The 144,179-nt window shown below is 43.2% G+C and overlaps 2 protein-coding genes across 2 annotated transcripts; one reads left to right on the top strand and one right to left on the bottom strand.

Annotated features, from left to right (window-relative positions):
- Positions 1 to 43,775: 43,775 nt before the first annotated feature.
- MC3R (melanocortin 3 receptor) lies at positions 43,776 to 45,088 on the bottom strand. The gene has a single exon (XM_050918218.1). The coding sequence runs from the start codon at positions 44,926 to 44,928 to the stop codon at positions 43,948 to 43,950; it is 981 nt and encodes a 326-aa protein (XP_050774175.1). The 5' UTR covers positions 44,929 to 45,088; the 3' UTR covers positions 43,776 to 43,947.
- A 21,970-nt stretch (positions 45,089 to 67,058) lies between these two features.
- On the top strand, positions 67,059 to 138,219 carry LOC127031432 (formin-I-like). Its single transcript, XM_050918197.1, has 18 exons — positions 67,059 to 67,215; positions 79,153 to 79,375; positions 96,878 to 97,009; positions 99,808 to 99,894; positions 103,497 to 103,670; positions 105,635 to 105,783; positions 108,375 to 108,551; positions 109,150 to 109,546; positions 112,134 to 112,296; positions 117,931 to 118,042; positions 121,704 to 121,794; positions 122,276 to 122,362; positions 125,133 to 125,285; positions 127,740 to 127,869; positions 127,979 to 128,011; positions 129,616 to 129,719; positions 131,344 to 131,427; positions 137,457 to 138,219. Exons 2-18 carry the CDS (start codon positions 79,304 to 79,306, stop codon positions 137,559 to 137,561), a joined length of 2,250 nt encoding a protein of 749 aa, XP_050774154.1. The 5' UTR covers positions 67,059 to 67,215; positions 79,153 to 79,303; the 3' UTR covers positions 137,562 to 138,219.
- The last annotated feature ends 5,960 nt before the right edge of the window (positions 138,220 to 144,179 follow it).

Genomic DNA, 144,179 nt, shown 5'->3' with positions numbered 1-144,179 from the left:
GCAGCCATTGTTTACATGCTACCCTGAACGTCCTCAGGTAGACTTCTTATGTGGATTGGAGTTTTCCAAGATTCATTGTCCTTTAACTGTTTCTTGATTGGGCACTTAATTTGCACATTCCTTTCTCAAGAAGCTAACCAAATGCTTTACTAAGGTTACTTAGAAATCAATCAAGTACACAGCCAATATTCATAACTTCGAATACAACAATGACACATGCATACAAATAGGATGAATAGATTCAGTAGATTATAACCTTTACAGAGATATGTTACATGGAATATATAACATAAAACATATTCCAGTTATGTCATATATATACATTTATAAGCAAAATTTCCATGAAGCCTTATGGGGTGCACCATCACATTAATTAATCCACCGCTCCAAGAGGTGATAGCTAGGTTGACAGAAGAATTCTTCTGTCTACCTAGTGGCATGTACAAGGAGGTTAGGTTGACCTAACAGGATGCAAAATTTTTCACAGCCCTCAGCAATGTAGCTAGGTCGATCTAAATTTTAGTTGTAGACCATCCGAGGGTCTTGAGAAAAAACTGGAATTTTGAGGATGTTTTTATGCAGAGTATGAATAATATAACTGGAGCAAAGTACAGTACTTGCTTTCCCACAGTCCTATAGTAGAGAGCTAGAAAACTCAAACCCATTATTCTATGCCACTTGTACTTGCTACTTTCTGAGCTAATTGTTAAGCTTGTAGTCAGTAGCACTTACTTTATAACTAGGTTTATTATCTTTTGGGGGGGGAGAATTATTTATTCTAAATGTATGCAATGGAACAAACAAGCTTTCCTGCAGTAAGTAATTATTGGAAATGACTTTGATTGCAGACTGACGTTGTGCCATGTTGCACATGGTGATCACAGGAAATGAAAAGCATTACCGCCTGGAATTTGGACTTCATGGGGAAGAGACGCCTGGGAGATCTGACATATGTTTTCCATTTCACAGATATTTTATCTGTGGATGCCTCATGCTCCCTACTTTTCCTCCCGCCTCCAAATGGTGGATTTTTAGAATTTACCAGAGTGGTATGTACCAAGGAGAGCACATCAAGCTGCTACTGAAGAGAGGCTGATGTGTAGGTGAGTAAAGATCAGTGCTTAGATCAGATCCGAATAGATGGCACTCATCAGTTTTAGGAGCTCTCATCCGGGGTCTGCATGTCATGTGGTGGAGTGGTATTGCATCATCTTGTGGGGGTGGGGATGTCAATGGGAAGAGAATGGGGAAAAGAAAATAAATTGGTGTTAAAGGAGTCTGTGTTTCCAAAAACAGCTGTAGCCTGTCAAGCAAAATTGTATGCACAGTGTGTGGAGATGAGTAGGGGAACATTCCAGGTTCTCCCTATTCCTTTTCCCACCACCTCCATCACACAGACAGTTGTGGAATGCCAGGAGGGGACAGCGAACTGACAAGGACATTTGTTGCCCTGGGAGTCTGGCTGAGAGTGGAGGGGAGAGAGAGCAAGAGTCAGTGCTCCTTCTCTCCACCTCCCCCGAGGGAGAGGGGAACCAGTAGGGGGACTGATAAGTTTTGTGGTCGAGGAGTGTATCCAGATACGCAAAGGCTCTGAAATCTTTTCATAGTGTGGATCACATCTTAATAAGAAGACTGTCTTGTGGACACCTACATCTCCCTTTCTGCAAACTTCACCTTCCTTCCCATTCACAATCTCTTGTCAGCCAGAGGAATTGCTTAACCTAATATTACGCATGTTTATGATGTATGTCATGGTTGTCAGCGTAGTGGCTGGGCACAAGGAGAACCAGCCCCATGTTGTCAGTTGAATCTCCATGGGCCACTGTTAGGGAACAACTCGATAGGGTATTCCCAGCTCAGACAGGTCTTCTCTCATCAGGTATTACTGCTGCTGCTGCTCCACCTATTGGTGGGAAGGTTTGGATTCCTATTAGATACCCAGCCAGGTACCAGCTACTTCTGTCCATATACTTCAGATTCACCTGCCTGATGAATCTTCACTTTCACCAGCCAGTAAAGAGGCAGGAGGAGCTGGAAACCTTCATTAGCAAGGTTCTTCCTAGCCAGGAAATAGATAGGAAAGGGAGGGGCTTTCTCTGCTTTTAGTTTAACCCTGGTAAAGAGTGATGCACTCATTCACAGGATGCAGTCTACAAAATAAGTCCCAGCACACACCAGGTAGACACCAAAATCAGGCTCCAACTCAGCTTGAACAGTCAGTCAATGCTGGTAAGGCTGGATAGACTAAGCAAGTTTGCTTGAGTTCGTGGTTATGCACATCCATCTGGCTTATTTATTATGGAGGTTAATTTCCCTGTGTTTTGTAACAAAACAAAATTGCTAAGACTTTAATGTACCTTTTAATTCTTCATGTTTAGTGAGATGGAGCCACACTGAGGAAGTGTGTTGTCAGGAGAGGGGGAAAACTACTTGCATGGGCAATTTTCTTTGCTTCTATTTATGCAGAGCAGAGCTCTTGTGGAATTAGGGAATTAACGACAAGTCATCTAATTTAACACTGGCTAGACACTCTGGGACTGCTACAACTGAAAAATGGTTGCTGGTGAATTATTCCCAGGGACTATGGGATTCCTGGCAAATCCTGACAATTAATCAGAGTTTACACTGTCACCAGGCAAAAAATCCAGGCTGGAGTTTCTTGCCTATTCTAAATACATTCTAAACATTCACCTCACCCTAGAGCCATTCCAGAATGGCTTTTTGCTTGTCTTATCAAACCCTCACAGCAAGAGTCCCTCTCCTTTTCCAGGTAATGTCTACCTGGTAAGTTAGCCAGGGTGAAAGGGACATCCCAAGGCTTTCACTCACATCTTCATGTAGGGCCACTTCATGCCAGTCACCTGATTCCCTCAAACTCCGCCCCTCCCAGGGCCGGCTCCAGGCCACAGCGCGCCAAGCTCATGCTTGCGGCGGCACGCCGCGAGGGGCACTCTGCTGGTTGCTTGCAGGGCGGCAGGTGGCTGTGGTGGAGCTGCCGCAGGCGTGGCTGCGGCAGTTCCACCAGAGCCGCGGGACCATCGGACCCTCTGCAGAAACACCTGCGGCAGCTCCACCGGAGCCGCGGGACCATCGGACCCTCTTCAGAAACACCTGCGGCAGCTCCACTGGAGCCGCGGGACCAGCTGACGGTCCGCAGAAACGCCTGCGGGAGGTACACCAGAGCCACGGGACTGGCGAGCATCAGAGCGCCCCCTGCGGTGTGCTGCCATGCTAGGGGCTGTGAAATTGCTAGAGCCGGCCCTGGCCCCACCCCCATTCAGTATTCTTTGTACTGCTAGGAATTTCTGAAATCTTTTAGTGTAATTTAAGAAAATTTCATTACCCTTCTCCCAAGTAGTAATTTGGGAAACAGTTGTAGGAGTCTATCTTTGTCTCTAGAAACTGGGCTGTCAGCTCCCATCATGCCAGCAGTGTTTTGTCTTTTAATCTTCCGGGGGAAAAAAAAGAAACAAGACTGAGATGAGCAGTGGTGCAGCCTGGCACAGTTTAAGTACATTGGAGTAAATATAGATGAAGGCTCCTAACGTTCAGAAATAAAACAACATGTTTCACTGAATCTGCTTTTGCAGATGCATCCTAGAGAGAAGGAGAATAATCTTATGACAATGGATGATTTTCTTTCTAATTGTTCAGTAATGTTAAGAACAAATTCTGGAATCCCTGGGTTGTGTTGGAAATGATAGCAAAGCAGAGACAATATGCAGTCAGAGCAAGCTCTGCTGGGAGGCCTAACAAGGCAATATTTGATGTGACTTATGAACATTACAATGCATTTTAAAGAAGGTTACACTTGATAAAAGTGTTTTGCTTCCTTTGGTTTTCGGAAATGGGCCAGATGCTCATCTGGTGTCATCTGGCTTAACTCCACTGATTTCAATGCATTGATTTCAATCGCGCTGTGTTGGTTTACACCCGCTGATCTGGCTCAACATCTCTCTCATTCCTTTTTGCGGAAAATCAGCTGCTGGGAAGCAAGTAGTTAAAATTTGCACATACACTGCCCTATCTTTTGTCCTGTGCACTCAGTACCCCCTGGCTTCCGGGAAGCAGGCAATCTGCTGACAAACATGCAGAGGGTAGAGGTTTGAGGCATCAGCTCAGAGGAGAAGAAAAAAACCTGATGTAAAGAAACAAATTGCCACTTGCCATAAGAGACATTGCCCTAAGGAGATATATCATGTACTGTGATGTCCTTGACATCATCCATTCCTCACACACTTCAACAAGTGCTAAAATCAGCCAACCATATGCCTGTATTGCTGCCTTCTTGATCCTGAAAGGGTTGGGGAAATGAGGTGCCTATTGCAGCTTCTTTTGGGACCTGAACCTACTTCTACTGGCCAGAATTTTCAGATGGGTTTGACACCCACATTTGGGCCAAATTTTCAGAAGAGTCCAGCATGTTGGGCTTAGAGCTCTTTTGAAAATCTGGCCATTAGTGTCAGAGTGGATGCTTCTAGGTGCTGTACTCTTTTGAAAATCCGGCCTGTACTTGGGTACCTAAGAGGGAGTTGCTGAGCTCTGTTGAAAATCTGGCCCACTGAAGTCAGTGATAAGCCTCCCAATGACTGCAGTGGTAGCAGTTCAGGTCCTTGGTTCACAGTTTCATGTGTTTCTAAAGGTTGTTGAGTAAACCCTTTATTTGACAGGCTCAAGGTTAGAAACAGCTGTTTTTCTTTTCTGGCACAAAGGAGGCCTTCAGGAATGGAAGACTGGTAGTAAATAAGCATTAATCTACAATGTACTTGTTAATTTTAAACTACAGCTCTATTTGTCTGCGCTGTAGTCCTGCCTTTCTTTGGACACAAGCAACTTATTTCTGATCTCACTACCTTTAGCTCCTCAGTATTAACAAATAAAAATTCAGTTCTCATTGAACAAATCAGGCAAGTAGACCCTCAAGATCAATAAGACTCAGTACAGGCTTAAAGGTCTGCCCATGATGATAGTTTATCAGGAAGGTGGCCTAGATCACAAGTATTTTTTTCCCTATCCATAGCCCTTCCTAATCATAGAATCATAGGACTGGAAGGGACCTTGAGAGGTAATCTACTCCAGTCCTCTGCACTCATGGCAGGACTATGTATTATCTAAAGCAGTGGTTCCAAAACTTGTTCCGCTGCTTGTGCAGGGAAAGACCCTGGTGGGCCAGGCCAGTTTGTTTACCTCCCGCATCTGCAGGTTCAGCCGATCGCGGCTCCCAGTGGCCAGGGTTCCGCTGCTCCAGGCCAATGGGAGCTGCTGGAAGCGGCGCGGGCCAAGGGATATACTGGGCGCCACTTTCAGCAGCTCCCATTGGCCTGGAGCAGTGAACTGTGGCCACTGGGAGCCGCGATCGGACAAACTTGTGGATGTGGCAGGTAAACAAACTGGCCCAGCCCTTCAGGGGCTTTCCCTGAACAAGCGATGGAACAAGTTTGGGAACCACTGATCTAGAGCAGGGATGGGCAAACTTTTTGGCCTGAGGGCCACATCGGGTTTCTGAAATTGTATGGAGGGCCAGTTAGGGAAGGCTGTGCCTCCTCAAACAGCCAGGTGTGGCCCGGCCCCTGCTCTCTATCTGATGCTCCCTCTGCTTCTTGCCCCTTGACAGCCCCCCCCGGGACTCCTGCCCCATCCAACGCCCCCATTCCCTGTCCCCTGATGGCCCTCCTGGGACTCCTGCCCCCCACTACCGAATCCAACCTCTCCTCTCATTCCTGACTACCCCTCCCCCTGGGACCCATGTCCCATCCAACCACCCCTTCTCCCTGTCTCCTGACTGCCTCCCTGGGACCCCTGCCCCATCCAACCACCCCTTCTCCCTGTCCCCTGACCACCCCCAGAACCCCTGCCCCGACTGCTCCCCACCGCCCCATCCAACCCCTCCTCTCATTCCTGACTGCCCCTCCCCCCGGGACCCATGCCCCATCCAACCACCTCTTCTCCCTGTCTCCTGACTGCCTCCCTGGGACCCCAGCCCCATCCAACCACCCCTTCTCCCTGTCCCCTGATCACCGCCAGAACCCCTGCCCCTGACTGCCCCCCGCCGCCCTATCCAACCCCCCCTCCTTCCTGACTGCCCACCCCGGACTCCTTTCCCCACTCAACCTCCCTGTTCCCCGCCCTCTGACTGTCCCAACTCCTGTCCACATCCCCACCCCCAACCACCACCCCGAACTCCCCTGCCCTCTATCTAACCCACTCTGCTCCCTGCCCCCTTAGTGCACCGCCTGGAGCACCAATGGTTGATGGTGCTACAGCCGCACTGCCCAGAGCACCAGGACAGGCAGCCGTGCCGCCTGACTGGAACCAGCCACGCCACCGCACAGCACAGAGCACTGGATCAGGCCGGGCTCTGCAGCTGTACTGCCCAGCAAGAGCTCGCCGCCCCGCCGCCCAGAGCATTATGCCAGCGGCGCAGTGAGCTGAGGCTGTGGGAGAGGGGAAGAACAGCAGGGGAGGGGCTGGGGGCTAGCCTCCTGGGTCAGGAGCTCGGGGGCTGGGCAGCAGGGCCAGCTCCAGGCCCCAGTGCGCCAAGCATGTGCTTGGGGTGGCATGCCGTGGGGGGCACTCTGCCGGTTGCCAAGAGGACGACAAGCGGCTCCAGTGGACCTCCTGCAGGCGTCCCTGCGGAGGGTCTGCCGGTCCCGCAGCTTCGGTGGAACATCCGCAGGCACGCCTGCGGAAGGTCCACCGGAGCCGCGGGACCAGCGGACCCTCCGCAGAGACGCCTGTGGGAGATCCACCGGAGCCACGGGACCGGCGAGCGACAGAGCGCCCCCCGCGGAGTGCCGCCGTGCTTGGGATGGCAAAATGGCTAGAGCTGGCCCTGCTGGGCAGAAGGGTCCCGTGAGTCATAGTTTGCCCACCACTGATCTAGACCATTCCTGACAGGTGTTTGTCTAACCTGTTCTTAAAAATCTCCAATGATGGAGATTCCACATCCTCCCTAGGCAATTTATTCCAGTGCTTAACCACCCTGTCAATTAGGAAATTTTTCCTAATGTCCAACCTAAACCTCCCTTGCTGCAATTTAAGCCCGTTGCTTCTTGTCCTATCCTCAGAGATTAAGAAGAACAATTCTTCTCCCTCCTCCTTGTAACAACCTTTTATGTACTTGAAAAGTGTTATCATGCCCCCTCTCAGATTTCTCTTTTCCAGACTAAACAAACCCAATTTTTTCAATCTTCCCTCGTAGGTCATGTTTTCTAGCCCTTTAATCATTTTTGTTGCTCTTCTCTGGACTTTCTCCAATTTGTCCACATTTCCTGAAATGTGGTGCCCAGAACTGGACACAATACTCCAGCTGAGGCCTAATCAGTGCGGAGTAGAGCAGAAGAATTACTTCTCGTGTCTTGCTTACAACGCTCCTGCTAATACATCCCAGAATGATGTTTGCTTTTTTTGCAACAGTGTTACACTGTTGACTCATATTTAGCTTGTGGTCCACTATGACCCCCAGATTCCTTTCCGCAGTACTCCTTCCTAGGCAGTCATTTCCCATTTTGTATGTGTGCAACTGATTGTTCCTTCCCAAATGGAGTACTTTGCTTTTGTCCTTATTGAATTTCATCCTGTTTACTTCAGAGCATTTCTCCAGATTGTGCAGATCATTTTGAATTTTTATCCTATTCTCCAAAGACTTGCAACCCCTCCCAGCTTGTTATTGTCCTAAAACTTTATGTCTACTCTTTATGCCATTATCTAAATCATCGATGAAGATATTGAACAGAACTGGATCCAGAACTGATCCCTGCAGAACCCCACTCATTATGCCCTTCCAGCATCACTGTGAACCACTGATAACTACTCTCTGGGAACGGTTTTCTAACTAGTTTTGCACCCACTTTATAGTAGCTCTATCTAGGTTGCATTTCCCTAGTTTGTTTATGAGAATTATGGGAGAGAGGAGAGGCTGCAGTCCATTTCTAATGCGTTGTTGAAGTGTTGGGCTTTTGCATAGTTCTGACGCAGAACACTGTTATGAGTCATGGCCTGAGGCAGTTTTTATACTTCACAGAAAAATAAATCTGTGAATGTCTCAGTCTGGTGTTGTCAGATGCCTAGTGGTGTGGTGCTCTGCTCTCTTCAATGTTGATATCACTCGGCTGCATGCGTGTGTTCTCTCTGTGTGCTGTCCCAGCTCTTCGAAGATAGCTGACACAGCGGACCCAAAGAGAACCCCCAATGACCACAGAGTCTAGTAAGGTACAAAGGCACGTCGGCCAGGTTTATTGCCGTATTGAGCACGATAATAGTTCCCTGTAGATTTTTACTCTAGCACAGGGCATACTATGAATATGTGCCCCTGGTCAATGGACTCAGCTCAGTCAGTGGCGGGACTTTCCACTGCTCCCTGGGCTGGACAAAGACACCGTCCCAGGGATGCATTCTTATACACAGGTACAAACAGTTACACGTCACTCCTGACGTACGAGGTGCAACCCCTCTCCGCAGCAAGGTACAAACCCTCTACGTAGTAAGGTTCCGCCTCTCACCTTGTACATGTTGGTTCGAACAAAACAACTCTATCCATCATATTACCCTTTTGCCCCTGTCATTGGGGTGGGTTAGCCTGTTCCTTGTTATCTGTGTGGAGTGTACAAGTATGCGAATGTTCTGATATCTGGTGTCCAGTACCTTTTAGCTATGTTTCTTTCTGCAGCATCAGCCCTTTCCTTGCCAGCTTCTGTGAGCAGGGCCTGCTTTATGTTAGCAAAGTCTTGATCATTACTTTAGTTCAGGCCTTAGGCCTCATACCAGGCCTCTGCTACCAAGGTTTATATCTCAGAGCCTCCTCTTACTACATCTGGTAGTGGGGAATTGGGAGTAAAGACATTCTTTACTTTCATGATTTCTATTGCTGAAATCGCTGCTATTTGCTCTTTTAGAAGAAATCATTGACTACTCAGCGTCATCCAAAGTGTTTTTTTTTTAAACAAACAGATCCTTTTCTGTTGCAGTTAGTTTACTCCATGGATGTCTAACTCATTGGATTAACACTAGTGTAGCTCCACTGGTGATAGGCAGGTGCAGGTCTTGTTACTGCCATGTCATCCAGCTCTGCTCAGAGAAGGTCTTGAAGTGTATTTAGTAGCAAAGGCCCAGATCCATCAGTAGACTTAAGTGCCCAAACCCCAAGTTTAGGTGCTACTGCATTCCGAAAAACCTTTTGCCTAACCCTGTAGGGATCTAAACTCACTTGGTGTCAAAATTTTCATTGTAAGTGTTCCCATGGCATGTAAGTTTCCACCTCTGGGCATGTGCTCTGCTGGCTCAGGCAGGCTTTTGGGTGCTGTCTCACATAGACTCATAAGTCTTTAAGGTCAGAAGGGACCACCATGATCATCTAGTCTGATCTCCTGCAGAACGCAGGCCACAGAATCTCACCCACCCACTCCTGCAACAAACCCCTAACCTATGTCGGAGTCACTGAAGTCCTCAAATTGTGGTTCAAAGACCTCAAGGTGCAGAGCATCCTCCAGCAAGTGACCTGTGTCCCAAGCTGCAGAGGAAGGCGAAAAATCTCACATCTAAGCCCCAGCTTGATACACAAGCCAGGTGAAGATAGGTGTTCCCTTGCTAGCTTGTCTGTAGGGCCCAATCCAGTATGTGTGGTCAGAGCATGTTTACCTTCACACAAAGTGGCTGGTGAGTGGGAGAAGGGTGAAGGAAGAGGCATCAGCTGCAGCAGTGACCTTCCTTGTAACTTTTAGGTCGGTGCTTAAGGTACTTACATGGATGTGGGAGACCCAAGTTCAGTTCCTCCCTCTGTCTAATGATGAGAGCGGATTTGAATTAGGGGTCTTGAAAGAATTAATTGTGAAGCCTTGTCCAACTTTCAGTTTATGATGACTGTGGAAGTTGGATACTGGCCACTTAAATGCTGGGAAAATGACTCCCACGTGCAGTTGAAAGGGGCAATAGTAATCAAACATCCGCAGACTTCATTAGCAATTATGTCAACATGCACACTGCTGTGCACTAACCATTTTATCCCCAATCTGTGGAGTAGGAATATGAATTAGAATAGCCCCTGAGAGAGAGGATGGTAAATGAAGGCAGAATAAATGTAATTTTTCATTTGAGGCACAAACAAATTGCTGCAGATCAGTATTGCAAAATAGCCAGAAGTTATAAGTTGTTTTGCTTCCTAATGGACCTTTCCCTCCAAAGTTGGTTAATAAAAGTCTTACAGCACTACCAGCACATTGGTTTTTTGTTTTGTTTTTTGTTTTGTTTTGCCTGTGAATGTTTCTGATCAGGCAGAGTGGGCAGCTTTGTATGAGGTCTGTACCGTTGATGAACTCTGTCAGTCTTCAGTCTCTTCTGTAGAATGGTTAGTGCTGCATTTCATGAATCTCTAAAGCCTCTTTTGCTGATTAATCCTATGCAGCAGGCTGGCTTGTACTTCCTCTCAGGTTGACTTTTGTTGTAGGAATAACAACCCAGCTCACTGAGAAATGTCAGACTTGTGGTACCTGATGGTATCAGAATGAACTATATTTAAATTCCTTGCAGGAAAACAACCTTCCCTACATACAATGAACAGGACAAAACAGATGAGTGGATGGGGTAGACAGACAGTCAATTAATTTCCAGCATTTCTCTGAGTCCTCCTGAAGCCACCTAGAATACAGATGTTTGTCCACAGAACGTATGAGAACAAAGTTGTTAATTAATAAACTGATCTTAATTATAAGCTGGAAGTAATATGCAGAATTACCTGATACACTCATGCAAATGTAGGAATTACAAGAACAGTAGTTGCATGCCAATGACACAGGTACCTTTTAAAATGTGTAGCCACAAATGGTGAATGACTGTTTTGCCATAAAGGAAAGACTATTAATATTGAAAGAAAATATCTGTGTGACAATGAATGCATAGATTTAAAGGAGAGAAACCACACTGAAAGTAGCACCACTTTCTTCATATTTACTTTAGCCTTGGGTATGGATGATCTTCATTTAATCAAAACAAATGAAAAGACACAGTTAGGACACTGTCAGCTTGAATGTTTTGAAATTGACTGATTAGCAGTAATATCCAATTACTGAATGGAACCAGCTGCCTTCATATACAGCCACCTTTGGTACATCTTTAATTTTTAGAATGATTCTGTGAAAATATTTGATTAGTCTTTCAGCTCTTCAACTGGTGTATGCAGAATCTTTTAGCAAGGGAGAAACTGACTAAGAGCCTGATTCAAAGCCCATTGTAGTTAATGGGAATCTTCAATGGATTTTGGATTAAGCACTATCTGATTACACAGGTATTGAAACTATCAGCAAAGAGCTGCCATAATGTAAGATCCATAATATAAGCAAATGCAAGAAAAGAAGGATTATTTTCTAACTTCATTCTGTTACAGCAGCATTGCAGTGTTAAGTAAGGGTGGAAATAGTAAAATGGCTCTAAAGTTTATATACTATGTCATATTTTCTGTTCAGACATTAATTTTTCAGGAGACATGGTTATTAAAAGATTTTTGAAACAGTTATTTTGATCATGAAGACTATTCATTCAGTGTCTATAGTGCACTTGTATTTTTTTTTGATGATTTTTCTAAACATTGTATTGTATGTTTTGTTTTCAAATCTTCTATTAAAACGTGTGGTGGTATTATATCAGCCAGATTTTATTTTCTAAATGATAATATTTGTGCATATACTTAGGAAAGTTATTTTCTATTTTTTATTAAATTAGCAATTATGTAATGAATTAGGAATAATTGTCACATTGGAAGGAAAGTATTACTTCAGTTAATCAGAACTATTTTTAAATAAGGGTAGCTACAGAGGGAAATAGATAAAAAGGAGCTATCACATGGCTGTAATAATCTGGAGAGTTCTTTCCCTGAGCCAAATTCTCTTCCCCTTAACTCTATTTACATTAGTAGAGTAACACCAGCAAAGAACTAGGAGTACTTGTGGCACCTTTGAGACTAACACATTTATTTGGGCATGAGTTTTGTGGGCTAAAACCCACTTCATCAGGTGCATGCAGTGGAAAATACAGTAGGAAGAGATCTATATACAGAGAACATGGAAAAATGGGGATTGCCATACCAACTCTAACAGGACTAATCAATTAAGGTGGGCTATTGTCAGCAGGAGAAAAAAACTTCTGTAGTGATAATCTGGATGGCCCATTTCAAACAATTCACAAGAAGGTGTGAGTAACAGTAGGGGGAAAATTAGCATTGGGAAATAGTTTTCAGTTTGTGTAATCGCCCATCCACTCCCAGTCTTTATTCAAGCCTAATTTAATGGTTTCCAGATTGCAAATTAATTCCAGTTCTGCAGTTTCTTGTTGGAGTCTGTTTTTGAACTTTTTTTGTTGAAGAATTGCAACTTTAGGTCTGTAATTGAGTGTACAGGGAGGTTGAAGTGTTCTCCAGCTGGTTTTTGAATGTTGTAATTCTTGATGTCTGATTTGTGTCCATTTATTCTTTTGCGTAGAGATTGTCTGGTTTGGCCAATGTACATGGCAGAGGGGCATTGCTGGCACATGATGGCATATATCACATTGGTAGATGTGCAGCAAAGAACTGGCCCTCCGTATTTCTAATCAGAATGTTGGAGGACATAAACTAGAGCAGAGGTTCCCAAACTTTTCTTATTGCATAGCACCTTCCAGATTTACAAGCTGCCCATGTACTCCATTCCAGTTTTCCCATTGCCGGTGTCTCCCTACGGGTCTCATCACTAATACTTTGTGTGTTCTTCACCTCTGATACTTTGTGTGTCTTTAGCCATCTGTCCATATTTCACTGTTACATATAGATGTAGTCAGAGCTAGACATATGCAACCGAAACCCTCCTCCCACAACTAGGTTCTGAGCTCAGTTAGACTGGACAGTTGCTGGGCAACTGAACCTGCGATGTTGATTGGAGGTGAGGGCTTTGCAGGTCAGTATCTCTGTGTATCTATGTTCTCATTGGTACATCTTGATGTAAATGAACTACTGTGTTTTATATAATAAATTCCCACAGAGTTTTAAAGCTTAGTTTGAGTAGCCTATTATGAAAATGCAGTAAATAAAATAATTAATAAATAAAATTCACCATTACACAATTTCTCCTGCATATTCCCCCACTGAGATGTCTCACATACATGTACCATAGGTTGAGAACCCCTGAACTAGAGGGTCACACACTTCATTGCTTATACAGGCCAAGCTATACATGCAATGAGAGAGAGGAGTATATTAAGCTGCTGCCTTTGATATGTGTAGGCATCAACAGAGGGTGGCAGAGATTTCATTATCTGCAACACCAAATAGGCATGCTAGGGGCCTGATTTTCTTCTCACTTACACCTGTGGAAATCAGGCTTTTGGGTTTTCCAATATTCACCAAAATCTGTAGGGTTCTGCCCATGGAGACCTAGAACATTGCCTGAAATCTTGGAATTGATGGGCTATCGTGTTCAAAAGTTATTGCACAACAGACAGATGGACAAACAAACAGAGAATGCCATTGAATTGAGCATATGGCCTTGCTTTGCTTGGCCAAACAGACAGAGAGACACTAAAGAATTATCCACCCCACTAGGTATAACACAGGACCCAGTGCATGCTGGTAGGAGTAATTTATGGGGTTCTTATACAGCTGTCCCAACCAACAGAATATGTTTAATGTAGTCCTATCCAGACCAATAGAATATGTTGAATGTAATTTCAGGCCAAATTTTCAGTGGTACAGGTTTATGTGTACTTGACTTTTGTCAATTTAGAATTTAAATATTTAAGTTTTTGTTGCTACTTTAAATGACTTAAAGTTCCCATTTTCTGACATAAGTTTGAGGACATTTTCAGCTGAGTTGTTCTGTGAACCCCACCAAGATTTGAGCCTATTTCTTGCACAAAGTGATAGTGAAGGTCTCACTGCTTGAGGATACTTCGATATCCTAGAATAAAACACTAGGATGGGATTTTCAAAAATGCCTGAGGGAGCTGGGCACCAAAACCCTATTTAAAGTCAATGGGAGTTTGGACCTGTCAGGATTCCTTCCCCACTCTGAACTCTAGGGTACAGATGTGGGGACCTGCATAAAAGACCCCCTAAGCTTATTTTTATCAGCCTAGGTTAAAAACTTTCCCAAGGCACAAATTCCACCTTGTTCTTGAACAGTATGCTGCCACCACCAAGTTAGTTAGACAGAGATTCAGGAAAAGGACCACCTGGAGTTTCTATTTCCCCAAAATATCCCCCAAGCCCTTCACCCCCTTTCCTGGGGAGGCTTGAGAATACTCTACTTTAAAGTTACAAAAACAGGGCTAAACCTCCCTCTTAGCACAGGGAAAATTTACATGCTAAAACAAAAGATAATCTAATACATTTCTTTGCTATTACTTACTATTTCTGCAATACTAGATGCTTAGTCCAGGTATGCTTAAGGAGATGTATTTTTCCTGCCCTGGTTCCTTGCTCTCTCAAACAGAACAAAATGAAGACACAAACAAAAACCTTCCCCCACAGATTTGAATGTATCTTCTCCCCTTATTGATTCTTTTGGTCAGGTGCCAACCAGGTTACCTGAGCTTCTTAACCCTTTACAGGTAAAAGAGGAATTAACCCTATCCAGGGTAAAGAGGGATTTTATGCTACCCTTAGCTGTATGTTTATGACAGGGCCTTAACTCAAATACACATTTCTGAAATGTCCATTCCTGGACAGTATATTACAATCAATTGTCTGAGGAGGTATGTGTGAGAAGGGATGGACTAAATAACTTGACAGGTCTCTTAAATCACTCATTTATATGGATGCCCCTGGACATACACACACAACTTCAGATCCTGTTAAGTGCATCTGACATATTTATTTTCAACCGGTAGCAAAGAACATTTCTTTGTTCTTTTGAAGTCAAGAAGTCACTCTGACACTTCACTTAATAGAGACATCATACAGAACTTAAGCGGAGGCAGAGAAAGTTGAGGCCATTACAGTTTTAGTGAGTATTGTATGAAATGCCAAAATTGTTCTGATTGAAGGATGGATGAGTCTATATTTTAGTTTGAAGAGTTCTGACCTTTCCTTTGGTCAAGGATATATCATTGTTTAAATGTATGCATCATGTTTTATGCTATAATTATCATTTTTTTACTTCCACATTTGGTTGATTTTCTTTCAACAGATATCATAATTAATTACTACCTAGCCGCAGAAATTCAAAACCAGCCTAGTGCTTATGTAAAAAAAATCATGTTGATTGTGAGCTGTGAAATATTACTATGTCCAGTGTAGTTTCCATTTCTTTTACCATTTGACTCAGGATTTACCTTTTTTTTTTTGGAGAGATTTGAGCTTTACAGTCTGATGTTTTATTTTGTCTTTCTACTCACCTATTTTATAGTTTTAACTTAAAAGCTGTTTTTGAAAAACAAAAGGGTTATATGCACTTTAGGAAATAATAGCAAACAGTGCAGTAGCTTTATCATATGCATGCAATGTAACTCCTAATAAGACCAAATTACGTGACTTGGTGCTTCAAAGATTGTTTGCATTAATATTATACTCACGGGTTTATTATATGCATATGGTGTTGTCATGGCATAAATCCCCACTCTGAACCTTAGCGTCCAAAAGATGGGGTACCAGCATGAATTCCTCTAAGCTTAATTACCAGCTTAGAACCTGTAGTGCTGCCACCAACCCGGAATTACAGTGCCTGGTACACTCTGATCCCCTCAAAACCTTGCCCGGGGATCCCCAAGACCCAGACCCTCTGGATCTTAACACAAGGAAAGTAAACCTTTTCCCCCACCGTTGCCTCTCCCAGGCTTCCCCTCCCTGGGTTACCCTGGAAGATCACTGTGATTCAAACTCCTTGAATTTTTAAACAGAGAGGAAATTTCACCTTCCCCCCTCCTTCTCTCTCCCCCTCCCAGACTCTCCCTGAGAGAGAAAGTAATCATAACGCAGAGAGAAATTAACCTTTCTCTCCCCCTTCCCTCCTTTCTCCCCACCAATTCCCTGGTGAATCCAGACCCCGTCGCCTGGGGTCTCACAGCAGAATAAAAAAAAACAATCAGGTTCTTAAACAAGAAAAACTTTTAATTAAAGAAAGAACAAAGGTAAAAATTATCTTTGTAAATTTAAGATGGAATAGGTACAGGGTCTTTCAGCTATAGACACTGGGAATACCCTCCCAGCCTAAGTATACAAGTACAAATTAAAATCCTTCCAGCCAAATACACATTTGAACTCCTCCCAGCCAAATACACATTTGCAAATAAAGAAAACAAACATAAGCCTAACTCACCTTATCTACCTAATACTTACTATTCTGAACTTATAAGAGCCTGTATCGAAGAGATTGGAGAGAAACCTGGTTGCACATCTGGTCACTCTCAGAACCCAGAGAGAACAACAACCAAAAACTAACAGCACACACAAAAACTTCCCTCCCTCAAGATTTGAAAGTATCCTGTCCCCTGATTGGTCCTCTGGTCAGGTGACAGCCAGGCTTACTGAACTTGTTAACCTTTTACAGGCAAAAGAGACTTGAAGTACTCCTGTTCTATTAACCCTTAACTATTTGTTTATGACAGGTGTTACTTATAGCATGGGATTTCTTAAAGGGTAAAAGAAACGTCTGTTTTATAATATCTGCACTATCAACCATACAGATGAATTGTTCATTAATAAAAGAGCAGAACATTTTAATAGTTGAAATTTAAAACACTCATACACATATACCCTTATGTGCACTCACTCACTAACCCCCCGTCAATTTTAAAATGTTCAACACTGCTTCTTCCCCTATTATAAATTTCTGCTTTCTATAAGACAAGTTCTACTTAATTTAAGTCCATGGATATTTTAGCTTCGACTTAATTAATGGCAGGATTTGGTCCTTTGATTTGGCATTTTACTGATTTTTTTTCATGGGCTATAATCTATTTTGTTTACAATCAATTTAGATAAAAATTATTGGAAATCATTCACCTGTGTACATTTCTAAAATAGTCTAATGAGCTTGGTTTAGTTTTTCAAAACTACACGGGTGTGCAAAAGTGCATACTTAATTTGCATATGCAGTCATACCAAATGAGCATCTGAATGGCCATTAATTGATAAGTCTAGCTGGACCTTTGTGTGGTCATTTACAGAAATCGCAGGTGCAATCGTGGTAACAGTTTGAGCTATTGCACTTACAATTTTGCGCATGGATTTTTGAATATGTGCATCTTAATTTTTAACTTTGAAATTACAGGGAGAAATCTTCCCATTTGGCCTACAAAAGCACAGAAAGGGGAAGAGCTGTCAAATGATATTCAGAAAATTGGATGAGCTGTTTATGCTTGACCATCCTAATGAGCAGTGTGAAAGTTTCCCTGGGCACAAGGAAGTATGGCTCTTAGCTGAAAGACCACACCTTGTGCATTTAAAAGGATGCATCTGATCCATACATATAAAATGCTTTAACTCAAGTGTGGTGGTGTTTTTAACTTGAGTTGGCTGGCCTGAGAAGGGGCATAGGCTAAAACTCAAGCAAACTCAAAACAACTCGGCAGGTGCTAACATAACCACTCTGACATGTGGACTCAGGCTGGTGTCACCTGAGTGTGTCACAATAAAAAAACTCCCTTTTCCCCCTTAGGGTCCCCGGGGTAACCACCAGTGTTGTATATTGCTAACGCCTTTATATGCATTGGAAAGTATCTGGGGAACAGTTGAAGGTGTGAGTGTGAAGCGAAAGATTCCTTTGCAGGTTACAAGAGGCCGAAGAGGGAGGAAAGGAGAAAGGAATGGGTTAACTCAACAATCCAGCTAGGCTCAAAGATGAGGGACAAAACTGCAGCCCAAGGCCAGTGCACACAAACAAGCTCTCTGCTGCCAAACAGCCAAAAATCTGTGTCTCAATCCCAGCCAGCCATGAAAAGAAAAACTAAGGCCATGTCTACATCTAAAATTTTGCAGCGCTGGTTGTTACAGCTGTATTAGTACAGCTGTATAGGGCCAGCGCTGCAGAGTGGCCACACTTACAGCAACCAGCGCTGCAAGTGGTGTTAGACGTGGCCACACTGCAGCGCTGTTGGGCGGCTTCAAGGGAGGTTCGGGGAACGCGAGAGCAAACCGCGGCGAAGCTGGTCTCCTTTCCCGGTTTGCTCTCTTGTTCCCCGAACCCCCGAACAAGCAGGTCTCCTTCCCTGCGGTTTGCTGGGTGGTTCGGGGAACGCGAGAGCAAACCCGGGAAAGGAGACCAGCTTCGCCGCGGTTTGCTCTCGCGTTCCCCGAACAAGCAGGTCTCCTTCCCTGCGGTTTGCAGGGTGGTTCCGGGAAACGCGAGAGCAAACCGCGGCGAAGCTGGTCTCCGTTCCCGGTTTGCTCTCGCGTTCCCGGAACCACCCAGCAAACCTCAGGGAAGGAGACCTGCTTGCTCGGGGTTCGGGGAACGCGAGAGCAAACCGCGGCGAAGCTGGTCTCCTTTCCCGGTTTGCTCTCGCGTTCCCGGAACCACCCAGCAAACCTCAGGGAAGGAGACCTGCTTGCTCGGGGTTCGGGGAACGCGAGAGCAAACCGCGGCGAAGCTGGTCTCCTTTCCCGGTTTGCTCTCGCGTTCCCGGAACCACCCAGTAAACCTCAGGGAAGGAGACCTGCTTGCTCGGGGTTCGGGGAACGCGAGAGCAAACCGGGGAAGGAGACCAGCTTGATTACCAGAGGCTTCCTCAGGTATGCTGGGATACCTGCTTATTCCACGGAGGTCAAGAAAAGCGCTGGTAAGTGTCTATATTTGATTACCAGCGCTGGATCACCAGCGCTGGATCCTCTACACCCGAGACAAAACGGGAGTACGGCCAGCGCTGCAAACAGGGAGTTGCAGCGCTGGTGGTGCCCTGCAGATGTGTACACCTCCTAAGTTGCAGCGCTGTAACTCCCTCACCAGCGCTGCAACTTTCTGATGTAGACAAGCCCTAAGCCAGACAGAACAGAAGGGGTGCAAATCTTGTAAGACTGCAAAGGTCAGTGAAGGACATAAATCCACACTGTGTAGAGGTCAAGCATAAGAGTTTATTACACACAGTGCTGGCGGAGTGTCACTTGGCTTATCAGGCTCAGAGACACTGTCAATCAATTGATTACAATAGAATATATAAATTTTCCATGTGCAGGGGAAAGTGATGGGGTAGGTAGTTCCACACCTCGGGATAGGTTGTGCAGCAAGACAAGATAGCACATTAGCCAATGGTTAAAAGGTCACATAATGTCTCCGTCCATGGTCTCAAGTTAGCAAGTTAACATTTAATTAATACTTTGATAAAATATTATTAGTATAAAATATATATGTTGAATTCTGATTTGGGGTCCATAGGAATAGAGCAACTTCTTTGATTGTCCAATAGGTACATTCCTAGGGGTTAAAGCAAAGAAATAGTGAAAGTATATGACAATAACAATTGTCTTCTTTATGTCTTAAGGCAGGCACTGGTCCCTGGGAAGGGAGGTGGAAGGATGCCATATCTTATACTGACATGTGCCAACTTTTCATAAACTCAAGGTTGGATCTGTGGGAAGAACGTTCCCTACAGAAGAGACTGACACAATAGGAACAGGGATCCTTTGTTCAATTTGTAACTCTGAATAAGACACAATTATTTAGTTCTTAGCTCCAACACCTGGCAATTTGCTGATCAGGCCTTTTTTAGCAAAACAAGATTATCTGTTTACCGCAGCTTTCTCTTAGCTAATCACTATTTGCTAGGCCTCTGGTCTCTTGACCAAACTCTGGACTTTGAGTCTGAGAAAGAGCTGGCACAATCCATATACCAATGGAATGGTTGTTATATAAAGTGCACATGGATTTTAACCCTTCAGTCAGTAAGTTAAAAAACAACAGTCTTGCGACTCTGAGACCAGTGTGCTTTGGGAAAACTAAGGGATCTGAAAGGCTGGTTCAAACTGGTACTGAGAGCATGGGGGACAAGGGTCCCTGGACAAAAATGCTCCCAGAAAAACTCAGGGCTTAAAACCCTCCCAAAAGCTAAAGCAAGTCAAAAATTTATAGCAAACCCTAAACAACCTGTGCTCAAGGCAAAAATCTCGTCTACCCTTCCCCCTCTTCTTCTAACATTACACCCAAGCTTGGCCAGTCTTGGGTTGTGCGTGTGTAATTATAAAAGTGGGTTAGGGCTCGGGCTCTAACGCTTTCCTCCTTCCTTTAAGTAACATGGGGCGCACCCAGCACTCACTGCTGTTATTTGGTTAATAAAGGTTTAAACTTAGTCAGTTGGTGTGCTCCTTCATCTCCTCACCTAAAAATCCTGCGGCCTCAGTCTAATCACCTGAAGCCCCAGGCAAATTGGTAACATAAATCTGTCACAGGTGTTTCTCGTCCTCCTACACCTTCCCACATTTCTCCCTGTGTGCCCAGGAAGGACAGACAAATTCTCGCACAATACAGTGCAAAAGAATTCATAGAGCAGCTCAGCCCTTACTGCAGCGCCAAGAGTCATGGTACTTGCCGCCAGAAGTCTTAGTGCCTCACATGAGTGAATATAGCCTCAGTGTGGAAAAAGCAACTTGAGCTAGGCTGACTCGAGAGGAAAAACTCAAGTTAACTCTGCAGTGAAGACATACTCAGAGAGACTAGTTTGGTATCTGCTTATGAAAGCTCTGCTCCCATTGAGGTCTCCTCTTCTTCCTCTGGTAGGTTACACCCTTACCTCCTTTTGCACCTAGTACCACCATGATATCCAGCTTCTTCCAGTAACTCTAAGGACATTAGCCCTTCAGCACAGGGCAAAATGCATACGTTTGAGCTCTTGAGCACAGCAAAACAGTGCCATATGAGAGGGAGGGAAGGATATGTCATAGGTTCCTTTTCTTTTGTCCATTACCTGTTGTCATGTAGCAAACCCTTTTGTTAGTTATGGGCTTTACTTGTGAGCATCACTTTTGTTTTCTTTATCTGTATGCTTCTGTGCACCTCAGATTGTTCTCCTTTATCATTCACATTGCAACTTTGGCAGCTGGAACTGGAGCGAAACCACTAAGCTTATTGTACATGACCTGCTGAAGAGTTGTCACATGATAGCAGCTTTCAGTCATTAACCGAACTAGCAAACTAGATGAAAGGATCCCTACCCTGTTACAACTCTCCTGAATCATCTAGTCTCCCCTATAAGAAACCAAATTGGATCTTCAAACCAGTCTTTCTTCCCTCAGCAGAACAGATGTAACCCACACACCTCCTGGGTTTGGTGCTCTGTTCCCTCTAGTGGCACCGAGACCTATAGGCACTGACTCCGTGGATGCTCTGGGGCTAGAGCACCCACAGGGAAAAAATGGTTGGTGCTCAGCACCCACTGGTAGCCCCTCCATAAGCTCCCCCCACCCCCCGCCACTGCCTCCTGCAGGGCCCTGCAGATCAGCACCTCCCTCTCCCTTCCCACACCTCCTGACCACCACGATCAGCTGTTTCATAGCATGCAGGCTCGGGGTGGGGCAGGGTGGGGGTGGGGTGGAGGGAGGAGAAGCAAGGATGTGGTGTGCTCGGGGCAGGGGGAAGAACTGGATGGGAAGAGGTGGGGTGGGGTTGCAGTGGGGGCAGGAAGGGAAAGGGTAGAGTGGAGGTGGGGCCTGGAGCAGTGCCGGAGGTTGAGTACTCCCCCAGCACTTTGGAAAAGTCGGTGCCTGTTTCAAGACCACTTCGAGATTGCTGAGTCTGCTACAGCCTTAGCTAGGAGCCATGTGGTTTTAGCTTATGCAGTAGAGGCTCATAAACTAAGCTCTAGAGGTCCCAGGTTCAATCCCGCTCACCAATGACTCGGGTCTGTTGGTGTTACACAGACACAATTTTTGTCTACAAATCAAAGAGATAATGCAGATTATTCTCCAATTGTTGAAAAATGCCTATTTGAGCATTTCTAAAAGTTTATTCCAGACAAATCCACACACATTTCCTTTTTCTCAGTTTCCTGCCACTCAGAGGACTAATTAACATAAATTAAACCATGTGTTGTCTCAGTTTCTCTCGTGGTCCCATAGGAAAGCTAGAAGAAAAAACTGAATTGTAAAAACACTTTGCAGGAAGTTTAAAGACTGGAGTTTCACAGTGTACTATAATTTTTGTGTTCGTTTGCCACGATTGTATTAAAAGTGGTAGTAGTTGGCCATTCAAATGACCAATTAAATGTCAAACTGGTTACTTGTACATGTGATTATCATAATTTCATGCATTATCACTGTAATTGCATCCACAGCATGTGTACACAAATGTGTAGTTGTGCAATCACAATTGAGCAACTCTGGCTCATAGAATTTTTGTGATTTAGCTATGTCAAATTGCCAACCTGAAAATATAAGAACAGGGAGTAAATGTGGAAATACATTGCCTAAATTTAAGAGCATCATTTGCATCCTCTTGCTATGCTGAATGACACACTTTATCTGTTTAAATATTTGGCCACATCACATTATAAAAATGTATTGTAATGGTCTAATGCAATACACCTTACAGTAGTGATAATCCTTTGGTTGATTACTGTAGAATACAGAAGGATTTAAAAATGTTTTTAATGATTTTCAAAAGTTCAAGTTCAATAAATTCTGACACTTGAGTGAAAACCCTGACTTGTGCATGCATTTAAGTAAATTTGCTGTAAGTGCTGGCTTTTCTTACTTTTCCTTACTTCTAACATAGGTACACAATAGGTTTTGAGCTCCTAAGGTTTGCCTTTAAGTAGATATTATGGCTAAAGAATTGTAGAAAAGTTGATCAGAAATATCCTTGTTTAGTACCAGTATGCTGATGAATAGCCTTAAATTATAAACTCTTTGTTTGAAGTGTTTTGCTAGGCACATGCTGCACAATGTGAAAACCAAGGCTTTACCAGCTAATAATCAGCAACTAATGACTGAATAACAGTTTACAGGGATTGTTCTGGTCCTCTGCCAGTACAATAATCATTACCAGTTTCTGTCTGAAAGAAGAGCTATTTACACATCATTGCTCTTGTTCTCAGAAATGTGCAAGAAAATTACACAAGCAGTTGACAGGGATTGTGAAGAAAGATGGATGCACCTATTTTAAATGGCTTCGGACTTACCCCATGTCAATTAGTTTCTGACTTTTTGTTGTCAGCATTCAAGAGTTTCATTTATTGTGGCTGGGTACCACATAGCATGCTGTCTGCACCTCATCCACCTTCCTGGCCAATTAAACATTCTTGAGTAGCTTTTATGAAAGGTTGTTTGAACTCTCTCTCCCTCTTCCATTCAATAACATATCATGCCATTATCATAACCTTAGTCCCAGATTTGGACTCAGACACTAAATTCCCTCCACCCAAAGTTGAAAAAATCCGGTTTTCTGATTGGTCCTCTGGTCAGGTGCTTCAGGTGAAAGAGACATTAACCCTTAGCTATCTGTTTATGACACGCCCCCCAAATTGCAGACAGTGGGGAAGCTCACTGGTGGCGATTTCCTTCTAGAACTTGAAAATAAACAGATTAATACAACACATACACCTTTACATATACTCCTAAGTATATAACTAACAGATTTCTACATTTTAAGAACACTTTTTAACTACTGAATTCTGGGAAACTCTCACGGGAGAGTGCATCAGCTACTTTGTTAGAAGCTCCTGTGATGTGTTGAATTTCAAAATCAAAATCTTGGAGAGCTAAACTCCAACGAAGAAGTTTCTTGTTGTTCCCCTTGGCAGTATGAAGCCACTTTAGTGCAGCATGGTCAGTTTGTAGTTGGAACCGCCATCCCCAAACATATGGGCGTAGCTTTTCCAGGGCGTACACAATGGCATAGCATTCCTTTTCACTGACTGACCAGTGACTTTCCCTCTCAGACAGTTTCTTGCTGAGAAACACGACAGGATGGAAGTTGTGATCTGTTGCTTCCTGCATGAGCACTGCTCCTATACCACGCTCAGATGCATCTGTGGTTACTAGGAATGGCTTGTCAAAGTCCGGGGCCCTGAGCACAGGGTCAGACATGAGCGTTGCCTTAAGTTGGGTAAAGGCCTTTTGACACTCATCAGTCCACTTAACTGCATTTGGCTGGGTCTTTTTGGTCAGGTCGGTCAGTGGGGCAGCGATTTGGCTGTAATGTGGTACAAATCGCCTGTAGTATCCGGCCAAGCCTAAGAAGGATTGGACCTGTTTCTTTGACCTTGGGACAGGCCACTTTTGGATAGCATCCACTTTGGCCTGTAGGGGGTTTATGGTTCCTCGACCCACCTGGTGCCCCAGGTAAGTCACTCTGTTTTGGCCTATTTGACACTTTTTGGCCTTAACAGTTAGTCCGGCCTGCCTGATGCGCTCAAAGACCTTTTCCAGGTGTAGTAGGTGTTCGGGCCAGGAGTCTGAAAAAATGGCCACATCATCGAGGTAGGCAACTGCAAATTCTCCCAGTCCAGCTAGTAGACCATCTACCAGCCTCTGGAAGGTGGCGGGTGCATTTCGAAGGCCGAAAGGAAGGACATTGAATTCATACACCCCCGCATGGGTGACGAATGCTGACCTCTCCTTGGCAGGTTCATCTAGCGGTACTTGCCAGTACCCCTTGGTTAAGTCTATTGTAGAGATGAACTGGGCACGTCCCAACTTCTCCAATAGCTCATCAGTGCGTGGCATTGGATAGTTGTCTGGACGAGTTACCGCATTTAGCTTACGGTAGTCCACGCAAAAGCGTATTTCCCCATCTGGTTTGGGTACCAGAACCACTGGAGATGCCCATGCACTGGTAGATGGGCGGATTATACCCATCTGTAGCATGTTCTGGATCTCCCGTTCTATAGCAGCTTGGGCATGAGGAGACACTCGGTAGGGTGGGGTTCTGATTGGGTGAGCATTACCTGTATCAATGGAGTGGTATGCCCGTTCAGTCCGTCCTGGGGTGGCTGAGAACAATGGGGCGAAGCTAGTGCACAGCTCCTTGATTTGTTGCCGCTTCAGACGTTCCAGGGTGGTTGAGAGGTTCACCTCTTCCACGCCACCGTCTTTTTTCCCGTCGTAGTAGACACCGTCAGGCCACTCAGCATCCTCTCTCTGGACTGTAAACTGACAAACCTGTAAGTCTCTGGAATAAAAAGGCTTGAGAGAATTAACATGGTACACTTTAGGCTTTAGTGAGGAATTGGGAAAGGCTATGAGGTAGTTTACAGCTCCCAGGCGCTCTTGGACCATGAAGGGCCCTTCCCATGATGCTTCCATCTTATGGGCCTGTTGCGCCTTCAAGACCATAACCTGGTCTCCTACCTTGAAGGAACGTTCTCTGGCATGTCTGTCATACCAGGCCTTTTGCTCTTCTTGAGCATCCTTTAGGTTCTCTCTAGCAAGGGCTAAAGAGTGTCGGAGGGTGCTTTGTAGGTTGCTTACAAAGTCCAGAATGTTAGTTCCTGGAGAAGGCGTAAACCCCTCCCATTGCTGCTTCACCAACTGTAATGGCCCCTTAACCTCGTGACCATACACAAGTTCAAATGGTGAAAACCCTAAACTGGGATGTGGTACAGCCCTGTAGGCAAACAGCAACTGCTGCAACACTAGGTCCCAATTATTGGAGAATTCGTTGATGAATTTTCGTATCATGGCCCCCAAAGTTCCATTGAACCTTTCCACCAGGCCATTGGTTTGATGGTGGTATGGGGTGGCAACCAAGTGATTCACCCCATGAGTTTCCCACAGTTTTTCCATGATCCCTGCCAGGAAATTAGACCCTGAATCTGTAAGGATGTCGGAGGGCCAACCTACCCTGGCAAAGATGTCTGTTAAGGCCAGGCACACAGTGTTAGCCCTGGTGTTGCCTAGAGCTACTGCTTCCGGCCATCGGGTAGCAAAGTCCACTAAAGTCAGTACGTACTGCTTTCCTCTGGGCGTCTTTTTTGGGAAAGGGCCCAGAATACCCACAGCTACTCGCTGAAATGGGACCTCAATTATGGGGAGTGGCTGGAGAGGGGCCTTGACCTGGTCTTGAGGCTTTCCCACTCTTTGGCATACCTCACAAGACTGGACATACTTGGCAACGTCCTTGCCCATCCCCTCCCAGTGGAAGGACTTCCCCAACCGGTCCTTGGTTCTGTTCACCCCAGCATGGCCACTGGGATGATCATGGGCTAAGCTTAAGAGCTTCCCCCGGTACTTAGTTGGAACCACCAACTGTTTTTGCGGCTGCCATTCTTCCCGGTGTCCACCAGAAAGAATTTCCTTGTATAAAAAGTCCTTGGTCTATAACAAACCGGGATCGATTAGAAGAGCTGAGAGGCGGTGGGGTGCTCCGTGCCGCCGCCCAAGCTTTCTGAAGGCTGTCATCCACTTCCTGCTCAGTCTGGAACTGTTCCCTTGAGGCTGGGGTCACCAGTTCTTCCTCAGACTGTGGACTTGGGCTTGGTCCCTCTGGAAGCGATGTAGGTGATGGGGTTGTTTCCGTTGCTGGTGAACCGCTCTCCGCTGGTGCACCTGAGGGTATTTCAGGCTCTGGCTGAGCCTTTTGGGTATGGCTTTTTGCTTCTGCCAGTTCTGGCTCGCTGGCGCCCTCTGGCGTTGAGTTTGAAGATGGGGTTGCACTTGCTGGTGCTGGTTGCTGTTCCAGTTCCGGGCCTGGGACTGGAGGTGCTGTGGCTGTTTCAGTGGTTGGCATGGAATCCGGGTCCACTACCTCTGTCTGGGTCTCTGGTAACACAGACGGGGCCTCTGTGGACGGCTCAGGAACAGGAATGGGTCTGGAAGCTTGCCTGGTTTGGCTACGTGTAACCATTCCCACTCTCTTGGCCCGCCTCACCTGGTTGGCCAAGTCTTCCCCCAGTAGCATGGGGATAGGATAATTGTCATAGACTGCAAAAGTCCACATTCCTGACCAGCCTTTATACTGGACAGGCAGTTGAGCTGTAGGCAAGTCTACAGCTTGTGACATGAAGGGGTAAATTGTAACTTTGGCCTTTGGGTTGATGAATTTGGGGTCAACAAAGGATTGGTGGATAGCTGACACTTGTGCCCCCGTGTCTCTCCACGCAGTAACCTTCTTTCCACCCACTCTCAAATTTTCCCTTCGCTCCAAGGGTATTTGAGAGGCATCCGGGCCTGGGGATCTTTGGGGTGATGGTGGTGTAATGAATTGCACTCGCATGGTGTTCTTGGGACAGTTGGCCTTGATATGTCCCAGTTCATTACACTTAAAGCATCTTCCATCTGATGGGTCACTGGGCCGAGGTGAGTTACTGGAGACTGGTGAGGTTGAAGGGTAGGGTATCTGTGGCTTTACTTGGGTGGTATGTGGGGTCTTTGGCTGTCCTCGGTTGTAGGGTTTATGGTCTGTGTGCCCCCTGGGGTAATCGTTCCCCTTGACAGTAGCTTTCTTGCTTTCTGCTAGTTCCATCCATTTGGCTCCAATCTCCCCCGCCTCAGCGATATCTTTGGGATTTCCATCTTGTATGTACCGTGTGATGTCTTCAGGGACACCATCCAAGAACTGCTCCATTTGTATGAGGAGGTGCAGTTCTTCCAAGGTTTGAATGTTGTTTCCTGTTATCCAGGCCTCATAGTTTTTTGCAATGTAGTAGGCGTGTTTGGGAAATGACACCTCTGGTTTCCACTTTTGGGTTCTGAAGCGCCGACGGGCATGATCTGGGGTTATCCCCATTCTGTATCTGGCCTTGGTTTGAAAAAAGTTTATAGTCATTCATTTGCTTAGGCATTTCAGCTGCCACCTCTGCTAAAGGTCCACTGAGCTGTGACCTCAATTCTACCATGTACTGGTCTTCGGGAATGCTGTACCCAAGACAGGCTCTTTCAAAATTTTCCAAGAAGGCCTCGGTGTCATCACCTGCCTTGTAGGTGGGAAATTTCCTGTGCTGTGGAGCAATAATTGGCGCCGGGTTGTTAGGGTTGGCTGGCACATGCAGCCCAGCTTTTGCCAAGTCCAGTTCATGTTTTCTCTGTTTTTCCTTCTCTTCATTCTCTTTTTGGTGTTTTTCCATGTCTCGGCGGTGGGCTGCCTCTTCTTCTGCTTGTTTCCTTCGGTAGGCCACCTCTTCTTCTTCTAGTTTTCTTTTGTGTGCTGCCTCTTGGGCTGCCTGTTCTCTTTGGAAGGCTGCCTGTTCTCTTTGGTAGGCTGCCTCTTTGATCTGTTCTTCTCTTTCTTTCATCTCCATCTCTTTTTGTTTTATTTCCAGTTGTCGCCTGTGTTCAGCTTCTTTGATTTGCTCTTCGGCCTCAATTTTTGCCTTAGAAGTCATGGTTCCTGTTTTCTTGTGTTGGGGTGCCCTCCGGTGTTTATCTTCTGAACTGCAGGTTCTGTTGCCTCCTGAAGTCTGCCTAGCAACAGTGCCTTTAGCTAATCTTCAATGTTAAGTAAACCTGAAAAAACACTTTATTTGCATGCATATAGTGCTGGAACTTGCCTCCTAATGGGAGGGCTATTGCATGACAAAAGACCCTTAACAGTCTGGTAATGGCTTCTTGCTTAACATGCAAGCCACAAACTGCCAGAGAGAGCAGAAAAAAAAATTCTCTCTGGTTCCCTTTTAAAACCAAACTGTTTCTCTCTGCTAAAAAGCCCTTAGCAGAGAAAAGAAAAATATAATATTCCTACTGGCTTCTGGATTCTGTCTAGATCCCACCCGCTGCTACACCATATCATAACCTTAGTCCCAGATTTGGACCTTAGCGTCCAAAATATGGGGGTTAGCATGAAAAACCTCCAAGCTTAGTTACCAGCTTGGACCTGGTACCTGCTGCCACCACCCAAAAAATTAGAGTGTTTTGGGGCACTCTGGTCCCCCTGAAAAACCTTCCCTGGGACCCCAAGACCCAAATCCCTTGAGTCTCACAACAAAGGGAAATAATCCTTTTTCCCTTCCCCCCTCCAGGTGCTCCTGAAGAGATACACAGACACAAGCTCTGTGAAACTACACAGAGGGACTCCTCCTCTCTGTTTCCAGTCCTGGAAACAAAAAGTACTTTCCTATTCCCCCAGAGGGAATGCAAAATCAGGCTAGCAATCCAACACACAGATCTCCCCTTGATTTCTTCCTCCCACCAATTCCCTGGTGAGTACAGACTCACTTTCCCTGAAGTAAAGAAAAACTTCAACAGGTCTTAAAAGAAAGCTTTATATAAAAAGAAAGAAAAATACATACAAATGGGCTCTCTGTATTAAGATGATACAACACAGGGTCAATTGCTTAAAAGAATATTGAATAAACAGCCTTATTCAAAAAGAATACAAATCAAAGCACTCCAGCACTTATATTCATGCAAATACCAAAGAAAAGAAACCATAGAACTTACTATCTGATCTCTTTGTCCTTACACTTAGAAACAGAAGACTAGAAAGTAGAAACTACTTCTCCAAAGCTCAGAGAAAGCAGGCAGGCAGACAAAAGACTCAGACACTAAATTCCCTCCACCCAAAGTTGAAAAAATCCAGTTTTCTGATTGGTCCTCTGGTCAGGTGCTTCAGGTGAAAGAGACATTAACCCTTAGCTATCTGTTTATGACAGCCATACAATATGTAACAGGGTTCACGCCCCACCCCTCTTCCTGGGGCCCGCTCACTGCCCTCAATAAGGCTCAGAGAGGCTTCAGGGTTGTGAAACACCCATGACTTTATTTATATAAGGTTCTCCCACCACCAGTATCTATCTATATACAAGACTTGCAGAACTAGTCACCTCCTTTACAGGCAGAGTCAGCCTTCAACTAGGAGGCCTCCCTGACTGATTTCTCCCTAACTGCCCCCACCTTCTGGCTCCCTCCCAACTTTTATAGCCCTTGGCTTGTCAGGCCAACAGGTGTTGCCAATCCTCAGGCCAGCATCAGGACTCTTCCATCAGCCCCAATCTGTTTCCCCGATTGGAGCTGACTGAGCAAGGGCTAATTAGCTTTTGCACCAGCACCCTGCTGCAAATGACATTCACTGGACATGATACAACATGCCATATGATGTGCTACTACATTGACATGTAAAGAAATAATGTAAAAATGATAAAAACAATATAAAATAGGGGGAAAGCACAATAAATATATTTGAAAACATAAATTTCATTTTGAAATGAACTTTTTCTGAAATGAAATTTCCCAAAATAAATTTTTTCTCTTAAATATTTGTTTTCTCGGGAAATTTTATGGAAATCATTATTTTAAAAAAAGAGTTTAATCCAAACAGTACTTTCTGACAGCAAACTGTTTCAACATTTTTTTTTACAAGCTCTAATATCTCCATTTTACAGATGTGGAGCAGAGGCACAAAGAGAGATTAAAGTAAAAAATATCCTCTAATCTTGGATGCTGAATGTGAGACACCAAAAACCCGATTTTTTCAGAGTAGTTAGCACAATATAGTACTTTATATATTCACGCAAGCTCCCATTGATTTTAGTTGCAATGTGAGTGCTCAGCAAATCAGGCGCCAAAGTCGCAAGTTGGGCACCCGTAAAAGGAGAACCACAGAAGTAGTGACCGCGTTTGAAAGGTTTGGTTTAAGTGACTTAGTAAGCATCACAGCAGAACCCTGTGGAAGAGGCAGGGATAGAATCCAATTCTCCAAGGGAGCATTCAACTGCCTTAACCATGGAAACCTCCTTTCTCTTCCTGCGATCACCTGTCTTTCACTATACACCTTCCAGCTTCTGCAGCAACTCTGTGGATGCTTTCTTTTCAACAGTAAAATGTTCAAGCTCTTGAGCACAGCAAAACATTGTCTTGCTGTCTCACATGAGAGGAAGGGGAGGATGCGTTGTAGGTTCCTTTTCCTTTGGCTGTGATATCATTTTAATGTGTCAAACCGTGCTTCCTTTACAACTGCTGCCTAGACTAGACAACCCTAACTTATCCCAAAGCAGGTACATTCTCTGCACTGAGTGAGGCAGAGAGTCCTCTGGAAAAAGCAGTATGTGATCAATGCATATGCATAACAGGACCAAATTAAGGTTGTCTGGGCAACCTTAATTCTGGCCTTTACTAACTTTGGAGTGCTGAAATTTTCAACCTAAATGTTCTTTTTAATGTAGTGTTTTGGATGTAATGTGACATTTACAAAGATTGTACAACTCTAGTATTCATCATAGAGACACTTTATGAGTTAGAACAGGACCAGATTTTTTTTTTAGTAACTTTCCTATAGCCTTAGTAAAAAGCCCGAAAATTCAGTTCTTCTCAGCATGACATATTTTGTAGTCCACCTTCATTCTGGCATTTCCAAGTTTTTTGCTGCTAAAATTTCAAACAGAAATATTTTTCATGTATTTTTTTGTGTACAATTTCCTATTTTTTTTAAAAAGCAAACTGAAAAAACAGAAATTCCATCACATGGCATTATATTGACACCCACATGGTTAATCGGGGTTGGAGCCTTTACATCCACTGCATGGACAGCATCTGCCATTAGAGCTGATGGAGTAACTGACAGCAGTAGTTGTTTTTCATCCTCTCTGTGGAAGTGGGGATGGGACATACACTTTGCCATTGAGTTTTACAGATACACCCCTACCCTGATATAATGCTGTCCTCAGGAGCCAAAAAATCTTACCGCGTTATAGGTGAAACTGCGTTATATTGAACTTGCTTTGATCCACTGGAGTGTGCAGCCCCTCCTCCCCGGAGCGCTGCTTTACCACATTATATACGAATTCGTGTTATATCGGGTCACGTTATAGCGGGGTAGAGGTGTATTTGCTGACAGCAAAGGAATGATGAGGCGACACAGGAATCTTCGGTTCCTTTCCAGGTTCTGGAGGGGAACTTGCCGACTTGCCACAGACTCTTCTGCTTGTTCCTCCCAAGCTTGATTCTTTCTGCCCTGTGCCCTCTAACCAGTCCCTGTCCCAGTCCTAGCTCATCCTTACCTCTGGTTTCTTGTCCCAGGCCCATTCTCCTCAACCCACCAGTCCAGATTCCACTCCTGCGGCTTCTTGTCCCAGTCTCCTTGCTCAGCCAGTCCTAATCTCCCCCTGAAGGATTGCTGTCTGAGTCCCAGTCTCTCTGACCAGCCAGTTATAGTCACCCCTCCCAATCCTTATCTGATCTGTCTCTCCTCTTCCCCTTAACTGGCTCTCAGTCCTAGTCTCTCTCTCCAGGCTCTTCAGTCCAATCTCATTCTCCCCCACCTCGCCCCTAGCTCCTTGTCCCAGGCTCTTCCCCAAGCCAGTCCTACTTCTCCCCCTAGTACCCCAGCACTGCCAGATCTGTCTCTCCTTCTCCCTGTCCCTCCCACTCATTCATAGTTCCACTCTCTTTGTTCAGTCCGTACGAGTCTCCACACAGCTCCTTGTCCAATTTCAGTGCTCTCTACTACCAGCCAAATGGCTCCCAATTCATCCTGCTTCCCTCGCTCCTAATCCCAGTCTTTCCCCCACATGGCTCTCAATCTCTTTACACCACCAGTCCCAGAATCGCTGCCCAGCTAGTCTCAGGCTCCCAATCCTCGTTTTCTTGCCAGCCGAGTCCCAGCCCATTAGCATTCATCTCATCTAGGCTGGTTAGGATTCTACATGAGCATCAGCATGCCTGGAGAAAAGCTGCATACTGCATACCAAGAAAAGCATCGAATTCAGAATTCCCCCTGGCTCCCAGTCTCCTGGCCCTCTCAGCATAGGTTCTACACTCCAGGCTCAGTTTCACTGGACTCCTGATCCCAATCTGTTTCTCCCTCCCGCCCCCATTCCTGCTTTTGTGCCCACTGTATTTGAATCAGACAGCTTTTTTCTCCATGCTCTCTGAGTGCCAGTGAGATCACAGTTTGACTCGCGCATCTGGCCCTATGCCAACCTAGAGCAGCAATGACAGAGAAAGTCCTTCAGAGCCCAACACTGCAGCCCTGGGCTGGAGCATTCTCAATTGTTCTGTGGGGATTGCTAGGAGCCGTGAAGGGATGGAGTGTGCTCAGTTGTGGGGATGATTCATGTGCAGTCTAGTGAGCACTAGGAGCTATGAGAGGCCTGAACATGCTTAGTGAGGATGCTTGGGAGATTTTAGCTGTTAAGATCTAGCAAGGCTCTGCTGAGCATATGCAATCTGCAGTATGTCAAGGGCTTATAACTTGATCAAATTTGGACAGATTTTCATGGGGTCAGCTAAACTGCTAAAGGCAAATCCCTATGCAAAGCCTGCCTCCTTTCCCAGCCACATTTCAAATCTCTGTTCAGAGCATGGAAGCACTAGAGCAATTCAAAGAAAAGATCTCAAGAATTTTTTTTTAACATGGCTAAACAATGTAGTTTACCCTGTCTTGGTAATGGTGGAATCATTTTGACTTAAAAAAAGAAGAAGAAAATAAAATTCAGCCTGAGGGAGACACCCAATATGGAAAATTTCAGTCCACATAGTTCTAGCTTGGCAAAGTAATACAGAACTGGAAACAAGGTCTCATAACATGAAGTGTCAGGCAACCGTAATGATAGACCAGCCCTATCTGTAATATTAAGCTATTCAAGTTACAAATTACAGTCCCCCCCACAAATACTTTTTTGTGCTATTGTAGCAGATGACAGTGAAAATTCTGGTCCAAGCATGAGTGATCTCCTTTGTCACTTTTTATTAGTTATAAAATGTGTGTATGGTGATCACATATGGCAACATTGTTCTATGGAAATACGCTAGGGAACATGGCATTTTCCCATATAATTCTGTCTTGTCTTAGTGAGTTTGCCCAGGGAAAAGTGTAGTTGCAGATTGCCGACTGAAGGTGCTGTAAATGGCTCATGAAATGATATGCCATAAAGAATATTATTTATTTGTATTCAGGGCTTTGACCAGGAGGTGGGGACCCACTGTGCTAGGCACTGTACAAACATAGGAAGCTGGAACAGAAGTAGACAGACAACAAATTAATAAAGATGTTTAGGAAGTAGGGTGTAGTGGTGAGAGCAAGGGATACGGAGCCAGGACTGTAGGGTTCCAATTCTGGTTTTGACAGTCAGTGGTTGGTCTTCAGCAAGTCATGTGACCTTACTGTGCCTCAGTTTATTTATCTATAAATCTGAGATAATTAATTTAAATAATTTCATTAATTATGTTGTAAAAGCGTATTGAGATCCTTGAATGAAAGTTGCTATGGAAGGGCAAAATGTTATTCCAAATACCTGCTATCCTTTCAAAAGCCAAATGCAAGGTACTTGTTTCATCTGTTTTTCTCATATTATTATGGAGAAAACAGTGCTGTGCTTGAATCTGTATTGAGAAAGTGTTGAAAGTGTTAAGTGTGTTTGCAGTTAGAACAGCCCTACAGGGTCATCCACAGCTGTTTGTTAATAACTGAGGAAGGACTTTATTTCCTAATCAGCTAATTCTGAATCCTGACTGGATGCTTTTCTTGGTATGCAGCTTTATTCCATACACGCTGACATTCATGCAGAATTCTAACCAGGCATAATACGAAGTCTGGATGATATGCATGTTAATTAGCCATTTTTCCTTCTCATAACCACAATAACTCATGCAGAGTCAGCTGGACTGACTTCTTCCTAGGCACCTTTTCACTGTCTCAGTTATCAGCTCATTTTTTGTGATGGCTTCTTTGGGTTATGTTGCTCCAATGTGGCAGCTTCTAAAGATGGACATGCACTTAAATACCCAGGCTGTCTGCTCCTAAGAGCGAAGTGTTCACTAAGCAAACTCACACAAGAAATCATGTGATAGCAGGGGCATGTGAGCAACAGAACAGCTGTCATTCTGCATAGCTCCAGGTAGGTGTTTCTTTACTTCTGTGTTACTGAGCAGCCTAAAAAAAATTAGTCCTTGAGGAGGGCTCAAACTAGAGTAGCATAGTAGGGGTCCTTTTTTAGGCAGAGGATTACAGACACAAAGGATTTCTCTGGTTCCCTGCGAGTTATTGGAATGAAAAGCTCAAGCTTGTAACACAGCCTGATAGATACTTAAAAGGCTGTGGATCTTACACAAAAAGATTAGCTGGTCAGCAAAGCAGTAGAGGCACTATTGTGCTTATAAATCATGAATCAGCAAGATATTTAAGCACATGCTGAAGTGAATGTGTGAACAGTTGTCCTAGTGGAGTCATTGGTGCTATTCCCTGTCATTAAAGGTAGGCCACTTTGAACAGTGACAACTAGCACAGTTCCAGAACAATCTTGAAATCAATGGGACTAGCCACGTAGTTACAGTTAGGCACATGCCAAATTATCGTGTCAAAATAAGTCTGTTGCCACACATGTTAAAGCCAGACTGATGGACAAAGCCCCCAGACCTCACCTAAAACATATGAGTTTAGATTGTGGCACCTATGCCACATCTTGGTATGGATCTGCAAAACTCCAAATCTGATCCAATACAGCAGTTCCTGCGTTCCTCTGTTCCACAATCCTCACTGTCTGTGATTTCTAACCTGCTTCCATTGGTACACAGGCGGCTTGTTAGCAGTATTCAATGCTCTGATACCACTGAGAGGCCTTTTAAGTATCTGGGTAGACAAATAGATAAGGTTCAAATCTTGTTGTCATAGTTTCAGGGCTAGCTGCACTTCTGTCCCCTTTTGGTCTCTCTGGTGCACCCCCGCATGTGTCAGCTTTGTATCTTTCACTATTCTGAAGTGGAATTCCACAATTCTCCCACTCTTAGAGTATGTCTACACTAGAAAGGTAAGTCACCGTATATTGACATGCAGTAATTACTGAGGTGGTGCATGTCCACACTACCCTTCTTGGGTCAGTGGTGCATGTCCTCACCAGGAGTGCTTCCACTGGCCTGAGAGGGTCTGTGTGGGGAGCTGAGAGCCCAGTCTCTAAGCTCCACTGGCAGCTCCCTGCTGGGAGCCCGACTGCCCCACAGGCTCCTGGGCTTCCGGTGGGCTGCTCCTCCCCTTCCAGTCCCTGTTCCCTGACTGGAGTCGGGAGGAAGCCACCCAGGGCTTCTCATCTCCCCGTTCCCTGACAGGAGTGGGGTGTGGGGGTAAGGAAGGAAGTTGCCCAGAGTTTCTTTCCCCCCACTTCCCTCCAGGAGCTGGGCAGCCTTTATTGCGGGGCGTGGGAGGGGGCACTGCCTGATCTTGTTACCCCGTCTTCCAACTGTGAGAGGGGTCCAGTTGCCAGCTCTGCAAGGGAGCAGGGGGGCAGCTGGGCTCCTGCCACGAAATTGACAAGACAGCCAACAGCAGATGTAAGTAATACAGTGTCTACTCAGACACAGCCTTGCCTTAACGCTACTGACATAACCTTTTTGCCTCTCCTGGAGGTGGATTTATTATGTCGGTGTAGTAGGGTGCTTAGGCAGGAGGAAGGCTGTAGTATAGACACCAACGTAAATTGGTTGAAATAAGCTGCCTTATGTTGATCTAACTGTGTAATGTAGACCAGTCCTTAGGCCCTGGGCTACAATGCCCTGTGTATCAACCATACTTATCCAGCAAGTCCATGAGTTTGGTCCCTGTGGTTCTTCCCTTTGGGAGTCTGTGACCAGTGGCATTCAGTGATCAGACAGCCTTCTGAAAGCCAACATTCTGTTTATTTTATGGAAAGCATTTATAGACAAAGGATTTTAAAACAACACACACATATCATTCTTACCTAAAGTCTTACCATCTCTGATGGCAACACAGGCCTAACTTCTTCAGATACCATCAAGTGGTGGTATCTCAGTCTGATTCCCTCAAACAACCAACCCCCTCTCTTGAGCAAGGAACCTTTTCTTATCTTCCTTTGTCCTTCTGTGTTCATGGGTCTTTTTCCTGTCCTATTCATAACTAGTTTTGTGGGATAGCTGCAGAGGAGGCAAATCATCACACCTAATAGTTCTCCCATTGTCCCTTAACAACTCTAAAGTGTTTGCTGAGAGGAGGCTTACCTTGAGCCATTCTTCTCCTTCCTGTCTTTTCTTCCAGACAGACTCCTGTAAAATTAAACCAATGTAGTCCAATAATCAGGTCAATATGTATTATCCATAAATCATTACAAAATAGCTCCAAATCCGTCACATTTGTCTTCTGTCTTTGGAGTTCAATTATGATTTACTCCCAGTGCACATTCTTGCAGGTAAGATTGTTACATTTGTAGTGTGTTGAAAGAGTGCCGTGATGATTCCCATTATATCTGTTGTGAGCACAGAGAAATGACTGTGCCGCTCTTGACTTCTGAGTGTTTGATTTCTCAACCAGAATAGTGCACTAATGGTTGGCTATATAATAAAGAGGTACCAGCAATAATTATGCTCATATATGGATACTGAGAGTATACTTGACATTTGTGGAGGAATCTGAAGTTTCTTCATAGCATGCTATACTGTGCCTAATACATTTGATGAATATTTTAAAGGTAGCAGGGAGCTTTGGGATTTTCTGGACTTGTGGGTGGTTGGGCTTATTCATTTTGACTCACTGCATTTCTTAAATAAACTTGTTTAAAAGAAACAGTGCATAAATTCTGGCGGGAGACTTTTGGGGGTCCCTAATGTGATTCATGAGTATCTTCGGCTGTTTAACGCCGATGTACCTTTTGAAAAAACACAAGCAGTAAGTTGATCAGAAGCTGTTCTCTTTCATCAGCTACATAAACTGAGGGACGTACTGGCCGCCACTTCCAGCAGCTCCCATTGGCCTGGAGCAGCGAACCGCGGCCACTGGGAGCCGTAATCAGCTGAACCTATGGACATGGAAGGTAAATAAACCAACCTGGCTTGCCAAGGGCTTTCCCTGCACAAATGGCGGTACAAGTTCAGGAACCACTGGCTTAAATGATCCATTACCATGCCAGAACATGCCAATGAATCATGTAATCTACTTATTTTGCTCCAATTGGGGTTATAATAATAGGAAATATACCAATCTCTTAGAACTGGAAGGGACCTTGAAAGGTCATCAAGTCCAGCCCCCTGCCTTCACTAGCAGGACCAATTTTTGCCCCAGCTCCCTAAGTGGCCCCCCTGAAGGATTGAACTCACAACCCTGGGTTTAGCAGGCCAATGCTCAAACCACTGAGCTATCCCTCTAGCAGGGATTTCAGATCAAGATGGAAAATCCAAATGATGTATCTATTTATGCAATGCCACTTATTTATTATTTGTATTGCTGTAGCACCTAGGAGGGCCCAGTCATGGCCTTGCTGTGTTAGGTGCTGTACAAACACAGAGCAGAAAAATGGTCCCTGCCCCAAACATCTTACAATGTATACATGAGCCAAGAGACAGCAGGTGAATACAGACAGGCAAGCACAAGGAAACAATGAGACCATGCTGGTCAGCATGATGGGTTTTGGTCTCAGCTCTCCAACTGCCTATGCATGGTCACGCTTTTTAAAATATTGTATATTTGTCACTGTTTTGCTGGTCAATTCATAGACACACAGTGAATTGTAGTCTCTGCCCCTACAGAGATCAGATTCTTGTTGTGCGAGGTGTAGCACAGACACATAGAGGGAGGTGGGGCCAATGTTTCTTCCTGACATAAGGTGGTGATCAGTTCATGCCTACTGAATTCCACTTCTCAGCATGAATTCATGTGTGGAGATAAAATAAGTGATCAAATGCTTTGTCATTAATCCATTCAAAATGTTGTGACAATTCTGATGATCAAGGATGTATTTTTCTGCATTGTCTCTGCCTCCCTGAAAATCCTGCTTTCTGAAAGCTTACACATTTCTGCTTAAGGTCTCACCCGTCAGACATATCCCATAGCTCACTCAAACACCAAAAAAAGAATATTGTGTTTTACCAGATCTTGCTTTAAAACCGGACCTCTCCAGCTGCTTGTGACAGATAAACTGCTCACACAAATTGTATTGAAGACTCATTATTCTATAATATGTTGCCATTCAGGTTACCTTGAAATGCCTTGATCCACCAATCACTCCAGGCCAGAAAGAAAAGAGAAAACAGGAGTGATGATAAAGGGTTTACAACAGAGAGATTGAGCATCAGTAAATTTCAGCGTATGACTGATCTAATAATGTTCTTCAGCTAAGAACACAGAGGAACTTTCATAATGTTATCAAAACAAGCTGTACTAAACGTGTTTTTATTCCCTTCCAGGTATGAATTATGTGATCCATACTCTTTTTTAAAATTGCTTTTCATTATATGAGTTTAATAGGTTTCTTCCAAGGAAAAGTTAAATACATTAACTAACTCCTCTGCAGGTATTTATTCAGAAGATCCAGGACCATAGAGATCTGGTCTCCAGAGAGAAGAAATTATCTATGTTCTTACCCTGTGCCCAATACTTCAGATTAGAAAAACTCTAGGACAGAAAGATTCTGTGCTGCGCCTCATAAGAAATGTCACACATAAAGGGTAGCCCAGGGGAAGATAGGCAAAGCCACCTTTATGCCTGGCTGGGGACTGAATAAATTAGAGCAGCTTTTGGGGCTGCTCTATTTCATGTCAGCCTTACCAAAGTTACCTGTGGGCTGTATTGCAATCCAGAGTAAACTAGGTTTCCCATAGCATCGAGTGGTATGAGCACACCCTTCATGCCCTGGGACACCTCTAGATATCCCCACATGGTTATCACCCTGTGACGGGGTGTACCTATTCTGCACCACATCAGCAGGGGTTAACCACACACTGCAGGCTGAGGAAATCACACACCCACCGCTGCTGTGCATGGTCCAACTGAGACCAGAGTATAAAAGAGAATAGCTCATCTCAATCTGGGCTGGCCACTGCTGAGAATAGGTGTGGGTTTCAGGCACCTGCTGGGAAACTGCCAGAGCTGCAGGACACAGAAGCCAGTTGAGTTGAGACTCCAGCAGACCCTCAACCAACACTGATGGAGGAAAGACAGCAGAGGCCGTGAGACTACCATTGCTGAAATGATGAAACACATTCTTGTGGGATTGTGTGGACAAGTAACATTATTCGGTGCTTTAGAACAGTGGTTCTCAACCAGGGATTTGGGGCCCCCTGGGAGGCCACAAGCAACCCTAATGCTGTTTCTGGCTTTTATATGCAGAAAAACAGTTGTTGTGGCGCAGGTGGGCAGTGGAGATTTTATAGCATGTTGGGGGAGGGGGCTCAGAAAGAAAAAGTTTGAGACCCCCTGCTTTAGAATAAAATGGTGTGAAACTTTACCTCATCACTTAAAATGCTTCTTACTAAGTATGTTGCATAAGGGCCTAGAAGAATGGCACTTTTAAAAATATACGAAGGGCCATATTCAGCCCTGGGATAAGCAGGTCCAACTCAGTTAATTTAAACAGAGTTGCACCCATTTAGACAAGGCCAGAACTAAGGACAGAGGTGGCATAATGCTATTTTTGTCCTTGCCTTCTCTCCTGGGCTGTGACTTCTGTGCTGCATGAACTTTATTTTTTAAAATAAGCTAAAGGGCCACGCCCTGCTCCATTCACTTACGGGAGCAGTTCTGTTGAGGGCAGTGGGCCTAGGTGTGTTACTGGTGAAGACAATGGGGAAGGAAATGAGCAGGATTCACCCAAAGTTCCATTTGTCCCACATTCCATTGAAAGAACTAGATCATCTGGGCCCTTGCTTCAGCCACTTTTCACATCTGCTAGCCCGGAGCAGCCACAAAGCTGGCTTAACTGGGGATTGCCCTCAGACCAGTGACTTCTATGCCATTTCCCCTGCTTGACCCCGATATAGGGCATGTTGCTGGAGAGCTTTTCATTCCTGATTCCTTGGCTGCTGTCAGAGCAGTCCTAGGGTGCAGCTTAGCACTGGCCTAAGGACTGAAGAGGTGTATAGGGGCTGAAAGCCACTTTCATGATTTCTTTCTTCTGAGATGCACCAACTAGCGAAGGGCTGGTCTGTGGATCTGTCCCAAAGCTTTTGATTTTTAGTGCCTGTCACAGAGGGTTCTATGCATAGGCACTGACTCCGTGGGTGCTCTGGGGCTGGAGCATCCATGGGGAAAAAATAGTAGATACTGAGTACCCATTGGCAGCCCTACTATCAGCCCCCCGCCTGCAAGCCCCCCAGTGCCTCTTGCCCTCCAGCAGGCCTTCTGGATCAGTGCCTCCCCCATCCCTCCCAGCGCCACCTCCCTGCCGTGATCAGCTGTTTCACAGTGTATGTGGGAGGGTTGGGGGGCAAGGATAGGGCACGCTTGCGGGGGCGGAACTGGGTGGAAAGAGGTGTGGCGGAAATGGAGCAGGGGTGGGAAGAGGCTGGGTGGGGGTGGGGTTTTGGGGAAGGGATGGAGTTGGGGTGGAGCCGGGGCAGAACCAGAGGTTGAGCACTCCTCAGCACTTTGGAAAGTCGCCGCCTGTGGTTCTATGGGTAAAATAGTCTACTTCCCTCCATGGATTTTTGAGCTATGGCTGTTAGCTCGCATTCTATCCCTTACCCTACTCCTAGTCTATGTAACTGGAAAGATTTGGAGGAGCCAGAAGAGCAGGGGATGAAAAAGCTGTCATGGCTGGGCAGCTGCTGGAAATGCTAACTGCAGCTAGCTATGCAGAGCAAGGCTGGCTCCTTGTCTGCATATGCTCCTGGTCCTGGCCTGCATTTGTGAACCTCTGTGGTGGGGGTCACAGAGTAGCTAGATGGAATTTTAGCCTGCCTGTCAGCCTGTGATGGCTGGGAAAAATGCAACATAGAGGATTCTCCCACCTGTTTCTGGGCTTCACCCCTTTTCCCCAAGCAGGCAAGTGGATGTGTGATGGCCACCATTTCAGCTGCCATTGGGGATTGAACTCTGGACTTCCAGAACTAAAAGCATAAGCTGCTGTGGTTTGAACTAAAGATTCCTACTTGTGACACAGCCCCATATCACCTGTGTGTGGAGCATATGAGGGGCATGAAGCCCTGTACTACACAGTCACCAGTGGTTTACAGAAGCAATGGGGGTAAATCTGTCTCTTCTCCACTCTTTATGAGCCCCTGTGGATGCAACTTTGATGCAACTTGGATGCAAAAGCCTAATAGATATTTTTCTTTATTTTCACACAGCTCAGTGGAGGCAGTCTAGGATCCAGAGTTGCTTGCCAAACAGTGAGCTTGCTATCCAGTAACATATAAAGTGTAGAATTCTCAGCTGGGTTTTCTTCAGATTATTTCATTCAACAGGTAAGTTTTTTGGTCAGCAAATTCAAAAAGGCCTTTATTCAGACCATCAGAGGCAAAGCACAGTACAAATTAAATGAGTGTCACCAACAATCATTTTAAAAGGAAAAGGTACATCAGGTACAATAAGAGCTTAACACACACTAAACTGAGGCAGAATATCATAACGAATCAAGCTATAGAACATAAAGTTACACAGAATAGGCTATTGTTAGGAATATTAACAACATTCCCATTTTCTGAGAAAGTTTAGTTTGAGTTGTGCTAGCTGGTCTCAGTATGACACAGCAGCCATTACAAAGATAAGACAAAGTTAAACTAAGAAAACACTTACAAAGATCATAATATTTCAGAGGTCATTGGATGCTGAGTGCCTATGGCGATCAAATAAATAACCTAGACAAGAGCACTATAAATGACAGCAAAGTGTCCCAGGAAACAGCAAACAAACTAATGAAGTGTCTTGAGACTAAAACAAATTGGTTCCTAAGAGGCAAATCAATAGATTTTGAAATGTTCAAAGAGAATATATAACAGTTTATTTGCATATACCTTGTATGCAGCTTCTGTTTGCCTATAGTTCTTGATTTATACAGTAAGAAAGTATTTGAAAGGAACCAAAGGTAGTATAAAATTTCAGCATGATTAAGTGTTTTCACATCTAGAATTGTCTGTCCATATTGCGTGTCCATCATAGTATATAGAGTACACTTACAATGTACGTTCAATGACATACACTATTTGAAGGTCACTTATATGTTTTGCTTCTATGAAAAACACAGGCCACTTCTAAATATTGTAGTTCAAAGCATGCTACACATTTTTAAAGGCTGCCGGCTTGCACATAGAGTGTTCGAAAAAGATATGCAAACAGTGGATTTGATTTTCCTTCCGTATCAGCAGAGTAAATCAGGAGACATTCCACTGAAGTCAGTGCATTTACACCAATGTACAGCCAGTCTAAGTACAAAGCAAAGCAGGCCCACTGTCGATATCCCTCACCCCAATAATATTGTATTTTACCTACACATTTTATTTCTGACAAATGTTTTTCCCAGTCAAATTGCTGTCTATAAAAAGTCTGTTTCCATTTACTTCTCAGCATAAGACAAAAGCTAAGTTCAAAGAGCAATGTATTTTAGCTGTTTTCTAGGTTTCAATCCAAGCTTTCTTTGAAACTGTCTAGTGATAGATCTAATTGGTATCTTCTCATCAAAAGGTGACTTTCTGTGATTTTCTTTATTGATCTGTCTAACAATACATTTCTCAGCATATTATAATTGCAAAGTTATTTCAGTGATATGATGTCCATGTACCACAGATAAGAGTATAAATGCCTAGTTAAATCACACTTTAACTTAGCAGTGAGCTGATTAGTTCACACTGTTGCTTAAACAATACGTAATTGCATTGGTTTTCTTAAAGGAATATTTCAGCATCTCAGGTGAAATGTTTGCTTTTATCAGTTAAAGATTCTCTTAAGTTGCTTTACAGGCAGTAGCACAAGTGTCAATATAGTCCTTCCTTTGCATTTTTCAGATGTTTGTGAAGGTACCTACAACATGTTGTTACTTGTCGGTGTTCTGCTTCCTCTTAGAAATTAACAGCTTTCAGTAGCTATCACTCAAGATAGCCCCTTTGGATTATACTGACTTGGTTGACAATGGCATAAAAATAAAACATTAGGGTAAAGAGAATATTACATTTGTCTGTCTGATGTAGCATTTATTTAATAGAATCATTTTTCAGAGTGATTGAACTCTGAGCTATTTTGCAAAATGCTCTGGCTTCACTTCTGTTATCACCGTGTAAGCAACAGTAAATGATAAATTGCCTCCCCTTTTTCCTTTTGAAAAACTTTCTAAAGACATCATGTAAAATCTCTCTATTGTTTTTATTTTTTCTGTGCCCTTCCTTCCTTCACAGACTGTAATGTGGAGCTGCTGATTCAGTTTAGATACATACACCCAGTGTGTGTAAACCCTTTCCATACCAAGTACAAAACTGGACATTTACAGAATGCACCGTCCCACACTCAAGCCATAACAGCAACATACTAACTCTTTGAACGTCATTCTCATTTCCAGACTCCGGAAAGCATAAATTAGGGGGTCGATGACCGAATTGCACATAATCAGGACCAGATACGTGTTGAAGTGTGAGGTGTAGCAAACACAGTGTGGGTTTGTGGGGCAAGAAATGATGAGAATGAGATGAAGGAAGAAAGGTGCCCAACAAACAATGAAGACCCCAAGTAATATAGTGATTGTCACAGCCCCCTTCATACAGGTCCGCTGATGAGGAACACCATCCACTGGGAGGGCTGCGATCCGTTTAACATGCAGGCGTGCAAACAAGAACATGTGAACATAAAGGGAGGCCATGAGAAGAAGCATGGTAAAGAACATGGTGATGAGACAGACAATGACAGTTTTGCTTTCTGAGTAGACAATGAACATGATGCCGCAGATTATGCAAGCAATCCAGATAACCACAATTAGAGCTAAGGCTTTCTTTACAGTCATGATGCTGTGATAACGAAGAGCGTAGAAAATAGTAATGTACCTGTCAATAGCTATAACCAAGAGGTTGCAAATTGAGGCTACCAAAGAGATACAGATCATTGAGTCAAAGACATTGTCCATATGCTGGATAAAGTGGTCATCAATGATCAAGTAGCCATTGTTCAGGATCGCAATCATGATAGTCTCCAGGGCATTTGACATGCTCACTAACATATCTGCCGCTGCCAAGCTGCACAGGAAAAAGTACATGGGGGAATGTAGGTTTCCGTTCTTCAGCACCGCAAGGATTACAAGGATGTTTTCCAGCAGGCTGATGATTCCTAACGTCAAGAAGACCTCGGCTTTAATGAAGACTTGCTCACAAAATCCACTGCTGCTCCTGTTGCTGAAGAGGATTGAGTCATTGAAGTCCTCAGTGGTATTAACCAGCACAGGCTGAAATGTAAGTGCACAAAGTGTAGTATTCATTATCAATACGGACTTGATTTCACATGCGATTACAGAACTGGCATCAGTTCAGTTTGAAAAAAAAAATCCTTCCAAACTGTCTCTGGGTTTATCAAATGGGATCAGATAGGGCTTTGTTTTTGTTGTTAAAAATATAAATGTATAAAGTCTTTTGTTTTAAAGTGAGTTTTTTGTTAAACATTCAAAGACTCTATGTTTCTCCCTGAAATCAAAGTGAATAGCAAATTTCGCAGTCATCCATCTGGGGAGAAAAAAAATAAATCAGCAGCACTTTTACTCTCTTTCTAGTTCTCCTGTTGATTAAAAGTGAATAGCTTTCTTATCTGTTACCATGAGCTGGGACTACTGCAGGGCATCCTGGTTGGAAATCATGTTGCAGCGCAGTGAAATACTTCTTGCTGTTCAAGTGCAAGAAGGGGGAAAAAAAAAGAAAATCATGGAATTTATACATTCTTGAAAGGAAAAACAACTCCTACTTAGTCTCTTGTAGAGCACAATGGCCATTAGAGAGCAAGCTCCTTCCTGATTGACAGCTACAAACACCAGGTACAGCATCCCCACGGAAAAGTCCTCTTTAGTCAGATGTGAAACTATTTGGTGCCCTCTGCAGATCAGAGATATAATCTGTTTTCCTTTTAAAATATAGAACCGGCTGCAAAACAGAGGCTCAGTGGGAGTGAGAGGATAGCGGGTGGGGGAGCCATTTGCTGCTCCCAGAGGTGTTTCTCCAGGATATGGGAGCACCTTGCAATAGTGGTAGGATAGCCAAATATGGTTACTTGTCCCTACTGTGAATGAGACCCACATGGAGAGGGAGTCTGGAACCAGTGTCTTCTGGTTCCATCTGAGAAAAAGGCACCCAGAGGTGCTGAGGGTGTATTAAGGAGCCTATCCCAGAGACACCAATCCCATACCAACTGCCTCTATCCAACCCAATATTGTGAGGCTCCCAAGCCTCCCCAGACCCTTGTGTCCTCAGGTGTGGCCCCCAGACCTTGCCGGGGCCCTGTTCTGGAGGAGTGGGACTGGATGTGGCTGTGCCTGCAAGCCATGAGGGAGCAGGCTTCTAACCTAGCTGTTTTCTAATGGGGGAAGGAGGAGTTGCAGGCTGTGCTGGGTGCTTTGGGTGTCTAGTTCCTCTGTATCATCTGTAGACTGGTCACTGAGCTTGCCTAGCCACATCAGATGTGTTTCTAATAAGATCTTTTAATGCTCTGCCAGATATAGCAGAGGGTATTTTACACACCGTACCAGCTAGTGGCTGAACAGTTCCTGGCCCGGCAGTGGGGGCCTAACAGTGCCCCCACACCCAGTATTAGTGTGATGATTTGGGGAATCTGTGTGCAGCTTAGGAATTCTGGTTGATCTTATGATAGGTCTGTATCATTGAATATCTCAGGGCTGGTCTACTCTTAAAACATTACAGTGGCATAGCAGCACTGCTGTAGCTGCACCACTGTAGTGCTAATCAGTGTAGCCATTCACGACAACAGCGGGAGGGGTTCTCCAGTCAGCATAGTTAATTCACCTCCCTAGCTGATTACAATGGTCCCTTTTGGCCTTAGAATCTATGAATCTAGGAACCTGGATTTACACTGGGAGAAAACAGCATAAACCGGGGTGAAACTGGCCTGATGTATTCAGATTGACTAGATAAAAATTTTCAGATGTGTTCACCTAAGATCATTTCAGTGTTTTACCCTGAGCCAAAAGAGGAGTCTGGGGCAGATACTTATGACTCAGGTTATAGTTAAATAAAACTAATGAGAAAGAACTGAAGTCTATTTCTTTCATTTTCTTTTATGCTATAATACTATGTAGTGATATTTCATATTCTTTGCCACTGAAGCGCAACACAAACCATTTGTATTCATCTAGCTTTCCTGTCCAGCTGGCCCAAAGGGTTTCTAAGCCCTAGTAATTCTGACTTACCATTGAAACGCTAATGCACATTCTAATGATCTCTCCATGTTTTTAATTTCATATAATGGCTACACTCAAATTATACATGCACATGTGCCTTTTGCTTTCACTAATTTTTTAGTATAAGATTTTTTTCTCACTTGAGAAGTATCTCTCATGTTTTGTTTCCTGTTAGTATTACCATGGAAAAATAGCAGAAAGTATCTAAATAAATTGATTGATGAAAGACTCTCAGTAACTGCACGCACGCTTCTAGTTTCATTTCAGAAATACTTCCATCTAACTGTCAAAGAAGCTAGCCATTATGTTTCTTGTTTCGTCTTCTTTTTATCAGACTCTCTTGGTATTTGTTTGCACCATCTTGCTAGTTTCTTGTTTGTTCTGTTCTGAGTCACGCCAGTGCAATGCCAGTAACTTCTGCATAATAACCAAAAACGGATTTTGGCCCAATAGTTACTGATTTTAGAGAGGACAGATGGCCTGGTCATGAAAGCACCAGACTGGGACACAACAGATTTGGGTCTAATTGCCTGTTCTGCCATAGACATCCTGTGTGACCTTGGACTAGCTGCTCTGTCTTTCCAGGCTTCATTTTCCCTACTGGAATATGGGGATAATAATACTTCTTTTTTACCATCCTTTGTCTCTGTTTAGATTATTAAACTATTTGGGGAAGCAGCTGTCTCTTGTCTGTATGTTTTTACAATGCCTATCATATTGGGATCACAGTCTGAGTCTTGGCCTTTAGGTGTCGTAAAATGAAAAATAAACATCCTTACCACATATACTGCAGTTTACACAATGTCAGAGGCTGAGGCAGTATTGCCTAGTGGCTGGAGCACTGGACTGGGACTCAGGAAACCTGTGTTCAATTTCTGCCTCTGCTACTGGCTGTTGGGTGACCTCGGGCAAGAAACTTCGTTTCCTCATCTGTAAAATAGGCATAATGATATTGATGTTGGTTGTGATGCCTTTGGAGATCTGCTGGTGAAAAGTTAGGCATTGTTATTAAAAATGTAACCATTTTCTGCCAGTATTGACATTCTGAACCAAATTTTCAGAGGAGCCTCAGAAACAGCCTACAAACTCAATGCATGTGTACATTCTGAACTGATACAAGAGGCTCCTGTGCTCCTTTCATGCTGATACTGAGCCCTGCTTGTTCTGTCTCTGTTGATTCTCTCTCCGTCCTGGCTTGCAAACCAACCTTGGCTCAGATTTTCAAAAACGGCTTGGCTGTGCAATTGAATGTGCACAATGGGTGTGTTAAGTGTGTGCTAGTTTGCTCATATATACCATGGTAGCATGCACACATCAGGCATCAGCATGCACAAACGGCTAATTGGGCATCTTTCTCCATTCATCCATTTGCATATGCAAATGTAATTATGTGTGCATTTTGTACAGGCAGGTATATATCTGAAGTTTTAAAAATAGCTGACCCCTTCTCTGTTTTAATTCTGCAGAACTCAAAATTGCTATTTTATAGTAAGTAAGACAGCTTGTGAATTTTTGCCCTGGATTCTCCATTCTAACTTGTAGACAAATATATTGATATTGAGCTGCTTAGAGAGTTCAGATGCTACCCTAATGATACATTTTGAAGTGTTGAATCCTGCTGCTCTGTAGTGTGAAAATGCCCTACAATAACAAGTGACCCAGTTAGGATGATTTTCAAAAGCACCTAAGTAACCAAGTCTGACCTGTACCTCATTGTGGAGGAGGGAATTGCTTGTTGGAGCTACACGATCAGTGACGAAGGCTTGTCCGAAATATCGCCTTGGGCATTATGCGAGGTGGACAGATCCAACGTGAACACTGAAAATGATGGTTAAGGCAGGCGACGAAGATGCAGGGCAGCAGCTGCACCTAGCTACCCAAGGTGAAGGAAGTCACTGAGAAAGACTCAATGGCTCAGGTCACACAGCGTGAAGCCAGTCCTGGTAGACCAGGAAAAGGGTCGTGTTACTGTTCCTCCAGCTCATCCCAGTGGGATGAGGTATTTCCCGGGATAATCGTTCGCTCTTGGGTTTTTTGACCATGAATAACCTAGTACTCAGCACCAGGGTTAAAGCCCCTGCCTTACTTTTAGCTGGAAGTGCCCTCAATGCAAACATGATAGGTTTGTGTCAGAGCCCTCCTAGGGACGCACATCCTCTGATGTTGGCAGGCATGTCTGCAGTACATTGTGACAATGCATCCAGCTGTATCTGGGATCTCCAACAGTCCACCAAAATTGCAGCTTGGAATGTTGCAACTCTTCACAAGCATAATCATCAGGTTGTATGGATCTCTCATGTTGCCATCACTCAGAAGGAGCTGGACTGCATCATTACACATGATAGGCGTCTCTTTGCCTCCTGAACAGTATATTGTTGGTCGGAATGTGCTGCAAACACAGATCACATCTAGTGGTCGCCCGTATAGTGTTGATGCTCCAACAAATAGGTAAGCCCTCTGCGACGATGAAGAAGTTTGACATCAAGGCACTCCATGTGCAAGGTTTAGCCAACAGGTTTTGTATTGACGTCAGCAACAGATTCTTGGCTCTAGCTGATCTGCCAGATGACGTAGAGGTTGCATGGTCCCTGTTCACTTCTACCCTCAACCAATCTGCTGAGCAGACAATTGTCTATAGGCATCCAGCATGCCGACCATGGCTATCGGAGGAGGTCTTCCAGATAATTAAATTGAAGGTTGCAGCCTGCTAGCACAGTGATAAATGCACTTGAAATCAGCAGAAGTGAAAATTTAACACCTAGCACTCTGCGACTGCGAGGCATATTTTAACCAAGTGGCAGATGATGTCGAATTTGGCTTAGCCTGGGGTGACTTGAAGCCAGCATTCCACGCCATTCGCAACCTCAGCGATCAAGAGGTAGTCACTACAAATGGCATCCTGAACAACAGCCAAGGCCATCCATGTAAATTGGATGATGACATTATCTCACGTTGGGTGGAACATTATCACAGTGTCCTGAACCACCCTCCAGCTGCCGCTTGTTTCAGAACTGGATGATCTGGCAGTCACTGCAGTTCCGGATCCAGACATTTGCACTGATGCACCAACACTGGATGAATTGAAGTGTGCCCTCACTAAACTGAAAAATGGTCATGCAGTCAGTGCTGATGGCCTCCCCTCAAGGCTATTAAAATGTTCTATTGATCCTGTAGCAGAATCACTTCTGGCCATATTTCATCTGGTGTGGAGAACTGGAACCCTGCCAACCGCCTGGAAGGACGGTATTGTAATCTCACTCTATAAGGGCAAGGGACCATACAGTGAATGTAAGAGCTACAGGCCGATCACCTTGCTCTCAGTTTGAGGGAAGGTGTTTGGACAATTTTGCTGGTACACCTGGAGCCTTTGCTACATCAGAATCGTTGTCCCCAACAGTCAGGCTTTACGAGGAACAGGTCCACATTAGATGCCATTTTGGCCCTTCACTTGTTATCATAGATACATCATGAGTTCAGGAAGCCCCTGCACGTAGCATATGTTGATCTTAAGACTGCATCTGATTCAGTAGACTGTGTCACGTTCTGGAAGGCCTTAATGGGCATAGGTATTCCTACCACTCTTCTGGACTTGATTAGAGAGCTTCATAATGGAACCCCTGCCTGTGATCATCTGGGGATGCTAGCGCCTTTTGTCTATAGGATTTGAGATCGGTGATCTCTCGCTCACAGACCTTGACTACTCTGTTGACGTTATTCTCTTAGTACAGAACCCCGACAGGTTTTGTGAGGCACTCCAGCATATGGAGAAGGAGTCAGCTAAGATCGGTCTCCATGTTTCTTGGTAAAAGACAAAACTGCAAAATCTAGGACCAGGTGCACCCACGACTCCAATCTCTTTGAACAACGAAACCATTGAATCAGTTTCCAGCTTTTGCTATCTGGGTTCTATACTTACCAGCTCCTCCAATTCTCACACGGAGGTTCTCTATTGGATTGGCATCATAGCATCTGCCAGGGCCATATACAACAGATATGGAATCAACATCATCTTTGTAAGACAACCAAGTTCAGGATTTATTCAAGCTGTATCCTTCCCATACTGTCGTACGGCTGTGAAACATGGACGCTACGCCACACAGACTGGACAAAGCTGGAGGCTTTCCACACAAAATGTCACCGTTGTATTTTGGGCATAGAGTGGAATGACTTCATCTGTAATGCAGATGTTTGTGGTTGTTCAGGTCTACAGATTACTGGGGCCATTGTTCGCAGGCGGCACCTTATGCTTTTCGGACATGTCGCAAGGGTGCCACAAGACGTTCCAGCGAACACTATTTTTTGGGTGGCTTGTAACCTCCGGGATAAAATTCCACCAACTGAGGGGTGTAGGCGGCGCAGAGTCAGACCCCCTCTTACATGAGTTTATCGAGTCTGTTCCGATGTTGGACTCTCAGGCTGTGAAGCCTCTGCGGTTGTGCAGGAACGGACCAAATAGCAAACGATCTCTACAGCTGACTGTCTGGCTAAGGGTTGAAGAAGAAGAACTTAGGTGCACAAGTCCCACTGATTTCCGATGGGACTTATTCTCCTTAGCCACTTAGGCAGTTCTGAAAATCCTGCCTGTAATATTTTATAAACTGCTCATTGTGAGCAGATGTGGTGCCACAATAGGAAAACATATATTCGTGTACCTTATTAATTGGGAGCATTTAGCTCAGTGAAGATGACTTACGAGACATGTCACTTCTTCTGAGTGTCAGCCCAGACAAGCCATTTATTTTCATCTTTATTGTTGTAAATTATTGAAATCAGAAATGCTGAATCATGAAATCGAAGCAATCCAAATTGTTGAGTTGGAGCACAGAGTGATTCCAGGCTTCCTCTTTCTTTCATTGGTGCTGCATTCCTCTTTGCTACACATTTCAAAGAGCCATGTCACAGATTTGTCCAGCTGTAAGCTCTGATTTAAGTTCTGGAAGCAAAAGTCATTAAATAACTTTGCAACAAAGTGAACTTAACTTCCCAATGTGTCATACAGCCTACATGCCATTTGCACCGAGGGCAGCAAGTGCAAATTGAATTTGTTATGCTCCAAAGTGAATTAATAGTACTACCTACCAAGCAATTTATATGCTAAAAGTGGTGAGGGCTTGGAAACCAAACTCCTGTGATGTTTCTAATGCTTGCAAGCTCAGGTTCAGGTTAATAAAGGTCAGTAGAAAAAATAAAATGGAAGAAAAGCTGTGTCTGCATAAGAGATAACGGCATTTTGGCTTCTCTACTCTCATAGTGCTGTAGCAGCACTCTACCTATGTCAATGGGACAGCTTCCTCCATCCGTGCAGGTACTCCACCACCTCCCCGAGAGGTGGTAACTATGTCAATAGGAGAAGCCTTCCCAGTGACATAGCACTACACTTGGTTTTCCACACCCCTGAGTGACGTAGTTATACCAACATACGTTCCTAGTGTGTCCCAAGCCTTAGGCCTAGGTTTTTAAAGATGTTGTTCTGCTCAGAGTTACAAGGCCTAAGTGACTTAGAAAGCTAAATCCTATTTTCTAAAGTGATTAGCCAGTGTTTTAAAGGTGTTTAGTCTTCTAGTGGATTTTCAAAAGCACCTAGGCATCTAACACCCATTGAAAGGAGTTAGGTGCCTAGAAGTTTTTGAAATTTCCACTAGATGCTAAAATTGCTTTAAAATTCTGGCCCTTAGGAACGTAAGCTCCAGTGACTGTCAGTGGGACTTAGGCTTCTAAGAACTAGCTTCACAAAGATACTTGGGCATAGCTACACTCAGCCTTGCAACACCTAACCGGTAGGTGCCCTGCTGCCTAGTAGAATTCTGACTTAAGGTATGAGTTAGGCACCTAAGGAAGGGATGCTCAGAAGCCAGCAATTTGAGCGAGAAGCTGCCTAAACTAGCTAGGCATGAAATGGAGAGGAAATGGGCTTAGTTGGCTAACTCTCATTGATTTCATCTCTCCTGTGGCTGCTGTAACCTTTGCCACTTGAAATGAGACAACCTACAAGGGAGCACAGACTGCTTGTTCCAGTCCATTCCTCTTCCAAACACTGCTGAAGGGGTCACAGCACAAACACCATGGAGCTGGCACAGACCACCTATGTGGAATCCCCAAATCTTGCCCTCGACACAACAGTTCCATGAAGTCCTCTGTGGCTGCAAAGGTGGCTGTCAGACTGGCCCCTGGATGAGATCATGAACTATGTTGCTTGTTTGGAGGGTTGCTTCTCTCTTTTCCATTGGAACCTCCAGTTTAAATGGATGGAGATTTAAGAGGACGTGGTGGTTGATTTGTGACCCTCGCTCTTGTGTTTTGGTGAGTCTCTATGAGGTTATGAGTAGATTTGGGTAGGAAACAGTTTTCCTGTCTGTAATAGGTTACTGGACCTTTAAGACTAGAGGCAGTAATGTGGGACCAGTGCAGTTATCCCATTCCAAGTGTCCAGAATAACTAAAATGGACATTGGTTGAGGGGATGATGGTTCCTGGGAATAGTTAGTGTCTGGGAATGTAAAGATATAGGGAAAACTCAGCCTATTGCTCGTTTAAGGGTCTGGAACTAGGAGCCTCACAGACTGGACAGGACAAGCTTCCCCTCTTTCCCTGCTGGCCCAGAAAGGTGTTTGAAGTTATTGGACACACCTGGGATGGATTAAGGGCCTGGTCAGATGACTGGGTGGGTGAATCTTAGAAAAGAAGGCTCCAAGCCTTCTGAATGAGGAATTACTGAGGGGAGGAACTCAGCATACAGTTCCTAGAAGGAGGATTGTGAAACCCTGATCTGAAGGGGTGAGTTCATGGTCTGGGGAAGCAGGACTCATAAAACACAGTCCCAGGAGCAGGGCTGTGGAAACTCTGAACTAAAGGAGCCAACATGCAAGCCAGGGAGGCCAGGAATTGAACCATATAGTATCAGAAGGAGGCTTATGGAAACACTGAACCTGGAGTTTGGTGAAAGGGGGGTTCACTTTAGAGAGGTGGATTATATTGACTAAATTAGATCTCAAGAGAAGGGAAGTATGATTTTTCAAGACTTGCTGTGAGTGGATAATTTCTGGGAACCTCAGATGGAAACTGGGCACCCTAGTCCACAATGGGGCACTACAGGACAGCACCTGGATACATTGTCCTATGACTGTTTTTGAGTTTGAACACTTCTCCCATTGAAAATTGAGATTTTTAGTTTTTAGGGAAGAATCTGTAAAATAAATAAAGTCAAAAACTTGAATGTGTTTATGGACTAAAAAATTGAAAACAATTTCAATTTGGGTCAATTGAAATGTTTTGCTTCTTGTAACTTTGAAACATTTCATTTTGACTTCAACCCTTTCTACCCCCCTCCCTTTTTTTAAATTTAAATTGTGATTAGCTTACTTTTCTCAACAGAAAAGTCATTTTGAACCAGAAATTGTATTTAGAAATATCATGATGAAATATTTTGGCACCTCTGAAATGCTTCTCCAATTTTTTTCAAGTTGAGGTGTTTGTAACAGACCCTGTCTCACAAATAGTTTTAGTTTTTGCTGAACTGGTATGGTTCACAAAAAAAGTTTCATTGGAAAAATTCATGACCAGCTCTAGTTACAAGCTTAGTGGGGCCTGTTTGAATTGCAAGCTCACTGCAGCTCTTTTAAAGTATAGAACCATTATTTTAAATAACCTTTTTACTTTTAAAATCGATCAGTGAAATAGCTCTCACCTTGCCTCCAATATTTTGCAGTCCATGATACATTTCCTGGTACTCTCCTCAAATGCTCTTAGAAACAGAGGTCTGTCTGACACCCAATGAGCAATAACGTTCTCCTTTCCACTGTGTAGTGTCCACCTGGGTTCAGACAGCAAATTCACTACCTAGTCATTGTCAAAACTATTGCTGAACCACCTGATGCTTTGAATGAGAAATACTTTGCTGGCTGCAGTCTTAGGGTATGTCTACATCTACAATTTTGCAGCGCTGGTTATTACAGCTGTATTAGTACAGCTGTATAGGGCCAGCACTGCAGAGTGGCCACACTTACAGCAACCAGTGCTGCAAGTGGTGTTAGATGTGGCCACACTGCAGCGCTGTTGGGCGGCTTCAAGGGGGGTTCGGGGAACGCGAGAGCAAACCGCGGGGAAGCAGGTCTCCTTCCCCGGTTTGCTCCAGTGTTCCCCGAACCCCCCTGCAAGCAGATCTCCTTCCCCGCGGTTTGCTCTCGCGTTCCCCGAACCCCCCTGCAAACCGCGGGGAAGGAGACCCGCTTGGGGGGGGATTCGGAGAACACCGGAGCAAACCGTGGGGAAGGAGACCTGCTTGATTACCAGAGAGGCTTCCTCAGATATGCTGGGATACCTGCTTATTCCACGGAGGTCAAGAAAAACGCTGGTAAGTGTCTACACTTGATTACCAGCGCTGGATCCTCTACACCCGAGACAAAACGGGAGTACGACCAGCGCTGCAAACAGGGAGTTGCAGCGCTGGTGATGCCCTGCAGATGTGTACACCTCCTAAGTTGCAGCGCTGTAACCCCCTCACCAGCGCTGCAACTTTGTGATGTAGACAAGCCCTTAGTTGCTATGCAGCTATTTCCCCTTCTGTGTTCAGTTCTGACTATAGATTTAAATAATAATGACTAGGGCCCCAATTCTGCAATATGAGCCACTAGGGCCAACCTGTGAGGAATGATATGTTTGCAAAGTAAGCCTAACACTTCATGAACCTTACCTAACTTTGGGTTTGTATGGAAACATTAAAGTACTGCTGTTTACTATGAACATTTCTTGGCTCTGTGTACCTTTCATCCTAAGCATCACATTTCACTGATTTATCCTCAGTTTATTTTAGGTTTGTTACACAAGTTCCTATGGTGTAAAAGGTGCAGAGAAGATTTTCTGGGTCCCTGATTGGCTAAGCCAATTTCACATGATCAGAAGAGACAGCCATGTTGCTAGTTGTGATTGGATATTCAGAAAATGCCCTGATTCCTGTTCGCTAAAGCACAATGACAGCTCTCTCACATACTTTTCTCCTATAATATACTTAAGTCTTCAGACACACAGAATCTTTGTGTAGTGTGATCAGGGAATGAGACAGATGTTATATATTTTTCATTTGTGCAGTGTGGAGGGTTTTGGCTCTACAGATGAAATCTGAATGAATAGGTGTGGGTGGCAGTTCTCCCTAGAGCTTGCCTCTTTGTGGGCTTCAGGAGGCTGGTTGGCCCTTTCTCCTCCTGAAATTATTTGTGGTGCCTACCTTGAAGGCCTCTTCAAAGCCTTGGATTAGCTAGAAACCAGAAATCCTGTCCCACTTGGAAACATAACTTTCCAAAGAGTCTAGATGCCAAAATTCTACTGCTGGAACTGTTCTTTGTATGAATGCCAGCATACTACTGAAATGTTTTTTGATTAGGGGAAACAATTTTTGTAGTCCTATGATGCATTTTTTTCAAGTGCCTAATTGACTTAGGCATCTGAGTCATTTTCAAAAAGGACTTTGGGCAAGAGTCACAAAGGGATTAGGTGCTTAAAAGTGGCATGCCCCTAAGTCCATTAGGTTCTTTAAAATTATTACCCCTTGTCTAAGGACATCCTAAGCCAGAGATTGTGGTTTCATGTGCCATCTGGGGTGAAAAACTCTTTTCTTCTTGGGTGAGATAGCTCAGTGGTTTGAGCATTGGCCTGCTAAATCCAGGGTTATGAGTTCAAGAGGGGGAAGCAATTTAGGGATCAGGGGCCAAAATCTGTCAGGGGATTGGTCCTACTTTGAGCAGGAGGTTGGACTAGATGACCTCCTGAGGTCCTTTCTAACACTGGCATTCTATGAACTACTTGCTGCTTCATCATTCTTTAAGTTCTTTTAAATTCTCCTATTCAGTCTCCCACAAATAGCCTCATTCCTGAAATATTAGCAAGAATAAAGAGAAAGCATAAGCATGTATTGACTGATAACAGAAGGATTGAAACTCATGGTAAATGTTAATTAGCAAGATTTTTCATTCAATAGCTTCACCAAGGAAAATATTTAGTATATATTATAACATGTATTTAGCAGTAAATGCAATGTTTTCTCTTGCTCTCAAGGACTGAACAAAATAGCTAGTGAAGGGAAGCAGAATGCCTGTCATAAGATATAAAAATAGAATTCTTAAATAGTAAAACAACACTTCTAAAAACAGGTTGAAGATATTACAGAGGAAAAGAAATTCATTGTACAGTACCTTATTGGCAATAACGTAGATGCAATAGTAGTCAAATATATTTCCTCCTCACTGGTAGCTGAAGTCCATCAGACAGCTAAATAGAACTGTTATTTAGCCCACAATAGATTGCTGACTACAGGGGTTGGGGGGTGAGGGAATATAGAATGAAATTGTGGCCCCACTAAAGTCAATGGGAGTTTTGACATTGACTTCACTGGGGCCAGGATTTCACCTTTGGTGATGAAGACAAAGGTTATTCCTGAATGCCGCCTTACACTACACATCAGATCATATTGCAAGAGAAATCCTCTGTTGAGCATGAGCTGTTTTGTGTACATATTTTGCCCTCATATGTCATAAACGGATAGTTAAGGGTTAATGTCTCTTTTACCTGTAAAGGGTTAACAAACAGGGAACCCAAAAACACCTGACCAGAAGACCAATCAGGAAACAAGATACTTTCAAATCTCTGTGGAGGGAAGCCTTTGTTTGTGTTTTTTGGGTTTTGCATTGTTCTCTCTGGGTTCTGAAAGGAACTAGACGTGCAACCAGGTTTCTTGCCAATCTCCCTGCTACCGTCTCTTATATATTCAGAATAGTGAGTATTAAGTAGAAAGGTGGTTATAGTCTTTTGATTGTTTTCTGTATTTGCAAATGTGTAGTTTGCTGGGAGTATTTTAAGTTGTATTTTGCTGGGGGGAGGCTTCTCTCTAGTGTCTATAAGCTGAAAGACCCTGTAACTTTTACCATCTAAATTACAGAGACAACTTTTACTTTTTTTCTTTCTTTTTATTAAAAGTTTTGCTTTTAAGACCTGTCTGATTTTTTTCCCCGTGTTGAGGCTCAAGGGAATTGAGTTTGTACTTACCAGGAAATTGGTGAGAGACAGGGAGGGGGAAAAGGTGGAATCCCTTTGTTTAGATTCACGGAGCTTGAATCTGTCTATCTCTCCAGGATAGCCCAGGGAGGGAATGCCTGGGAGTGGGAGAGAAGTGGGGGAAACAAACCTGATTTCTCTGTGTTGTGATTCAAGGAGTTGAATCACGGTGATTTCCTAGTGTACCCAGGGCAGGAAAGATCTGGGAGGAAGAAAGGAGAAGGAAGGGAAATGGTTTATTCCCCTTTGTTGTAAGACTCAAGGAATTTGGGACTTGGGGTCCCCAGGGAAGGTTTCTGGGGGGACCAGAGTGCCCCAAAACACTATAATTTTTTGGGTGGTGGCAGCTTATCAGATCTAAGCTGGTAATTAAGCTTAGAGGAATTCATGCTGGTACCCCATTTTTTGGACTGTAAGGTTCAGATTGGGGAATTATACTATGACATGGTTAACTAATGTCTGTTTATGACATCATACCTCAGAACTTTGATAAGAGCCATGAGTGTTCCTGGAGCCATCATTAAAGTCTGTAGTGAGAGATGTGTTAGTTTACTACCAAGATGAGAGATTTAAGGACTGGGGATTAATTTTCTGTTTGGGGGAGTTACATTCTGAGGAAGCCACCAGCATTCAAAGTTAAGCAGTACAGCATGCCATGGTATAGAAGGATATTAAGTTATGTGCCTAGTACTTCATAGAGTGCTGAATTGAACTGAACATGGCATGACAAGATGACTAGTGGCATAATTACTACATATAAGATTACTGACATACTACAGATGTCCTTAGAGAAGTGGTAATAATTTTAAAGAACCTAAGGGACTTAGGGGCATGCCACTTTTAAGCACCTAAATCCCTTTGTGACTCTAACCCAAAGCATACTTGATTGAAAAACACTTGCCAGCACCTGCAGATTCTCTGTCATATTCAATAGACATTAAGTGCTTCAGAGTAATAAATGCTGAGGATCACTTATGTCCTCTTGCTGACTTGTGGAGAAAGACATGCAGATGTGATTGACACAGCTGCGTTCTTCTGGTCATTTTCATTGGTGACAGATATCACTAGCAGTGGTTCTTATCGCCTCAGCTGTCAATGGAAAATCTGGGCAGCAGTGCTCTCTAACCATTCCCGTTGACCTGCAACGCTGATTCTGGGTAGTAGGAGGTAGACAGATCATGCTGGCTGTGAGTAAACTTGAATATAGCTGATTTGAGTGCAAGGTTAAACTGTATATGAGAGTGTGCCAGGCTGTGTGCTGGAGACAGTGTTTTCAGGCTAGCTGAGAAGTGGGAAAAACTTGACAGATAGATAAAGTGAGTGCACAAGTGATTGGTCCTTACATGTCTGGACATTGTAAAGATCAATTATATTAAGTGTAAGCAGAGTCAGGATGAGCCCTACCCTGACATCTGGTGGTGAATTATGGGAAGTGCGGAAAGAATGTCAAGAAGTGTGATATCTCAGATATTTGCATGGGCACACCCAGCAAGGCAGCCTCGGATGGTTATTTTGATAGTTCTGGGATCCCCAATTTCTTTGTTATTGGGGCAGGATAAATAAAGTGTTGCCACCTGATTATGTGAATGAGGACCTACGAGACTGCTTTATGACAGAGATGTCTCAATATAAATTAAATGACACTTGCTAGACAGGGGACATGCGTTTCAAAATCTAGTGAATTGAGAGAGGTTGGGTACTGGTGTGTGTATCTGATAGTATGGCCTCCTCCTTTTGAGAGCCTGGAACATCAATTGCACATCCTCCTCTCTCCACTGTAAAAGAGTAGAGCTAATTTTGATTCTGTTAGGAGTCCATCTAGAGACTGCTGAGCTGAATTCATGTTGGGCCAATGGTGCACCAACACCAGGGCTCCCCTACTAACAGCTGAAAGAGCTGAGATCACTGAGTGCCGTGTTAACTACTGGGAGAGCCTGAAGATCTATCACTAAGCGGCTGGCAGAGCGGAGCAGTTTGCAGCACGTTGGAGCAGCCCATGGAACAGTGAGTGGAGTGAAGCAGTTTGCAGGGACAGCTGGAGGTGTGGCACAGCTGGTGCGGTGAAGCTGGTTGGGGCGAAGGCTGCAGCAACTCCATGGAGAGGCAGAGCAGTTGGCCCTGGCCCACGTAAGGTGCCCATTAACACCTTGTGTGGACTCCCCCCCCATTTCCACCCAGGCTGGGGGGGTAAAACTCTGCAGATAAACTCTTGAATTCTGGGGTGGCACTGACCAGAGACTTTTGGGTTGTTGGACTTTGGGGTGATTGGACTTAAGACCCTAAGGAGGAAAGGACTTTGCCAGACGTACTTGGAGGTGGGTTTTTGTTTATGGTTTGTGTTATAATCCTGTTTGTGGTGTTTCTCCAATGGGATGCCGCATTGTTTCCTTCCTTTATTAAAAAGATTTTGCTACACTCAGACTCTGTGCTTGCGAGAGGGGAAGTATTGCCTCCTAGGGGCGCCCAGGGGGGTGTGGTATGTAAGTGTCCCAGGTCACTGGGTGGGGGCTTGAGCCGGTTATGCATTGTGTTACTGAAACGGAACCCCTGGATACTGAACCCGGCCCTTGTTGCTGCCAACTCAGAGGGGCAGAAGGGTTACATAAGTATAGATGTTAGTAGCTAGGGAAAATGTATATAAACAGTGTGATGTGATTTGGAATTGTGGGATCACCCTGTCCTAAACCCCCTGCATCATGGCCTAGCCAGCATGGGCTCAGAGCTGTTACATGCCAAATAAAATGACCTGACTGATGAGCTGGAGTTGAACTGAGGTGAGTTTTTCAAATACCAGAGAACTGCATGATGAAGTGCTCTCCCAGAACGGATGAGGTATTCTGGATAAGCCAAGTGGAAGGGTCTCTGTGGGAATCCCAACATTGGGTATGCTCTGAATTGAAAAGCCAAAGGGTCTGATCCTAGATGGTGCTGAGTGACTCTCACTCCCCCAGAAGTCAGTTGATATTATTGATTATATAGGACAAATCCAGAAGTTCTTATTCAATCTTTATTCAGATTATTGTTTGTGAGGCAGTAGCAGTGGGCAGTCCCAGCTGAGATAGGGGCCCCATTGTGATAGGTACACTACAAACCCATAGTGAGCAATTGGTCCCCATCCTGAGGAATGTGACATCTTAACAGATCAGGCACATGAAGGATGGTAGGGGAAATAGAGGCAAAGACAAGTGAAATGATTTGCCCAGGGTCACAGAGCTGGTCAGTGCTGAGAATAAGTGTGATCAGATCCTACTGTGCTATTTCCACAGGCAATATTGCCACTGACTCCTGTCCAGCACTAGTATCAAGATGTATGACATTCTTCCTTCGTGGTCGGAGCCTTTCACTTTTCTGGATTCCAGATTCATGCATCATATTTCTAGCAATGTTTGGCTTAGTGGTCTGGAAATTCTGGTATTTGCCTTAATATTTATGTGCATCCAGAAGTAAGTATGATAGGAAACAATTCACAGGAACCTCTTCAAACAGAAATCACAATACACTTGTTAGTCTTGTTCATGTGATCTTTTACTTATTACCTGTGGATAATAAACATACATGAAAAGTGCTTAGCAACTGTACAGTGAAGCCCTTTCTCAATCATTTTTTCTCCTTACCGTTGTAAATTAAAAAAATGCCTGTGGTCACTTTCACAACATTCTTCATATATTACAATTGTTTATAATTAGCTGCAGTGTGGTACACTTTTCTGTTCAGTATACTGAAAGTAATCTGGCACTCAACATGAGCGGAAACCTTGTGATAAAGTGGTGTCGTGCAAAGCTTATATCTGTCATTCATCTTACATAATTCCTGATGATAAAGAACATTATATTCAATTTCAATTCACCAAGGCCACTTCTGTTGACTAATTTCAGTTAAGAACTTAATGTTTTATAACCTTGATATTCTTGATGGGTTCCTAAATGGTACAAGCTGGTATAACTCCATTGAAGTCAAGTATAGTACTTTGAATATTACTCTGATTTGAATAATCAATCTATGCTTTATAGTGAGGTGTGGGTTTTTTTATTTTTTTATTTTGTTTTGTTCTTCCCAAGGCTCTGTGAGATGGCTGCATAAAATCAATAGACAACTCTGACGTTGATGGAAGTTTTGTTGTTGGGTTCATTGGGCACAGGATTGGTTCCATCGTTGTCCTAAAGAGCCTTACTGTTAAATCAGCATTGGCAAGGAGAAAGGGTGGAAGATCTAACAGGGCTTTCTCCTTGTCTCGGACTTCTGTGGTTCTCGGTCACCATATTGATGGATAAATCTGCCCTTACAGTGCATTTGTTATGATGCTACTTACATATCTTGCTAAGCATTTTCTGTATGTGTGAGATCTGGGACAAATTTAGCATTCAATCGACCATGCAAGCTCAGATTAACTGGATCTTGTGGAGGTTCAGGAGTGACCATGGTGCAGAGTACTAGCAGAATTGTTTGCCACCCACTGCTGCAACCTATAGTATGTACCTATAATCTGTAGTAGCTGCCACAATCATGAACGGAGTGGGAGTCCCTGCCCCAAAGAGTTTACCATCTAAATAAACAAGACAGGCCAATGGGATGGGAGAAATGAAGTTTTATCACCATTTTACAGAAAAGACACAATAAGATTGTGTCTTGGCCAAGAGCATATAGAATAACTGTGGCAAGTGGCATGACTGAGAATTAGACCCAGTTCTAACAAATCTCAGTGAAGTGCGTAAACCACAAGATCTTATTATGCCCCTCCCCCCCCAATATAGAAATCTATGTGGTCAATCTTTGAGTCTGGGCTTCACATTTTCAGTGACATTTTATGAATCCACATAAAGCGGGTGAGATTTTTTCCTTTATAATCTCTAAATGTTCTCAGACTCAATGTGAAGCTGAGACTAAATGAGACTGTGATTGTTAACCTTCCCCTCCCCCCCCTCCGTTTTTTAAAGTAATAACCCAATGATGGGTAATTCTGGTGAAATTGAGGCTGGAATTCTGAAAAGCTTTTAGTGAAAATTGGCCATTGGACAAACAGTTGGTGGCTGTAATCTGTAAAGGGAAAAAGGCTAAAAATACATGTAGGGAGTGCAGCAGAGTGCTCCCCACATCCTAAAATATAGGATAATGATTGACACTTCCTGGAGGGCAAATCAGCTATACTGCAGCAGGTTGAGATCTTGGTTTAATTCATTTAATCTTTCCTTTGTTGCTGCTGAAGAATGTCCTTACATCTCAATGATGCAGAACTGTTCTCTGTGTGTTACTGGATCAGTGATCTATAACTGCCACAAGGCTTGTTTCGCCTGAATGTTAGCACATTAATCCATCAAAAGTTTACACTGACATAGCTGATTCAAAAAGTGTGCATTCAAGATGTGTAAAGTTGTACTTCACATGCTGATTAGTCAGGTCGCATGTGAACGCTTGGTAAAATGATACAACTGGCCCATTAGATACAGAGATCCTGACTTTCAAAAAAGATATGCAGCTGAGCTTGCAGATGTCTGCATAACTGCATGCTTAACTTATTCATGCAGTTTCCGTGGTTGTATTTAGAGAAAAGGTTGTGTGGACATTCAGCTTGCCAACTAGGTGGATAAGTGGTCTTTTGCTTGCACAGCAATCTAACCAGAGCACATAATGGCAGTATTTACATGTGTAACCCTTCTGCCAATCTGAATTGGCAGCAACAAGGGTCGGGTTCAGTATCCAGGGGTTCCGTTTCAATAACACTATGCATAACCGGCTCGAGCCCCCACCCAGTAACCTGGGACACTTACATACCACACCCCCCCTGGGCGCCTCTAGGAGGCAATACTTCCCCTCTCGCAAGCACGGAGTCTGAGTGTAGCAAAATCTTTTTAATAAAGGAAGGAAACAATGCGGCATCCCATTGGAGAAACACCACAAACAGGATTATAACACAAACCATAAACAAAAACCCACCCCCAGGTACGTTTGGCAATGTCCTTTTCCCCTTAGGGTCTTAAGTCCAATCACCCCAAAGTCCAACAACCCAAAAGTCTCTGGTCAGTGCCACCCCAGAGTTCGAGAATTTATCTGCAGAGTTTTTACCCCCACCCCAGCCTGGATGGAAAGTGGGGGGAAGTCCACACAGGGTGTTAATGGGCACCTTACGTGGGCCAGGGCCAACTGCTCCGCCTCTCCATGGAGTTCTGCTGCAGCCTTCACCACAACCAGCTCCACCACACCAGCTGTGCTGCTCCTCCAGCTGTCCCTGCAAACTGCTTCACTCCACTCACTGTTCCATGGGCTGCTCCAACACACTGCAAACTGCTCTGCCAGCTGCATAACAATGGGTCTTCAGGCTCCCCCACTAGTTAACACAGCACTCCATGATCTCAATTCAGCTCTTTCAGTGATTTCAGCTGTTAGTAGGGCAGCCCTAGTGCTGGTGCACCATTGGCCTGTTATAACCTTAGTCCCAGATTTGGACCTTAGCGTCCAAAATATGGGGGTTAGCATGAAAACCTCCAAGCTTAGTTACCTGCTTGGACCTGGTACCTGCTGCCACCACCCAAAAAATTAGAGTGTTTTGGGGCACTCTGGTCCCCCTGAAAAACCTTCCCTGGGGACCCCAAGACCCAAATCCCTTGAGTCTCACAACAAAGGGAAATAATCCTTTTTCCCTTCCCCCCTCCAGGTGCTCCTGGAGAGATACACAGACACAAGCTCTGTGAATCCAAACAGAGTGAATCTCCCTCTCTGTTCCCAATCCTGGAAACAAAAAGTACTTTCCTATTCCCCCAGAGGGAATGCAAAATCAGGCTAGCAATCCAACACACAGATCTCCCCGATTCCTTCCTCCCACCAATTCCCTGGTGAGTACAGACTCAATTTCCCTGAAGTAAAGAAAAACTTCAACAGGTCTTAAAAGAAAGCTTTATATAAAAAGAAAGAAAATACATACAAATGTTCTCTCTGTATTAAGATGATACAACACAGGGTCAATTGCTTAAAAGAATATTGAATAAACAGCCTTATTCAAAAAGAATACAAATCAAAGCACTCCAGCACTTATATTCATGCAAATACCAAAGAAAAGAAACCATATAACTTACTATCTGATCTCTTTGTCCTTACACTTAGAAACAGAAGATTAGAAAGTAGAACTACTTCTCCAAAGCTCAGAGAAAGCAGGCAGGCAGACAAAAGACTCAGACACACAATTCCCTCCACCCAAAGTTGAAAAAATCCGGTTTCCTGATTGGTCCTCTGGTCAGGTGCTTCAGGTGAAAGAGACATTAACCCTTAGCTATCTGTTTATGACATGGCCTAACATGAATTCAGCTCAGCAGTCTCTAGATGGACTCCTAATAGAACAAAAAATTAGCTCTACTCTTTAACAGTGGAGAGGAGGCTGTGCAATTGGTGTTCCAAGTCCATGCCCTCAGGTACACACACCAACCCCCAACCTCTCTCAATTCATGGGGTTTTGGAACCCATGTCCCATGTTTAGCAAGTACCACCCAGCTGAGGCTGAATCATTTCTGTCACAAAGCAGTCCCACAGCTCCCCATTCACACAATCAGGGTGAGAAACTTTTTTTTTCCCCTGCCCCAATAACAAAGAAATTGGGGATCCCAGAGCTATTAAAACCACCATCCCAAGCTGCTGTGGGGTTATGCTAAGTGTGTGTGTGTGTGTGGGGGGTGGATGCCAATGCAAATTCTTAAAATTCTTTCCACACTCTCTACAATTCACCATCAGATGTCAGAGTAGCGCTCAGCCTGACTCTGCTTACACATGTTCAAGTTAGATACACAATTATGTGCATAACACTTTGAAAACTGGGTCCTAAGTGCCTAAATTATCACTGGAAACCTGAAATTTAATTCTTAACCCCAGCCCTCAGTGACTAGGGCTATGTCTACAATATGGGGATTGTACTGCTGTGACTATGCTGCCATAACGCCATAGAGCAGATGCAGCCTACGTTGATGGAAGGGGTTTTTCCATCACGTAGGACCCTAGCTACCAAAATGATGGTAGCTAGGTTGACAAACATCCTTCCATCAACATAGCTGTGTTTTATGTGTCTATGGGTACGTCCAGACTACCCGCCGTATCGGCGGCTAGCGATCGATTTTTCGGGGATTGATATATCGTGTCTCATCTAGAGGTGATATATCGATCCCCGAATGAGCTCCCATCGACTCCAGAACTCCACCGGAGCGAGCGGCAGTAGCGGAGTTGACAGGAGGAGCTGCGGACATCGATTTCGTGCCGTGAGGACCTGAGGTAAATCGATCTAAGACACTTCGACTACAGTTGCGTATCTTAGATCGATTACCACCCCCTCCAGCGTAGACCAGCCCTAAGTTAATTCAGCATAACTATGTTGCTCAGGAGTATGGATTTTTCACCCTCCAGATCAATGCAGTTATGTTGACTTAAAATTTAAGTGTAGACTGGGTCTTGGTTTTTAAACAAAGTGTGTGTGTGAATGAACCTTCTGGAAATGAGGATAGACATAGAGGCTATCACTCACCAGTAAGGTCTCACTTCTGCCACACTTGCGTTAAGCATTAATTTGTTTCCGTAGGAGTAGCATTTTCTAGAGCTGGTCAGGAATTTTCTAACCAAATGCTTTCCTCAGAAAATGTCAATTTGTCAAAATTGAAACTGTTCATGAGAGAAGGTTGGTTTTGACACATCTCCTGATTTGGAAAAAAAAATACTTTTTTTGTTTTTGAATCAAAACAACTTTTTGTTCTGAAATTTTAGTTAACTTCTACTTGGTTTAAAAAAATCAAAACAAAAATTTTCAATATTCTCAAAATGAAACCTTTCTATTGATCTCACTTTTTTGGTCAGTCTGAACACATTCAAAATTTCAACTTCTTGTCCCATTTCAGTACAGAAAAAAGGTAAAAATCTCAGTCTCACAGGATAGGAAAACCATTTCTTGCCAAGTTCCACTATTTTCTTCTGTAAGGTTTACGAAGGAACTGGAATCTAGAATGGGTCAAAACACGGGAAAAGGATTTTGTGACACATTTAAAGTTGTTTAAAAAGTTTCTATTCTACAGGTGTTTCAGATTCTAGTGAGCGCCCCTTCCTGGGCACACACAAGGACTGATGAATGGGAATCCAATCCTCTCTGCTTTGGCCTGTGGTGTTTCAAGTTTCTGGAGCCTGAACAAAGTCTAGCCACTGCCCCAATCTCGGGGTCCCTAGACACACTCTCAGGGAGCAGACCTATCTGGTACTCCCTCTCTGATTGTTGGAACCTGCTGTTCACCCTACAGGTGCAGTGCTTACTCTTCAGACTCACCAGTACTTGAACGTGGTCTACACAGAACTCCTCTCAAAGGTGAGAAGTGTCTGATTTACAGTTTCTGTCTCAGGGGCACACAATAGTTCTGAAGCAGTCCAACCCCACCCCCACCCCCACCTCCACCTCAACCCAGCCCAGCCCAGCCTAACATCTTAAAATATGCTCTTTTATTTTAATTATGCAAAGTACAGGAAAGCATAGATCAGACAAAACAATAAAACCTCCTGAACGCAATGTCTAGCTCAAATTTCCCTTGGAGGATCACTTGTGTTCTGTCAATCAGGCAGGGTCCTCTACCCTACTGCCTACTCTGTCCCTGACCAGCCTCCCTTCTCTTTACATGGTGCAAAATGGCTCTCCTTCAATGTATGTCCCCTCACCCTTCCCAGGACACCCTTTATAGACTCCTGCTGGGGCTGCCTGCTTCATTTTGTTTTGCCTTTTGGTAATTTTCCATTACTACTCCTCCCTTCAGACAAGAGGAGGAAGTGACTTCTCCCAGGTAGAGCAAAGCAAGTGTCTCAAGATGTTTTACTTTGAGTAGATGATTGGTCAGTGATCAGCAGCACTCACCATTGTCTCTGGCCTGGCAGAGACATGCCACAACCCTGCTAACCAGTAGCAGTGAACCCGCAGCAGCAGCACAGTCTTTGGCATGGACTAGCTGCCTGAGTAATTACCCAAGGTTCTGGTCAGGCTAGTACAGCCCATGCTGCCGCAGCTTCACTACATCAGTATCTGAGCTAGCCCAGGTATGTCTAGGTGAGGTGCAGTCACAATCTGCAGTTGCAGTGTAGGTGCACTGTTAACAGAAGAAGAGGCAAAGCTGTAATTTTGCAGGCTTTAATTAAGTGTGATGTGACTAGTGAAGCTGGAATAGTGGCCTTATCCCTCAGTAGTGATTTCATCGTACACTGGGACCACAGTTTAGCATGGTGCTTTGAGAAGTCTTCCCTCAATGCACCCCTAAAACAGGTGCATGTGGGACCAATGTGGAGAACCTTTCTGGGGTAACTGGAAGATGTGGAAGCTCTGAAACTCTACTGGTTAACTTGCAGTGCTATGTAGTGGGCTTTGCTCACAGGCTGATCTGCATCCCTAAGGTGTTAGAGTTAGTTACAACACTCATGTATGGCTTTTAGTTTTACTCCGGCAAGCTGGATTTTTAAAAACATCTTTAGTGATGGTAAGGTAGGATCTGGCACCACCTTGTGGCATGACTGAGTATTTCTAGAATTATCAATGAAAGTCCAGTTAAACTTTAATGGGCACACACATATTCGGCGTTATTGCATATTTACCATGAAGAAAAGAGAGGTGCTGTGGTTCTCTGCTTGCTTACAAGAAGCTGCTCCAGCTACGCAGAGTGTGGCCCCCAGAAAAGTCTGTTTATGTGGACTGAGAGAGCCCAGGAATCCTCCATGGATATCGCTAGGAAACTTTCATGGAGGTACTCTGCAATCCTTTGCAGAAAGTTTTTGAGCAAGGCAGTCATATTTCTTCCACCATGGTAGGACATTTTCCCACTCAACTCCTGAATTAATTCTGCTGGAATCATTGCAGTACACAGCATAGCAGCATAAAGACCGAGTCTATAGCCAGACGTTTGCAACATCTCTTTTCTTTCCACCTCTGTTACTTGCAGGAGACTGATAGCACATAGGGTTGCCTAGGGGAAATGGGGAAAGTTCTCATAAAAAATGCTCTTACATGGAAAAAAAAAAAGGCATGTAAACCCACCCCGCCTCCCCATATTCCAAATCACCAAACCATGTGGCAGCTAATGTGCCTTTTCTGTGCTTGGCATGGGTCAGCAAGTAGTTTAAAGTGGCTGATAGGGGACTGGAGCCCCACATGAGAGATTTCACAATTTGGGAGTGAAAACATTCCCACCACCCCATTCGTAAACAGCTTCCCATGGTCCTACAGGGAAGGGCCATTGTTCGACTAGCTACCTCTGCTCCTGGTATGAGCCTGCCATAAACTTCAATAAAAGTGCGGTCACCCATGATCCGGGGGGAGGGGGCATACTCACCATGGCTGGAGCTGCAAAACAGCACAGTGAATGGTTATGGATTCTGATTAAACTAGGTGCAAGCCATAACATAATTTTTTTTATGAAAAAACATTTTATTCATGTACAATGGCTCCTTTATTTTTTCCCCTGGCTGACAGCTGGAAATGTGTTCTTTGGCATGTCATCAGCACCCGAAAGCAGACTTTCGGTGATGAGAAAGAGAATGCGTGAGGACATATTCACCGAGATAATGAATGCCTCCAGGACAGTTAACACCGAGCTGAGATCGTGCAGGATTTCACTGTCTGAGAAGTTCGACATGTCTGAGGTTCCCCTGTTTATGCATCCAAGGATCATATTAGTCCTTTTGGACCCAGCGCTCATGTTCAGTTGATGATCCACCACAATCCCCAAGTCTTTTCCAGAGCCACTGCTTCCCAGGATAGAGTCCTGCATATTGTACGGAGGGCATACGTTCTGTTCATTTACATTTAGTCATACTAAAACACATATTGTTTGCTTGCACCCAGCTTGCCATGGGATCTAGATCACTCTGCATCAGTGATCTGTCCTCCTCATTATTTATCATGCACCTTTGACCTTCACACCTGCCTTCTGCCAACTAAGTTTTGCCCTGGAACTTCCTGCAAAGCCCCATCTGCCATTTAATAAAAATCCAACTCTCTCAATATTAAAGTTTGCTATTCCATGACTGCAGATACACTGTGACAGGAAAGATTGAAAACTCCCATTGACTCCAATGAGCTTCGGATCAGGCCCTAATCTAATGATAACTAGGTGTCTGAACATAGCACAAAGGAATTTTTGTATTTAAAGACACCATCTATAATTTCTATTTTAAAAAGAGAGGTTGAGCACAGAAATAACCAAGGATGACTGTAATGGGGTGACATTCCTCTTTAATGGCCAGGAGCCTGGGGCTAGACAGTTCTATTCAGTTGGCCCTGCCTGTGCCATAATTGGCTGCATAATTAGGAGGCAGGACTAACTGGGGTGAGGTAACAGGCTGATAAACTCACAGGCCTCATAAAAGGGCAGAGAACTCCTGTTTGGAGGAGAAGGAACCACAGGGAGTCAACTGGGCTGCTATGGAAGGCCCTGACGTAGGGCCTGGAAGAAGAAGGAGGATTGTACCTATTGGGTTTCTGGGAACTGGGTGGGCGGAGTGTAGTGGGGTGGTTACCTGCTCCTGCCTTAAAAGGCTCAAAACAGCCCGGGAAGAGGGCTGTGTCAGGGAAGGAAAAGCAGGGCTGAATGGGGAAAGCAGCCTCAGATGGGGTCCGTGCCCAAATCAGGCCCAAGCTGGCTAAATGAGGGCCCAGCTGGCCCTTTTAAGAGGGCTGGGGCCACAAGCGAGAGATAGATTCTCTCTAGCTTTGAGGGGGAGGGACTTGGCTGCAGGGAGCTGAGAGATGGTACCTGGAATGGATCAAGGCTGGGGGAAGGCCAAGGAGCTGGGAGCTCCAGCCAGGAAACCCCACAGGCTGTGGCCTAGTGGAAGGCCAGTTAGATACTGGGGCTGCAAGGGGTAGCCCAAAGGGGTAGGCAGAGACAGCATGTCCAACCGCGCGCTTGCCTCTGATAAGTGGCTTTTACACTGCAGTCTGCCTCAGTGACTGGGGGCTAGATGGTGACTGGCAGTAGCCCATGACTGAGGCAAGGTGGGGATAGAGGGTTGGGGATTTGCCTGGGTGGGGAGACCCTGTGACTGTGGTGGCACTGCCAGGGGGCAGCACCCCAAAGACAAGAGGCACTGGGTCCTTGGAGGGACATGGGGTCCAGCAGGACCCTGGCCTGCAGAGCGTGCTCTGGAGGCTGGGCAAGAGCTAATTCCCAACGACCAGCAGGAGGTGCCGCAGCGGTGAGTCCCCCACCTTTACAAGGGGACTCCAGGGAAGCAGCCTGGGAGTCTGGGCTCTAACCCAGAGCAGAGAAAACTGAAAGGTAGCCCAGAAGGGGCTGGGAATGGAAGACATTTTTCATATACTTGGACTTTTTGTTATCCTGGAAAGGAGCTGAACTCTGAGACTGACCTAGCTACACATCTGAGCCACATGACTCCCTGAAAGGGATGGCAACCCTTGTTGAGGGGAAATGGAGAAAGAGAATTCCTCCAGTGCCATACTTGGCCATCCAGAGTTGCTATGGGGTGTGTGACAATGATGTATGTATGATACCTGTCTTTTAGTTAGCTGTACATGCTCCTACATCCTCTTACGTAGGATGCTAATACTGTTTGTGAGAGAATTTTGTACTGATTGGTAATGTCCACTAGATGTCCCTGTTGCCCTGCTATACTTGTGTGTACAGAACTAATGGATCAGTCAGAAGTTTGTATTTTGAATAAACTCAGACTTTTCCCCTTCTTTGTATGTGATGGACAAGGGGCCCTCCATTATCTAATCTGTTCATAAATATTTTTCTTAATTAAAACCAGGATCAAACTCAGGTCAGATAGAAGCATCTTAGTCTTTCAGTCCTATGCCTGGGATGTTCACTTTTTTTTTTAAAAGGGGGTGGGGGAGGGAGGTCCTCATTTAATAAATCTGGATAGATTCTCAACGTCCAAAACAAAATGAAGCTGTTACAACATACAGGCAGATAAGGGCAGAAATGTAACATGTTAAGGCAACAATGCCCCTCTCCACAATGCATTTAGCTTTGCTGCCTAGTGAAAATGTTTTGCATAAGTTTAAGATTATAGTAGTTGTCTCATAATGTGATTTTTTTTTGTTTATTTCATTGCATTTTCCTTTAAAATTGACAGTGTTTGTGTTTTTGATGGTCCATGATTTTGTGCTGCACCAAACTTCTTGTTCTATCCCCAAAGGTCAGGAGACCTCTGTCTTGATCTGAGATCCATGGTTTTCTTGTGACTAAAATTTCCTGAGTGGATGCAGAAGGTCTTGAAGATACCAAAAACCCAAAACAAATACCTGATCTTGACTATAACAGGGCTTAAAAAAAGAACTAGATAATTTCATGGAGGATAAGTCTGTCAAGGTTATTAACTGGGATGGGATGGTGGCCCTAGCCTCTGTTTGCCAGAAGCTGGGAATGGGCAAGAGGGGATGGATCACCTGATGATTGCCTGTTCTGTTAATTCCCTCTGGGGCACCTGGCATTGGCCAATGTCGGAAGACAGGATATTGGGCTAGATTGCGGTGAGCAAACATTTTGGCCTGAGGGCCACATCTGGGAATAGAAATTGTATGGTGGGCCATGAATGCTCACAAAATAGGGGTTGGGGTGTGGGAGTGGGTAAAGGCTGTGGTTGGGGGTGCGAGCTCCAGGATGGGGCCAGAAAAGAGGAGTTCAGGGTGTGGGAGGGGGCTCTGGCTGAGGTGGTGGAGTGTGGGGTGTGTGTGTGGGGAGGTGGGGTGTCACGGCTTTTGGGTGGGGCTGGGGATGAGGAATTTGGGGTGCAGGAGGGTGCTCTGGACTGGGATCAAGGGGGTCAGAGGGTGGGAGGGGGTTAGGGAATGGGAGGAGGCTCAGGGGTGCAGGTTCCAGGTGTCGCTTACCTCTGCTTTCGGGAATCGCTTGAGGTATATACGTTCTCCAGCTCCTATGTGGAGGTGCAGCCAGGCAGCTCTGTACACTGCTGTGTCTGCAGGTGCCACCCCTGCTGGTCCCGTTGGCTGTGGTTCCCAGCCAATGGAGCTGCAGGGGCAGTGCTTGGAGTGGGGGCAGCATGCAGAGTGGAGCCCCCTGGCTGCCCCTAGGCATAGGAGCTGGAGGAGGGTCAGGCCACTGCTTCCAGGAGCTGTATGGAGCGGCCCCCAACCTTGCTCCCCAGCTGGAGCGTGGGAGCAGGGCAAGCCCCAGACACCACTCTCCAGCGGGAGCTCGAGAGCCAGATCAAAATGGCTGGTGGGACGGATTCAGCCCACATGCTGTAGTTTGCCCACTCCTGGGCTAGATGGACCTTTGGTCTGACTCAATATGGCTGTTTTTATGTTCTTACCTTCTCCCCACACCCTCCCAAGAAAACAAACAAACAACCCCAAATCCCAGGGCTGACAAATAAGAAGGATGTGGCTGAATTACTTTGTTTCCTATTCATTTGTGAACGCAGGCCTTGAATGTTACCCCCCCGCAGTGAACCAAGTGGTGATGGGTCAAAAGGGAGATATATAGTAGTAGGATTTTAATGTTTGTATTTTATATAATTTAGAATGAAGGAAATTGTAGCATGTATTAAATCTATTGGTGTATGATTTGATGATATCCTGGCAGTCATCCTTTTTGAATAGCAGAAAGGAATGGCCTAATGGGCCATTTGGTAAAGATGCATCAGCCAGAATCTTTCTGAGCTGATTTCAAGGCAGTAACAGATGTCTTAAGGTCACTATTTTGTTGTAGGTTTAGTATTTTAAAATAAGTAAAAGAATGCCCTGATTGTTTTCTTGTGCATTGCAATTTGATGTTCCTGTTCAAAATGTTCTGTGTAAATTCTGTTGTGTGTAAACGAGGAATGTATATGTAAAGAGATAAGTGTGAAGGCCATCGCTGAGCCAGATGTATGAGGGAGGAGCTGGAGACAGATGCCCCTATTGAAATGTCAGAGGAGGGCAGATTGACGACTCTAAAGATGTGACAGGCACATATCAATGGGGACAAGATATCTGTGATAAAGAATGAGAATGGACAATTTAACAAGCTTGTCAATAACAATTGATTACAGCATGACAGTGCAAAACTCATTGGTCCCAATGAAGAAAAATCACTAAACAGGGTGCCTTGCCATAAAACTTTGGATTCATCCTGCCAAGAATTCCCCAGAGCATCGTGTCATGACCGACGGAACCTGGCTCCTTCCTACTGGTGGTCAACCTAGTGGGCCACTAGGTTGATCCAGACTCTGGACTGGTAATTATAACATCAACTGGTGGGACTGTGTGTGTGTGTGTGTGTGTGTGTAGGATTAAATGCACGCCCCTCTTTAACGTTTGTATCCAAACTATTAAAATAAAGGAGTTACATATACGTTGTCAGCATTCTCAGCAAAGGGGCTGGGACTGTATGGACCTCCAGGCTGTACGACTGTCACCCCTAGTGATAATTTCAGGCCTGACCCTTGACTGGTGTTACTCAGCAAAGTTCCACTGACCTCAAAGGAGCCATGCAGAATCTGACCCAGGGTAGCTCCAGGTTGGGGACTGAGGCCATACAGGCAGGGCAGTGTTTGTGGAAGCTTACAGGGCCCATAGTACTCTAGGTCTGTATATAAAGGACATCAACTTCGCCCACTGCCAAGCTGGCAGCTTTAAAATAGCAACTAAAACCAAAAAATGGTAAAGGTTACAGATTACAGTGAGTGGAGGTTTGAGTGGGAAGCCAGGGTTCTACAGTACTTAAGCAGCCAGTTGAAATACAATACAGTCCCAGTGTCATAGGCTTTATTATTATTATTATTTTTTTACTGGTCTCCTTTTATATAAATGTTTCTCATCTTGTCTTTTCTTGCCCTGCAGATCCATAACTGCGCTAAATGTATCATTTTCCTTTTCTGTATGTTGCAGTTCAATGCAAAATCTCTGCTTTGGTAGCTGAACTGTACATGTCACTCTTTTGCTGTGACACTGTTCTTTCCAATCCATCTTAGTTAGTTCCCTGGTGCACCCCTTAGCTAAGGCTGAAGAATGGTGTTTTCAATTGCACTATATTTCCTTTGGAATACGTCTGCCACCTCTTCTGATCCTTTCGTGGGAGCTCAGTGAACCTTTCTTTTCTCTCTTTCCTCAGAAAATTGACCTGCCTTCTTTTCTATTACACTCCATTTCTTCCCAGCTCTTTTTTCTTTAGTTTACTATGAATTTGTCTCCCTACATCTTTCTTCCTATTGATAGTCCTGGTATAGTTTCCATTGTACTTGGTTAAAAACAATAATAGTGCACATAGCGTCATTAGGAATTTTGGTCTTCTCTTTTCAGAGGCTGCTGTAAAGAGGAATACGCCCAAGGTGTAGGATACGCTTATAGAAAAGTTGATGTGGGAATTAAAACAAGCAGGAAAGAAAGCTACCACTAGTGTATGACTCTTGTTCCTGGAATTTGTAGTAATGCCAGGCACGGTAGGGGTGATAGGTGCTATTGTAATACAAAGAATAAATGAGAACACAAAGCAAGAACTCAGTGAATACAATGCACACTTTTAGCCAGATTCACAAAAGGGACTTAAACATTGCAATGCTGGGTGTAACTTAAATCCCGCCTCTCAAAGGAAGTTAGGTCTAATGTGTTCTACTTTGGCATAGGGACGAGAACCTAATGCCTCTACATCCCACAGGAGTGTCTCTACCACTGGACTATACAGTTGCTCAGGTTCTAGCACCCTTAATACTGAATTATTTTATACAAAGTGGAAGAGCTTCATCAGCAGAGGATGAGAGCACTGTCCCAGGATTCCTGTTCAGTGCTGTAACAAGGGCGAGGCGAGTTTGGCACTTGCTGCAGGAGCACAAAGCAGAGGGGCGCAGCTCTACTGCGATCAGTGGCGCTTTGGTGACAGCTCTGCTGCTGCCGCTTCTTTGGTGGCAGTTCGGCGGCGGGTCCCTGAGTCCCTTTTGGAGGGAAGGGCCTGCCGCCAAATTGCTGCTGCCACTTCATTTGTTCTTTGGCGACAGTTCGGCAGCAGGTCCTTGTCTCCGAGAGGGATTTGGGGACCTGCTGCCAAACAGCCTGGAGCTGGCCCTTGCCTCGGGGGCAAAAATTCCTTGTTACAGCTCTGTTCCTGCTAGTCCAGTGGTTGGGATACTTACAGGGAAAATAGACAACCTGGGTTCAAGTTCTTATGTGTGTCAGGCAGAGAGAGGAAGATTTGAACCCAGGTCTCCTATTGTCATGAAGCAAAGGCTCTAGGTGCCATTAGCCCTACTCATGCCCTATGTGTACAGTTACTACTACTTGTATTGTATTGTCTCAGGGCCTCAACCTGCATAATTGAAATCAAGGGGAGTTATTTTGCCACTGACTTCAGGGAAGGGGGCTAGGATTGAGATCTTATAACTCTGTACTATGGCTTCCTACTGTTAGTGCTCCTGTGCTCAGGAAAATAGGACTCTGTACATTCTTTGTAAATAGCAAGTTTTCGTCAAAGATACTTATCTCCAGCATCAATTTATCCTCTTACAGATATTAACTGGTAGGGTCAAAAAGAGGTAACAATATTTTGTTAATAGTAGCAGCACTATGGGTGAGGTGTTTTCCAAACCCATAGGAAGATGCTTCTTAGTTTGAGGAGCTCAGAGGCTAAGCCTGGACAGAAATTAGGGATCAGCAATAGACCATTTAAGAACAACTCAGCTAAGTTTACTGTAAGCAGAAAGGCAGAAAGGGGTTTTAAAAGGGACTTAAAGGTGGATGGAGTCGGGCCTTGTGGATAAGCCCGGTAGAAAGACTGTTCTTTTGTTAAAGAACAATCTCAATGAAACTGTAGAATCTTTTGAGGGACAGGGAAGTGATGCAGTATATGATTCTATATTGGGTAAAATTTCCCTTTCCTCTGCTTGCACAGAGTCAGCACAAGTCCTGAGCATCAGTCAAGTCCAAACTAAGCTGTGTTTAGTGATGCATTGTCCTTGAGGTGACTCTCTGGACTTCACCCGCTGTGAAGAAGTGTTAGGGCAGGTCTATGCTAGCACTTAAGCCGATCTAACTTACATCACTCAGGGGTGTGAAAAAGTCGCCCCCCTTGAACAATGCAAGTTTTACTTTGTTCACACTGGTGCTATGTTGGTGGGAGATGTTCTCCCACCAACGTAGTTTCTGCTGCTCGCTGAGGTGGACTAATTATGCCAGCAGGAGAGTGCCCTCCCATTGGCATAGCGTGTCTTCACCAGATGCACTACAGCAGCGCAGCTGCACCAATGCAGCTATGCCCCTGTAGCACTGTAGTGTTGACTTCCTACAAAATCAATTTGCCCTATTGACCTGTCATTCCTTCAGTCATCCACTATACTCTGAACTCCAAACATGGTGGTGTCTTTGCATGGAGGTTTAAGTCCCACCTCTTCAAGAAGTTCTTGCTCATAAGCAAGAGTGGAAGACGAGTTTATTTAAATAGAGAGTGTTCCCAAGTGTTTGCTGCAACCCACAGTCCTGGCATATGTTTGAGTCAATTAACATAAGGCCTTGGGAAAAAAAAATCACACGAGCAGTTATTAAAGGAAGGTGTAATTATCGACTTCAGATTAATTGAAAATGTTTGCTCTAAAAGTAGCAATTGAGCTCCATTCTGATTAATTGCTTTCTCACATATTATGAATGTTGCAAAAAGTGCTGTTCTGTAGACTGCAGAGGGAGCGTGTCTAATGATTCCACTGAATTTTTATAAAATAAACCCATAATTGTGCAATGCAAAAATGTTCTGCAGTGCCATAATCAGATTAGCAACAAAGTTCCATGGGATTCCTTCATTCAAAAAGAAAATAGAAGTTCTTCAGGAGCTGGAAAGATTCTAAAGGGAAATCAGATGTCTAGATATTTAATTTTATGAATAATGTATGTTTTTAATTGTATGATGGTATCAAAATGATCCAACAAATTCCATAAAAATGTGTAAATATATTGTCCAAACTGTCACTTTTTAAAATAATAGCTTCCACTCCATCACTTTGGCCATCAGAGCAACATGGGTCAAAAGTGTTTGTGAAGAAAGAAAATCTTTTATTAAACTTTCAACAGAGCAGTGCTTGCCAGAGCTACTGAGTCAACAGCCCGTGTCCAAGTTAACATCCTTACTAAAATAAGGCCCTATGCTTTGTCTATTCAAATTAGGAAACTTGTTTTTAGCAACATTTATTTGCACCTCTATTATACCTTTCCTCCAAGGATCTCCAGATGTTACACAGCCATCAAGCCTCACTGTAATGAGGGGGAGGGATAGCTCAGTGGTTTGAGCATTAGCCTGCTGATCCCAGACTTGTGAGTTCAATCCTTGAGGGGACTACTTAGGGATCTGGGGCAAAATCAGTATGTGGTCCTGCTAGTGAAGGAGGGGGCTGGACTCAATGACCTTTCAGGGTCCCCTCCAGTTCTATGAGAGCCATATATTTAATTTCTTTTTGGAGGAGAGGGCTAGCTCAATGGTTTGAGCATTGGCCTGCTAAAACCAGCATTGTGAGTTCAGTCACTGAGGGGGCCATTTAGGGAACTGGGGTAAAAATGTGTCTGGTCCTGCTTTGAGCAGGGGTTTGGACTAGATAACCTCCTGAGGTCCCTTCCAACCCTGATATTCTATGATAAAACAGGAAGGCTTTTATTAGTAGAGCTGCTCAGAAAAAAAATTGATGAAACACTTCTTTTGTCAGAAATTGCCCATTTGTCAACACTGAAATGTTTATAGAGTATGATTTTGATGCACTTCCATCGGATCCAACACAGGTTTTGGAAGTATGTGGAGATCTGGGATCTAGGAAGACTGCCTGCCCAGTGGGCTGCTGGGGAAATTAGGTTTCAGGGTCTGCGGCTCTGGGGCAGCTGATCAGGATGACAGCTCTGGGGTTGGGGATGCCAGGGTCCACAGCCACCTGCCTCAGAGTGAGGGACTGTAGGGCTTCTATACTTGATCAAAGGTAGTGCATGTACATCTACCTGAGCTGGAAATTAGAGCTTCAGTGTAGGTGCATTTGTGCCCTTGCTTAGTATGCACATGCTCAAGTTGCAGTTCGAAAACATGCACTTAGGGTAGCTGGGTGTGCACTGAACCATACTGAAAGTCCAGTCCCGGTGGCAGGAACATTTACAATTTCTTTGGAAGATTTTATTATATTTAGTTTTTAATATTGTTTTAGCAACATATGTGCTTTGAGTTCACATTTAATCAGTGTCTAATAATAGAGTATAATTCATTGATTTCAGGAAGTAACTAAAAGATAAGTATCAATTCAAGGGAAAGCAAACAATCAACTTCTTCTTTTTCTCTTCTCACAGAGCAGGCTTGCTATAAGGAAGCACTGCACCATTCTAGTTTCTGAGATCTCAATGTATAAGGAAGTAACTGTTAATAATCAACACTCGCTGCAAGATCGAGAGAGAGCTGTGCTGCTGAAAAGCAGGTGTGCTTCATATAGTGTGTAACCCTATGGGCACTGATGAAACGAATAGAAGTTTTGCAGCCATGGATAATACAAGGACTCAAGACACTATTCCACAGGTAAAGGCAGAAATTGTTATTGCTTATGCAAAAGTTGTGTTAGTTCTGCATAACTGAAGAGACAGCCTTGCAAAAACTGAGAACAACTTTGTATTGTGTTGGCAGGGAATTTGCAGTAGGACTATTTAGCTTCAGTGATTAGTATGTGATACCAACCTTCACTGCTTAATATGTAATATTAGAGACTGTGTGCACTAAGGGTAGTAAGTATGTCATCACAGGAACTCTGCTTCATTAATCTTAAAAGAGCTTAATAAGCAACTTTCTATTGCTATAAATATAGCTGTTAAATGTAATGAACATTGTGCAAACAGAGAGAGATTCTCTACCAAATCATTTCTTTGGAGGATTCCTTGTTAATGTAGGGTATTTTCACTAAAGACCATATATAGAGAAAGTGGAACATATGAATTAAATTGGTTTCTGTTGAAAGCAGATAAGGTCCCTCAATATTCATACCTGGTGTAAGCGGCTGCAACTCCACCAAAGGCAATGAGGTTTCACCACTGACACCAGGTTTGAATTATCCCATAGTGCCTGCCAGATATATATCTTTGTAGCGTAACACTGGGTTCAGCAAGTGATATTATAGTTACAAGAACTTGCATGCTGAATTGAATTGGGCCCAGATTCAGATCCAGGCCATAAATGGCCAATGGAGAATTCCCCTTGTGGAGAGGGACAGTGATGGTGTATCCTTATGGGGGTTTCCTGGTTTAAAGAGCATGCTGGGGGAGGGGAGTATCAGTAGCAGTTGGCGTGGAGTGGAGCTAAACCAGCCCTCTACTGGCATAAGTTAGAGGAAGTAATCCCTAGGCCAGCGGTGGGCAAACTTTTTGGGCTGAGGGCCACATCTGGGTGGGGAAATTGTATGCAGGGCTGGGGCAGGGGGTTGGGGTGCAGGAGGTGTGCGAGGTGCAGGCAAGGGACTTAGGGCAGGGAATTGGGCGGACGGGTGCAGGAGGGGTTCAGGCTCCGACCTGACACTGCTTGGGATGGCAGTGGCGCACACTGGGGCCAGGGCAGGTTCCCTGCATGCCTGCCCTGTCCTCAGCCATGCGCCGCTCCAGGAGCGCTACGGCCCCTGGAGGAGTGGGGGTGGAGAGCTCCATGTGCTCTGCCCTTGCTGCACCTCCACATACCTCCCCTGAAGCTCCCATTGCCCATGGATCCCTGTTCCTGGCCAATGGGAGCTGCGGGGGGCAGTGCCTGGAGGCAAGGGCAATGCACAGAGTCCTCTGCCCCCACACCCGGGGGCCATAGGAACATGCTGAGTTGGGGTCAGCACAGAATCAGAAATCTGTAAACAGCTCCCTGATGGCCCTGAATCCCTCCCCAGCCCCCTTGCATCAAGCAGAGCTTTGAAGCTAGGGACAATTGAATCCTATTTGTGAGGCTAGTTTAACTTTCACTAGGAAACTTGAGAAGTTCCTTGGACAGGTTTACTAAAAACCAAACTGCATTAGGCAGAATGGAGTGAAGACTCCCTCTGTTGCTCATTTGGCCCATGGGAGAGAACGAGAGGCAGATGACTAAATTCTGCCCTCAGTGACACTCACACAATATCATCAGAGTCACTGAGGACAGAGTCTGGTCCTCAAAGCTTTTGCAGAGGGACGTGTATTTGGTCAGCCAAAGGCTGAGCTATTCAGCTTTTGCAGCTGTTGCACAGCAAGGCCTGATCTACAATAGAACAGCTTAACTATGTCGGTCAGGGGTGTGAAAAATCCACACTCTTGAGTGGTGTCGCTGCGTCCCCCCGTGTGGACAGCTCTAGGTTCATGGAAGAATTCTTCCGTCAACCTAGCTACTGCCTACCCAGGAGGTGGCCTACTTACACTGATCAACGTACCCCCCGTCGATGTAGGTAGCGGCTGCACAGAAGCGCTACTGCAGCAGAGCTGTGCCACTGCAGTGTTTTAAGTGTAGATGAGCCCTAAGAAATAACACCTCGACTTTGGTTATATTGCATGTCCCATCTTGCACCGCTTAGTGTAACAATGTGCTGAAGCTTCGGGCCTCATCTAGAAAAGCTTTGATAATGATGTCAAGAAGGTGCAGATCGAATCTTAGCAACGTTCTCTCTCCTCACTGTCTACCGTCTGTGTGGTGTTGCTCAGCGCTGTATATCTATGCAGCATTATAGAGCAAGTGGGCACCAGCCTGCCAGCCCGGATCAATAGATCCGGGCTAGCAGGGCTCGTTACTCACACTAAAGATAGCTGTGTTTAGAGCACTTTGAAGTTGCAGCTAGGGCTGGAGTTTGGGCTCCGAAGTCCAAGGAGAGGGTCCATGCTCCTGCCTGAGCGGCAACTTCAAAGAGCTGTCAGTATAACTGTTTTTTAGAGCACTTGCTTGAGCTCTGTGAAACTGAATACATAGGTGCTGGAACTAGGGATGCTGAGGGTGCTGCAACATTCCCTGGCTTGAAGTGGTTTTCATTATATACAGGGTTTACAGTTTTGTTAAATGGCTCTCAGAACCCTCAGTGACCCACTATAAAAATTATTACAGGTCCACTGCCTGAATCTGGACGGAGAGGTTGCTCTGGTGCTATGCAGGCATTCCCTCTGAGGCCAGAGTAGTATCCTACAAATCATTAACAACATTTCTTGCAGCATCTAATATGAGAAGAGTGGAGCAGGAGCGGGGGGGGGCAGAGAGTTGATATGCAAATATCCTGATGCTCAATACAGCTCAGGGTTTGCATGCACACATAGCTATGCAAGTGCATAAATCCCACTTATGCACTGAGGTATGTGAATGCATAAAACAAGCCTGCAAGAATGCACAAGCCTTTTTTGTACATCTGTTTGAAAATTTGGCCCTAAATCTCCCTTAAGGCCTCTTATGTAAGTGTTAACTCTACCTGTCTTGTGGGAGCTGATAGGATCACATTGCTAGGTGGTATGGTTGTAGGTCAAATATTCCCCTACTTCCTTCACACCCTCTTTTGCTTTAATTTACCACTTTAAAGTACCATATGCCCAAGGCTTCCTCACACAATTTTTGTTAGATCTTTAGTTAAAGGCCATTTCTCTTAAGTGATTGTTGGGTGTGTGTGGGTTTTTTGCTGGTCCTTTCCAACATTGCTTAAGGCGGGTTTTTAATGTATACTTATCAAGGGATCAATTTCATTTAAATAAGGCCAAATGAATCTAATTTTATAATATGCATATTCATGCACATGTACCTGGTCTCTGGAGTAGTTCTGGTAGCTCGAAAGATGGACTATTTTCATTAGAATCCCATTCAGCATTCTGTTGTCATCCTGCTCAGGTGGGATCTCTAATGACCTATTATATGACCAGAGATGGTGATGCAGCACCGCCAACTCCTTACAGTTAACTGCTACCGAATGTCAAACATAGCACAGGGTAGAACAATTTTTCTGCTCCCACTGGTGTTGTTCAGATTCATTAATGTTTGCATGGCACTTTGAGATTGTTGAATGAAAGTTGCCGTTTCACTGTGAAATGTTTTGGGTTTCCATCTGCATTTAAACACCAAGCCACCTGCAGACATGATAACAAATCTACTTGCAAATGGTTTGTCATATGGCCCACCCTCAACCTCCTTTCTTCATCTTTAAAGATAGTGATGTTGGATTCCTTGAGCATGATTAAAAGAAAAATAATTGTGAGTGTTGCATTTCCATGCATCTGCTATCCAACATGAAGGATAAGGTAGTGAAGAAAGCCTCTGGGCAAGCTAGAGATGAAAGTACAGATTAATATTTGCTGGAATTCCTGAAGCCTCCTGTCACTTTGGAGCCTTCTCGAGAGATTTGTTGTTAATGGATTGTGTTTTGTCCACAGCACTGTACAAATTTGGATCCCAATGAGCATAGCATGGGTGTCTTAGAAGGGAAATAGAGGTGGTCTAAAACTAGGAAAGGGCCAAATCAAATAGCAAGAAACTAGATAACCCTAGTGAAATGACGCTGAGAAAGCTCATACTACTGAACTGTATGGCTATTTCTAGTTTACTTGCAGGAAGCAGTAAAAGCATAACTAATATGCATAATTTGTGATAATGTGATTGAAATGCAAAAGCAGAATAGCAAAGAGAAAAATCCCTTCTCCTTTTCTGAAATAATAAATGAGAAACATTTTATTTAAGACAATTATCAATTAATAAACCAATGTGTCATTCAGAATGATCGGGTTGGCCAGAAATTCTTTCCCATCTTTCTTCTCACCCATAGTTTGGTGCATGGACAGGGAATATTGGTAAAATAATAGCAGATATTAGAAGAGGGACCACCCCATGACTGGAATTATATTGACTCTGAATAATCAGCGACATACCGTTGTCAAAACACTTGACTCAGAGTAAAAGGAAAGAGAGAGCACTGTGCAGGCATGTTGTGGACTTACAATCTAGTCTTATGCCTTGTCTTGACTAGGATTTAAAGGTACCATATATGCTCATTCATAAGTTAAATTTTTTTAGTAAAAAAGGGAAGCACTAGAGAAGGGGGTCTGCTTATGAATGGGTATAGAGAGGGAGATCCCCAGTCCCTCCCTCCAACAGAGGGGGCAAGGAGAGGCAGCACAGCCAGCAGAGTCAGAAGGGAAGAGGTGGGGCCAGAGTCTCTCCACTTCTGGCCACGCTGCTCTCCCCGCAGCCTCCGAAGCAGCTGCAGCTCTGGGGCTGGAAGAATGCAGCTATGCCGCTTGGCTCCGCCCCCCAGAGCAGGCTGTGGCCATGCCACCTTGCCTGCCAGAGCAGCTCCAGCTGGGCCAGCGACATCCTCCCTGGCCCACCACAGGTAAGGTGGGATGGGATGGGGAGAGTGTGGGGGTCCTGGGCTAGAACAAATGGGTAGCATATTCTAACAGGCTGTAAAACTCATGAAGACAAGGGAGTATTGACTTTAGAATATGCTAAACTGATTGAGTTAAAGCCTAGACTTCAATTGACCAGCTTAACACACATGAAAGTCTCCATTGTCTTTTATATGTTAGACTATGGGATCATGTTAGTTAGAATGTGTTAACTAATATGCTCCAATAACACACCCTTAAATTCCAGTTAAGAAAAACCCCTGGTATGGTTTGACCGGCATTTCAGAGATCTGGCACTGGCAACCAGATTATTCTCTGATGTATATCCTTGCTTTTACAAGATATGATAGAATGAGATGTGATCGCATACAAATTTACAAACAGAAATACTCATACTTTTCTCCAGAATAATTAGATGTCACTGCATAATAGCCTGGTAATCATTGTTTCATCACAGAACTAAGTGGACTATCATGTTCATAAGCAAATATGATAATCTTTATAGTTCTTATCACTGTGGATTATTTTAATTACTGTAATTAAAAGAAACAGGGCATTATTACTTTAGTAGTGAACCGATGTAGCGAAATATCAGCCACTTTCTATAATATTTTTTTTCAGTCCATTAAGTAGTAAAAATTGAAAGTTGCACCTGGGATCTATGCAACTCTATAGAGAATATTAACAGTAAGTTTGTAAGGAGGTATGTGCTGTTTTGAAATCATAGGTCTGGTCTACACTAATGAGGTAAGTTGATCTAAGTTATGCTAGTTAGGTTACGTAAAATATGTAACTTAAGTCAACATAGCTTAGATCGACTTACAGAGGTGTCTACACCGCGCTGTGTGGATGGGAAACGCTCTCCTGTCAATATAGCTTCTGTCTTTCGGGCAGGTGGAGTACTGAAGTTAGGGTCTGTGAAACGTCAGCATATTTCTTATGCTGAGCTCCTTTGCTGCAAAGGGCTTCTCTCTCTGGGTCTTGTACTTGATCATAACAGTAATGCTGGGGTTGCGTAATAATCAACCGAGCACTGTCAGTTGTAAGGGAGTAGGATATGCTCACTTGCAACAAGGGATTTTTTAAAGAACATCCTTCTTTCTGGGCCTTGAGAGCTTGCTGCAGTCAAAGACTGTGTTATCTTTGTTTATCTGATTATCTGCCAGGCAGTTTTCCTAGAAGCTCCTCATTGGAAAAAGTAATGAGACTGTCCCACATGTTCAGATTTTGGTCTTAATATGCAAAATAAATATGCAAAAGCTATAGCAAGTAAATTGTGGTATGTGTGTGTGTATGTATAACATGCACATGTGCAAATAATATGGCAAGCAAAGGTAACAAAAGGTGCAGGCACAGAGCAAAATCAGTGAGGGATCTATCATCCTAAAGCTTCCACTGGGCTTTCCCAGTGCAGATTTATAAGGGTCTGTTTATACTAGAAAAGTGACCCAGTGGTGACAAAAGGAATCCAGGATGTTACCTCCTGGCCCTTGTTGAATTGTTGTTTCAGCAGGAGTCCACTGTGTGTTTTGGGAGTTGAAAATGGTTTGGTCCTGTTTATCCAAGCGGACAATTGTAATCAACCCTAGATGATGTTAGGGCAAAGGGGCCCTTTTCCTAGTATAAGGGCTACTTTAGGGTCTGACCCTGCAAATGCTTATGCAGTTACTTAATGTGACTAGTCACATGCATAAAGTTCACTTGATTGGGGCTGCTTGCAAAAATAAAGCTGTTCACATGCTTAAGAGTTTGCGTGACTGGGGCTTTAGGCTATAAGCTTCTCAGAGTAGAGACTGTGGGCTGGATTTACAATGGAATCAATGTGCCTAAAGATGCATATGCATTTACTAAAGTGGCTATCTCCCATTGATCACACTAAGCACCTATTTTCATCTTAAGGTGCCTAAATACCTTTGAAAATCTGGCCCTGTGTATTGTTGTCTTTTAAGTACCATGCAACTTTATGCCACAAAAGGAAAAAATAATAATATACCCTTGGCCCTCTTCTTGCTCCTATTGAGGCCAATGGCAAAGCTTCCAGGGACTCCAGTGGGAGTGGAATATACTGTGATTAATATCATCTATAAATAAATGTTGACAGATATTATTCAGCCAGTTGCAGAGCTGGTCAAATAATGCAAAATATTATTAGGCAATTTATCTGAGGAACAGAAGCATTTGACCAGCTCCTCAAATGTTTACAGAAGACAGTGGTGCCAGTGAGGAATGTCACATCAATCATCTGTACTGATATTCATTGTAAATTAAGCTAGCTCAGAAATGGATGGGTTTCAAATATCTCCTACTCATAAAAGCCAGAAATGGATGTGTAGGGGCAAATGGTTGGATGCTCTGCACCAGGCTGAGACCTGGAGTAAGTGAATGCTACTTAACTGATAACAATGGAATTAAGTATCAGAGGGGTAGCTGTGTTAGCCTGGATCTGTAAAAGCAGCGAAGAATCCTGTGGCACCTTATAGACTAACAGACGTTTTGGAGCATGAGCTTTCGTGGGTGAATACCCACTTCGTTAGATGCAATTCGTCAGAATGCAACAATGGAATTGAATCCCTATGCACCAGCTCTGAATTTGTCCATATGTCCATGAATTCACTTAAATACCATCTCTGATTCCCCAGCAGAATGGAGTGCAACATATTATGGTGAGGTCTGGAAATGCCTAGGCTTCTTTGCCACAAACTAAGCCAGCTCCCTTAAAAAACATACTGAAACAAGCTATTCTTTTTTGTTAAAGGCATAGGCTGGAACATAGAAGCTGCTACGATAAATTTCATCACAGGTCAATAACTGCACTACATCTTGGCATTTATTTTTAAGTTTGCCCACTAAACTTGTTTTGCAGAAGGCCCTGTAGCTGGAAGGCACTGAGTCAACAGGAAATGCCCTAAGGCTTTACCTCAAAGTCACTTTATCCTGCTTTGCCAGATAAGAGCAGACCCTTTTATTGTTTCTTTAAGATTCAGTTTTGAAGTGCTAGACCTTAAAATGAATGAAAGTGCAACCAGATGCTGGATATAAAGAATCAGGCTGATGTGCTCAAATAATTTTCCTTCCTGTATATATTTATTTTTCCAAGATTGGGATTTTCTCTTCTCTTGTAATGGCAAATTCTGAGAATCCAAGAAATAATGCAGATTTAAGGCTCTGCTTTAATTTCTTATTAGAAATGTTACCCATCTTGCTATTCCCTCTCCTTTAACCAAGTGGTGGCAACATCCCTGGCTGCTGTACAGATGCAATTGCAGGACGTCCTCCTTAAGTATTAGTACCTCGTACAGAAGTTGGTCCAGTAAAAGATATTACCTCACCACCTTGTCTCAGGCAGCACTGATACTCAATCCAACTTCCACTCAGAAATTCATGGGATGTGAACAGGGGCGCTGGAACAATTTGTATAGTGGGCGTGCCGAGAGCCATTGAACCCAACTGTAAACCCTGTATATGATAGAGGTGTGGCAGCACCCCCAGCAGATCTAGTTCCAGTACCTGTTTGTGTAAGGGACAATATGGAGGGGAATCATTCCTAAAGCATTGATTCTGCTGAGCACCAGAAAGAGAGGGAAGAAGTTCTCAGCATCAGTGCTGCCCTTTTCTGGAGCCCCCGCAGCCAGGGGTCATTTATTTCGGTTCTCTTCCTTTGTGTAAATGAAGAGGGGAATGTTGGGCCTGGTCTAGACTACGCGTTTAAACCGATTTTAGCAGCATTAAACTGATTTCACGCTGTACCCATCCACACTACGAGGCCCTTTATATCGATATAAAGGTCTCTTTAAATCGATTTCTGTACTTCTCCCCGACGAGAGGAGTAGCGCTAAAATCGGTATTACCATATCGGATTAGGGTTAGTGTGGCCACAAATCGATGGTATTGGCCTCCGGGCGGTATCCCACAGTGCACCACTCTGACCACTTTGAACAGCAATCTCAACTCGGATGCAGTGGCCAGGTAGACAGGAAAAGCCCCGCGAAATTTTGATTTTCATTTCCTGTTGCCCAGCGTGGAGCTCTGATCAGCATGAGTGGCAATGCAGTCCCAAATCCAAAAAGAGCTCCAGCATGGACCGTACGGGAGATACTGGATCTGATCGCTGTATGAGGAAACAAATCTGTTCTATCAGAGCTCCGTTACAGAAGACGAAATGGCAAAGCGTTTGAAAAAAAAAATCTACAGGCTACACAGTGCTGCGTGACAAGCGTAATGGGAAGCCAGAGACTCAAATGGACGCTCATGGAGGAAGGGAGGGGGTACTGAAGACTCCAGCTATCCCACAGTCCCCAGCAGTCTCCGAAAAGTATTTGCATTCTTGGCTGAGCTCCCAATGCCTGTAGGTTCAAACATATTGTCCAGCATGGTTCAAGGTATAGCTCATCAATTTACTCCCTCCTAACCCTCCTAACCCTAACCCTCCCCCACCACATGAAAGAAAAGGGAAAGAAATCGTTTCTTGACTTTTTTCAATGTCACCCTATGTCTACAGAATGCTGCTGGTAGACGCAATGCTGCAGCAGTGAAGAGCAGTATCTGTTCCTCTTCCCTCCCTGGTGCCAGATGGTACAACATGCTTGATTACGGCATAATACCCCTGGCTGGCCTCAGGGGCACCTGGGTAAAAATAGGAATGATTCCTGGTCATTCCCAGTAGATGGGACAGAACGGCTGGTAACCCTCCTCATCATAGCAACTGGGGGCTCAGCTCCATCAGCCCCCTCCCTTTCCTGTGTAAAGAAAAGATTCTGTCCTGCCTGGACTGTCATAGCAGCGGCATGCTGGGCTTCTCTCCCCCGCACCACTTATTGTCCTGCCTCCCCCTCATTTTATCTCACTAACAAGTCACTGTTTCTTATTCCTGCATTCTTTATAACTTCATGACACAAAATGGGGGGGACACTGCCACGGTAGCCCAGGAAGGTTGGGGGAGGAGGGAAGCAACGGGTGGGGTTATTGCAGGGGCACCCCCTGTGAATGGTATGTAGCTCATCATTTCTGCGGGATCTGACATGGAGCAGCTGTGCACTCTGATACACTGGTTCTCTAGTACACTTGCCCCATATTCTAGGCAGGACTGACTCTATTTTTAGAAACAATAAAGGAGGAATTGACTCAGGGAGTCATTCCCAGTTTTGCTTTTGCGCCCCCGGCCGCTCTCAGCCAGGGGCACCCATGATAGCAGCAGACAGCACAGAAGGACATATAACCATCATCTCATTGCCAAATTACACTGGTAGCAGACAGTACAGAACAACTGGTAACCATCTCTGCTATCATGCAAAAGCAAATGAATGCTGCTGTGTAGCACTGGAGTATCGCCTCTGTCCGTGGCATCCAGTACACATACAGTGACTGTATGTGTACTGGATGCCATGCTATGGCGTCTTCCAGGGCAATCCAGGGAAAAAGGGCGTGAAATGATTGTCTGCCGTTGCTTTCCCGGAGGAAGGAATGACTGACGACATTTACCCAGAACCACCCGCGACAATGATTTTTGCCCCATCAGCCACTGGGCTCTCAACCCAGAATTCTAAGGGGCAGAGGAGACTGCGGGAACTATGGATAGCTACGGAATAGCTACCCACAGTGCAATGCTCCCAGAAATCGACGCTAGCCTCGGACCATGGACGCACACCGCCGAATTAATGTGCTTAGTGTGGCCGCGTGCACTCGACTTTACACAATCTGTTTTATAAAACCAGTTTATGTAAAATTGGAATGATCCCATAGTGTAGATGTACCCTCGCTCTCAGCCTATAATCAAGGCAGCAAAATCTCTTATTGATAAGAATCCACGTTTTCCCTGGCTTAGAATTAAAGGTCTGTTTATATGGAGAATAGGATTTGGTTTCACATTGACAATGACGTGGCATAGTGCATTGCTGGCTGTGATTTTCAGCTAACTAAACTTGAAAGGGTATTTTACTGTGGGTATTCCCATTGATTCTAGTAAATTAATTGAGATCACACATATTTGACTAAACCCATTAATTAGCTGGAGAGGTTCATTGCTGCACAACCCACTGTGTTTTGCATTGGTGTTGGTATGGAAAATAATCTCTAGTTCTAGATATTTTCTGTGTCAGATTGCCCCACTTTTGTTATGATCCAAATACTGTTCTGGTAAGACGGGATTTCACATGAATAGAAATAACCTGAGCATCAGACCTTGCATGGAATATCCCTAAGGGGAACTGGAGTTGGTTACCCTTTGCATTTTGCCTGTGGATACATAGCAAATGCCCATTGTTTATAACTAAATGAATGTTACAGATTAGAGATGAAAAAAGTTATAGGTCACTTCGTCCATTTTATTCCCAGGTTGTTTCTTAGCTGTGTATATTTTCTATTGCTTTGTTCAATCTAATTTGACATGACTCAAGTAAAAGGGCTAAACTTCTCTTCAGTGTATCCATATAAGGTCTGGAAAGATTCAAGTAAAACTTATCCTGATGTGGAGAGCTGGCTCAAAGCTTTCCATAACACTTAAGGCCCCGTGTGGGGCTGCACTAGGGTGAGGGGAGAATGATGGAAAATCCTGCAAGAGGTCATTTAGGGCTATCCATGCCAGCTGCCCAGAGAAAGCAAAGGGTCACAAAACCCAGCATTACAAAGATCCATTATCACCATACCCAAGTAGCATATAAGCACATTATCCACCATTCCAACCTGTAGGCAGAAGTACTGGATACATGAGTTCCTGCACCCTTTCCTCAGTTGAGAATGGATTTTACTTTCAAATCACCCAAAGTCTTTAGACACATTTATAATAAATATCTAGCTCTTAAATAGCACTTTTCAGTAGTATATCTCAAAGCACTTCACAAACTTTTAATGTACTTACCCTCACAAACCCCCTGTGAGGCACAGAAGAATGATCATAACCCCTATTTTTATAGATGAGGAACAGGGTGGTTAAGTGACTTGCCCAAAGTCATGCAGGAAGTCTGTTGCAGAGCAAGGGAATTGAATGCAGGTGTCCCAAGTCCTATGCTATGGCTTTAACCAGTGGATCATCCTTCAGGTAGACGATGTAGTGAACAAGCAACTTTAACCTGGCAGTAGCAGGCCTATGTTATTAATGGATTTATTATTTATTTCCATAATGTGTATTTTCTGTCATAAATACAGTTTAATTTTTCTTTTCAAGCTGCTTTGTTGCCCAATGTTGGATTAGAATGTTACATCTGGTTGCACCAGTCACATTCTGTTAGACAATATAAAACAATCTGACTTGGTGACATTTAATGGTTAATTTGAGGAAAGCTGTTTTCTTTTTAAGAAAACAACCCCCCCCAAACAAATAAAAGCATAAGCATTACAGAAGTTGTGACATGATGAGAGAAAAGTCTCTTTCAATACTTAACCATAAAGGTCAGGATCTGCTACTCATGTCTTGTTTGCAAGTAAAATAGCATGCTACCATGTGGCTGTCAAAAACCTCAGCAACCCAGACAGATTTCTGACAAATAATTCTGAGAGCTCTCACCAACTGAAAAGCTACCTTGTTTCCTCTTTTGTCTCTAAAATGTTTCCCCCTATTCACAGTTACAATGGGAGCAAAGTAATGGCATTAGAAACTATCATGCTATTAAAAAGAACTATAACGAGCATTATATTTTGTGCTTTCTGGGGAATTTGTGAAATGGCAGCAGCCTAACTTAGCAATTAATAATTTGAAACTTCTGACTCGATAAACCGCTTGCTTCTCTATTGCAACCATTAGTCTTTATGCATTATTAAAAAATTAAAAGATGTACTATGTTGTTCTCAAGTCTTAGGGGCTCAGTTTTCCTAATTTAAAGAAGACTTTTGTCAGCGAAATGTAACTGGTGAGACAAAATGCAGAGCTGGATTTTTGTATGCACAAATGTTACTCTTTTCTGTATACCCTGTATAAGTGAGAAAGTACACGAATGCATGTGCACAGATTAGGATTTAAACACATGCGTTGTACAGGCATACAACATGGTTATATTCACAAATCCAAACCAGTGCAAATACATTATTTTGTCCACTTAAACTGGGATTTGAACAAGTGAGGTGAAATCCTGGCCCTGTTGAAGTCGATGAGAGTTGTGCCATTGACTCGAATGAGGCCAAGCTATGACCTTTGGACTATACATTTCATTCCTGTTCAAAAGTTTTGCACCTTTTTCGCATAACAATTTTGGTCACACTAAGCAACTCCGTATAGGGAGATGATTTGCTTTGCAAATGGGATATGGTAGTTAAAAGTTGGCAGAATTTAGCCTTAAGGAAACCATTTTTTAAAATTCAAATATATTCAGATTCCTGTTTGTTTACATTGAAACTGTTCAGTGGGGGGATCATAGTGTTAAGAGATAACTGTATATGTGTGTGGTAAGTACATGTACCATTTAAAATTCAAATACAGAATAGGGAGGTTATTGTAAGAACTGTATGTGCCTAAGGAGATATGAAAGAATTATCATGCTTTTATTCACTCCTCACGGTTCGTATTACTATTTGGAGCTGTGCCATAAATTACCTTTGCATTTAGCATGAAAAATGCCAAGGTTTTAGAAGAAAAAAAATATGTATTTGTTTTATTTACTTTCTCTATACAATATCTGTTGATACAAAAGCTGATTTACCTGCTGAGGGTGATTAACATAAGGTATGTTTATATTACACGCTTTTTTCAGTGGCATGTAGTGTAGCTATGCATGTAGCTTCCCAGCATGGATATAAACAGCATTGTAGCTTGTGAGGTGCAGCTTAGGCAGGTAAAGACACGCCTGAAGAGAGCGGGTATGTATGTGAATACATATCTTACGTGATTCTCTACTCACCCAAGATGTGCCTCCCTGTCTACATGGCTATTTTTAACAGTGTCGTGTCCGGCTATCTCCCCGCTGCTGGAGCCTTTCTCCACCGTAAGAAAAAGGCTCTGGTCAGGAAAGCCTCAGGCAGCTGCAGTCTTTTCCAACAACAGAGAGAGACTCTTATCAATGGGAGAAAGCTCTTGAAGGGGGGTTCTCTGACACGTTGTTACACACCACAATGTGGACAAGGCGTGCTTTTCACTGCAGCATGAAGCTACACATACACTGCACATCACCATCACTATGAAATAGTCAGAGTGTGGCAGCCTATGCATAACAGGAACAGAGATGGACATCTGTCACGTGACAGGGTATTGACCTATTATAACCTAGGCCTGTGTCAGGTGATTAGGGCTGGGAAATAAAAACAAAAACAAAACCTCAACACCTAGCACCAATGGTGGGCAACCTGTGGCCCACAGGCCACATGCAGTCCATCAGGGTGATCCTCTGGTGGGCTGCAAGACAGTTTGTTTATACTGACCATCTGCAGGCACGGCTACCTGCATCTCCCAGTGGCCACAGTTCGCTGTTCCCAGCCAATGGGAGCTGGGAGAAACAGTGCGGGCCACAGGGATGTGCTGGCTGCCGCTTCCCGCAGCTCGCATTGGCTGGGAACGATGAACCGCAGCCAATGGCAGCTGCGGGTGGCCGTGTCTGCGGACAGTCAATGTAAACAAACTGTCTTGCAGCCCGACAGTGAATTCCTTTGATGGGCTGCATGCAGCCCATGGGCCGCAGCTTGCCCACCACTGCCTTACACAGTGTCAGAAGAGAACTGGGGGGGGGGGGGGGGATTCTTACTGCCCACTCTGCCCCTATACTTACCTATGAGGGCCTGGGGGAAAACTTCCACACTGCAGATGTTGTGTTGGACTGTATATACTGGACCCTCGCAAGACTCAGGGATGGTACTTTAGTTTGTAGCATCATGGCCTTTTGGCTTATGCTGCAAGGGGAAACAGTTGTAATTTAGCAGCCCCTGCAAAGTGCTGCTTTGGCCCCAAGAGCAGCCTGAATTGGAAGTGCCCTTGCCTTGGGCTGTGCCTTCTGTACAACACCTGGAGGCCTCACACAGAATCCCAAAAACTGGAACAAAGGCATCTTTAGGAGGAATCCTAGCAGGGAAGAGGAAGAAGTGACTGCTGTGTTCCCAACTCTTCCTGAAAGCAAGCGATATTTGGAGAGAAATTGGAGAGTGAAAACCTCCACACTGCTGCGTGTGGCAGACTCAGACCTCCTGGAGATGTACAGTATGCTCCAATGGGAGTATGAAGGAAACAGCAAACTGCAGTTGGAATTATCAACTTTACTCCCCTGTTTCTTTCTCTCTCTCTGTAGCAACTCTAATGAGACTCTGAGGGTGTACCCAATAAGGCTTCATGGGAATATGCTTATGAATATATATATAATATAACTGGAATATGTTTTATGCCACATATGCCAGGTAACATATCTATGTAAAGGTTATGATTTTCTGAGTACATTCCTCCTATTTGTATGCATGTATCATTTTTGTACTTGAAGTTAGGAATATTGGCTGTATACTTGCTTGATAGCCTTAGTAAAGCATTTGGTCAGCTTCTTGAGAAAGGAATGTTCAAATTAAGTGCCCAGTCAAGAACCACGTAAGCCAACAATAAACTTGAAGATGCCAATCCACATCGGAGCTTTCCCAGGAACGTGGCTTGGCTGGTAAGAAACTCAGTCATGTATGGACATGTGGCTTGCCCATGTGACTCCAAAACTCCATCTTGGAGCTGGACTTCGCATGGGAGAGAGGAGGGGGTCTCCATCCTCAAGAGAAAGTCTACTTAAACCCGTGGGAGACCCCCTCCATTTTGTTTTCAGCTGGCTAAAGAGATAGCCTCTCCAACCCCAAGGATACCTGAAAAAGACTGGAACAACAGACAGTAACTACAGGGGTTGTGAGTGATTGCTGGACCCAGAATAGCAGGAGACTAGTCTGTAAAAGGAAGCTTACTGGAACTGGTGAGGTTTTATTTGTATTCAGTTTTCTTAGGCATAGACTTGTGTGTTTTATTTTATTTTACTTGGTAATTCACTTTGTTCTGTCTGTTACTGCTTGGGACCACCTAAATCCTACTTTCTGTATTTAATAAAATCACTTTTTACTCTCTCTATCAGTGTTATAGAGGGCGAAGAATTTATGAGTTTGCCCTGTATAAGCTTTATACAGGGTAAAATGGATTTATTTGGGGTTTAGACCCCGCTGGGAGTTGGGCATCTGGGTGTTAAAGACAGGAACACTTCTGTAAGTTGTTTTCTGTTAAGTCTGCAGCTTTGGGGCACGTGGTTCAGACCCTGGGTCTGTGTTGGAGCAGACTAGCATGTCTGGCTGAACAAGACAGGGTGCTGGATTCCCAGGCTGGCAGGGAAAGCAGAAGCAGAAGTAGTCCTGGCACATCAATTGGCAGTTCCCAAGGGGGTTTCTGTGATCCAACCCATCACAGAGACTTCAATTATTTGTTCCCCTTTAAAGGAACACTGTCAAGATAAAAGTTGCATTCAGAAACAAAATCCTTACCTGAGCTATTAATAATCCCCTAGAATTTTAAATAGCAAATTCACTTAAGTTGTTTGTTTGTCTTTTGCATTTCATTCAGTTTGGATAATGATCCAGTCAGTTTTAACTCCTGGGGTACTTGCTGTACACAATGTCATTATGTCTGTGTTTCCAGCATGTCAGGAAAATGCTTTAATTGAAGAGGAAAAAACAGGTTTTCTTTGAAATTTTTTCTTTTCATATTAGGTGAGTGCATGTGTGGGAGGGAGGTGGGAGTGAACTACTAGATAGTGCTGCTCAAATCTAAATGGATCTCTCCTGGGGCTTGCTTGTACTTGTTAGTTTGACCATTAGACTAATCACTGAAGCCCAGATTTTTAAAGATAATTAGGCATTGTTCAGTGTTGCAAGGCCTAATTTAGGAGCCTAATCGCTTTTTAAAATGAAACTCCAGCTAGTCAGTTAGGCCTTGTAAGGTTGAGAAGAGCAATGCCTAAATATCTTTAGAAATCTGGGCATAATTGTCTGTTTCCCCCCATGTATGTGCCGTTGCATATACTTTCTCACGGGGAGAGGATACTGGACTAGATCAACCACTGGTCTGATCTGACATGGCAATTGTACATGCTGCTACAAAGAGAAACCAAGTCCCTGAAAGTGCCCTGCTAACAACATAAGCTATTGTAGTTTAAGGTGTCTGTTTACTCTGATTTCCTTTTTTGCCTTGCTTGAGTTTTATCTGATAGTAAAGCCTCCACTAGCTTCATTTAAAAACAATTTTATTTATGTTTAGACTTATTAACAATGTTACCTTTTGTTTATGTACCACCGAAATAAGCACAGTTCTTTGCTGTTTAACATATTTTGACAAGTTTCAATGACAGTTAGACCTGGTGATACACAGCTCAAACTCTTTTTTTCCAACCTCTCTCAAATTTCTGATGATACTGATTTGCTTTCATGCTGTTAGAATGCAATACTCCGCACCATGGCTAAGACTAAGGCATGCACATAAAACTGATATTTTCACCTCTTGCTAAATTTTCTAAGTTAAAAAAAAAATTATTCCCAGCAATTCAGCTCCAAATATGACCAACTCTGTATTCTGAAATTGTACAAGCACTTGTATATTTGATAACTTACTGGCTCACACTTTGTTTCAATGAAAGCTTATATTCACCAGCCAGGTTATCGATTAAAAGAAAATATGAATGAAATGGAAAATTTATGGCAGATATTGTAGCTGTAATTGTCACAGGTTCTGCTGTCGCCTCACTAGCTTAGTGCCATACTTCTTAAAAGCACTTCTGATTGGTTTGTGCTCTAGCTCAGCCAGGAAAAAATCCTGAAAATTATGAACATGGTGAAAAATAAAGAACTGAGCATCGAAGGAGCTTTGGATTTGGCACAGAAAGAGATGCATGCAGAAAAGGAAGCAATGAATATGGCATTCCCGATGGTAAGATTGCTCACTTTTAAAATATATTCTACAATAATTTCAAACTGTTTGTGTGTCTAACACTCGTATATGCTGGGACAGATCCGGATCCCCCTCCAGCTGCTTTGTGTCATTCTGGCAGTGCATAGCAACTGCAAATGGAATGGATCTAGTTTCTTGGGAATCCTTCAGTATGAGAGTCCTCAAGAGGGGTATGGCAACCATAGGCACTCCTGTGATGCCAGTATGGCACCTAGTGGAGGAGACATGGCTGGGAATAAAGGGACAGGTCCCCGGCCTCCGAGGGTAGTCTGATGTAAGTTAGAGCAACTTTTACTTATGCCTGGGATTGGCTTGGTCCTTTGCCCACCAAGGATAAGGGGAGCATAACAGTGGCTTAAAGGTGCCTTTTCCCCTATCTGGACCTTGTACTGAGCACAGGTCAGCTGAGCCAAGGGAATCTAGGCCCAGTCCAAGGTATTTGGGTTCCTAACTTAAACTGATTTTAGTAGAGTTCTTAGGGAGGTATCTGGAGCCATTTCTACACTATATGGGTGCTACGGAGGCATAGCGAGGGCACTGTAGCTATGCTGCTATAACCCTGTAGTGTAGATGCAGACTATACCGGCAGAAGGGGTTTTTCGACTGCTATAGGAACTTCCCTTCCCCGAACTATAGTACTAAATTGAGGGAAGCATTCTTTCATTGACCTGGCTGTGTCCATGCCGGGGGTTAGGTTGGCTAGCTCTGGCACTCAGATATGTGACTTTTCCACACCCTTGACCACTATAGCTATGGCAACATAAGTTTTTAGTGTAGACCAGGCCCGAGCACATGACGTGGCACGCTCCATTTGACTTGGCACAAAGACTGGATTTATTTGCCACTAAAACTTCCACTAGGTTCATTGAAAAGCAATAAATAACTGATAACTTCCCCTTTTGTTTATGACACATGGAATAAGCTGACACCGCGCAGCTCAGGTAGGAGTAGAAGTGAGTTGAAATGGAGCAAAAACACAAGCTCTATGCTGGTTTCATGTAAAGTGTGGGTTTGAGTCCAGACACTCCTTCCTCATCGCCCAGTTCTCCTCCTCTTCCTCCAATGGGCATTTCCTTGCTCCTACTTCTCAATCTGGTTCTTTCCCTTCCTACTCTCCTTCAGTTTTTCCAGGTATCTCCAACTCCTCCTTCTGCTCTCCAATCTTTATACCATGATCTCCCTCCAGTCACCATCAGAATTCATCAGGTTTCATTAATATTTCAACCTCTGCAAGCCCGTTAGGGCTGGATTTTGAAAACTGGCCTCTTCATGGGAATGTCTATGAGAAATCTTCACACAATGATAATAGCACAATTTGAAAATGTTTTATGTTAGAGAAGCTGTTAGTGATTTTTGAGAGATGGGAGTCATCAGGGCTCTTCTAAATTCCTTTGGGGTTTGCTTTTTAATAAGTTCCTATGCTGCTTAATAAGTGCTCTGCTTGCATATGATTCGTCTAGAAGGAGGAAAAAAAGTAAGCAGCAGTTTGGTGTCCTCTTGCAACACAGAATTGAACAGTCTATCAGCTGGGGATTAGCCAGGAACATAGAAGGCTGCATGGACATCATTTTCTTCAAGTGATGAAACAAAGTGAAGTTAGAACTAGCAATTATGGACCCAGATCTTGATGGTTATTACTCACTTTTTTACTAATTGCTTTTGCCCAAGTGAAAAATTGAGTGACTGAGAACTGGTTTGTGGTGCTTGTAGTTATGTGATATTATCATTTTGTTTTCTGCATACTGCAGCTTAACATTTTTGGACAGTTGTCAGCACAGGCAGCTGCCATTTTGTGAGTCTTTCTGCATTCCCTAAATCTAAAGTAAAAGCAGTTCATACTGCAGGTAGATGGTTGCTCTCTGTGTAAGTAATTCAGAATTTGGTTCTTGGTGATTTAGACTTTATAGCTCTGTGATATGAGATAGGAGAGCTGTAAGGATGATTGTATCAAAAATTTCAGGTTGTATGAATGTCTCTCTTTAATTTTACAACACTAAAGAGGTTGTGTTGATGTGAGTTAATACACCAGAATAAGTCTTTGTTGCAGCGGAAATTCCCTCTCTTATAGTTAACAGGACATTTATATGGATGATGTGTTCTAGAAATAACACATTATAAGTGGTTTTTTCGCTACTGCCCACAGTACCATAGTCGGTGATAATTAAACTGAGTGCTAAATCAAACTTGAACACAGTTATATCCTCACCTTCGGTGCACAAATACAGAGCACATTATCCTATAGCTTGTAAAATCAGTACATGTAAGTGCAATGGCCAGGTGATAAATTGTGCACCCCAGCATTTATGGGCATAGGCAAATCCTATATCTCTAGTTCTACTTCATCCTGTTCAGTAATCTGATGATGAAAGTGACTTTCTACAAAGGTTGATGTCCTTTTAGCTTGCTAATTTGATTAATAGATTGGCTATTGCATTGTACGAAATACATTTAGTAGAATTCTGAGGTCTCTGTTTCCACCTTCCTACCTGTTCTCAATTCTATTTCTTCTTCTTTCTCTCTCTTTCTCATTCCTTCTCCCTCTCATGATATCGCCTTTAGTTTCAGTTACTTCAGTAGGATTTGTGAATGCTTGGCACGTGTGAAAATCAAGCCATTATGGTGGTACAATTCTTCCCAGTGCAGAGGTCCTGACAAAGCCTCTGGCACCATTGACATATTGCACAGAGGGGGACTTCACTCAAGAGTCTTAATGAATGTCATATTAACATGTATTGAAAGAACATAAGATTTTCGTTGATATCAATAATGTTTTTCAGGATTCGCAGGATTTGCTGACTGGTTCACAGTTCAACTTCAGTGTCTACAAATACAAACGATATAGGTGGCAGAAACGAATTTTGCAGGTAACTTCATGAATACAACCTCCTGCCTCTGCAGAAATATTGCACATACTATATTTTTGCATAAATGTGAATGTGGGTTTAATATACTCTGTAGTCCAATATATCGCCTGAATTAAAATCCAGTGGAAATGTTTGAAATATTAAACTAATTCTCTGCCTTTTAGACCAAAAGTTCTGCGCAATTAATATTTGATACCTCCTATGTTGGGGAATTATAACGTGTAGGTTGTAGGATGGACTTGAAGATCTAAGACATCTTTCATCTCTAGCTATTGTGCTCCATGACAAAAATATTTGATTGTGATGGTTTCCCTTTGCACACTGTTCTTCATTTACAAGTTGACACTTATAAAAGTGATTATTTTCTTTTAAAATTTCCTTTGACAGCATGTCTCTCTAGTAATGATCTATAAATCCTACTTGTGCACTTCGGAACTAAGGAAGAGATTTTCAGATATGCCTGGGGGATTTAGGTACACAAGTCCTATTGAAAGTCAGCGGGACTAGTTGCTTCTAAATTCTTTGTTCATTATTGAAAATCTCCGCCCAAAGTTCTGATCTACAAACCATTACGTTAAGATTTAGCTACTTAGTTTCTAAAATATTCAGATATTTTTCAAATCACAAACCTGATTTCCTGATTATCTTAGAAAGTTTACAACAGCTTCACAAACCCAGTAAAACAGCAAACTATACCGCTCTTCCCTCCTGCCCCTGCCCTTGACTGGGCCAAGCCCTCATCTGGTGTAAATTGACATAGCTCTAATTCACATCTCATTTAACAAGCAATGCCCTGTGTGCTCAGAAGGGATTCACACAATCTGTGCTGGGATGAAGTGAGCCCAGTCAGAGTAAGGGCTTGTCTGCATGCAAAATATTCTGCTTTAACTAGACTCTGTTTCTGTGCAGGAAAGATAATAACCTAGGCTACGTCTACATTAAAACACTACAGCAGCGGGAGAATTCTTCTGTCAACCTACCTACTGTCTCTGGGGGAGGTGGATTAACTACAGTGAAGGGCGAAACACATCCGTTGCTATTGTGAGGCCTGGTCTATAATAGGAAATTAGATCAGTTGTAATGACATCGCTCAGGGGTATGAAAAATCCACACCCCTGAGCGACACAGTTAAATTGGCCTAGCCCCAGAGAATTCTCACGTTGACCTAGCTGCCACATTGAAGCCCTCCCATCAGCGTAGGTAGCGTCTTCACTGAAGTGCTGCTGTTTTAAGTGTAGACATAATATCACATTCCAGGGTGCAATCCAAACAAGTGAGGGGTTGTCACCACCTGCCCTGCAACCTTGGGTGCCTCACAATGCTTTGCTGTTGTAGCTGCCATACTGGGCTGTTCACAAACAGCCAGACAGCATGCTGGTCACCCCCTGAATGTCTGTGGATATGTCTACATCTACAATTTTGCAGCGCTGGTTGTTACAGCAGTATTAGTACAGCTGTATAGGGCCAGCGCTGCAGAGTGGCCACACTTACAGCAACCAGCGCTGCAAGTGGTGTTAGATGTGGACACGCTGCAGTGCTGTTGCACACCGCGGGGAAGGAGACCTGCTTGGAGGGGGGGTCGGGGAACGCCAGAGCAAACGGCGAGGAAGGAGAGCTGCTTGGAGGGGGGGTCAGGGAATGCCAGAGCACACCGCGGGACTGGATACCTGCTTGGAGGGGGGGGTCGGGGAATGCCAGAGCACACCGCGGGGAAGGAGACCTGCTTGGAGGGGGGTTCGGGGAACGCCAGAGCACACCGCGGGGAAGGAGACCTGCTTGGAGGGGGGGTCAGGGAACGCCAGAGCACACCGCGGGGCTGGATACCTGCTTGGAGGGGGGGGGTCGGGGAACGCCAGAGCACACCGCGGGGCTGGATACCTGCTTGGAGGGGGGGTCGGGGAACGCCAGAGCACACCACAGGGAAGGAGACCTGCTTGGAGGGGGGGTCAGGGAACGCCAGAGCACACCGCGGGGCTGGATACCTGCTTGGAGGGGGGGTCGGGGAACGCCAGAGCACACCGCGGGGAAGGAGACCTGCTTGGAGGGGGGGTCGGGGAACGCCAGAGCAAACTGCGGGGAAGGAGACCTGCTTGGAAGTGGGGTCGGGGAATGCCAGAGCAAACCGCGGGGAAGGAGACCTGCTTGGAGGGGGGGTCGGGGAACGCCAGAGCACACCGCAGGGATACCTGCTTATTCCACGGAGGTCAACAAAAACGCTGGTGAGTGTCTGCACCTGATGACCAGCGCTGGTGATCCAGCGCTGGATCCTCTACACCCGAGGCACGACCGGGTGTACGGCCAGCGCTGCAAACAGGGAGTTGCAGCGCTGGTAATGCCCTGCAGGTGTGTACACATCCTAAGTTGCAGCGCTGTAACCCCCTCACCAGCGCTGCAACTTTGTAGTGTAGACAAGGCCTGTGTATAGCTGCAGTTCTGGTTCAGTGACACTGAATCCAGCAGTCTGTCAGCAACACACCAGCAACACTCTGGCTTCCAGCAGCCTTGGTTACTGCTTGCCAGGCAACCCCAACATATATCCAGTCCTGAGTTTCCCCCAAAATGTGAGTTCTGTACCATGCAGCCCTCTCCTGGGTGGTTCCAATATTAGAAGTCCGTTGTCCCTGTAAGGGGTCAATGTACAACACTTTACTATTGTATTAGTAGATTAGTTTCTGATTAAAGAATAAAACAAATGTATTTAACTACAAAGAGGTGGGTTTTAAATGAGTACACGTATAAGGTATTAAAGTAAGAAATGGTTACAAGAGAAATAAGATGAAAATGTTTCCTAGTAACTAAAACTTAATAAACAAGACTTGGATCAAGGTAAAATTAGTGCCACATATTCTCAGCAATATAGCTGACCAAATTCTCAAGTAAGGATCTGCCCTCAAAGGCCAAAAGGCAGGTTCCTTTGTCGTCTTAGGTGAAAGAGAAAGTGTGTGTGTGTGTGTGTGTGTGAGAGAGTATATCTGGGGTGTTTTTTGCCCCTCACTTTTATAGAACAGTCACCCTTCGAAATGTATTTTCCTGAGCGTTACCCGTAAATAAAGTTTGTTCCCACTCTGAGGACAGAGACATGGAGCCTCATGGTGATAGAAGTTCCATGATGTTGTTTGTTAAAATGCAGATCAATCTGTTTTTGCTCCCCTCCATTGCTAAAGAATGGCCACTTGACTGGTGATTGCCAATCAACTTTGACACCTAGCTAGAGGCATCAGCCTGTTCTTTGCCAGTAATTAATGCTCCAGTGAGAAGATTATTCCACTAGCCTGTGTTGCTGCTGTAGAACTAGTTCTTGCACTGGTTTATTTCAAAGAAAAAATGCTTCAGAATGATGAATTGATGTATATTTATCAAAGAGATAAGGAAAATGCAGATGCAGTAAATATATATTTCTTTGGTAACTACAGTAAATACAAGACAGTGGTTGGATAAGAAAAAGTTTGTTCTTAATTCTAATTGTCAACAGAACAGATACGTTTTCTGAGTTGGCCCTTTAGCCAGGAACCAAAATATTTCATGTTAATATTGGTGATGGGCCCTTCCTTGTTAATGAAGGGAAGGAATGAAATCAAATGAGAAAGATCTTTCTCTTCCAGATTGATTTTAACACAGAGACCATTTTTAACATTGAGAAAGGGATCATCAAGAAACAGTTCCCATTTTCACAAGTTAAATCCTATGAAGACAGTGAAGGGAGGCGCTTCAGCATTGCATTTCATGGGCGTGCGGATTATGAGCTGGAAGCAATGTCTCTTGAAGATAAAAGAAAAGTAGGTTAATCTGCAGTAATAACTTATTTATTTTCGTCAATTTAATATTAAGATATGCTATGTGTTGTGCAAATGGAGAGTTTGATGTATACTTAATATATTTTTTTAACAGACTTTCACCTGATTTACACCTTAGTGATTGTACTGGGTTTACATGGGACATAGGAATGTAAGTGTAGGGCAGAATTCAGCATCAAATGCTTCTATTTTCAGACAGACCTGTAAGGTGGCCCATTGGAAAGGGGAACCCTTTAACTCTGAAGAGAGAGAGTCCCTCATGGTGAGAGCTAACTAGTAGGTACAATTTTCCACCGAGTCAATGGATGAGACATTCCCTCAGTTGTACAGTTGTGTTCTTAGTCAGCCTCCTTTAAGTCAGGGGCATGTGGCATATGTAGTCATGTAGCTGTTACATATTTCGCTTTTGTGTGCTGCATCTTTAAATGACTATGGAGCTGTCTGTCTGTAGGAGCAGCTGCCATTTTGTTTGTGCAGCATGTGAGCAAGAAGACACACTTTGCTCTCTCAGGGAGACATCACATTTCTTATTTCCCTGTTGTGTTATTTTCATTAATCCAAATCAAAAGTCACTAAGTAAATGGCTGCTCTTAGAGTGGGGAAAGCATACCATAAATGAAAGCAGAATGTGATCTGAGGAGTTCTTCTGTAACTCACTCTAGTGTTAAAGAAACATGTCCAGCTTTGTGATCGGAGGTCCAGCACAAAGAAGATGGATTCATTTCTCTAATTTTAGCTGGCATGTGGTTGGGTCGGGAGACTATTTAAACAAACCAATTCACTTCTTTCCCATTACTTGTACTTGAACTCAGACTCAAGCCTAAACTTCTCCAGGCCGCTGTTTTATCTTTATATGAGAAAAAAAATATGTAGATATTTATGAGAAAAATGAGCTGAGGCCATCCTCGGGTTGCAGAAAGAGCTAGAGGTTTCAGTCTTTCTCCAGTAAAATACAGTGAGTGGCAGGAGCTAAAAGTAGTGGGGACAGAACATAATTGAAAACCAGCTTGGATACAGTTACTGGAGCTTGCAGTAACTCTGTAGTTTAACATTGCAAGGACTCATGCGAACCCTTCTTTGGTTTGGAGGCTTGCAACTTGTGAGTTTCCCTTTAAGTTTCAGGTTCAGATAAATCCTAAATTTCACACTGAGTCTAGATAGATCTGGACTGAAGCAAACTCTCCATAAGGTCAGGGATGCTCAGGTCTGGAGATTTGATTCAGCCCATTATATGGGAGGCATTAAAGCCACCTGCAAAGTTTGGGTTAGGATTCAAACTTTCACAATGCCCATGGGTGTTCTGATTCAGCCAGATGTAGAAGTGGAGCCAGCTACAGAGTTCAGATCTGATTCTGAACTCTCCCAAAATGTGGAGGGATTTTGGCTCTTGGGTTTTCGCTTGGGCCCATCTCTAATTGGAACCTTGCAAAGCTTTTGAGAGTTTGCAGGTTTTCCAAACAAAACCATATACTAGTTTAGATTTGCTCATTTTTCTGTCCAGGTTCATTTGAGACTAGACCTGGGTTCAACTGAAATGGGTCACAAAGCTGTCAATGAAGCCGCTCCGAGTCTAGAGTTTGGAATGAGACCTCAAACCAGACAAATGTTACCTGTGTATTAACTGAGTGCTTGGAGATTTGCAGAAACTCTAATTGTACATTAAGTAAGGAAACAATATGAGAACAGTAACAGAGAGATCTGTGTTTGACAATAAGCCTTTTTAGGAGGAGGATATACCATGCTCACACATCTACATGTTTAGGAGTAGAGGCATACCAGCAAATTTGCATTGAGCTACATCACTTAGTTTATGTAAGATGAAATTAATCTGCCTCTTCAGATGTCCATTTTATTCATGGATATGTTTAAAAAAAATCCAACCCATTAACATAGGCTGCAAGAGTGCTGGTATGTAAAACATACACTAGCTACTGTCATTTATACAGATATCACACCTGGTGAACAAAGTTACTCGCAGTAATTCATACAGGAGACCTGCAGTGTCCTGCTCTGGAAGACCTGCCAAAGATGATGTGATACATGAAGGACTACTGGATCTGCAGCAAGACAGTTTTGCATCTATTAAATGGGTGAAGTATGAAATATCTTTTTCTTATTGTAGCAATAATTTCTATCTCCCAGTTGCAGTAAGGGGGTGGATCTTTCACAAGCTCGAATAATTATCTAACACTAGGATTTTAACTTGTGGATCAAGAAATGTTGTTTTGGTTCACTTTTTGGATTCAAATTTAGTGAATCAGTCTATCTGAAATGAAGAACATATAAGGTAAGTATTGTTAGTAGGCTTGCAATAGCACCTAGCACAGTTGCATCCGGGTGCATGACTGAGGCTTCTAGATGCTCTGCAATACAAATAAATAATAAAGTGATTTTAATAGGTGAGCCTGGAGAATTTCCTTCTCTTTCATCTTCACCTTTTTTTCTTTTTACCTTCCTAACCCCTCCATTTTCAACCACTAATGAAAAGAAGTAAAACTTCTGTCAAAGCAGCTAAAGAAGGTAAGTGTACACCGTAAGTTCTCTACTAGAGGACAGTTTTCTCTCACTGAACAAATGGCTGTTCTGCAGCCAATAAGTCATTCTCTGTTCTCCTCTTGGCTTCATGTAGAGATGACCAGCCACTGCCCTAAAACTTTAAAGATAACTTTAAAGCTATGAATAATAATGTGCTAGGACTTAGACTGAACCTCCAACTTACACAGGCTACTAAATAGCCATCTGCTGGTAACAATGACTTTTTGTTACCCCTTGAGCTATTATTGAACTAGGACCCTCTCAGTGAAGGCTTTAAATGCCTCTTCAGTTTATTCTGTTATGCCAGGTCATCCTGTCAAAAGATTTTTTATTTTTTTTTGGGGGGGGGGGAGGCACAGAAGAGGCCTATGGGGACCCCTCATAATGCAAGAAAGAAAGAGAAAAAACATTTAACATGGTAATTATCTGCACATAGCAATTACCTCAAAAGAATTCAGAGTTCCAAGGAAATGATTTTAATTATTTTTAAAAGGTTACCACTGTATGTCTTGTAAACAGTATCCTCAAGAGCATCTTAGGATTTGCTACCCTGCTACATTTAACAGGTTTGCTAACAAACAAAAATTGAGTTTTATTTATCTTGCAAAGCAAAGCCTTGGTTGCTTCCGACATTATATTAATTCTCTTTCTTTTTTTGGAAAAGTAAATAATGGTGGAGACACCCGGAGATCCTATTAAGCCATAAGTCCCCATTCTAAAGGAAGGAGCGATCAATATAATTGCCAGCTCCATTAAATAATTCTTATCACTTTGACTCAGCATGTAGGCATAGCTATAACTTACATTTAATGTTTTATGTTTTCTTCTTCCATAGTAACTAAACTTCTTTAAATTATACTCTACGGCCAGTGATGGGACAGTAGATGGGGAGGACTCTGAGTTACTACAGAGAATTCTTTCCCAGATGTCTGGCTGGTGGGTCTTGCCCACATGCTCAAAGTCTAACTGATCACCATATTTGGGTTTTGGAAAGGATTTTCCCCTGGGTCAGATTGGCAGAGACTCTGGGGGTTTTTCGCCTTACTCTGCAGCATGGGGCCTGGGTCACTTTCTCTACAAATTGAAGTCTTTAAATCATGATATGAGGACTTCAGTAACTCAGCCAGAGGTTGTGGGTCTATTACAGGAGTGGGTGGGTGAGGTTCTGTGGCCTGCGTTGTGCAGGAGATCAGACTAGATGTTTAAACACCAACGTTAAATAATTAAGCCTAACACCACGGCCATAAGGTAGTCTTTATTACCCCCATCTAATACATGGGCAAACTGAGGCAAGGGAGGTGAATGCCTTTCATGATATTACAGTGAACCAATGACAGATCCAGGAGCAAAACCCAGGAAGCTTGACTAAAGGGCTAAGAACTGTGCACATCCTACTATTTCTGTTATGCCATCTTCCCTCCACTCAGCCCCAACTGCTTATTTCTTTCATCTCCCTACTGTCTCTAATCTTTTAGATTGTAAACTCTTTGTGACAAGGGCTATAATTTACTATACATTAGTACAGCACCTAGCACAATGGAGTTTTGAGATTCTTGGCCTCTGGGTTCTACTGTAATGTAAGTATTAAATAATAACATAAGGCTCAAATTCCTCAACTCTAAATACTAGCCACGTTTCTGACCCACCTCTCCTTTCCCTGACTTAAGAACTATCTCCTCTGCAATGTGGAGGAAGAGAAAATACATGAGTGAATGCAAGTTAAACGATATAGAAGAAGGACAACACTTCACTGAAATTAAAGGCAGAGAAGGCAGTGTAGTCTTGTGGTTAGGGCATTGAACTGGGAGTCAGGAGACCTGGGTTGTAAACCTAGCTCTATTACTGACCTGCTGTGTGACCTTGGGCACATTTCTTCACATCTGTGGCTGCTTCCCCTTCTCTTGTCAATTTAGATTGTAAGCTCCCAAGGACTGTCACACTATGTACAGACTACCTTATGGGTGTGGTGTTAAGCTTAATTATTTAACGTTGGTGAAATGTTTTGTGATCCTTGGATGAAAGGTGAAATGGGAGTATGAAGACTTTTTGATAAATAAATGTATCTTCTGCTGTTTAAAGCAGAAGGCAAGGCTAATGGTGATAGCGGTTAAGCGAGAACTGTGCTGATATCTCTGTTCCTTTGTCCTTGAGATATTTCGTGCAGCTAAGTGAAGGAGAACTGAGTTTATCTTGCATTGGCAACAATGGAGAGAACAAGAATGCAGACCCTGTAGCAAAGACAATTAATTTGTCAGATGGAAATGTGAGCATCATTAAAGAGAATGGATATGATACTTTCTCCGTCCAGACCAAGGAACACAATTACTTGTAAGTATATCTAGTAATTAATAATTTGATAAACAGGGCAATTAAAAATAAGGTTGAATAACCATGTCCCTAGGTGTCCAAAAGTAGGATATAGCAGCAAGAAAAATCAGGCTGTCAAAATCACATGGATAAATGATTGGGTAACTGAGCTGCATAAGTGGGTCTCAAAGTACCACAGAATGAAGTCAAATGCCTACATTTAAACCTGGGTAACAAAGACTGTCTAGTCGTCACTTTAGAGGCCATGGAGGGATTTATCCTTCAATGGCTATCTTAGTTGTAAATAGTTTCTGAATAGTTTGTACACTAAGCACAAAGGCAATACTGAGGAGATTGTTCATCTTACCCCATGAGGAGAAGAGGAATTATGAGGAAACTGTACCATAGAGTCAATATATGGCAAAGCTTCAGCTCTCTAACTTTAGAAACCTAAGCAATTAACTCTGACTGAAAAGGTCAGAGTCAGCAGCGCTGGTCTCCTTTGACAAGTAAAGCTGTCTAGCACCATTCTGCTTAAATCAGAAATACTTGTGGTTGTGCTAGTCAGCATGTTATTTACACTTTCTTGGGTTTATATAATGGCTTTCTTAAATTTTAGGTTTCGAATACCCTTTACTGTCCAGAATAACAGAGCAGAGGACATTAGCAAGCTCCAAAATGAATGGGTATCGCTTATAGACAGGTATTGCATGCTGTGGAAGAAGCACTCAGAACCTCAGGATGGCTTTGGAGAAGGCACCTCAGAGGCTGTATATGAAAAACTCATCATCTCTCCAAATAAGCGGGCAGAAGGAGCTCACTGTCTTGCTGTGGGTTCCGAAGCACCCTCCCGATCAACCCCCTTCACAGAGCAAACAACCCCAGGATCATCATTTCCGCTTTCCAGAGTTCAGGCAGTGGTGCCACCACCACCTTCTTTCCCTCCGCCCTCCCGCCCCTCTCCAGCATCGAAAAGAACAAAAGCTTTTCACTGGGATGTTGTTCCTCAAGACAAGGTCAGGATAAAAGTAACTGCTCATCATTATGATCAAGTAGCTGGAGTGGGAAGCGGAAATATTTTTTTAAAAAATGACAGGACATGCAACTATGTTGCATGTACTACTGCAGTAATTATCCATGCAAGTGGAGTAATTGTTCCATGAAAGAACCTGGTTACCTAATTGCATGTGCAGTTACCCAGTTTGCAAGTAGGATTGCAGCAAATATTCATTCACATAGGTTGTGAAGTTGTACATGCACATTTTGCACAGGCAGTTGTACACTTGGTTGAAAATCTATATGTTAATGTATTTAACAATTATCAAGGAATGAACCTGACAATGTTCTCATGCCAGTTTTTTTCTTAAATGTTGAGAATAGGCAAAATCCACAGGCACATTAGCTGAAGATCTTGTCGCAGTTCAGGGCAACTGCACCTGTATTACTTCTTCACGGTCCCTTGAGAGCACCAACTCTAGGCTCCCAGCTCCTCAGCCATCACCTTTCTTGGGCAGAGACCTGCATCTCTTTCCCCCTGGACTGGGTTTTTATAAAAGCTGCCCAGTTCCTTGCCTACATTGTGATATTCTTAGCCAGTATCTGTGATTTGGTTTCTCTTCAGAGTTAAGAACAGTGTAATTGCCTGCATTACAGAGAGAATGTATTAAAAACAACAAAATAACCAACATGCATGCTAAAAAGCATACCAGAGGTCACCCCAACTCCAGCCTTAGGCTGTGGTAAATGTCAGTTCTTTAAAACCCACAACTGGGTTTTCCCTGTGGTTTCAAGTTCATAGCTGTCTCAGGTTCAGAAGCTGAACAGCTATGTTTTCCTGTTATACAGCTTGGGGTTTTGATCTTGGCCTCACATAACAGGATATCAGCAGACAATGACTATGCACTCCTCAGGGCATAGTTTCAAATGGCTGGGTTTTCGCATAACTGTAGAGGGGGAATTTGCATTCACCTCCCTCCAGATATTCCCCTGCAAAATCTCTTAACACTTTCTGTTCCAAAAGTCCTTTCTTGTCTGACACACTGGTCAATATAGTCCCTTGAACCCCCAGGTCTCACATCTGTCATGCCTCCCCTCTCTCGAGGTTACATAAAGTCCTGTCCCACAATAATACATAAACTTCATTTAATACAATGGCCCCCAAATATACTTAAAGTGAATTCAATAAGGTCTCCCAAGGATATGGCCGGTGATTGCCATATCTGTCAAAGATGGGATTTGCCCATCCCATGCACATCCTTAATGGCATCTTTCAGCCCACCTGATCTTCTGTGTCTGTCACTTCCTCCAGCCAGAGCCACTGATGGTTGCCTTGAATTCTCCAGTATGGAGGATTCTCCAGAATCCTCTGCCTGAGTGACACAGGTGCTTCAGAGAAAGCAGTGCTGCACTCAATATTCTGGGGCCCATCAGAGTGCCAGCTGCACCTAGAAATAACAGATGGGGAAGAGACCTATCAAGCCACCTATTCCAGAAATGAAAGGAGGGAGTTATTGGTGGGAATTAAACTTCATATCTGGAGAAAAGCAGTTTAGGACTAGTCTGCTGCTGAGTGATAACAGCAGTATTAGTACTCGTCAGACACTTCCTTAGATGGGATGCCCTACGCTACCACATAGTCTATGCCTAAGGCTGCACCTGATAATACATGATGGTTTTCCTTCCACTTGCTAGTCCTATTTCCTTCTTGAGGAAAACTATGCACGGAGCATTGGGCAGATCAAGCCTGGTTACTCTGTCCATTTTCTATATCTGACTCTGCCTGTTTGGCTTGTAGCCAACGTCCTGAAGCTCACTAGATGAGAACAGGCTTTCCTGTGAGATGCCCAGAATTTCCTGCATCCAGCAAGCCAGCAGCTACACAGAGAATGCTCCTGCAGCATTGTTGGCACTGTACTTCCACTTCAAGCGGAAACACCGGGCCTTGCCCTTACCTGTGCCAACTCATCCATTCTGAGCTAGCTCCTTTGGTCTTAGTGGCCCCCCCAAACCCTGGAAACATGTATGACTTTTGACCTACAGTCTCCCAACTTGGAGTCTTGTGCTGTGCTTTCCAGCAACATAGTAGGAGGTGAGCGAAAACAGATCTGTGCATGGGTGTGGGAAGGGGGTGAGTGGGAGAGAGTGAGAGAGCACAGTACATGCCATGCAGTTGGGGGTAACATACCTTAGGTGAAAAGTGGAACTTGGGAACAGCTGTTCTCTGTAGAACACTGCTCTGGGAACCTTGTGGTTGTCTACGTAGCATCTAGCTTCAGCTGCATACTTGCAACACCTTCAGGGAGGTCTCCTGCGAAAGGGAGGATGTATCAGAAACTCTGCAAGGTTCAACGCATACCTTCCCATAGGAGGGTACATTATGACCACTTACCACACGTGAGGATTGTTTGCAGCTATGCCCTGGCGCACACAGAGTGATTTCATATTTCCATGTAGCTGGTACTCCTGTTGTTTTCTGGTTTTGTCGTTTCAAATGATGGGTCTGCCACTGTAAGAACAACAGTAATTTAAAGAACCTGTTTGCATGGAAACTTTGTGATAATGTTACTGTGACTTAAATTTATCTTGTTGCTCCTGTATTTTTAGATTCAGAAATCAATCTGGGCATCATGTAGCCAACATAAGAAAAAAATAGATGAATCTAGAATCTACGACCAGTTTCATATCCAGGACATGGTGATATTTTCAGGCAACGAACCTTCAGTGAATCGGCATATTATGTTAAATCAAAAAATTGCACATACCTTCAGTAAGTGTAATAATATGAACTGTGTGCACATATTCTGCATTCCTAAGGCAAAGCCTGCCTGCAGCTTGTATTTACGGTTACCACAATGTCATGTGTAAATCAGGTAGGTTCACATGTAAATATCTAAATAGAGATTTTAGGACTGCATGGCCCAATTCTCTACATTTGACTCCTAAAGATTGTGTGTGTATGTGTATGTGTGCCCCTCCTCCTACCCCCTACCCCAAAAGATGCTTTGGGAAGGAGGACAAGGGCACTGTTTACAAATATGTGAAGGGCACAAGCACCAAAATGAGAGGAGAATTATTTAGGGTGCTGAGGTATAATTAGCAGCAGTGGGATGAAACTGAGAAAAGGGGAAATGTAGGCTGAATATCAGGAAAAGCTTCCTAGCAGTGATATCTATTAGGCTGTAGATTATTTTCCCAAAGGAAACAATTTTAAGCCTCATGCTTTGGACACTGAAATCTAGACTAGACAAAACATGTGAGCAGGCCCTGAGGAGCATGGTCCTACTTTGACAGGGAGATGGACTAGATGATACAAGGCTTTTCCCGCTCTCTTTTCTATGCTCCTATTCCAGGAGTCTCCCTGCTTGCTGAGGTTTTGATCTTATTTCAGGAGGGTCCTCCATGGCCACAAAAACTAGCTTTAAAAGTCACAAAGCAAGCTCAGTTGCTGTTTACTGACCTTTTACTTTTAGAACCTGGCTCTCTCTAAGAGGTGAATATATATCTGTATGGTACCGCTGTACTCCTCTTTTGTGCTTGGTGGCTATATTGCATCTCATCCCATGATGTCACAGAAGATGGGCATATGGGCCTGATGCAAACCCAGTGGAGTCAGTGGTGGGACTCCCATTGACTTTGAAGAGCTTTGCATGAGGCTAATGGCACCTGTCACTGGTACGGGGTGGTGGGGATAGAGTGAGGTACAGTGTATCAGGAAAACAGTGGTACAGTTAATATTCTGAGTGCTTTGGAAATCTGAGAATGCAACTCATAGTCAGGGTGGCACAGGTGCCAATTTGTGGAGCTGCCTCCATAACTAGCCTCAGAGAAGCAGAAATTGTTCATAACTTCCTCTAAATTTCTAATAAAATATACACATGCTGTTCAGATGTGCCAAGTGCACTAAATGTACAATGTCTTTCTTTTGTTGAATTTAAAACACTGACACACAAAGAGCTGGAGTAATCTAGTTCATCCACCCTTTGGATCAGTAGTGGGCAACCTGCAGCTTGCGGGCCGCACGCGGCCCATCAGGGTAATCCACTGGCTGGCCGCCAGACCATTTGTTTAGATGGGGGTCTCTAGGAATTTTGCCGCCCCAAGCACGGCAGGCAGGCTGCCTTCTGCGGCTTGCCTGCGGATGGTCTGCTGGTCCTGCGGCTTCGGACAACCTCCCGCAGTCACACCTGCGGGAGGTCCGCCTAAGCCACGGGACCAGCGGACCCTCCGCAGGCAAGCCGCTGAGGGCAGCCTGCCTGCCGTCCTCGCAGCACCGGCAGAGTGCCCCTCGCGGCTTGCCGCCTCAAGCATGCACTTGGCGTGCTGGGGCCTGGAGCCACCCCTGTGTTTAGATTTACATGGCTGCCCACAGTTCCCAGTGGCCGTGGTTCATCGTTCCTGGCCAGTGGGAGCTGCGGGAAGCGGCATGGGCCTGGCCACCTCTTCCAGCTGCTCCCATTGGCCGGGAACAGTGAACTGCGGCCACTGGGAACTGCAGGCAGCCGTGTAAATGTAAACAAATGGTCTGGTGGCCCACCAGCGGATTACCCTGATGTGCTGAAGGTTGCCCACCACTGCTTTGGATTATTTACAGACCCCTGCAGGGAGAGTACTGGCTTTTTATCCATGCAGGCACAGGTAGTTCAGACTATTAATGTAAGATTCCAGTTTGAATGACAGATCATCAATTAGAGCCTTCCTCCTTGTATCTGGGGCACTACTCATTGGCTCTGCGGAAGACCTAAACTGGAATGAACTCTCACAGCTAATGAAACAGATCAATGGGTTAACTTGGCCTGACTAGTAAGATGATGGGAAACTCTTTCAATTACTTTAATGAGGAAGGATAGTTGTAAAAGGATCAAGAATAATTGTTTTTCAGAGACTATTTTGATTTCTCTTGCAAGCTGATCAAACTTTGATCACAAGTTAAATTAATTCTAAAAAGGAAGCTAGATTAATCCCACAGTAAGTGCTGGCAACCACAGTTCTCAAATAAATTAATGAATAACAAGATGAGTCTCAAAAAGTCGTTAGGTTATAATTTCTTAAAAATTTGCGTGTTTTTCAAAGCAAAGAGAGTTGGAAAGGAATTGGAAGAGGAAAAAAGAATAATAAAGCACACAATATAGCTTAAAATATAGCTAGAATTATAGCCTAATATAGTTTACATTATTTAATTTATTTTTAACTATTTCATTATTTCCTGTAGAAGAAATAAACTGCTCTAGAACCTGCTTATGTGTCTCAATGTGACAGAGACAAGAGCAGTACTGTCAATCAGCCAGGGAAGTGGACATCAAGAGCAGTGGTTCTCCACAAGGGGTACATGTATCCCTGGGGGTATGCAGAGATCTTCCAGGGGGTACATCAACTCATCTAGATATTTGCCTGGTTCTACAACAGGCTACCAAGAAAGCACTAGTGAACTCAGCGCAAACTAAAATTTGATATAGACAACGATTTGCTTATACTGTTCTATGTACTATATCAGCAGTTCTCAAACCGAGGGCAAGTTCATTTAATGGGGTCACCAGGGCCGTGTTAGACCTTCTGGAACCCCAGGGAGAAAGCTGAAGCCTGAGCCCTGCTGCATGAGGCTGAAGCCAAAGCCCAAATTTTTAAGTGAGGTGAAACTTGGCTTATGCACGGCAAATCAGACTGCTGAAAGGGGTACAGTAGTCTGGAAAGGTTGAGAACCACTGATCTAGGGCCACAATGAAAAGTTTATGCTAATGGGAAAATGTGTGGTCTCATCTAATGGATAAATTACTGGTGTAGGAGTTGGAAAACCAGACTGTGCTGGGTGACCTTGGGCTTGCCACTTCACCTTTCTGAGGCTCAATTTTCCCATGTGCAACTGAGGCATGATCCTTTAACTGACTTTGGAAATGCTTTGAGATCTGTAAATGGAAAGCTCTGTAAGGGGAGCAAAATATTATTCCGAGGAGCTGTTGGTAATAAATTTAATTTTGAAGGAACTGTAAAAGTTTCTGATGGTGACATAGAGTTAGGGAAGGAGAAGTAGAGTGGAGATTTGGGCTCAAATACTATGAAAGTTAGGGGGACACCTAAAAAAAATTGTGGACATTCCCTTGAATAAACAACTCAATTCAGTTCACCTTTGTGTCCATCCTTTTTGTGTCAGATTTCACTGATTATTCTAGAAAATAAGTTCAATGGCACCAATGTTTATGGACAATTAATTTTAAGCACCTATTAGAGAATATTAGTAGAAAGCCAGTTCTAAACTCAGACCACAAATATTTGCACCAGCAACCTGATTCTAAGAGTTCTAGAAACTGAAGCAAGCCCATGTGACCTCTGTGGCTAACCAGCATACAGCTGCTTGAATTTTAGCTGTTAAATTCTTACATTGGAGTGCTCCTGACCAGAGTTAGGCAAATAATGGATTTTTTTGGTTCGTCGGCAACTGAAAAAAATCATTGTTTCAATTTTGAGAATTTTTTGTCTGAAAAATTTTAAAGTTAAAAGAAATTTCAAAACAAAGTCATTTTGAACTGAAATGTTTTATTGTAAAAATGTCAAAACAAAAATGTTTAACTTATTTAGAATTAAAAATTTTTCTTTTTGACCAAAACAATTTGATGAAGTAAATTCATAAAATGTTATGGTGTTGGTGAATCTGCATTTTTCACCAGAAAAAAAAGTTTGAGTTGAAAATTTCACCTGTCTGCAGACCAAAAATTAGTCAGTGACTAATTTCAAAGTCTGAATACATTCAAGAAAATCGTGAACCGTTTGAGGACAGTTTGTGATCAGGAAGAGACTAAATTTGTTGAATAAATCATTCAGTGCATAAAATTTCATTTCTTCTTCCCATCTACTCTCCTGTCTCCACAGATTCACTTTGGGCCAAGCATGTGTATAAAATGTCACAGTTCTGATCCATTTGTATTTCAGGTCTCACGCCAACAGTATTACTTAAGAGAGAGTTGGATCAGGAATATATTCTAATCCTGATTCGTCCTTTGTAGGCTGCCATGACACCAATGCAGTGGGCGGAAAAGGGTGTGGGGGAAGGAGGCACAGATTGAACATTCTATATTCCATCTCTTCTCAATTGGCACACAGTCCCTTGGGGTCCATTGCCAGCTGGTGCAACCCCCACAAAGCTACTGTAACCTGGGTTGGGACCAGGCAGAGAATCAGTGAACCGTAAGTGTGGTTCCTGACAACCCGCTTCTGTTGAGCTCCAGTCCAGCAGAGAATCTGAGCCAAAGTCCGTAGCAACATTTAGAAGCATGTTTAAGCTTCTCACTTTTCCGTCTCTTTCTAGATGTATTTTTCCCTTTGCTCTGTGGTGATGACGCTGAAGGCTGAGAACACAATACCAAACAAGTTATGGTATTATGGGCTGTGCCTTTAGGGGCTGAACTTTGATATTCACAGAGAGATTGACAGTCCTTTTTTTCAGGTAGTTAGCTTAGAATGCGGGATCTTAACCCACCATTTTTGGGAACAGACAAATAAGCCTGTTTGACTATTCCCATTTCCCTTTTGTGGCTTCTAATATGAGCCAGGCTGTCTCTAGCACATTATTAAAAAAACCCCCAAACTACCATATTCAGAGCATGGAACCCCAGGAAACTGTGTCCCTTAGAGTATGTCTACATTGCTAAAAAGGTGTGCTCTTAACTCAAGTTAGCTAACCCAAGTTAAAATAGCAGTGAAGACGTGACAACTCAGGTTAGCAGCTTGAGTGAAAGCCTATAGTAGAGGCTGGTGTTGAACTTTAGCTGCAAAGCTGAGTTGCCATGTCTTCAATGCTATTTGCAGATGACTTGGCTAACCTGACTTAAGAGCACACTTTTTGCAGTGTAGACATACCTTTAGGGGTAGCCCTTCCAGGGGAGGGTTGAAGTGCAGTGTAGGGGAAGATTGCATTGCTGCTGCCTTTATTTTGCGGATAAACAGATGACTAGTCTGCAGGGCTATCAATTGGTACCTTTCATGAGCTTTAAAAAAAATAACAATAAATGATAGGTTTAATATCTTTGATGTTTAAAGCACCAGGAGAAATAAAATAAAGATCAATGTGAAATTATATGCTGTTTTTTATTCCAAACAAATGAAAGTGTACTCTGACTACTGAATTCAACAGGAATATTTAATAGTAAGCACTTGTATGCCTTCAGCTGACAGTATCTTGATAGTTCTGTCTAATGCAATGACTGCATTCTAACAAAAAATAATATGGATTTTTGATGCTTTACCGCTATTTGTACTTGCAGAGAATATAAAGACCAGGGTTTTCACTTGAACTTTTAGTGGCTGCTAAGTGAAAACTAATTTTATCGGGGAAGTGAATGTGAAATGTTCCAGTGGTTTCCCTCCCTTGTACATTTATCTCTAAGTAATCAAAGAATCATTCTCCCTCTAGACATTTTTCTGAAAAGTTTTCATATAAAACCAAACCAGCTGAAAGAAAAATTATACATTCTACATGAAGACGGTGGTGGACTTACAGATGAGCAGATTACAGCCTTAAGAAGGTAACCTTTTGGATTCAATTCTTTATGATATCTATTACCAGATTCGTTTTCTGCAAATAAAGGGAAATTCAGGGAAAGTGTTTACCCAGGCATCTGATGTACCCTGACTGCTGCATTGAAAATTAGAGGAGCATGTATAAATGTCATTGTCTGCTATCCATTGTTCTCCAAAGAAACCAGCAGCCACCGTGCTCTTGCTAGTGCAAGCTTCAGGAAAGCAGGAGTTTGGGAAGTGACAGCAAGTCAGGCATAATTTTGGGTGTAGTGGTTATATGTAGTGGAATGTTAGTGAAATGGTAATGCATTGGGTCAGTGGGATTTCCCATGTTCGTGACAGCATTATCTTTATGGGGAAAATCCACTACATCTTGATACAATGTTAGCTTGGTATGCCATCAGTTATTTGTTTGAGAAAAAGACAAACAAAGAGAATTCTCAAAAAGAACAGGAGTACTTGTGGCACCTTAGAGACTAAAAAATTTATCTGAGCATAAGCTTTCGTGGGCTACAGCTCACTTCTTCGGACATGCATCCAAAGAAGTGGGCTGTAGCCCACGAAAGCGTATGCTCAAATAAATTTGTTAGTCTTTAAGGTGCCACAAGTACTCCTTTTTGCAGATACAGACTAACACAGCTGCTGCTCTGAAAAGAGAATTCTGTTTCCCTTTTGAATACTGGTTTGGAGAGGGGCAAGGTAGGCAGGTCTTATAAAAGCTTTTTTTTGGACAGACAGGATGTTATGGACATCACACACAGTATTTATTAGGGGTAGAGATTTTTTGATCCAACACTGAAAATGAAGTTTCTGTAATTTTTAAATTTGTGCCTTTGAAAATCTGTCCCTATGGATATAAATAAGCACAAGTAGGACATAACCACTTACAGTGCATAGGAACTGGGTAGTATCCCTTTAAATAGTTTGTGAACCTGGATGCCTAACTGCCCTTTTTTGCCTTTGAAAATCTTCCCCATAATACATACAGATGTGTATGTGCCTATTCCAGAGGTTTGGTACCTTTGCCATAAATGTAAAATTCTCCTGTAAAAATTGACAGCAGCTGCTTCTCTTCCCCAATCAAGAACATCTCCAACTTATTTGATCAAGACATTGTTGGAGAGGTGAAGGAAGCAGGTGTTTAAAGAGTTATTAAAATACTGCTCCTTCTGCTTTAGAGCCTAGGTTTAGATCTGCCCTTTGAAAAGTGATTTTGGAACCCTGATCTACTCTGCACTGGACAACCACATCATACATCACTTATAAAATGCATGGAATTATATCTATGCTTAGAAGATGACCAGAACTGGAAGATCAGTAGTATTGCATATCTGGAATGAGATGTTTGTACAAAAACCTGCCTGCAGTAGAAGAAGATTTAGAAAATTCAATAACTCCCTTGTATCATAGGCACAAACAAAGTCATATTAACGTTTTTAAAGGCAATGATATTCTGGTGAAAGATTTCCTGGTACCTGGGTGCAACTCAGTTACTAGTTTATGCAGTCTGTGGGCCAGATTCTCAGCTGGTGAAAAGTAGCCTACCTCCGTGGAAGTTAAGGGAGCTATGCTGATTTACACCAGCAGAGGATCTGACTCCAAAGCCTTGGTTTCAAAAAGTGACCTTATTCTCTAGTTCCTAACTATCCTGACCAAAGTACATGCTGACCAAGAATTAACTCTCCTGAAATACTTTGTTAATACAAGCAAACAAGTGGGTGGAGCTAACAGGAATGAACAAATGCTGCTGGTCACATAATCTGGCAGAGTGCATAGAACAAGTTCAACCCTACTTGCAGGTGGCAACTAATGTAAACTCTCTCTTAGGAGAGAAAGCACTAGTTATGGGAACTCTCATTGAAATTAAAGGAGGGTTTTCAGGGAGCATTTTTATCAGGAATAACTCAGATATTAAACAATCCCCATGACCCTGGATATTAAACAATGCCCTTGCTGTAGACCTACCCTGTATTTGCAAACACGTATAATCCCTGAATATATACCCAGTGTTCAGACCTCAAGACACCACGCTATATTTACACCAGCGTCTTCAGCTGATTTAAATCAGTTCAGCTCCATTGAAGTTAGGGGTGCTACACTGATTTACACTAGCTGGGGTTCTAGCCTATTAAGCAATGATATAAAATGGAAGAGGATTTTTTTCAAGATTTCAAAATGCTCTTTTGTATAGTGATGATGTTGAGGGAAGCATTAACAGATGCAATTGCATGTAATGTTAGATTCTATAGGAGGGCAGGTGTTCTGTTCTGTGCTAATGTATTGTCAGAGTCTAATAGAGTTACAAATTTCAGCAAGAGTTTGAGAGCTTTTTTCTCTGTATATGAAACAGATTTCAAAATGTTACTGAACAGACAATACATATTTCAGAATCAAGGGCCGGTTTTCAAAAAGGCTCTGTGTCCTTCAGTTCCCGTTTAAACACCTAAATGAAGGGGGCAGATTTTCAAAAGTGTTCGGTACCTAGCAGTTTCTCTTCAGAACACTGGACTCAGAACAACAGAAACTGCAAGAAAATTATCATTTCTGAGAATTTGCCCACTACATCTGGGTGCTGAAATGGGAACTTTTGAAAACTTGGCCCAAATTATTTAGGAAAACAGGAATCTAAATACTGTACACATTTACAATGAGTCAGGAAACTTTTTCTGAAGCATTCCTGTATTACAGAAATGTTACAGTATATAAACATCAATGGGAAATCCAAATCCTACTGTCCAAAGGAAAATTCACAAAATTTTACAGCTAAATGCAACATTAAAATGTTAAGGTCATGGCCAGTGGACAAAATTCTGCTTTTAGTTTGGTGTAAATATGAAATAAATTAATTGCAACCAATTGCATTGAGGAACTAGATGAATATTATTGGACAAACATAAGCGTTATTTTGATTCAGAAACCATTCCTTATTTCTGTGAGTGAATTCTCTATTCATGTTTTGAAATCAGTAGCAAAACACAAGGATTTGCACCTGTCTCTATAGTGAGTTTGATTATTCTAAGCAGTGTTATGAGGGAGACCTTTGAGAGGTCACATGGACCAGAATTTTCAGAAGTATATGCCATTTTTTAGTGTCCAGCTTGAGACACCTAAGGCATGATTTTTCATAACTGCTGAGCACCCACAACTTCACTTGACTTCAGAAGTTTCTGCAGATGCTCAGCACCTCTGAAAATCAGACCCTAGGTATCTCAAACTGGGTGCCACCAAGTGGAGATGCCAAAAATTAGTGGTCACTTTTAAAATTTTTTTGATATTAATGTCTTTGTGCCTCAGTTTCCCGATTTGTAAAACAGGGATAATTCTACCTACCCCCCTTTGTAAAGTGCTTTCAGATCTACAAATGAAAAGCCACTGCTTGAGTACTGCATATTATTATTATTTCCCAGGCCACATGTATGTGTTTAACTGATTACTGTGATAACCAGATATTGATTACTGTACTCATTACTGTGGCCACTTATTGTTAGCTTCTCCTGCAGTTAGATTGAACTCTGGGGAAAGTATCGTTACTAAATAATCTGAAACAGAACAAGTAGAATATAATACACAGTACCAGAGGTGCAATATATGGAATGGACAAACTGCATCATAATACAATATTTTTCTGGGAAAGAGAGTGTCTTATTTTCATTCATTATTTTTCAGATATCTGCCAACTCCAAAAGATTTAGAAATGTATCAGTCCTTCAAGGGATCTCCTTCAGAGCTGCATGTTGTTGATCAGTTTATGCTAGAGGTAAGCAAATGTAGCAGTCATTAAAAACATGTCACATGAGATTTCTGGGATTCTCTTTTCCAGCATGGGTTAAAACACTTCAAGAAACTGCCCTTCCTATGATATTTTGGCATTTATATTTCTAATCCCAGCCAGGGATATGGAGGGGCACTCAGGAGGAGAGTATATGGAGAAAAGTTAAGCAAATCTTATGATCCTCCCATTCTTATTCCCAAGAGGTCAGTGTCATTGCTTTTAATGACATCTGGCCCCAAATGTGTGTGTATCTCTGTGCTTAATTTGCACATGCTCCTTATGTGTGCAATTGCGTGACTAAATTTTTAAGGGGTAGTGTAAAATTAATACATGAGAATAGCACTATAAAGATCTGTGCCTATGTCTGAATTGGCAAACCCATTATTAAAAGTACATGTTTGATGAACACAGTATTTGCTGGATGATCATTTCACAATTGATTCAGATTCCACCTTGTTCTATGCAGATGTGTAAAATTCCTCATTTAGGCCAAAGATTGGATCTTTTGCTTACGATACGAGAACTTCCCGTGTGCATGGGCGATCTGGAGCCTGTAAGTGACATGACTTGCTTATGGTTGGCGTTTAACTCAAATCCACCAGTTACATATTAAAGCACCAGATGTCTTTGATGCAAATTTTAAAAGTCGGTGTATGTGAGGTGAGCTTTTCGATGGGAAAACAGTTCACCAGCCATAATGTTGACAGCTCATATTGTAATAATGCAGACAGTCTGATGTATAAGATGTCATTTCACTGCATTATTCAAAAGCAATGTGCAAAAAGGTTTTGATCTATATGGCTCATGGTTTTTATAGCCAAGGGAGTTGAAACTAGTATGAAACTAAATTAGAGATGGGCTAGATTTGAAATACAATATGTACTACCTGCTGATGTGTTTAAAATACCCTAGGATAAGCCAAAACTTGAGGTCATTTATTAACACAGTGCCACCTGCAGAATGCAGGACCTCAGGAGTGACACGAGACACAGTTTAAACCAATCAGCACAGCTGACATTTTGCCTGGAATAAATTTTTAAGGCACTAGATGGGTGAATCTTCTTCTTTTTTTTTTTTTAAAAAGCCACAGTAGTCTACAATAATAGTCTCCCCTCCAAAAAAAGCCTGAACTAGAACAGCATCTATTAGTGACATTGCAGTGTTTGGGGAGCTGCTATGGTAAAATACTGTAGTATTTTTTTTTAAATGCTACCTCCTCTGTCTCACCTTGGTGTTGATCGGACTGGCAGTGGGAAGGACAGCCCAGAGTAGAGTGGCAAGGGGAGAGTATATGCCTGTGATGGTTGGGTTGGGCCCCCCCCTCACACGCCTCTTCAGGTTCTCCATCTCCCATTGGCCAGCAAGCAGGAGAAGTGCTCCCTTGTTAATTTAAATCTGTTCTTGCGTTCCAGGGCTTCTTGCCCCTATAGCTGCAGAAATGACATTAAAACTAGAGCTGGTTGGGACAATTTGGTGAAATAAAAATGTTTCACAGAGATGTATTGGTTTTGATGAGAGAGAGAGAGACACACACACACACACACGCACACACACTCAGAGCTAGGTACTCGCTGACTCTATAGCCTAGTTCAGTGATTCTCAGACTGTGGGTTGGGAACCCAAAGTGGATTGCGACCCTGTTTCAATGGGGTCACCAAGGCTGGTGCTAGACTTGCTGGGGCTTGGGTTGAAGCTGAAAGTCAAGTCCAACTGCCCGAGGCTGAAGCCTGAGTCTCACCATCCAGGGCCAAAGCCCAAGTCAAAGCTTCTCCTCACAAGGGCAGTAGGGCTTGGGTGGGCTCAGGCTTCAGTCCCCCTCCTAGGGTTGTGTAGTAATTTTTGTTGTCAGATGGGGGTTGCGGTGCGATGAAGTTTGAGACTCCCTGGCCTAGTTAGAGTACTGGCCAAAGCAGTGGAATACGCAAGTTCAAGTCCTTGCTCTTTCTGATTCAGAGTAAGCTAAGGAAAAAAGCCTCCATGCTACAGCAGATGCTGGAACCTGCATCTTCCCGGGCCTGAGCCCTAACCATCAAGCTGCACATACATTTTGAGCTGAAAATGGACATTTTGGCAAACTTGTTTTTTGCAAAAATGTTCAAAAGATTTTGTTTTCATTCTGCATTGCAGTGAAAACAAATGAAAGTTGCCACAAAATGGAATTGTCGTCCCCCGTCAACTCTAATTAGGGTTGCATGTATTACTGGAGGTTCCATCAACATGACATCATCTTTAATTCCTGGAGACTCTAGGACAGTCCTGGAGGGTTGGCAACCCTAGCTCTAATTAAAACCATGGTAACACTGAGCACAATTCAGACCAAGAGTAGAGAGAGAACACTGATGATACACACACATCTGACCCTGTCTAGCTCAGTTACACTCCTGCCATCCCACACTGAAACCAAATAACCATGAATATTTGGGGAATGTGGTATAATGATTGCTTTGCAGTTATACTACAATCAAGGGTGATTTATTACTCACTGCACAGTATATTAGTTCCCTAGGTATCTTATTACTTGGGCTGAATAACATAGGTGTGTAATGTGTAGGATTTCTACATAAAGTAGTAGTGTATTATCAATATACTTTACTACAGTGCCTGACTCTGATGTACAGCCAATATTTTAACAAGGGTTTCCCCCCCTTCCTACAAACTTTGTATGCTTTGTATCTTGCACACAAGAAGCATGAGGCACTGGAGAATTTATTCACTTGTTTTTCCTATTTTTAAAAAGGCTCTCTTATCCCTAACCGTAGAAAGAAGGCAGCCTCACTGGGCAAACAGTGATATTAAGTTTGATTGCTGGAAATGATGAAGTTTGTTCCTGGAAAAAAAATGTCTGGAGTATTTTGATAAGATAGCACAGTGCTTAGCTGGTATACCTAGAAATGGGCAGGAGTGAGGTGAAGGATATAGACATTCTTCTGGGCTCTAGGCTATCCATTTCCCCTGATAGTTGGTGCAATCTGGTATATTCCAATAGCAGAATATTTGCTCTTCATGGCATTTTTGTGAGACTAGGGATAAATCCTTTCTGGCATGGATAATTTGGCAGAATTAAGGAAGGGCATGTCCTCATCAGAAGCAAGGAAATTGTGCCAACACTCCTTTTATCTTGATGGCAGAATTTTAACAAGGGGTTCATGAGAACCTCTGGCCTGTTCTCCAAGAGAAATTAATGGAAAGACAGGCCTACAACAGCTAAACTATAGCTTGTGTACTTCAGCTAGGAACAGTTAGACCTATCAAAGAGAGAGAGATGATGACCTCATTGTACTCACACCTTCCAGTTGAACTGAAGTCAGGCTCTTGTGTTTCAGCTAATAAACCAGAAGATTCGAGCGTGCAAAGAGCTGCAAGCCAGCCAGAAATTTGTTGCTGTGTTGGAGTACATCTTAGCCATTGGGAACTACTTAAATGAAAAGGCTGGAAGAGAGATGGCTAAAGGATTTCAATTGTCTTCTTTGACCAAAGTGAATTAACACTTTTTCCTAGCATTGAAAACACTCTGTTACAGCGCATATTAACTAACATAATGTTAAACATGGTTTTCCTTTAGCGTGGGCAAGCACAGTTGAGTTTAAAAATGGGGTAACTAATTGTCATTAACCTTTGAGAGCTTATTAACAAGGCTGTAGTCTGCTGTCCCTTGATCCATAACCCCTTCCGGATCCCTTGACAAGGGGGCAGGGCCAACTCAGGGAGTGCAGCAGTTTAACAAGCCTGGGAGTTTAGAAAGCTCGAGTGAGAGTGCATAAGACAGAGTGAGCTAACAAGGTAAAGAAAGTTTGGCTGCTGAGTTCTTAGCCGCAGAGGAGGAGGCTAAGGGACTATAACCTAAGTACTAGATGGGTGCCAGAAAAGAATCACAGGAAGGAAGAAAGAGGGAGGGGAGAGAGAACTCTCCCCTTCCCATACATCTAACAAACATACTCTAAACTTAGGCCAATAACTCTCCCCAGCAAAAAAACCTGCAAGAGTAAAAATAATGCAGACAGAAGCTCAGGAGCAGAGTGGGGGCTATCTAGTTTATTGCCCTCAATTCAGCATGTACAATTACCTTCCTCAGAGGCTGGTGGCATAGGTGAATATATGGTACAAGCACCTCATGGCCCTCAGAGAGACAGTATGGGCTCTTGAGGCCAGAGTGGCTGCACTGGAGGAGCTAAGGGAGACAGACAGTTACGTAGAGGAGACTTTCAGGGACACAATAGAGTGTGACCACCTGCAGTCAGACAGCCTGTCAAAGATCCACAGGATCGGTTCTATGCCCATAGCTTTGTAATAGTCTCTAGGAGGAACCCCTTCAGTGTGCCAGACCTCCAAGGGTCTGACTCTTCCTGCACAGGCAGGGCTGGCTCCAGGCAACAGCTCAGCAAGCAGGTGCTTGGGGCAGCCAAGGGGAAGGGGCGGCAATTTGGTGATGGGTCCCTCAGTCCCTCTCGGAGGGAAGGACCTGCCGCTGAAGAAGAAAGCGGCGCAGTGGAACTGCCGCCGGTTGTGATTGCTGCTTTTTGTTATTGTTGTTGTTTTTGCTGCTTGGGGTGGCAAAAATCCTGGAGCCGGCCCTGTGCACAGGGTAGGCCATGTGGACTTACCACCCCCTTAGTCTGAACCTCTGCAGCTGCAGCACTCCTGTTTCACAGCCTCCATGGCTGCATTCTCTGAAATGGCCCACATGCAGAGGCAGGAAGAGAGAGAGAACTGCAGGGTCTCAGTGTGTGGATGAGACAAAGGTGCAGGGAGGAGGGTTTTAGGTTCATCAAGAACTGGGGAACCTTGAACCTTTTGGGAAAGAGGAAACCTATGCAGGAAGGATGGGCTCCACCTAAACCAAAATGCACCAGACTGCTGGCATGTAACATTACAAAGGTTCTAGAGGATTTTTTAAACTGAGGGCTGTGGGAAAGCTGCCAGGTGCGGCAGAGCTGTGTGAGGGCTGGGGGTGGTACCTGCAAAGGCAAAGGATTCAGTCCCCCCAGCACAGCTCACCAGGCTGTCCATTCTCATATATCCATTCTGGGCTGCTTAAAGCTGCTGGCCAATTTAGTGCCCAACTGGCTCCGCTAGGCACATTAACCCTATACAGCCATATCAATCCTATGCACTTGCCACACTTGCCTTGGGACAACCATAATTTAGCCCTTAGTTTCAAACAATCTCTTAACTAACTTTTCTGTCACATTTTTCCCTGCTTCATCAAAATTTGCCAGCAGAAAATGTTGCCATTGAGCACAGTTCCTGTCCATACACCTGCTTCCTCACGCCACTTAGCAATAACGGAATCTGGTCTGATCCCAGAACTGAGAATTCAATTCATATTCTGTAGGATGCTTTGAACCTTTTAAGAATATTATCAGATTATGCCTCATCTGTAAATAGAAGAGAGGTGTTTTTTTTTAAATTATTCGGATTTCTTTTCCCACAGGAGACTTTAGTGTGTGTGTGTGTAATTTATAATGCGAGTGACAGTTATGAGACAGTAATTTTTTTTATAAGTACTGTAATGCCACATCTTTTATAAAGAAAAATATGTTCAAAATCATTTTCTGACACAAAGCATCTCCCCAGATTCTATTAAGGAACCTTACTGTCTACATGAACACCACATAATGCTTTTAAATGGGACCCAGGGCAGGAGTATATTTGGAGATGCAGAATCAATTGCAGTCAATTAAGATATCTTAAGTTTTAAAAAAGAAAAATGAGACATTGCAAAGGAACAATAAAGGACCTGAGAAAATGCAAAGTTAATTTTAAGCAGAAATGTATGTAGGTTGGCAGATTGAAAAGAGAAAAGTTTAATTCCATTGTATTTTCTATTTCTGTCAAATTTACCTAGGAGCTATCAACATCCCTGCTGTTCCAATTTTTTAAAAATGTCTAATAACCTAGACTGTCAATTTATTGCTGTATTCTATTTGTAGTTATCGCTGCTGCGGGGTAAGGAGAGGAAGATCACCTTGCTTCATGCCCTTGTGGAACAGATCATCTTACATGAGCCTGATTTGGCTAAATTTTCTCAGGAGTTGACAGAATTTGAAGCTGTTCCTGGTGGTAATAGAATAAAAAAACCTTTTGCAAAAGTCCCCATCTTCACATTATGTGCATAATTTTTATTAACATTTTTTTCCTCCCTCCAATCTCCCACTCTGTTTCTTTCCAGCTTCCATCAAAGGTCTCCGTGCTGAAGTTGATGGTATGTAAATACGTTTTCTAAATTCACAGAAAGACTTTCATACATTGTGCAGTCACTCAAAACAGGTTTTCATTGCAATTATTTTGTAGTTTGTAAAGAGGTTCAAAATATTGAGGTAAAAGGTTGCCATGGCTATATATAAGTATCATGTGGAATTTTAAAAAGAAATATTTATGTGTCCATATGGTTTAGAAATGATCTATCAAAATATACTGTCTGATAATAGCAAAATCCATTAAGTTTGCCTTAAACTCAGATGTTAAGAGATACAGATGCTCTATCAAAATTATTTCTAGGAGAGTCACAGAAGGCATGCAAGAAAAGCAAGGGAAAACTCAATATAGTTAAGTAATGAAGTTCAAGAAGCCATTTGAGCTAAACCAGTATCTTTAGTAAGTGTAAATGCACCGCTACTGAAGCTGGTAGAAAGGAGCAAAACTGAGAGGTCAAATATAAGATAGCAATTGGGAGGGTTTTGAAGGAATTTGGGGCTAGATGTAAAGGGTGTGAGGACCATTGAAGTGAATGGGCTTTGGATTTGCCCCGGTAGAGCAACAAAGGCATAAAAAACAAATACAAATGTATTTCAATTTTATCAGAATCAGGACGTTTACAAATGTTCAATCTACTGTTTAAAAAGTATGCTATGGATGATCATTGGAACTGTTGACCAAGAAGTCCATCTTCTATGCTAGGCAAAATGACAGAAGCACTGACTACAGGGGGAGCTGGTAGTGACCCCTATATTTAGATTCCCATTTTTATGAAGGATGGAGAAACTCTATGCTTTTCTCAGAGAAGCTCTACGCTTCTGTTTGCACCGATCGTTTGATCAGGCATACACCCCCTGGGTTATTGAAGTGCCTTTTTAGCTCATCCCATGAAATTTCATTCAGATTTTGCTGAGCTATAAACTATTAAAAATCACTATTTCCCTTCTGTCACTTGTGTTCCTTGGGAGCATTTTGGCAGCCTGCCCAATTCACTGGCTATTCTAAGGCCAGGCTCATGCTGCCATGGCCAAATCTGCAACAACAGACACTATGTACTTGGAACTACTAGGAGCTGCCAGATTATCTCTAGTGTTGCGGGATGGGAGAAAGAGAATTGGACTGGGCTCACCCATCAACTGAACCCATCACATGATGCATTCCCCTTCCCTCTAGCGGCACCAGATGTAGCTCCCCAATTCCCAAGGTGGAGGGAGAAGAAAGAGAGATGGGTCAAACTCCTCACTCAACCAATCCCATACCCAGCCTGCAGCCCCAGGGGCCAGTCCTACCTCTTGGGGGCATCACATAAGGCAGAAGCTCCCCCAACTCCTGGAGTAGAGGAGAAACAGGGCTGGACTACATTCCTAATCAGCCCTCTGGAACTCAGTACCCAGATCTAGTGGTCCACCCCACCTCTGAGATAATAGCTTTCTCTTGCTGCCATCTGCTGCAGTTAGTCCTATAGCTCAACTGGTAGCAGCCAGTGCTATGGATCTGAAGGTTCAAGTTTGTATGATTTTCTGTGAGGCCTAGCAGGCCTTTACACAACTTAATGAGTGTTTGTTACTGAAGTTCTTGAAATGTGTCAATTCCTCTCTGTTTTGTGATTAGTGTTAAAGAAAGAATTGGAAAATGTTATTCAGTACAGAAAGTTTATCAAGTCCAAGACTATCAAGGCAACAACTCAAGAGTCTCAGTTCTACAAGGAACTAAAGGTAACATTTACAAGAACTTTATTTTAGACTGGAGATCGCTGATGAGTAATGTATTCTACTTGGTTAGGGCTCAATATAACCTGACTTTCCAGCTGACGCAGGGTGTAATAGGATACAAACTGATGGTTATGTCTCTGTGATATCTACTTACTAGTGCTGGCTGGAAACCAACATTTCTGTTCCACAAAAATTCTTGAGATCTCAGAATCTGGTTTTGTTCTGATGCAGAACAAAAATGAGGCCTTGTGAAAACTTTTTGCAAAAATACAGAGAATCATAGGATTGGAAGGGACCTCAAGAGGCCATCTAGTCCAGTCCCCTGCACTCTTGGCAGGACTAAGTATTAGATAGACCGTCTCTGACAGGTGTTTGTCTAACCTGCTCTTAAAAGTCTCCAATGATGGAGATTCCACAACCTCCTTAGGCAATTTATTTGAGTGCTTAACCACCTTGACAGTCAGGAAGTTTTCCTAATGTCCAACCTAAACCTCCTTTGCTGCAATTTAAGCCCATTGCTTCTTGTCCTATCATGAGAGAAGGAAGGGGAATAGCTGATAGGTTGGTGCCCAGGACACTCACCTGGGATGTGTTGAACCCAGATTCAAGACCCTACTCCTAATCCAGCAGGGTAGGTGTTTGAACCTGAGTCTCCCACATTGCTGGTGAGTGTGGGAACCGCCTGACTATTGATTATGCTCACAGAGGGCTCTCTTTTCTGACTAGAAATTCCATCCTGGGCCTGAGAAACCTTCCCAAAACATTTTAGTTTTAATGAAGAGGCTTCACAGAGCTGCTACGTCCCTTCCCCATGCAGTTGGGTAGGGTGTGGTGGCAGAGCCCTCCTCCTCCCTCACAATGCACATAGTGTCAGAGCTGTTCTGGCATAGTAGAAAGTACACTACTCCAGGAATAGACTTGGCAGAGTTTACTCTGTCCCCAAACAGCAGGGAGACTGGCAGAGAGACTGATTTCCCATGCCACTGGCTTCTCCAGAAGCAATGTAACCACATGCTATCCCTAAGACTGGGCAGATTGGAGTGTCATCTTTTAGTCATTGATGAGTACTAAGCTATTGTAATAATATACATGGTTTTAATAAGACTAATTGGAAGAGAACAGCTGTTCAGAAACATCCCCAGTTTTGAAATTTAGATTTCTGTAGCGTTATTTCCAGCAGGTAACTTGGATATAGGTATGTGCAACATAAGCCATGTGTTTTTGATGCACTAAATCCTGTATGGACAAGTGTTAGAATGCAACAACAGTGCATGCAGGTGCACATGCACAGTGGCTAGTAAAGCTCAAAGACCCAACAATTTTTAATTTGCATTTTTTACTTTCATTGTTTTTAATAGATTTAAGTCATCTCAGTGAACAAACTCCTGAGAGCTCTCAAATTCTGAAACTCTCTTATTGGCTTTGTTAATCTGATATTTGTATGGAAATGCAGAAGATTGTGAGTAGGCTTGTATTTTGCACGTCTCACAGTCTTGGTGGCACATGGAAAATTTGACCTGCATTCTCTTTTTTGTTATCAGTAAATCATCTGACTGCTGTCGAGTATTGCTTTCATACTGGATCCTTGTTGCTACTCAACACTGTGGGTTTTTTAAATTTATTACAGGATCTAATTCAGGAGTATGAAGGACATCTTTCCCGATTGTCAAAAAGATGTGATGAAATGAAGAAGCTCTACACTGACACACTGGTACATATTATATTAAAACATAGTTGAAAGAAATCTACATTTTTTAAAAGCTGTTTTCTAAAAATGCACAAACTTCCATAAATGGAGCTCACACATGTTTTAGATATACTTCCCTCAGTACATATAGATTTAGGTATAACTCTGGTAAGAAATACCATATCCCACATTGTGTATAGATCAGTGGCAGAATGATTTGAATAAGCATTTGCCATTTCTTTTTTCTGAGGGTTTATAGCCTGAGTTTCACTGGCGCTATGCACCTCCAGCTACTATTGATGACAACAGGAAATGCAGGTGCTCACCTTCAAAATTCAAACCATTATTATATAACAAACAGGGCTCATGGTAAACAAAATGAATACATATTTAGCATTTGCATTGACTTTTCATCTTCAAGGTCTTTCTAAAATTTAAGTCATAACACTCACATGAAGTACATCAGGCTGTTATCCCAATTGTCCAGGAGAGGAAACTGAGGCAGAAACTCTAAAGCTTTGTCCACAATGACATTAAAAAAATCTCCTGGCATCGTAGTATCACTGGCTCAGCAATAGCGGTGTTATGCTGGAGGTTATTTCAATGGCTGCCTGAAAACATCTTTGATCTGTGAGCTATCACAGATCTCACAAGCTGAGCATGCCAGGTGCCTTTCATTCAGGTGAAATGAGGAAGCAATTAAATGCCCTTTTCTTAGTGATAGCTGAAACAATAGAAGCCACAGTCCAAGGCACTAGACTGCATGCAAGCTGAGGACAGAGGCAGGACTGTGTGGGCCCAGAGGGTTCCCTGGGACTGATAATTGCAGGGGTGTGCATGTGTGTAGTGAGAGAGAGGAAGCCAAGAGAACATGAGAGAAGCAGGCGATGTGTCCTGAGAGGGAGTAGAGATGGAGCTTCTTGGGCACAGGACTGGCTGGAAATCAAGCTTGGATTTCTGAACAAGGAAACTGCCTCCTGATTGTTCCTACTCTGTCAGGGAACCAGCACTTTGTGTGCATTCATTTGTAAATAAACAGGCTTGCCCCAAAGAAATATCTGACTCTTATCAATTATCAGCCAAGTGAGTCCCTGAATATTGGCTAACCACTCAGGCCAATGGAGCAGCAGTAGGAAAACTGGTGACTACATGCTAACATTTTTACCACCAAGACTGCTGGACTTGCTCCAAGCATGGTTAGAGGACAATGGTAGAAACACCTGCAGCCAGCCTACAGTAGCACTCCCACCATTTGCTCACACTGATTGAGTGATAACATTACAAGATTTTTTTTAAAAAGTGCCAGCCTCAATGAATTGCACAGACAGGTCAGTCTTAACAGCGGGAACAATAAGATCTTGTTCCCAGTCCTGTGCTCAGAGCACCAGGCCAACACCTCTAAATCTTTTTTGTTTTAAAAAAATTGGTTGCATAAAAATAGTTAACACTAAAAGTATGTTTCTTCTTGTTGTTCAACGTGGTGGTAGGGAAAATACTACAAAATATGATGACATTTGGGTGACCTTGAGGGACCCTGTCTGAGCATCAGCAGAAGATTAAAGAGATGTTTGACCAGGAAAATGTAACTAGTAATGTTTTACTAGCAATAACATTATAACAGAGTACAAAGATTCCTTGGTGTCTCTTGTTGCTTTTGAAAAACAGAACAGCCTCAACCTAGTGTAACAAGCCAAATGTGAACTACAGGATATACACTAAGGATCTTATCCTGAGCCTGCAACCAAAGACTGTATAAAAAGAAAACAGTAGAGAAGTGGGGGAAGTAGGAAAGGATCCTTATCCTCAACTCAGAACTAGGGCTTGGGTCACTCATGGATAGAGCTGGTCAGAACATTTTCAGTGAAATTGCAGCAACAGCAACTCTGAGACTATAGCCTGGTGCTTAGGGCCACTGGTCTGCGAGGTGAAAAAGCTAGATTCAAGTCTTTGCTCTGCTTGCTTCAGAGTGATCTGGGATGGAAAACTGCTCAGAATCAGGAAGAGCAAGGACTTGCACCTGGGTCTTCTACCTAGGTTTTCCAGGTCCATGCCTTACACAGCATGACATGCACCTCCTTGAATTGAAAAACCCAAGTTTTGGTTGGAAAACAGACATTTTGACACATTCCATTTTTGCAAAAGCATTCAAAGGAATTTGGTTTTGTTCCAGTGCCAAAGGAAAACAAATTTTGAAACCTGGCAAATTGCTGCAAAACAGAATTGTCTTGCAGCCAGTCTACCCATGAAGCTGCACCATGTCACCCAGTCCAACTGCTGCTCGATGTGGACTGCTGCTCTGTAGCCCCACCATCAGGATTTACACTATACACATGCACCAATAAGCCATCATCCCCTATAGGAACTCTTTGTCCCCCTTTCTCAGGAGACCCACAGGTTTCAAGCTGTCTTGTGGACAGAAGGTGCCTCAGGATTTGGTTTTATAATTATATTTCAATATTGTGATTTTTGGCTTAAATTCCTTAAACAGAAAGAAAGGAGTGCTCTTTTCTAGAGGGTTCTATTCTGGAACATGGGTTTATAGGACATGGTCTAGAGCAAGCAGACAACTGTGTGTGTTTGCATGAATCCTATCCTATCCTATAAACTGAACAGCACCCATAGGCAATAGTACAGGGGATACATGTTCTGGAAATACCTTGCAGGTGCCAATAAAATAGACCCCCATAGATCTATCTTTACTGCTTTCATAAGTAGAAATGAAATAATAATGACCTTAGCACATAGCATTTCTGTGATATTGTGATAAACTGGGGATAATTGCCCATGGTGTAGCTGTGGGCTGTCAACTGCTCCCAGATGGCTCTTAGCCCTAGGAAATGCCTCACTCATTATTGCTTAAATAACGGTACACTCCTGGTGTGTTGAGAAAGGCCTACCAAAGGCTTCCAGCTCCCAAGAGGTGCAGTTAGGAGCACAGTGTTAAAACTGCTGAGCCGATACCAACCAATATTGTTTTGGGTGGTCCATCTCCTTTTCTCTAGATGCTAGACCCATGGTTGCAAATAGAATCTGATTATTGGAATGATAAAGTAGAGAGAGAGAGGAAATTGTTAATCAATTGAACAAGTAATATCTCCTTATTCAGATCATTCATTCTGTTTCAGTTGCAGCTTGTAATACTACTAGAATGTGATTCAGTCTTGGGAGGACTGTTGCTCTCAGTTATAGACAAGATAAAGCCTTGAAGAATCACAAAATGCCTTTTAAAACTTCTCTTATTATGAACCTTTTGAGCAAGTTCTATGATTTCTCCTGATCTGTTAGAAAAGCCATTTCTAGCACTATAAGGTCTTAACTTATTGATGACATTGAGGAACTGCCCTTGAAAATGATGACAAACCTCCTTAATTAAACCCCAGTAAATGATTTAAAGTTAAGAACCATCATATGCCCTAAAGCCAGAGAACTGATATAGGGTTGTAGTTGATCTAAGCCTTGAATCCCATCCCTAGCTCTGGATTTTTATAGGCTGTCTGCTTTGACTTGTTGTTTTCTAATAGTTTGCACATTGTGTGGATTATCTCTAGAGATAGTCAAAATTCCCTCCCCCCTTTTTTTTTGGGTGGAATTTGTGTTTTTAATTAAATGAAATTCTTCTAAGGGTATGTCTACACTGCCCGCTGGATCGATGGATAGCGATTCATCCACCGGGGGTCGATTTATCACGTCTAGTCTAGATGCAATAAATTGACCCCTGAGTGCTCTCCTGTCGACTCCTGTACTCCACCGCCTTGAGAGGCGCAGGAAGAGTTGACGGGGGAGTGGCAGCAGTCGACTCTCGCAGTGAAGACACCGCGGTGAGCAGGTCTATGTATGTTGACTTCAGCTACGCTATTCATGTAGTTGAAGTTGCATAACTTAGATTGACCCCCCCACCCCCAGTCTAGACCAGGCCTCAGAGTGTCTGCTTTCCACAGAATTTTTTTAATTTTTTATTTTTCATTAGAAAACCAAATGCCTGAAAACAGAAATATTTGGGTCAAAGCAGAAATGTCTCCATTTTCTTCTGTGCACCAGGACTATGCCTCCTGTGATGAACCAGGTCCAGCAGCTCCCAGGATGTGCTGCTAGAGAATATGGTACATTTCAGGAGATGCAGTCTGACCAGGGTGCTGGGGCTATAGACGACAATGGGAGCATGGAGAGAGCTATGTGAAGATTAAGATTATTATTATTATTTATTTTTAAGTTTGCTAGCAGCTAAAAAAAATGAAGAAAAATTTTGGTTCTGATCTAACTGAAACTGATTTTTTTCAGGATTTCTGGTGACTCAAAATAAAAAAGTTTCAAGTTGAGCTAACTGTGTCAAACTAGTTGTGTTTTTGTTTTAACGAAAGGAAATTAAGGGCTAGAGAAAGAAAACAAAGGACGAGGTAATGACACTCCTGCCTCTACTCAGTACCCCAGTGGTTAGGGAACAGAGGTGGGAGACCCAGGTTTGAATTCGCACTCTGGAGCAGGTAGTTGAACCCTTTCTCCCAGGAGAGTACCCTCACCACCAGACTGTAGAGTTTGTGTCCATCAATCTCTCTTGCTGAAGCTGTTCTGTTTATTGCAAATAGTTAAAAATTAATTAGAGCAGGGACTGAAATCCAGTTCTGCCACCAACCTACGTGAGTGCCCTAACCACATGGCTGTGGAGCAGTGGTGGGCAACCTGTAGCCCGCAGGCCCATGAGGATAAGCTGATTGTGAGCTGTTAGACATTTTGCTGACGTTGACCATCCGCAGGCACGGCCCCCCGCAGCTCCCAGTGGCCGTGGTTCACTGTTCCCGGCCAATGGGAGCTGCGGCGGGCTGGGCCTGTGGATGGTCAATAACAGCAACATGTTTCGTGGCCCACAGTCAGCTTACCCTCATGGGCCACATGTGGCCTGCGGGCTGCAGGTTGCTCACCACTGCTATAGAGTCATTCTCTGCCTCTTGTACCTCACAGTGATTATTCAAGCATTTTACACAAAGTAGAACAGTTTCAGCAAGAGTCATTGAGAACTTTGCTGTTTTTATTTGAGCTGGTTGAAGTGATTTGAATTTTGAAATTTATGATGAAATTTCATAATTTGAAAAAATAATCAAGAAAACTATAGATAAGACTTTCAGTTATTCTTCTGTTTTTACCAAATCTAGAGCTAGTCAATTTTTAAAAAATGATTTTTTTTCAAATAAAAAACAAGATAAGATTTCCTTTTTTCACCATTTCCCCCCTCTTTTTATGAACAGCTCTATTTTTTGTGGATAAGCTAATTGATTTAATTAAAATATAGAATTAAAAATAGTCTTAACATTTAATGTGGTTATTGTGTAATCTGTTAAATTGCTATCCCTGGAACACAAAGTTCTACATTTAGCCAAATCGTCGGCAACAGCTGTATAATTTTAGCCACACTGCCCCCTGTGTATGTCTCAGTTGGGACATGGAAAAAATCAGCGGGATGGATAACTCAGTTTCCGTGGTTATTTAATCTCTTTTCCCTCAGTTGTCACTATGGTCAAGTGATCAGTTCTGATGATTTGTGGATGGATCTGGAATTTTGGTGATGTATGAATTGAAACCACAGAATAATACTAAATTAAGGGAAAGGATAATCTTGAGCTAACTGCAATGTATTAAGACGTGGGAGATCTGGATTCAGTTGCCAGCTCTGCCAAAGATGCTTGTATCACCTTGGGCAAGTCATTTAATCTTTCTGGGCTTGATCCTACACCATTAAAGTCAATGGAAGTTTTAGGATGAAGCCCTTTGTTCTGTATTACCCATCTGTAAAACTGGGATAATTATACTTCCATTCTCTAACTTGTCATGTTAGATTTTAAGCTCTTTGTGGCAGGGTCCACCTGTTATTGTATATTTACATAATGTCTGGTGGAAGGGAGCCCCGGTCTCAACTGTGGCTTTTAGATGTTCCTGTAATCATAATACCAATAATAATGAATGCATTTAATCTTGGGCACTGATCATGAAAATCTAGGATGCTGTTCAAGCTACTTGGATAATGTTAAATATTTAGTATTTTTTCTCTTTCAAATTCACAGGTAAAATTTGGGGAATCACCAGATCAAGACTCTCAAGAGCTATTTGGCTGGATTTCTGCATTCATTAGGGAATTCAGGAAGGTCTCTGCAGACGTTATGTCATAAAGTCACCAATATAATGTTAAAGGAAAATAACTTTTTCTTAAATTTTGTGCCATGGAACTGAGAGCTTTTGGGGGTACTTAGATGGCATATAGAAATTGTGCTTGCTCTCTGAGCAGGATTGAATTTTGCCCTGTGTGGTATAGGTAAAGTAGATACTATACATTTACAAGGTTTTAAAATTTGACCTTCAAAATCCCAGATTATCTATGTGCATCTTCCTGGTTTTGTTTCTAACTTTCTTACCAATGCATCTATTTTGGGGGCCAAAAATATTTTATCCACTGAAATGTCTGTACACTGTGAGGGGAGAAAATCTCAGCATATTATAAATTCTCTTTTTAATACTTTTCTTTGATACTCAGTCTTTTCAGTGAATTTTATGACGTTCTCCCGAGGAAAGAATAACTGTGTGGTGTTCTAATTTTTTACTCTACTTACTGTAATTTTACTAAATAATGTATCATCTGCTTTGTAATGAAATGTGGACTCTTTACCCACAGAGGAAAACGTTTAGCAGAAATTCATGTTCATCTGCATCTATTACAGCCTGGCAACTAAGAATGAATAATGAGAAGAGTGTAAGGCTGCATACTTTTTTTTTTTTTTTTTACAAAGCAGCACAATAAAATTGTGCTTTTTTCATGACTAATGTTGTAGATTCAGGTGACATGCTATTGGAGTGACTGAAGATCTGAGATTTTAGTTGTGTTGGCAGGCAGGGTACATCAGAAAAGCAGAATGAAAACTTGTCAAGAGGCATCTAAGTAACGGATCCTGGGGAAGATCATCCATGATTTTCAACATGAAAAGCACTTTGGGTGCATTAGTTGGGAAAACTATGGTTTTGAATTTGAATAGTTAGCAGAAGCTCAACAAATTACAGAAGGGAAAAAAGTCTGTAACTGTAATAAAATCTTTGTCTTGCATATTGTAACCTTGAAAGGAGAATAGTGGTACAAGTCCTTTATTGATTAGCCATTTTGTCTACTGATGCTGAAAGCAATGTTGATCGAGAGGACTATGTTTCTCAACTTATTTTAGATCTAAATGTCCAGTCCTGGAAGATGCTACTTACCTCTAGTGAAGTGCTGAATTTGACTTCCGCATCTAAGGCACTTACAGCCTGCAAACACACACTTGCTTAGCTTTTGGCATGTCATTTGTTCTTTTGAAGACCTATTGCCTGGGACTACTCATGCTTAAAGTTAAGAACAGGCAAAAGGATTTTCAGGAGATGGGGATTAACAGGTTTGAAACACTCTGTCCCCCACAAGGAAAAGGAACATGACCCTAGGGAAAAAAAATCTACAAACATATGTGCTACATTTTACTCAGATCAGCATTAGGGCACCACAGTTAGGTTGATGTTGGAATCAGTGGGACTTAAGCATGTTGCTTAAATGCATTGCTGAATTGGGGCTAGATCACTGTTTCCTCTACATAAGGCAATCCCTTGTCATTTTTATGCATCTCCATTATTATTGTCCACATATTCTATAATCAAAAATATGCAGTTATTACAGCCACATGGTTTGCTGTGGATCATTAAATTCTCAAATCTGAATCGTCTTCATTTATATGTGAATCAGGTAAAATAACCCTGAATACAATTGCCATTTCCATGGTATCCAGATCCCTGTGTCCCTGAACAGCATCCGTGGTGGTCATGATAATTTTCATGTTTTTCTTCCATTAAGTTAGCAAATAGTTTTCTTTTTGAGATATGCTTCCTCCCCCCCATAGCCGTTTTTGTTAGAAATAATAACAGCTTTCACTTCCTTATGGCTCAGTTGACATGGTCTCTTCCCATTAGAAAAAATCATACTCTGTAGTCAATATCTACATCTTTGAATATCCTAGAGCATTAATTTAAAAACAATAATATTCAAGTACTTCATTGGCAAGGTGTTCTAGTCCCCGTAGAGGGAATGAAGCTTTTTTCTGAGTGGAATCTGATATGAAGACGTTTCAATTTTCTCTTAACAGGCTACTACATCAGTGGCCAGGAGTTTCAGAGCTCCCCCTGATTTAACTTCAGAAATCCCCTCCTCCTCCACTGCCGCCTTTATTGACTTTGCATCTCTCGGACAGTTTTCTAATGTCTGCTGAAGTCAAAAGTATTCCAGTGATTTAATATTTACTTGTAAAGATAAAGAACTGCCACATCCGTGCCCTCATTTGCTTTTCTGATGACATACTGATCCTGGTTAGGCATTCCTGGCTATTTTGAGCATTTCTAAGTCTTAAGGACTCCTAATCTTTGAGCTCCTAGAAGATGACTTCCATAAGATTCTGAAAGTCCATTCCTGCCAATCCTTATTCATGAAAGTAGTGCTCTTTCATGTGACCCCTTTTATACAAACATGTCACCAACGGCAGGAAATGCAGACTGCTTCTTGATAACAAAACTAGAAATGTTGCCCTGCAAATATATAGTGTAAACAAAATTACGATATGGGTTATGAACGTTCTTAGATTGTTCTGAGCATAACACCTTAATACTCAGAGATGTATGCTAGCCTTTTAGTTTGACTTACTACAATTCAAATATAAATGCAAAGTGTGGCAGAAGGGAAATTATATCATAGAGAATCAAACCATGGGGCCTCTAAAAGAGCGCATACTGTGCCCTTACTGTAGAGCATAAAGAGGCTGGTGAGTATTCCTAGAAAATGCCGATTTCCTTATGCCAAAAGTCACTGCTGCTGATTCCTCAGCAGAACCACAAATCAACTTCAAGCTGCTCACTTAAAAAAAGAATATGTCTGCAAAAAATCCAATTCAAGTGCTGATTCTGCGTAGTACCGAGTGGCATAAATTCAAATGGTGAAATTCTGGGTGAAATCCTACCCCACTGAAGTCAATAGAAGTTTTACCACTGACTTCAGTGGGACCAAGATTGATCATAAGTTAATTTCCTAACTGCCAGAATGCTTACCAGTAATAAGAAGCTCTATTGCCAAAAGTTCCGTTGATCAAATAAATTCACACTTCCATTCTTTCACTATTACTGGCTGTTGTATACTGTAATTACAACCAGCCATGATACTATGAAGCTGAATAGTCTATTTCGTTCACGGAACTTCTAACAAACAAGGAGACCCTTCTTGGAAATCCCTTCTTCCTGCTCCTGCACCATAGCTCTTACAGTTGTGTGGCCCATGTGTGTGAAACAGTTTGCAGCACTGAGCCCGAGCAGTGTACTTTGAAAACAGTTACATTAATGTAGCTGACACGACATAAATATGCTCTAGGAACATTACTGCACCTCTTTTTGAAGCAAAATGAAATGAAATGACTGGAGTTGTACTCTGAATAACCATACTGTAATTGAAAATACCTCTGCTGATGTCTTTCATTTATACCTTACACTTACAGGGTGAAATGCCTGCCCTCTGCAGGGGTGTAAGCAGGCCTTGTGCTGGCTGCATGCCCAGGGGTGAATTTCACCTATGAATTTGATTTCAATAAAGAACAGTCAGCAATAATTAAGTTATGAAAAACTCCCACAAGGTAGTAAACCTGGCTTTACAAGCATTTTTACAACTGGGGCAAATGAGACACACAATGACTAATGTCCAGATTTCCAAATTTGTGCATGCAATATGGGCTCTCTGCATGTGTATAGTTATATGAAAATCTGGAACTAAGTGACTGACTTAATGATATACAGCTAGCAAGGAGCGGAGCCGGGAAAAGAATCTAGGAATTCTGATTTCCAATCCCAAGCATTAACTCCTCGATGATCATCCCCTACTTTTGATTGGGTTTATTGGTTATTTCAGTTGTTTTCCATCTTTATATCACACAGTACATTAACACACTGCTTAAAAAACTCACTTAAAATAAAATAAAAAATGCATAGGACAAAATATAAGGCCCAGCTTGACAAAGTCCTGGCTAGAATGAATTAGTTGGGTTGGTCCTGCTTTGAGCAGGGGGTTGTACTAGATAACCTCGTGAGGTCTCTTCCAACCCTAATCTTCTATGATTCTATGATTAAATATTGCAATGCTTACTCAGGCAAAACTCTCTGTGTAGCTAATTTAAATTTTGTCTAAGAAAAGACTTCAGACTTAGCACAGAAAACACAAAAGTGGTTTAAAATAGAAATTTGTTTGACTCTTCAATGGTTCTTCAAAACATTAACTCCCGTCATCTAGTAACAGTCTGTCATTAATGCTGAAATGGAACTTTGTTATTTGGAGCCTTGCCATTTAAAACAACCTGACGGCTTACTTTGTTGTCAGGAATTAAGCTGATTAAGAATATTAAAAACAAACAATCCCTTTTTTATTATGGATGTCATGATCTTGCCCTACCAAAGGACAAGAATAGACTCTGTATTAAAGTACAATTGTTATTGCATTTGATGGCGTAACCATGTAGAATCTTTAATGTGCTGAGCTAACTGCATCTTTTCTGCCATCTTTGGACATATAATGTAGAGGACCTAATTGTGGCTGTTACCCGGGGTTCTTTCAACCCAAAGCTCTTGGTAACTTTACTCTGTGTGAGATGGTGTCAGGAAATAAATCAGGGGAGAGACAGCTGTCTGACCGATAGATGGCTGGCACAAACAGGACAACAGAAGTGTGCTTTCACTTAAAGCTAAACTTTATTAGTCTCAAGCACTCACACACGTCCACAACAAGATTAGTAAAACACCCTCAACCCTTGATAATTACCAAAGCTGAGTGTGGCTTTCGAGTGATACAGCGGCAGCCCGTCTGCTGCTGGGGAAAACAAGATGCATCCAGACGGAGAGACCCGTCTCCAAGAGTCCCCAAATGAGTCCCCTTATTTATACATTAGTAATAGAATGACATGTCCCTTAAAGAAACTTGTTAAGTAAGTAGTTTCAATGATCAAGCAAGAGGCTCCTTCTGATTATTGAATAACCAGGTGTGTTTTTTTCCAGAACTTGCAGCCTTGAGACCTCAATAGACATCCCTAGGGCATATCCTACTCCTTTATAATGCATGTATCAGCAACTTCAACACAATTCTTATCAGGAAGGACGCGGGGTCAAGCTGTCCTTTCAGTGGTACCCTAAACCTCCCTCCCCTCCTGCCTTGGTCAAGCTGAGACTTTCTTTTAACAGCTTGCTGACTAGGCTGTCTTTAACAATAAGCCATAGTGGTTTCAGGCACTTTACTGGTTTGCCAAAGTCTCCCCGTACAGTGGCCACTTCAGTGCATTTGCATGAAGGGCAAGAGAGAATTCCCTCAGCATACTCACACAGAAGGTAGTTGTGACTTGTCTGAAGGCCTGCAGAGAGCAAAAAGGGGGCAGATCTAGTGCTGTCTACCTCTAGATGCTTGTACATGTTTTAGCCCTTCCTGATTTAGAGTAGGACCAAGCATAGAAATATTATCACCAGAAGGTTTGTTTCTGAATGATTTACAAGACATGTTGAAATCATGCAAGAAACTCTGTTCTGTGAAGTTTTAAAATCTTATTTAGCCCACTGGGGTTCAGATAATTCCTTAGCAGCATCAGACATGCTGGGCATGTCCTATACAAACCCTCTAAGCACCGTAGGAGTTAAATAGTGGCCAGGCTGAAGTCAATGGGACGTTTTCCATTGCCTTTAACAGAGCCAGGATTTCCTCCTGTAAATCCAATACAGGTATCCTCAAAAACACTCACAACTTGGGTCTGGTCCTTCAATTCCTTTCTTTCTTGAGTTTGTCTTTACTATTTGGGTATGCCCATAAAATACACCAGTAACTGTTGTATCATCTGTATTTCAATAAATCTTAAGACAGACATTTTAAGAGAAGAAAAATGACAGGGGAATAGTAGTAGACAAAGATGTCTATTCTCTGAATGATAGAAATTAGTGGTTTTGATGGACAGTATTTGAATGAACGGAAACATTACACTACTTAGTTGCTAGATGAATTTATTGTTTTCCTCCTTTCCCCTTTGTAAAGCATTTATTTTCACAGTTTAAATAACTGATATTTGTTGTACTTGACAGCTTTTTCTTTGAACTGGAAAGGTTTGCATGAAAATTACAGAATGGAAGATTCGGTAAAATTATCTGAAGTTTATGGGAAATAGCTATTCTTTTTTTCATCTCAGCAGGGGCTGTTTTGGGGGACCTCAGAGATGAATCTGTCCTCCTTGAAATTCCTCCTCCAAACTCACTTCTTCAAAGCCTTCCACTACTGATCTCTCCAGTACAGTATATGTCTCCATTAGAGTGGCTGATGGTTGTTTGTATTGTGGTGATCTGAATTTGATTGTAAATTCTTTGATCCAAGGACATTTACCACTGGTCTGTTTGTAAAGTGCCACAAATACTTACAGTAGTCTATAACTAATAATGAAAAAAAGTAATAATGAAAAATGATTTGAATTTATTTATTGAGTTTATAGACTGGAATAGCAAGATATGTTAGGAATATGGTTTATCTAATTTACTGCCAATGCACTATTTAAATGCTAAAATGATTTAGGAACAAAGTAAAATATCTTTTATAATCTTTTACCAAGGAAATGATATATGCACAGTACAAGGGAAAAGCAGCACACATGGCATTGTGCCTTATTCAGTGTGGTAAAATAGTGTGCAGCTGCTAAATAATATGGACGTTCCTAGCATGATCT

This window comes from Gopherus flavomarginatus, chromosome 11 (genome assembly GCF_025201925.1).
Source record: "Gopherus flavomarginatus isolate rGopFla2 chromosome 11, rGopFla2.mat.asm, whole genome shotgun sequence".
Classification (NCBI taxonomy): domain Eukaryota; kingdom Metazoa; phylum Chordata; order Testudines; family Testudinidae; genus Gopherus; species Gopherus flavomarginatus.
The sequence above is the reverse complement of the archived record's forward strand: the minus strand, read 5'-3'. Positions and strand labels throughout refer to the sequence as shown.

Bases quoted from the DNA above. Each gene is read 5' to 3' on its own strand.
- LOC127031432 (XM_050918197.1), top strand. From the start codon at position 79,304: ATGGGCACTGATGAAACGAATAGAAGTTTTGCAGCCATGGATAATACA. The intron at 108,552-109,149 runs GTAAGTATATCT...CTTAAATTTTAG, and splicing joins ACCAAGGAACACAATTACTT to GTTTCGAATACCCTTTACTG. The intron at 122,363-125,132 runs GTAAGTGACATG...CTTGTGTTTCAG, and splicing joins GCATGGGCGATCTGGAGCCT to CTAATAAACCAGAAGATTCG.
- MC3R (XM_050918218.1), bottom strand. From the start codon at position 44,928: ATGAATACTACACTTTGTGCACTTACATTTCAGCCTGTGCTGGTTAAT.